The sequence below is a fragment of the Pleurodeles waltl genome, chromosome 4_2 (assembly GCF_031143425.1).
Source record: "Pleurodeles waltl isolate 20211129_DDA chromosome 4_2, aPleWal1.hap1.20221129, whole genome shotgun sequence".
Taxonomy (NCBI): domain Eukaryota; kingdom Metazoa; phylum Chordata; class Amphibia; order Caudata; family Salamandridae; genus Pleurodeles; species Pleurodeles waltl.
The window spans coordinates 721903224-722047402 of NC_090443.1; positions in this window are offsets into that span (position 1 = coordinate 721903224).

A 144179-nucleotide genomic window follows, 5' to 3' on the forward strand; every position below is an offset into this window, starting at 1 on the left:
CATTCAGGTGGTGTGGGAGCGGTGGACTCCACATTTCTCAATTGCAACGGCTGATCAAGGTAGCCAGGGGTTGCGAGGCACTCCAGTTCCTGGACCTCATCGTAGTCCACTTTGGAGGTAACGATTTAGTAAAGATGGGCCACAAAGGACTTTGGGAGGCGATCCTTAAAGAACTTGCTCAGCTAGCCAGGCTTTTCCCTGGCCCAACCATTGCTTGGTCCCATATGGTGCCACACCAGCATTGGGTTATGGGCATTTGGGCCAGGGCAATCAATATTTTTGTGAGGCATCTGAACTCTAAGGTGCCCAGGTTGTGGCCCGGCCCGAGTCGCCTGTGGAATATTCTGCATAAATTACTGAGGGGCGACGGCATGTTTTACACAGAGGGTGTCCACCTCTGAACTGATTTGTTCATCAATTTCATTTGGGCATTTACACAAGGACTGTTTTTATGGTGGTGAGGGGAAAGACTTTATTGCCCTGGTTATCCTTGCAGCAGGATCTTGAATACTAAACTCACCCTCAGTTTGCAGAAGGCTCCTCCAAAGCAGACTCCCCTGGACAGCATTGAGGGTAGAGTCCAGCAATCCTGAGCCAACCAGAAGCTGTACACACCGGCTTGGGTGCTAGGGCACACAGATCTTCGAGGTGGGCAGGGGGCTATCATTCATGGCCACCTTCCTCGCAGCCTATCAGGCAGCTTGGTGTTTTGGGGGCCGTGCCCAGAAATGAGAACAAAGGTACAGTGAGGCGGGACTGCCCCTCATGGATGCAGACGGTTACACCTCTGTGGTCCGATGCCATTTGGGATTGCGGAAGGGCCCTGGTGTTGTTCAATACCAGAGTTCATGTAATTCTCCGCTTAATCATGTGATGTTTTGATTTCTCTCGTGCCTTAATTCTTTGCACTGTTTCACTTGAATCTGACACAAGAATAATTTAACATGATTGTGTTTTCTGCATTTAAACTCGTTGATATACTTGTCTGTAAAAAACCTGCTTCACTAACTCCACAAAATCTCTGCAAGTTCTGTTGGTGCCTCGTTTGGGTCGTGTTGGGGTATGGGCTAGACTGGTGCTGTCCGGGTACTAAGGACTTTTCTCTGGGTCCTATGCACCATGAAGTCACTGACCTTGGTGTTCCAGGGTCTTGGGTAGGGATGTGCGAAATCTGTGTAATTTCTTCTTGCGTGATCTTTAGATTGAGCAATTATTCTGTTAGCATACCTTACTCTCCAAAAGAAGCTTAGCATAGTTATTTACGTTTATTCCAGGAGGACTACTAGGTTTTAAACGTAGATACGCTATGATTCAAGAATCACAAACAATAAAGTCAAAGTTAATTCATAACTGTATGGTATGAAAAAATAGCCCTTTGTTTGCAGTATGGAAATGTAGTGTGGTTAAAATGAACTCTAAAGAAAGCAGAAGGCACTGATCTCTAATGATATTCTTAGCCTGACACAACTAAGAGCTGTATTCTTGTTAACATGTGAGTCTATGGCCAAGGTTTTCCAATTGTAAGAGAGGGCGCAGCCCTCAGAAGACTTTAAATCCCCTTCTGTATTTTCAGGTTCCAACAGGTACTGTTTTCTATCCTCAGAGGCTCAGGACAATCACCTGGCTATGGTGGAATCAAACTTGAAACCACAATGACTTAGAAATCATGAGTTATAAATGGATTGCTCCAAAGCAGTGATTAATTTGTGCTTGTTGTTTCCGGTGATGAGCACCAGCACTCATTCCTGAGGGCCGGCGCTTATTCTTCTGCCTAAAGCTTTTGCTGCGAGCAAAAGACACATATAGGAAAGATGGAGGAAGAGAAAAACGAAAAAGCGTCACAAAGGGACAAAGTAGAAAGCTGCAAGAGTTAGCTGAAGGGTCAGGGAGTGGCTTTAAATGGATTGAAGAGCCCCGAGATGGCTTCAGGATTACGCCGCCTCAGTATTCCGTGTTCCCACATTTAATTGCAGCAGCCGCATGTTTAAGAGGAGGGCTTTGGGCACCGGCACGTTTTTTTTACAAATTAAGCACTGCTCCAAAGGGTCTGAGTTTAGCATGAACAAGCTAACACAATGAGGCCACCAGAAAACACTGTTGATCAGTAGACACCTTAGGGGTTACAAAAAGCTGCACAAAGTAAAAAAGACTTTAGCAACCTTCTCAAGGCTACGCAACCTATACACCACTGGAGATTCAGATGTTTAATACTAAATAATGGAGTAGGTGCACGCGGGTGGGGCAGGTCGTGAAGAAAGTGCAGCTTCACCAACAGGCTCAGTTTTGAGTGTCTCTAACTTGCTCTCTATTCTGATTTGACATTAATGATAACCTTGGCTCAGGTTTGACAAAAAAGATAGTTGGGCTGCAGATGCTCATAAAGTATTGGGCAGGCTCACTCTTTGTGTCAATCTTTCACATAGATTTCTTTTGGATTGGCCTCTTGTTTAGCCTCAAGTTTAGTTCAGCTTTTGTCTTCTCTTGGCAGTCCATCTACTTATCTTTCAAGCAGAGTCAGTAGCAAGACCTTCCCTCATAATTCTAGGCTTAATCAGACCACTAAATCTGGAATCTGGTCCTTATATCAAGCCTTTTTGCCAGCAGCAGTTCAATCCCAAAGCAAAAGCAAATACAAGCTATAGGATAGAGCACACCAGTATAAAAGGAACACTGCAGCCCCTTCAAGGATGCCAGGGCTCAGTCACAGCTATGCCACCTACAAAATCCAACTCCCCATTCAACCAAAACAAGGAGCAATTTAAAGGGCATTTTCCTGAACTTCCTATATTTAAATAAAGGTGGCAACTAGAGATTTTTTTTAATTTGTTTATTTATTTAATTGTTGTCAGCCTATCCGGCCATAACAATAACACACAATAAATACCAATCCATCACACTCGGTAAAAATCGCATTAAATAAAACGTCTCAATAAAAAGAAAAAACTGTACTTGAATTTTGATTTAACATGTGCCAAAATGTATCCAATTTGCCCTGCATTATCATAAAACTTGATCAATGACCATAATTTGCATAAAACTATTGACTTATTCTAGAAAAACATTTTAAATCTAAAATTTAAATATCTGATTCTGGCACTAATCATTTGGGATCTTACGGTGCCTGCCAACAGTTTAATGGTAACCCAGGACCTAGCCCCGTTTTACAACAACCTGCACCGATTTCCCAAGCTAATAATAGCTATGGGATAACACAAGCAATTATACTTGTGCCATCTGTGGGTGCATTGATAAACGTAACTTCCATGCTTCCAGTATGTAAGATGAGATCTTTGTCACAATGTGTTTCTCGTCTGATCGCATACAGAACACTTCCGCCTCTTTGCACTTCCTGACTCCGTATGATCTAAAAAGTGGACGTAAATACAATTTGCGGAGTTTGACCGTGAAGTGACATAATAAAAGGAAGTGGGATAGTGTTTCTTGGCCACCATGAAGACATGGACAACATTCTAATCTACCCGGAGGGACGGGTTGCCATCTTTTGGTCACCGCCATCACTGGTAGTGTGCCCATACGAAATTTAAAATAGAGAACCCTTTTTTCTTCGGATAAATACTGTCTATGAAAATTGCTGGTTTAAGCTCTTGGTTAAACAAAAAGTAACGCTTAAGTAAAGGGCTAAGTGTCTCACACATGCTCTGGGTCTTTTGCTCCCAGTCTGCCTTTTTTATGACAGATAAACTAGGCCTTCTGATTTTTCCTGGATGGAGCCAGAGGTCTTCCTGGCCGATAGCAGCCAGGGTGGTTGAGATGTGTTTGAACCAGGGCAATTTCCGATGACTTTGTAGCTTCATGATGTCCATAAGTACATCTCTTTATGGTTTGAGTTCCTCTTTTGCCCAAAAACGGATCCAGTATTTTATTGGAGCCAGTGCAATGTAGTCCTCAACCTTTCTCATTTGTAGATCAATTCTTATTGCATTCATTGGTGTGGCGTTGCCTAAACAAAGTTATCGGCGTAAAAATTTATTCTCGGTTACTAGTATTGATGGAGTCTTTCTAAATCCCCAGATCTCTGCGCTATAAAGTGCTGCGGCCCTTGCTTTTGTTTTATATGCAAGCAGTGCAGAACTCACTGAATGGTTGCCTGTAGCTTTTGCGAATCTGAGTACCACTCCAGCTTGTTGGACCAAGGAGATGTTACTTTTATAAATTTGTGGTTTCCATGTCAGTTTTTCGTCCAGTCTGCAACCCAGGTAGTCATAAGTAGCCACTCGGGCCAAAGGCTTGTTGTTTGCCCTAAAAGTCGATTGCATCGTCTGTTTTTGGTTAAGAATCATAAACTTTGTTTTCCCCTCATTGATTACCATGCTCCTTGAGGTGCAAAATGATTCAAAACCCCTAAGTAGTCGATGCATTGCTATCTCCGTTCTTGCCAGTAATACAGCGTCATCAGCAAAAAGCAGGATAGGTATACTTTCATTGGCTAGTTTTGGCACATCCAGATTTAATTTCCTCAGGTCTTGACTTACTTCATTTATATAACAATTGAATAAGGTTGGGGCCAAAACGCAGCCTTGTTTTACGCCTTGCTGGATTGGAATTTCTGCCGTATAATCATTTCTCGTAGTATATCTGACCCTGGCAGTATTTCCTGTATGCAGTAGAATTAATAGCCTTAAAATTTTTCCCTGTATACCCATTTCCGACAATAACTGCCATAATGTTTGGCGATTTACGCTGTCAAAGGCTGTTTGAAGATCCACAAAGACCAAATATAATGGACAATCTTTTAGGGTGGCATATTTAGCGCAGATCATGTTCAACTTAAAAAGTTGATCTGTTGTGCTTTGGCCTCTCCTAAAACCAGCTTGATGTGTCGATATTAAATCTCCATCCTCTAGCCATTGGTCTAGGCGCAACTGAATCAGTTTGGAAAAATGTTTTCCATCACTATCAAGCAATGAGATAGGCCTGCAATTGCACACCATGTCCCGAGGCCCTGTTTTGTGAATTGGAACAATTATTGATTTCTTCCAAGAAGTAGGGATTACCTCGTGGTGCCAAACACTGTTGAATAGACGGGCTAGAGCAGGTAGCCATAACGTTAGCTGGTTACGATAAACGTCTGAAGGGATACCGTCTGGGCCTGCAGCCTTGTACGGCTTTTGGAGGAGAATAACTTGTTTAATCTCTTTCTCACTAAATTCCGGTATTAACTCCATTGCACGTGGAATGGCATGGGTTACTTGCATGGAATTTGTGCTAGGGAATTTGTTAGGGACTAATTCATTCTGGGTTTCATTTATCGATCTAACAGGCCATTTTGATAGTACTACATAGGTCATTTGAAGTGGAAATTCCTTACTTGATCTTTGATTACTGCCTTCCAGCCCTTGAGTAAGACTGTTTAAGTTATTAGTACTCCCGGATGCCGTCTTGACCTCTTCCTGATACAAGGCGGTAAAGTGCTTTACCCAGAGTTGTGGGTTGATATTCAGTTCTAGGTTTTTCGAAGGGCCTTCGCATCCCCACCTGACTATCTCCCAAAACTTTTCGCAGTTTCCTGCCGATATTGCCTGCAGGAGAATTTTCCAGAGCTTATGTGGGAATATCTTCCTTTTGTATCTCAGTAATTTTTTGTGCTGTTGCCTGCATTCATAAAAATGTTGCTCATTAAAGTAGTTCAAATGCCGATTCTTTAGCGCTTGTGATAGGGTCTTTTTTAGTTTCAAACACTCTTCATTGAACCAGCCCTCCATCGTATTACGATTAGTTTGAAGATGCTTGGTCCTTTCCTTTGTTGTTTGTAATAGCAGATTATTAAAATTATGCAGGAGGGGTAAAGCTTCGTTAACTGGTAGGTTTAAAAACGTGCTGAGTGATAGCAACCAGGTTTGACTAGGTACACTCGTATAAGATTCATCCACATTTGACCTTAATATGTTTTTCCTATTTGGTCTCATGGTTATTGTTAAGCTATTTCCGTTAAATGGAGACTCAGCCTTCCCTGGGCTCATGTGCGGATGGACTATCTCCATTAGCAATGGGTCATGGTCACTCTCGATCCTATCCCTTATTTCCATATCGATTACATAATGCCAGGCTTCGATGTTTATTGCCATGTAATCGATTATACTTTGCCTTTTTCCAGTTCGAAAGGTAGATTTGAAAGTTCTATCTGAATTTGTTCTTCCGTTTAATGTGCGGATTCCTCCTTCTATTAATGCTTCAAAGATTAATTCTCCTTTCTTGGAGTCTTGACAACGTTGGATGAGGGGCGTTGGAATGTTCCAAACGTGATCTTCCTCTACTACTTGTTCATCCCGGAGGATAGAATGGGGTTTAGTGTTGAAATCAGCGCATATCAGTAAAAAGGTTTTACAAAGCTGGGGAGAGCGGTTGTTCGTGTGACCTAGTGCTGGGTTCCTCCAACCCTTAGTTCTTTTGTTTAAGATATGTTCCTTAAGGAGCCGCACACCTGGCATGACTTGGACCAGGCTAATAGGAGGGAAATACACATTTACTATTTCGAGTGACCACTCCTCATATTTTACTGCAAGCGTCTGGATTTCCTTGCTTAATACAGCATGAGTTACTACGGAGTTTCCCAGTAGTGAAGTTCTGATCCAAATGATCAGGCCTCCCGATGGTCTTCCTTTTTTTTGTTTGATAGCGGGTGAGTGGAAAGTGGAGAACCCATCTAGGTCAATGGCATTAGTAGACCAAGTTTCTTGGAAGCAGCTCATGTCTTGTTGTTTAATGAATTCAACCCAGTCCTTATCCTCCAGTTTACTTTTTAAGCCTGCAATGTTCCAGCTTAACATTTTTAATGTGGGACTAGTTCTATCTTTTGTGTTCAAGGCGTCCATTTTTTGCTGCAAGCTTCTAGATGGTTGATCTTCATAATTCTGCAACTGTGGGGGATTGCCCATGCTTTTTCTAGGGGAATTGACCAACAGACAGAACCTCATATTGCTCAGATTTATTCGTTCAGGGAGTTGTTGTTTGGAGCTAATTGCTCCCTGGAGTATCGAGCCAGAATTGCCTTTTACCTCATGCCTACCCGACACGTTTTGCGTTGGAGCTTTTTCAAGAAATATTGTTGGATATGGTTCCTTTTGTGGAATAGCAGTAGATATTCCCCAGGTCTTCATCATGTTAGAACATTTTAGGATCTGTTCTGCTATCCAAGGTGAAGCCCAGACTGTTTCTGTTGATTCCCCGTTCTCTAATTCTTTTCTTTGTATGAATCTTACTGAGAGGAGGTCTTTAGTTGTTACGTTCTGCAAAGCTGGCAGAGAGTTGACCAAATATAGGATATTAGTCCTATTTAGGATGTCATGTCTCCCTCTTGAGGAGTACTCGGGGATAAACGTGATCGTGGCTTCAAGCTCTTTAGTTATTTCAGTGCGGATCTTGGTATGCCCGCCACCTCCCTGCAACCGTCTTCCTTGAAGTTGATTATCTTCCTTTTCTTTGTTATAAGTGGTAGCTGCCCAACTAGTCAATGTTCGTTCTACCTGGCCTTTTTCCCTCCCAAGTTGCAACTCTTTATTCCTATGTTCTTCATAAGGTTGCCTTTTTGGAGGCCAATTATCCCTTTTTCCTTTAGTTTCCAGGTCAAGCACTGGGCGCGGTAGGGCAAGCGGATCAGTGACCCACCCAGGCTGGCTACTGAGGTTGTAGTTTCCAGGGCTAACCTGAGAGCAGTATTTTACTTTTGTCCGAGGTGCGGGAACCGGGGCTATTGTATTGTCCACGCACATGGTTGTTCTTATACTTTGTTCACTTCCTATGCACTCGGGGCTCTCTGCCCTTCTGCTTTCACTTTTGCTGTTTTCTTGTTGTACCCCCTCAGTAATGGAGTTCGGAGGCTGCTGGCGTTTTCCATAGTGGTCTCCTACTGTATTTAAGTAATGTACCTGAACTGAGTGTTCTATTTTTATAGCTGGGAGGTACTTGTCGATGCCGGTACTTAATTTTGATGTCTCTGGGCTCCATTTGGGTTGTCCATTGACTAGGGAGTCGTTTGCCTCATTTGTCCCATGATTTGCACCTGGATCTTTTTCTGACCTCCTTCCTTTATCTAAGTCATGCCCAGATGCTTGGTAAACCCTGGAGCCAATGGGTATACGGTTTATATGGGAATGGTGAGTGCAGCTTTTGTCGCACAGTAATCCAGGATTTTTATTTATAAAGTTAATGTCTTTGTCAGTAGGTTTCTCGAGACTCTCGTGCTTAATGTTTTGATCTCTGTGCTGCTGTTGGGCAGACTCGTTACCTGTGTTCCTGGTTTGCCCTGTTGGGCTTGCCTGTTGTGGCATATTTGGAGCCTTTTTTGCTGGTACTTTTTTATTTCCTCAAGCTTTTTTCCATGTGTTTTTCCATCTACCTATTGGTTGAGGCCTTTTGCTCGGGGTCCTTTTTTCTACTGTATTTGAGGCTTTGATTCCAGGTACAGGACTTCCGTTGATTCTCTCCGTCTTGTCTATATGGGTTTTTGCGTCTGGGCAATCCTCTCGTCCTGGGCCAGAGGGCCCTTCTCTATCTTCTCTGTCTATTGGCCTTTCAGTTAATCTGGATTCTGTTTCTGCTCACTCGTGATTGCACACCTGTGTGCTTTTGAGGCTATATTTGCAATCTTCGATTATGTCTTTGACTACTTTCGGGACTTCCAGTAATTTTTCCAGCAGTGGGCCACAGGCTTGCCTATCCATCTTGTCCATTTTGTCAGCCACTGCCTGGTGCAACAGGTTTTCCCTTATTACGCCCTCTACTAAGGCCATCCTGTAATCTATAGTCTGTATTGAGGTTGTAAATTGTTTAGTCAGCTCAAGTTGATCGTCAAATTTTTGAGACTGGACCATGATCGTTGTTGCAATTGAGTCCAATGTTGTACATATAACTTTCATGATGCTAAGAATTGGTTGGTCTAATGAGAGATCATCTCTGTTTCCCCAAGTTTGCCCACTTTGCTTGTTAATTATCTGGCCTTCTGAGTTCTTATCGTCCTCTCCTCTGTGGCCTTGTATTATACTACCTTCCAGGAAGTTTAGATCTTCCGATGTTATACTGTTTAATTGGGGCTCTATATTGCCAATTACAGAGTTGTCAGGTGAGGAAAGCTCCAGACTAAAGGAACTACTATCGTGTCTGCACAGCGTTAAATTAGTTTTTACAGTTTGGCTTCCGCGATGAAGCTGTGGCGCTGAAAGCTTATGGGTCTGTTTTGGTGGTAATTGTTCTGTTTCAGGACCCTTTATGTTTTGGAGTACTATAAGTTCTGCTTGGGCACATCGTGGAGGGAATGTTAGTGGGGAGCTCCCGGAATTTAATGGTCCCATTTGGGCTTCGGGATAAGGTGATTCATCGCTTTTTCTTTGCTCTCCCGGAAAATTGCCCCACTCTGGGAAATTATTTGACTCCACTTCGCCATCCCAGAGGGAGTTATTCATTGGACAGGGTGGTTGCGATGATCGAGCAGATCGCTGCTGGGATAGGCAAATATCCTGATGCCCGGTCTCTGAAAGCTCCAGTTCACCCTCCCCCCCCCCCACGTTATTGCCACCTTTTTCCCCCGATGACTGTAATGGGGGGTCACTGGCTTTGGAGCTTTGCATCTGCAGCCGATCAGTGTTTAGGTTCACTTGATTATAGTAGTTAGTGATGATGTTTATCTTTGGTTTAGTTTTCCTTACTCCTGGTCCCACCTGGGCCCGGGTGCGTCGGTGTATACTGTTGTCTCCTACTCAGAGGACGTGCAAGGCCCCCCACAGTTTCTCCTGCATTCAGTATTACACACCCCATATCATCGCTGTCAGTATAGGCTAGCAGCAGAGGCCCTGGTGCCACTTCAGGTGTCCCACCCAACTCTTCTCCTGATTCGCTTTCGTCGCCGGGAATCCCGATTTGGACACCCTCTGCTGTGACCTCTCCTTGATTTATAAATCCCCCTTGGGATAACTGAGTGGTTCCAGGGTCCTGGTCCTGGTCTAACCCCAGATCTTGCGAACTGTTGGGTTCCTGCTCTGATCTTTGGGATTTCGCTAGGTGAACGAGTACCTCGTTGGCCTCCCTGGCCTTCTTTGTTTTTCCTCTTGTTCCAACCATCTTAGGGGGCTTCACCGTCCTCCGTGCCCCCCTCGGTTCCTTACTGAATCTTTAGGAATGACTTTTATTATTGTTGCTAATGTCTTGTTATATCTCTTTTTTTTTTAACTCTTGCTGTGTGGATAGACCAGCAACTTCAGCAACTTCAGCGGCTTCAGCGTTTTTTAGTCTCTGTAGATTGTTCTCTAGGATGTAGAATGCTTTTGCGGAGGCACACAATATACACACAATATGCTGCACACAAAAGCGCAGTACACGAATGGTGTCTATCCCTCCGGCACCATTAACATCAGCTCCTCTGGTCCTCCTCTGATCCTCTCCGCCCCCCCCCCCTCAGCTACTGGTCTCAAATGTCTTTAGTTAGATTAATAGAGAAATAGCAGGTAAATAACAGGTGAATGACAGGTTGGTAGGGCAGCTTACTTGCGTTGGTTTATGCAGTCCACTCGCGATCACCGGATCCACCGGGGTCTAGAGCCACCTTGAGTCACCTCTTTTCCAGTTCTTCATTTATTTTCCTGTCTCCAATCTCCTGAACACCAACTCCTCCCCAGGGCTCGGAGGCCACGTAGACCAGGCAACCACCAACCACCAACCGGACCAACCGGACCACAAGCAGCGCCAGGTCCGAGGCTAGAGCTGAGGCAGGGGTGGGGCTGGGCGAGGCAAGGACGACGAAACACCATCACCAGGGCTGGAGCCGGAGCTGGAGCAGAGGACAGAAGCGGGGGATGACCAAGTGCCCAAAAGGTGACCCGCACGGCAGGATCCGGCCAGGGTACGGCGGGAACAGCAGGAGCAGGAGGAGCAACGGGACCCCCCGGCTTACCCGGTCTGCGGGGCAGGGCAGCATAACTCCTTCTGGCGCTCCTTCTGGCACCCAGTCCGCCCAGTCCGCACCAAACAGCTAAACCGGCGCTGGAAGGGAGCAGGGGGGGCTGCCTCAGCCAGAACACACACCGGCGAGAAAGGCAGTCCTCCCCGGCTAGCGGCACCCCCAAACCCAAACCGCCGCAGCAGCGCGTCTCCGCGGTCCGCACTCCCGCAGCTGAGCAAATCCAAGACGCGAGCCACCCGGCACCAGCGTACAGCGGGCAACGTTCGCGTTCGCGTCAATTCACAATCCTCAGCTTTCGTCTCTCAATCTCTCAGTCATTTGAATTCTATTTGAGCAAATGAGCTGTTTAGATGTTTGACAAGAGATGTAATTGGATGTCACATGCCTTTCAGCCCAAGTGGGCGCAAGCATTTTCTAAACATATTAGGGGCCTTGTCTGTATAGACAACAGTATTGTTGGGGTCAGGCACTATTGCAGGTTAGTTCTTTGGCTCAACAATTGTGGTAGCCCAGAAAGCAAAAATGAGGGTTGTTCCAGGAACAGGGAAACTGTGATGATGTTAATGTTACTGCAGGCACCACCTTCTTGGGTCATACATTTTGTATTCTCAAGAAAGGAATTATTTACCCCACACTAGATATCCTTGAATAACACAGGCAAAGTAGACTCTTTCTCAGTAGCCTAAATTGGTAGAAACAATCTTAAATGATTTGCACAATGTGAGGGTCCATGAACACATCAGAGTGCAATGTTTCTCTTCAATTTTCAGCAAACATCATCAAGAGGCAGAAGGGCTTCTCCTCAAAAGGTTACAGGTTGAGACTTCATCGGTTATCTCTGTTGCCAATGAGTGAGGGAGATGACATATGGAAATGCTTTATAGACTCATGGCTTAAAGTTACACTCCTTAACAGCAGCCTAGCTGGTTGCTGGCCATGGCACAGTTGTAACTTTCAGCAATTCTAGTTTTTTCAAACAATAGTTGTTAGACCTGTCAGCATTTGGCATGATTACCCCTTTCTTTTGGATTTTGACCTCCTGTTTTTGATCTTCTCCTGACTTTCGTCTTGTTGGCTTTAGGACACTGGGCACTTTATCACTGACCAGTGCTAAAGTTCAAGTACTCTCTGTGTAAACTGTATTGGTGAATGGTTTATCCATTATTGGCATCTTTGATTTACTAGTAAGTCCCTAGTATAGTGCACCACTTGTGCCCAGGGCCTGAAAATCAAATGCTACTAGTGGGCCAGCAGCACTGATTGTGACGCCCCCATGTATAGCCCTGTAAACATGTCTCAGACCAGCCACTGCAGTGTCTGTGTGGGCAGTTTAAACTGCCATTTCGACCCGGCAAGTGCACCCACTTGCAGGTCCAAACGTTCCCTTTTACTATATGTAAGTCACCCCTAAGGTAGGCCCACGGAAGCCCCATGGGCAGGGTGCAGTGTATTTAAAAGGTAGGACATGTACTGCTGTGTTTTATGTATCCTGATAATGAAATACTGCTAAATTCGGTTTTTACTATTGCAAGGCCTGTCTGTCCCATAGGGTAACATCCGGGTTGCCCTCAAGTATCTTTTAAGTGTAATTTCCCATTGGGAGTGGATAGAGATATGGAGGTTGGGGTCTCTGAATTCACAATTAAAAATACATCTTTTGGTGAAGTGGGTTTTTAATTGAAAGATTGAAAATGTCACTTTTAGAAAGTGGACATTTTCTTACTTAACCATTCTGTGCCTCTGCCTGTCTGCTGAATACACATCTGGGTCAGGATGACAATTGGGCTGTTTGTGCATTCACTCTAGACACTCACACAAAGGGAACTGAGATGTGCCCTTCATATCCTGGTGGTCTATTACCAGGCAAATGGTACTTCCTGAGCTGGTGTTTTGGGAAGGGCAGACACTTGCACCTTAATAGGGCTGTGCCTGTCCTCACGCAAATTAGTCTCCAACCCCCTGGAGTGTGTCTGGGGCCAGGACAGGGAAGGGCGTGGTCTTGTGCACTACATAGGCTTCTCTTTTTTGTTTGCCTACTTCAAAGACAGAAATAGGTATAAGCATTGGACATCTGACACCACATAGTTAGAATCTTTCTGGACTGAGGACATTCTGCCAGAAAGAAGAGCTGACTGCTGTAAGTGGGACTGTCACGCTGCCTGTTGCTTTGCTATGCTGGTCTGCTGCTTGCTGCTCCTGTCCTAGAAGTGAAAGGACTGGAATTTACTTACTACAACCTGCTTCCAAAGGGCTTGGACTGAGCTAGCATCCTGGTAAGAAGTCTTGGGCATCAAAGACTTCATCTGCCAGCCCCTGGGCTCTCTTGCAGAGAGCCCTGACTTGTCAAGTAGTGATAAAATCCAGTCTCTGGGCCCTTGGAAGTGAGCTCTGATGCAACCAAGAAGAAACCAAACACATTGACTTCAGAGCGACTTAGGAACTAGTGCCGCTGTCCGACTTTGTGCTGCTGCCTGCATTGGCACTGTAGTCCTTGCTGAGCGCAAAGACCACAACCAATGCTGCAGGCCCAATGTGGCTGCAGCACCTCTGATGTCCCACCACAGCATGAGTCCAGAGCGCCGTGTCACCGGCATCTGTGGCATCTGGCTCCAACTCTGCCATAGCACCTGCGGCCTCATGGTGTGATTGCGATACCGTGAAGTCAACACCTCATGTCTTGACCTGCTCCTTTCATTGACCCCGCCTTGTTGTAAGGAACTGATGCCGTGCCACTGGTGCCACATCACCCCCCTGCAATTGTAAGGAACAAACGCCTAGCAGTAAGGAACCAATGCCACACCGGCTCCAGCAACGCCTCATCTCCCCGACTCCGTGCAACATCTTTGTTTCCTCGTCGTTTTCCAGGGTACTGTACCTGGGGTCCATGCGACCCTGTGACCAGCCACACTCCCTTACTAATGGTGTCAGTCTGTTGGCAATTACTCTGTCAAGACGCCGTGATAGCCGCAGTTGGAGCTATTGTGTTTCTAAGCACTTTATGAAGATTTAATGTTTGAAAATTTGTGTCTTAACTTGTGTATGTTGGATTTTATTGTTTTTGTCTTGATTTACTCAGATGAATATTGGCTATTTTTCTAAACTGGTGTTGAGTACTTTTGTGGTGTTTACACTGTGTTGCTATGTGTGTGTGTGTTTGTACAAATACTTTACACATTACCTCTGGGATAAGCCTGACTGCTTGAGCCAAGCTACCAAGGTCGTGACCAGGGGTTATCTTAGGTGTGTGACTCCCTTACCCTGACTAGAGTGAGGGTCCCTACTTGGACAGGGTATAAACAAACTGTCAACTACAGACCCATTTCTAACAACAATTCTTAAAAGGAATGATGATATACCATTGGTGGATTATCCTTAACTATGCATGCCATCTTTAACACTGCCATCAAGCTGAGCACAACCAGACAAATCTAGTGACCCCTTTTCTAGCAATAGCGATAACTATGCTAAGACTTTTAGCTCCAGAAATATAATGGGAAACCAAACTACAAATTCCAATACACTTAATACTTGTGACAAAAAACAGAATTGGCTGTCACAGGCCTCTAGCCAGGGCTGCTCAAAGCTGGGAACTATGATATTTCATAACTTTGTGTATTTTTTAAAACACAGTCAGATTCATGGCATGCAAAGCTGGTGAAGTTTGAAAACAACTGCAAAAAATTAGCCCTGCATTGCAATGGGAACACACCAGCACGCCATGCTTCAGTCAGTTGCTTACTATGCTCCAAGGAGCCATGTACTTATCTGTATACTGTAAGTTAAGTCAGAAAACTTCACTTTTCATTGTGAAGGATGAAGTTAAAATGGTGTAGACCCATGCTCATGACACAGTGTCAATTGTTATATGTGAAACAGCAGTATAGAAATGGTTGTTATGACACACCAATAAAATAATCTTAGAAGGATATTTATACATTACAACTCTTTAAGAAGCTAATTTATGTTGCACAGAAGAGTCCGGACCCTGGGCATGGATATGATTAAACTAATTTGAATTCTTAAATTAAATTGCTTTCATTAATTTGAAACCCTTGTGCAAGAAGTAGGTTCCACCCATGTAATCCTTGTGGATTTTTCACTTTTTGGTCTACTTGGATTATAGTCTTCTGCAATGAGTGAGTCTAACTAACTGTCTCTTACGCATTGCAAACTCTGTTATAATTGATTGGGATACTGAATGCCAGTGTTTGCCTTTTACGATAAGGATTGCTGCTGCACAGCTAGGATGAGAGGCTCTAGCCTGGTTGCATGTGAACATGTGTGCTCTTGTGTGCAGGTTAAGTATTTAAGTCTACCACCATGCTCAGCCGAGTAAATGCTGGCAGGCAACCTGTCATAGAGGGCATGCTTCATGGATTGGTGCTGACTTGGGCAGGTCTTATAATATGAGTGGTCGTTAATAGTAGGAATATGATAATCTGTTGTGATTACTGTGTGTGTTTCTATGCATTGTACACTAAGGGTCAAAGCTACACCAAACTACTGTTTTGCCATACTTACGCCTAGAAACCTGGTTGATGCACCAATAGTATGGTAAATCAGGATGCAAAAGGCAGATCAGACATTTACTTCCACATTTCTGCACTTCTTACTGCACCTCAAGATTGATCCTTTTTCTCTGACTTAGCTCCTAATGTGATTCCTTCATGTCATTGAATCGCCCTGCTGGGCTAATGGAAAAGCGCCCCCCCAACATGGGGGGAGCATGGCCCCTTAGGGGTCGGGGACGCCGGTGGCCTGGCCCTCGCTCTAGTTGTGCGCAGGCTGGCCTGCGGCTTCCGCTCGCACGCCTCACGAGGCGTGTGAGCGGAAGTAGTGCTGCATAAAGGACGTTTTGGTCGGCGACAGTGCCGGACCGGTTTGGGCCACCGCGAGCCAGCGGGGGGCATAAAAGCGCCCCCCCAGAAGGCTCAGCCTTCTTCTTCCTGGCACGGCGGCCTGAACTGACAGGCCTGTTGTTGACTTCGCTGACTTCGTGGGAACTTCGACTTTATCCAGGCTTCGTCAGGTCTTTGGGCGCAGGGGAGCGGTGATACAGACGCGTGTTTTGGGCATTCTGCTTTTAAGCGAGGTGAGTGTGCGCACGGAGGCTGGACTCCGTTTTTAGGAGTGTTTGTTGGTCTGTGCGTGCTCTCACCTGCTAGGGGTTTCCCCTTTCCGGCTGTAATTTAAAATTAAGGTGAGTGGGCGCACGGTGTCGGGGCTCCATTTTTGGGAGTGTTACTGTCTGTGCGCGCTCTCTCCTGCCAAGGGTTTCCCCTTTTCCTTCGGTAATTTAAATTAGGTGAGTGGGCGCACGGTGTCTGGGCTCCGTTTTTAGGAGTGATTGTGGCTGTGCGCGCTCTCACCTCCCAGGGGTAACCCCCTTCTCCTTTGGTTAATTAACTCGCTGGCCCAGCAGTATAGCTACGGTGCCAAGTTTCATGCAATTTATGCACTGGTGTATTTAAACAGCATCCTAGGGTTATTAACCCCTGCCCCCCTTTTTTCCTCTACTGCATAGCGCGATTGTACGGGCACCAATTGGTTGTTTAATGTCATTTTGTAGTTGCATTTTAAGGTTGGTGGCACTGTTATTAACAAGCTAATCCACAGGCAGATGTTTTTGGAAATTGTTCTACCAGTCAGTTTGTTAATTTCCTGTTAGTATTAATTAAAAGCAATTTTACGTGACTAACCGGTGTTACAAGCTGTGAATTTATTACTCTGGCTAAAGTGGGGTTAGACCCTAAAAAATAAAACGCTGAGCTCTGCAGGAATCTGTCCTGCTGTTGGAACAGTGGAACAGTGGAACAGTTCTGTTAACCGCTGTGATTTCAAGCTTACTGTTGGTGTTGTTTTAACAAAAAAAAATTATTTCAGGGTAATTACTTTTAGCAGTTTCTTTGCCACAGCTGGCCCAACTATTGAAATTGGTCTTAGCGAAATTAGGGGACGGTGATTCAGATGGGGAGGTTGCCCCTTCAGATGGTGAGGACTGTGGGGAAGGCCCTTCCCGCCCGTGCCGCACGCATGTAGCCCCGCGTGCAGCATTTCCTCCAGTTAAACGGAGGAATAAAAAGCAGGCCGCAGCAGTCCAACAACCTAGGCCACAAATAGTCTCTGCCCCCCCTCCTCCTATTGTTGATTCAGTCACCATTGTGGCCCCTATTCCTGCATCTGCTGCACCCTCTGGGGGCATGCCTGGGCCTCTACCAGGGGGGGGGTGACGTCTATCCCGGGTCCGGTGGGAGGGGTGGAAGCTATGCTAGCTGAAATACGGCGATATTTAGCGGCATTGGCAGCACCCACCAAGGAGTTACCCGCACAAGCATTACCCACCATTCAGGGAGTGGCACCAGGGGCGGGCACAACCACAGAGCAGGGGCAGGCGGCAATGGCCCTCCCAGGGGCATCTCAAGACCCAACAACTCAAGCCTTGTTGACGGTGTCTCAGATGTTAGCCAATATTACTGCCAACCTCAACTCCACCCCCCACCATCCCAAGGGCTAGTGTTGCATTGCAGAATACGGTACAAGAACTTAAGCGCCAGGTTGAGGCATTGGGGACAGCGCCTAATGTTCCTTCATTACAGGTGACGACCTCAAGCCCCTGTGTCAGCCAGGCACCGGGCTCGCTGTCTCAGAATCCTCCAGTGGAAAAAGAGCACGGTAAGGTTATGGAACAGGGTGTTAGCGCCATAAAAACACCGGCTTCAGCTGAAGGGACGGGTTTGGACACATTGCTATCTAGGCCAGGGAAGTTAGCTGCACACGTGGCTTCTGAAATTAAAGATAAAATATGGAAAGGGGATTTTGTGGATATTTTCAGCCTAGTGAGGGCTAAGAGAAGGGAGGTAGAACCAAAAGATAAAGTTTCAAAAGCCTCATCATTTACGGATAAAAAGCCAAAGATTGAAGAGAATATTACGAATTGGTTATTCGGTTTTAATGTGTTTATGTCGGTCATGCTAGAAAAGAAGCCTGAAATTGGTATGGCAATGATATGTTATGCGAACAAAATTCTAAAAGCCCACCATATGTATGGAGGGAACGCTTGGCTAGAATATGACAGGGATTTCAGGTGGGCAAAGGTAGAGGACCCAGCGATTGGGTGGGACCAGACTGAAGTAAATGTTTGGTTGGAGTGCGTGAACAACAAATTACCTAGTAAGCAGCCCTTTCGAGCACAGTATTTAAATGACAAAAAAGGATCTTGTTGGGCGTTCAACAGGAAGGTATGTTCCCGCCCCCAGGGACGTGCAAATTCAGGCACTCCTGTGCATTTTGTGGGCATCCCTCCCACCCCGAATTTAAATGTCTTAAGAAATCAAGGGACAAAGTTAAAGAGGGGAGTAAGCCCAGTGTCTAGTTCCTCCTTGCCTTCCCCCATTCATTTAGATGCTCTTATCCCTTGGCTGAAGGTTTACCCAGTTAAAGCTTCAGCCGAACTGCTGATTAAAGGTTTTTCTCAGGGCTTTAGAATTCCTGCCTCCCCTGTTCCCCCTTTAGGTCATTGCAGAAATCTTCTGTCTGCCGTGAGGAACCCCGGTGTAGTGGCTAGAAAAATTGGTAAAGAATGCACACTAGGGAGACTGGCAGGCCCTTTCCCTTCTCCCCCTACAAATGATTTTGTTTGTTCCCCCTTAGGGGTAGTACCCAAAAAAGATCCTGGTCAGTTCAGGTTGATCCATAACCTGTCAGCTCCTCGGGGTGCTTCAGTGAATGAGGCTATAGACCCGGCCCTCTGTTCAGTGCGTTATGCTACCGTAGACCAGGCCCTGGAGAAGCTGAGGGGTCTGGGGCGCGGTGCGCTGCTAGCAAAAACAGATACTGAGGCAGCTTTCCGGCTTCTGCCAGTCCACCCTGAAGATTACCATCTCTTGGGATTTTTAATTTAACGGGGACTATTTTTATTACAAGTGTGTGCCCATGGGGTGCAGTGTGTCCTGCAGTTATTTCGAACAGTTCAGTTCTGCCTTACAGTGGATTTTCACCAGGCGTACCGGTCATGTAAATGTGATCCATTATTTAGATGATTTCCTAGTTTTGGGACCCCCTCAGTCTAAAAAATGCCTATGGGCCCTGCAGTCTCTAACAACCATGTTCAGTGAATTCGGGGTCCCAATAGCTCAAGATAAAACAAGGCCCTCCACGTGCATCACTTTTCTGGGCATCGAAATTGACACTGACGCAGGGGAGTGTCGCCTTCCTCTAGATAAGCTTCAGGTTTTTAAGGGGTCCATCAGAACTGTCCTATCCCTTAATAAGGTCATCCTTCACCAATTGCAGGTCCTGGTGGGACAATTGAATTTCGCCCTGAGGATCATTCCCATGGCCCGACCTTTTTCCAGATCAATAGCTAGGTCTATGGCGGGGTTGACCGAGAAACACCACCACACCAGGCTGTCTGCTGAAGTAAAGGAAGATTTGAGGGTCTGGGATGCATTCCTACAAGACTTCAATGGGGCGGTAATCTGGCCTCATCTCCCAGTAGATTGCACTTCCTTTGGCCTATTCACGGACGCTGCATTTTTAGAACTATTTCCCATCATTGTCGCGATATCTGTCTGGGACGACATATTGAGAGACAAGTCGGTAGTATTTTGGTCGGACAACATGGCAGTTGTGGAGTCTATTAATAGACAAAAAGCTAGTTGCAGATGGGTACTTAGATTACTTAAGCATTTGGTGTTACAGTGTTTGAAACTCAACATCACATTCCGGGCAAAACATGTTCCAGGGGTAAATAACAATGCAGCTGATGCCTTGTCTCGATCATTAATGCAGGAATTTCAGAGGTTCCACCCACAGGCGTCGGAGAGGTTGACAGAGTTTCCAACATCACTGTGGAGGATTGGTGTCCCGCACTATCAGCCCTAGTAGTGTCATCTTTGGCGACACGCACAAGGGGGGCATACGAAAGGGCCTTCTTGCATTATATACTGTTTTTGAAATCCGTGAACACTTTAGATTGGTTTTCATCCGAAGCAATCTGTGCCTTTTTGCAACATTTAAAGAGCAATGGTAAACCAGTGTCTTGCGCCAAAGCCAACTTGTCAGCCATCCATTTTTTCGCCAAGCTAAGGGGGCAAGACTCTAAACTCAATGCCTTTGTTATTAAGCAGGCGCTGGTGGGGTGGGGTGGTCGAGAACGGACAGTCCCACGGCAGACTCCAGGCGGCCCATAACCCCTAAATTATTAGAAAGATTGCTGGGCTCAGTCACCTTAGTTACATCTTCACCTTTTGAGGCTACCTTATTCACAGCGGCCTTTTCGGTGGCTTTTTATGGGGCCTTCCGCACTGGGGAAATGATAGGTAATCGATAAAAACTTTACCACCATACAGCTGTGTAAGTCTAAAACTGATCAGTTAGGCAAGGGGACGAGGATTGGACTCCGGGCAGCGCACGGGTCAATTATCTGTCCTGTAGCCAATCTAGCTGCATACTTAAAGGTGCGCCCTTTAGAGAAATCCACTCCGCTATTCATACATGCAAATGGGGACTGTCTGTCGCGCTACCAATTTACAGAGGTACTGAAGATTACACTAATGGCAGCGGGCGTAGAACCTCTGGGTTACTCCCCTCACTCATTCAGGATTGGGGCGGGTACGTTGGCAGCAGGGGCAGGCTTGCCCATCTCAGAGGTGAAAGCCATTGGAAGATGGTCATCCAACTGTTACAAGCGTTATGTTAGGCCAGATCTGGTCTAATCAGTGGTTATCTGTGAAATCTTAAAAATCATTATCATTTCTCACGCATTTTTCCCTTTATTACAGTAGATGGCTCCTCATGTGGTTTGGGTACTGGGACATTAATTCGTTCGTCGGGCGGCATACCGGTTGCAGCAGCTCTGTAAACCGAATTCGGCGGCAAGCTTAGACATGGCCTTCAGGTGGTGCGGGGTTGACAGCAAAGGAATTAAACAGCAGCAGCAGCTGGTAGATCTGGCTCGTGGATGTGCAGGGCTCCAGTCCCCGGATATCATCATCATTCACCTTGGAGGCAACGACCTGGGACACTTAGGACGGAAGGCCCTCAGGGAGGCCATATTTTTTTAAATTACGAAGCTAGCTCAGCAATTCCCTAACGCATCCATCGCCTGGTCTCACATGGTGCTGCGGAAAATATGGGGCCCAGGAATAAAGCCAAGGACAATCAATGTGTCAGTTAGGCGACTTAACGCAGAGATGGCAAAACCATGCCCTGGTCCAGGCCGTTTGTGGAACATCCCTCATAGACAATTAAAAGGACCGGAAATGTTTCATAGGGACTTGGTTCAATTGTCTGACGCCGGTACTGACCAATTCATGGCTGATATGTGGTTCTTCGCCAAGTGTTTGTTTTCTGGTGGGGAGGGCGAAGGACCTTGGGGCCCTGGTCGCCCTCGTGGCAGAAGAAGAGAGAAAAAAGTAACCGGAAGCAACAGAGGGGACCCCAAGGGTGGGGCCCCGGTATAACAACAGAGATAGGATCCTGAAGTCCTGGACCAACCTGCGGATGGACACACCTGATTGGGGGTAGGGAGCCCAGATCACTGCGGTGGTCACGGGACTCATGCCCTGGGCCGCCCCGGTACACCCCTTGGCTGATTGGTGTTTGGAGAGGGGACGGAACCCTGAGCATGGGGGCATGGAACAGAGGAAGCAGGGGTACCGCCCCCCCAGGGATACAGGTAACGACCAGTCCCTGTGTGGTCCAAAGGAGGTTCAGGAAGGGATCCTGTCAAAAATAATTTATGGTTACAAATGAAAAAGTATCTATAACAGTATATATTAATTTTGCAGTGAAATGTTTTTAATAGAGTAATGTGCATATGATGATTTGCATAAATAGTTTCTTTGATTTTAATGAAAGTATATATAAAAATAAATACTTCTTCCATCAAACTAAATTGTCTTGTCGGTTGGTGTATGACCGGTGTTGGGGGTAAGGGCCTACTGGCGGCTTCTGAGTCCTATGGAAAAGCGCCCCCCCAACATGGGGGGAGCGTGGCCCCTTAGGGGTCGGGGACGCCGGGGGCCTGGCCCTCGCACTAGTTGTGCGCGGGCTGGCCGGCAGCTTCCGCTCGCACACCTCGCCAGGCGTGCGAGCGGAAGTAGTGCTGCATAAAGGACGTTTTGGTCGGCGACGGTGCCGGACCGGTTTGGGCCACCGCGAGCCAGTGGGGGGCATGAAAGCGCCCCCCCAGAAGGCTCGGCCTTCTTCTTCCTGGCGCGGCAGCCTGAACAGACAGGCCTGTTGTTGACCCACCCACCCTCTCCTTAGTATTAGGCGGAAGAAGAGAGAATAAAGTAACCAGAAGCAACAGAGGGGACCCCAAGGGTGGGGCCCCGGTATAACAACAGAGATAGGATCCTGAAGTTCTGGACCAACCTGCGGATGGACACACCTGATTGGGGGTAGGGTGCCCAGATCACTGGGGTGGTCACGGGGCTCATGCCCTGGGCCGCCCCGGTACACCCCTTGGCTGATTGGTGTTTGGAGAGGGGGCGGAACCCTGAGCATGGGGGCAAGGAACAGAGGAAGCAGGGGTACCGCCCCCCCTAGGGCCCTAGGGATACAGGTGATGACCAGTCCCTGTGTGGTCCAAAGGAGGTTCAGGACAGGAAGGGATCCTGTCAAAAATAATTTATGTTACAAATGAAAAAGTATCTATAACAGTATATATTAATTTTGCAGTGAAATGTTTTTAATAGAGTAATGTGCATATGATGATTTGCATAAATGCTTTCTTCGATTTTAATGAAAGTATATATAAAAATAAATACCTCTTCCATCAAATTAAATTGTCTTGTCGGTTGGTGTATGACCGGTAGTGGGGGTAAGGGCCTACTGGCGGCTTCCGAGTCCTATTACTCTGCTGGCCAGCTGGAGGATCAAAGATCTCCAGTCTGTAATTTGGCCACCTCCAGGGAAAGGAGAGGGTGGGGGCAGAATCTGCATGTGCTAATCACTTTTTATGACACTGCACCTAGCCTGGGAAGGCTCAACCCACAGAAACAAAGGACAGTAGTTAGCCCTCTTAAGCTAGTCACAAGAGGAACTGCACTTTGAAGCTGGTTGACTTCCCTCTTAGCAAATAATCACCAGTTGCTCTACATCCCTCAATTCAAATTAATGACTCAAGCAGTTACTTGTAGGGTTCCCCAGGGCTGATCCCCATCACCTACGTTGCTTAATATCTATGTTCATCCTCTGTCTGTCCTGGTTAGATATTTTGGGTTTTGGCCTTTTTCGTACATTGACAACACCCAGCTAATCATTATACTGGACATGAGTGCAGCCTCGCCAATGGTCAGACTCAAATATTTCCTCACTGCAGTTCAGTTTTCTTAAGATTGATGCTAATAATACCAAACTCCTGGTGGTGGAAAGTAGTAGATATCACGGGGATGCCACCCTTTGGCCCAGTAACAGAGGGCCCACTCCTATCCTTTAGTAAATGCTTAAATCTTTTTGGAGTGATTATTGAACATAAGATCTTCCTGACAGAACAGATGAATGCAGTGGTCTTCAGTTGCTTCACCACGCCATAGCTGCTAAGGACGGTTTTGCTGTTTTGCCCAAGGGAAAAGCATACAATGGTCCAATAGTCTAAATCTTGGTAATTTAGCTTACTCACTGGAAGTAGTCAAAAGAATTCAAAACATTGGGGTAAGAGTGGCCAGAAACCTTCCAAAGTACAATCATGCATCAGAAGCACATAGATGCTCACCCTGCTAAGTGAACAGTGCATTCACTTTAAATGCCTTTGCAGAGGTGGCCTTTGGACAGGTAGAGCCCTGGGTGAAAGCAAATTGGCATCCCCTCCCACCTGTCTTTGGTTTGTTGGAAAAAATGGGGGTAGAGGGAGATAAAGGGAGTAAGAGAAAGGATGGCCATTAGAAGAAAAACAGACAAAATATGTACAAGGGTGCCAATGTTAAGCACACTTTTCTTTGCAGCCAGGTCAGAGCGAGCCTGCTACAGGTAGCTCCTGTGCCCCCCTGCAGGTCGGAGCTCTGGGTGTGGACCTGTAGGCCCAGCTCACTCATGCTAAATGCTGGCTCTGTGCCTATATATAGCCCACACAGTCTTCTCCTGAATGATAAAAAACTGAGCTGTTTGACAAAGTATGCTCCTCTATGCAACTTGCACTCCGCTCCCTGCCCCAGTTTTGAGGTTTGCCAATTAACCAAAGAATGTATTGGAAGGCACTCTTCCAGCAGCCTGGCTCCAAACTCTGAAACTGGCAGCCTGAAAACACCCAAAAGTCAAAAGTTATCTTCTAGTTGTAAAGCCCTTAAGACGTTTATTTTTTGTTAATTTCACGAGTCACATACTAATATCTGGTTGCAAAATACTGGTCGCAAACTGTGACCAGTATTTTTGTGACACGTACAGATTTTTAAGAACCGACCTATGTATTAATAGGTCAGTTCTTAAAAATCTGAATTGTTATGGATCAGAACCCAACCTGCCTCATGCGTATCAATGAGGTAAGTTGCAACATACCATAATTGGAAGCCATCACACAGATCGTGGCATGTTTTGGGTCAGCAGACCAGCATGCCTGTAATTGCCTTTTAATACAGCAAACTTTTTTTTTTTATTTGGTCCATTTTCCTTAAAGGAAATGGAACTGTGTTTAAAAAGAAAAGTGTACCTTTTTGTTCCTTTAAAAGCAGGCAGTGGTCCCATGGACCATAGCCTCCTCATTTTTTTTTTTACATCCACAAATGGGAAGGGGCACTTGAGAATCCTTCCCTTTTGATAAAGATTTACCTCCTCCTTTGAGATGCAAGTAAAATATCAATGATTTGCAACTGGATTTAGGTCGCAGAACATGGATACATCAGATATTCATTCAGAGTTTAGAAAGGACACCAACAACACGCCCCTTCCAGATGCTGAATCATTATCCATTCAGAATCCAATTTTAGGTGTCAGAAAAATAAAAAGCATTTTCACAAACACAATTGTAGCGTTTGCGACCATAACAATGCTTAGTTATTCTGGCTCTATGTTCTCTGGTCTCTTATTTTAGTCTTCAGTTGTTTAGTGCCAGGAAACCATTCTATGTTGGCAACGTGTTTTAGTAAATAAATAAATACATGCGTAAATAAATTATTGAATCAGTGTGAACTATGTGCAATCAACCCCTGTGCGTTCCTTTCCCTCATACTTAGCTTGTTTGTTACCACCTATATGAAAATCAGTCTTGGCTCCCTCCAGACTAAATTTCAGAATCACACTCCAACTGACAGGCAACACAAACACAACGAGGTGTATTTTCACTGAACAGTCGTAATCGTGTGTGGCACCTTCAGTTATTCTTGGCACGCAGGCCAATTAAACTTTCCATGTCAAGACATTTATGTCCACATTTATAAAAAAAAGAAAGAGAAAAACAACACCACAGGTCCAAGAATGCCAACCACGGATGCCTAAAAAGGCAGAAGTGGTGGAAGAGGACCTACATGCTCATGTGTTCACACAGTGTGCTTCAAATCTATAATTGTGGGCGTCCAAGGCGCTATGGCACGCGCACCTCAGTTTTCTAGTTAGTCAGCACTTTGCATGCTGTCAATTTCAGCCCCCTGCGTATGCTGGTGCATCCAAAATAAAAGTCCCAGGTGCTGAGGGCACCGCACGAATGGCTAGTGGCTATTTGGTAACTTAAGGCCATATGTACGAACACTTTTTCCCATAGACACAGAATAGGTAAAAACCTTTGCTATATCTGGCCCTAAGATCCAATCCTGTAAATACTGTTCCAGCACCACTTGTTCCCAGGTTCCACAACCTATGAACAGCAGTACCGTGGCTCTCTCTTTTTCAAATCAGTTGAGGCCTCATCCATTACACACTGAATGATACATAGTATTTTATTCACACATGTCTGTAGCTTATTTGCATCCACGTTCTCCTTTCTGAGGGGCATCGCACCAAGAAGATAGAAAGCGAGAAGCCGCTTCTAGAGATAAGCACTCCCCTAGTGAACACAAACACGCATTTTCATGTTGATTCACAAAGGTGATCCGCCTCCTGTCCACGTGTTCACGAGCTGAGGTGCAGTTTGGCTGTTTGTTGTCAGAAAGAATTTGAGGCGGGAGACACTTAGGCGTGTATACAACCCATGGAGGCTTCATTTGACCTCATTACTGGGCAATAAAGTAGGAACCCAGTGTGTTAAATATCACCGACTCGCCTGTTTCACGTGAGCCATACTTCAAACGGCGGAGCCTGAAAGTGCTCGCGAGGACAGCGAAAGGGTTAACGTTTCTAGCCAGAAGGGTTCTGCCAAAGAAGGGAAAACAGAGCTGCGCACAGCCTCCTTTAAGAGCGGAGCCAGTGAAGAAAAAAGAGATTTATGCTTTTAATTAATGGCAATTAAACCGTGCCTGTTGGCCTGGCCTATGGCAATTGTTCCCTGCAAAAAGGAGGCCGAGCTGGTGACAAGCATTTGAATCCGCTAAGTTCTGTCAAGGGAGCTGACTCTGCAGGCATCAAAACCAAAGTAAATCAATAAAGGAATTAAACTTTTATAAATTGCATTTTGACAAGTATCAGATACCGTTAAGCTTTGATATTATGAATTCCTCCGAGGTGAGGCAAACAAGAAGGGCCGCAGTTAGAGATCCAAACAATCAAAGAGGCTTGTTAACATGCGCTGTCAAATGCATCAGTGCTATTAATTACTACAAATTAATGTGACTCGCTCTTCCTCTGGTGATTGGAATAATAATCAGCCGGGTGCGTTCCACGAGCGCGGGAACATATGCAGCGCTGCCAATAACAATAAGGCGGCGCAGACAGTGCAATGGAGGGGCTCGGGCACCGGGCGGCTGGTGCTGACGCTGCTGTTAAGGTTGTGACTTCCGTTGCCCTCCTCCACACAGCCTCGCGAGCCTGGTCCGCCCCGCTGTCCCCGTGAACTGGGTGTTTACGGATGCCTACGGGGCACGTGTACAGAAATACTGAGATGAATGGAAGTCAATTAACACCCGAGCGCAGCACGGGAGTCCCACTGCCCTACATACTATTAAAATTCCAGTGTTAGTTTTAATTAGAGTTTATTACCTTCCAATGCGCCGTGTAATCACCGACGTGGATTAAATGTGGAATATTTTCTGATAATCACGACCTGCTTCCGCGCTGACGTCTACGCCTCCATCTGTTCCTTGGTGCGCCTCAGTCACAATTTCCCTTCCTCTGTCCTTGCTTCCGACTTCCTCCTTGTGTTTTACTTTCACCTTCCTCTTCTCTCTTTCCCTTGTCCCTCGCGCTTCCCTTTTGCCTCCCGCCGCTCTGCCTGCCGCTCTTTCTCCCTTCTCTTTCTCTATTTTAATTTTCCACCCTCTCTCATTTCTTTCAATAACCCTCTTTCCCCCACTGCTTCCCTCTTTTCTTTATCCATGTTCATTTCTTCGGCCTCCTGCACTCTATCGGTGGTTTCACTTTGCTCTTACACCCCTCCCACTACCTTATACCTTTCTCTCTGGACCCACCCCCCTTTCCTTCCTCTCCCTTTATATTCTAACCTTCCTCCATCCTTCTCTTTTTCTCCACTTTAGCTTTGTTTCTACCACCCCTTTTCTTTCTTTTCTCCCTCTATTTTTTTTGCATTTCTCTTGTCTTTTTACACCCTCTAGCCTCAACCCTCTTTCGGTCTTTCTTATTTGTTTTTACCTATTCTCTTTCTTCCTCCCGCTCGCCTTGCCTGGCCCCTATTTGTCGGGCTTTTGTCCATGTACCAGAGGCTGAAGGGACCCACTTTAAAATGTGAGGCTTTGCGTATTCCATGCTGACCTGGCTGTTAGGTACTTACCGTCATACGGGCGGGTTCACCCCTAAATCCTCCTTGACTCTTTGGGACAGATTGGTCGATCAGTCCAGACCTAGCTCGGGTAAAATGATGCGATGGCTGAGACAGTGCAACTTAGCACAATCAATCATGTCACCAAATAAAGAAGAACGTTCCTTCAGAAAAACGTGTGTAAAAGGGAATAACTCTGTAATACGCCACCTCTTATATGAGTGCAGTACAAAAATTTGAGAAACAGGTGGAATTTGCAGGTTGCCACATGAGCTCACGTTAAAGGTTCCAGAGATATTCAAGGAATAAACTTAGAGTGAGATGCATGTTTGTCACCTGGTCTGTGGTTCCTTCTGTGGTTTGTTCCACTATGCAATAGTTAACAAATGAACCAATGTTGACATATTTAGTTTCAGGACCACGGATAGTTCCCAGGATGTTTGTGCTGAAATGTGGGAACAGGGGAGCGAGTTTACATGCAGCTGGAGAGGACAGGCTATGGGCGTGGCAGGAAGGACAGTTCTGGAGCTGCTATTCATTATATGGGGCATAATTTTGAGCATCTTCATATTATAGTTTAAAAATAACCTAAATCCCACGCACATTGTTCAAGTCTGTTTTCCACAAGTGTTGTCTGTGTTTGCAGCTGCCACTTTTGCAGCACCTCTCCCACGGTCCCTTGACCGCTCTCCTGGTCCCTAAACCTAGCCTAGTTCAGTTAGGCGTCGCTACTTCATAAAACCAAAATAGGACCGTATCAGCAGACACCGGATTGTCTGATTTGAGATTCTTTTCTACAACTAGGATGCAAGGTCCCACACTATCCCATGTTAGGAGCAGGGTCCTTTTGCAAATTTTAAGACCTAACATCTGTGGGCTCCGCAGCAATGCGTATTAGGTCGCTTGATAAATCTGGATAAGCGTTCCCTTAATACTAATAGTAAAGTAACTTTGGGCCAGATAATCACAATCAAGAAATTCTTTCACCTCACCTCCGCAAAGTAGTTTCTTCTCCTATTCCATGGCTTGCTTCACGGACTGTCAGGTCGTAATTATGGACTTTGATCACCAGCAGTGAGATTTTTACTGTTACCATTAGGATGCTGCAGTGTTGGCTTAGGACTGGGTGTTCACGAGAGCAGGTTTATAGCCTAGGGTTCTCAAAGGAGCCATCTCTGACTAAGCGGATCGGAGTTCATGTCTAAGAAACACCCACATCTCATCATGGATTAAGAGGTGGTCGGGCTCTATACCTGGAAAGGGTAGGCTACTGGTTGTTGGACATCCCATAACTCAGCAGTGTCAGCTGAGAGACCCTAGTGTATGGCCTGAGGCCCTCACCCCGACCCCAGGTTACCAGATGTGATGGAAGTTCGAGGCAAGTTTGGAAAGAGCGTACTTCTTTACAAAATCAGACTTCTCTGTAGTGCATGGGAGAGAGTTGGCCAGGCGATCTTGCCACTCTAGGAGACCCTCACTTTCAGATATTCTCTTTGTTGGGGGGTGGGCATCACCTGTGAGTTTTCTTTCACCGATGACCATCCCATCAGGAGAGGTCCGATTGTGATTCAGATTTAAGGGAAGCTGAACAGGGGCCATTCTCCCATCAGGCCAGGTGCAAACATTTAGTTGCCATTCAACCATGAGGTGGCCAGTTTACAGGCTTTCATCAAGGGCCTGCAAGATGATCTAATTAGGCTAGAACAGATTGAAGGATATAACTTCAAAGGCAGGTATCTGGTAATCAATTCTTTAATAGATATTTAAAGGGCTTTCTGTGGACAAGGGAGTCGTGAGCAAAGTTGTGTATGAAGGTCTATCTATGGGGGTAAGGCAACACCACAAAAAGCCACTTTCTGTACAGCGGTCACATTCACATCCTAGTCCTACCCAGGTGGAAGGAATAACCCTGCGCTGGGGTCTCTGTGGACGTATTTCTTCCACCCTACCTCTTGACCTCAAACTTCATTAGCTCCATCTTTTATTCCACCCTGTCCTGTGATTCCCGTCGACGTACTCCTTTCTTTCTCCTCCTTCATAGCACATATCTTTCCTTCATTTCTTTCTATGCTTGTTTTCTTTTAGTTCTCCCCCTTTGCTTTCTCTCCACTTTCCAGTTCTCTCTCTTCAATCCAGCTCTTTCTTCTATAGCTTGTTTGCTTCTTCTCTTTCCCTTTCCTTCAGCCTTTCTCTTTCCTCGTCTTTCTCTTTTTTTCCTTTCTTTCTTCTCTCTCTCTCCCCCTGCACCTTCGCTTCTCTCTTTATACTCTATCCACTCTGTACTCTTTCTTCCCTTCTCCCCCCTCATGTTTGCAAGTTTGGTATTTGGCACTCTCTCCTGCCGCCCCCTCCCAGCTCACCAGATCTCACAGTCCCGCGTTTTTTATCACCGTTTTTCATCCTCCCCTCCTACCTTTTGATTGTTTGCTTCTTTCTCCCCTTTCTAGTACTCTTTCTACGTTATCCACGTCCTTCTTTTATTCCCATTTCCCATTCTCGTGTTTGCTTCTGCTGTTCCTTCTGCATATCCTTCCCATCTCCCCTCTTTTCTGATTCGTACCCACTGCTCTCTCTTATCTCTCACTCCTTTAGTCGCACCGTATCACCCCCTCCTTGCCCCCGCACCCCCGACCTTCCTTTCGTCCTCCATTTTTCTCCTTTTCCTCGGTTTTGTTCCCAACTTTCTCATTTTTTTTTAACCAGAGCCATACCCTTTGTTCTCCCATATTAACCCAACCCATACCCACCTCCTTTGCTCCCTCCCAGATCCCAACTCCTTTCTTCCTCCCTCCTCCTTTCCGTCTTCCACTTCTTTGCCCCTTGCATTTGCCTTATTCTTTTCCTGCCACTCCCCTTTCGCCTCCCTGTCTCCCTCCATCTCCTCTCTCATGCCGTCTCCTCTTCATCCCTGAGCCTCTTCTTATTTCTGCGACGAATTCGCCTCCCAGAGGCTCAGACGGAAACAGGACTCTCCTCGCGCCGCTCACTCGAAGCGCTCTCTGAATCTTCCTCGGTTTTCGTGTCCGAGAGAAACTCTATTTCCGGGTGAAGATTTTTCCCTCTGTATTTCTTTACGCTCTTTAATCGGCCATAGGCTGAACGGCAATTTTTACAGTCCACTTTCGGCTGGAAGGCGCTGTGTAGAGCACTATTTCCGCGGTCTGCTCATCTGGTTTCCAGAGTCAAGCGCTTTGTACTGGGAAGTAAAAAACACGGCGAGTGCCGAAAACAGCGGAACTGAGCCTTTCCCCACTCTTAAGGCCCTGTAGACGCGCGGGCAGAACGAAATCACGAGAACGTTTGTTAGACGACTTAAACTGCGAAGATGATCACACATAAAACGACTGACATTTTTTGTAGTACCAACTGCATGTTGAAGAATTTTTCACAAAGATGCTAACTTCATGCTATTGTCTGTTTTATACGTGTCTATTATTCACCTTTTTATCATCTTTTATGAACGATTTCAACATAAAATTATATATATATATATATATATATAGAGAGAGAGAGAGAGGTATGTGATGTGCCTTTCTGAGTACACAAAAATGAGCACATGCACGCTTTGCAATAAAACCAGGCAGGGTACGCCGATACACACAGGTAAGAAATTAGAGTTTTTGTGTTTCTTAAATCAATAATTGGAACGTTTCAACAAACACTATCATATCACACAGAGTTAGGAGAAAGGCAAAACCCAAATGGCCATAGATGTGTCTCTTAAATGTTGCATCTAGATGAGTTTTAACATGCTAACATTTCAGCAAAAGCTGTGATATGCCGATCGCAAGTGATATGTTTCAAGCCCAAATCTTGGCCTTTGAACGAGAAAGTGCGCCACCAAGTGGTCGGAGCTAAAAAGCCGCCTTCTGATAAATCAGCGAGAACTGCCTGATTTTTACACGCAAGTCTTGGGATTCAATATTGCATTGATAACGTGAACCGTGTATTTTACTGACAATATTACGCATTTCGTAGTAAATGCTTTCGTGCAAACACATTGTAATATATTTAACCGGAGTTACCGCAATTGAAGTTTTAGGACAGCACTGTTGTATCCACGTTAAATCACACGCGTTGATCGGCTCATCAAAGTATACGAAGAATTCCACGTACTCATGAGCAATAAAGGATATAGTTAAAAGTAGAAAAATGTGTTTTCATTAATGGAATGCTACGTATTTTTAACACTGTAGTACCAGTTTTGGTGACCACATCGGCTGGTTGTTTTTTATTGCTGGCACCGCTTTAAAACACAGTCTGCTGTTAATCAATCTCAGTAGATGTGAATGCAACACCAGCAAAAAGTAAAAGTACTGACGACCACTGCACCAAGGATGTAAAAACGGCACACAGCTCACAAACACACCAACAAAGATTTGTTGTCTTTAATTTTCAAGACTCCATACACGATCAGGACACAGGACAGTAAACATAGTAATGTGATATAACTCCCTCGCTGGGTAGCTTGGAACATACGACGAGTAAACGCGCTTTCTGGCCATTAAATCACACATTTTAATCACACGCTGTGGTTCCCAATGTTTACATACGTCAATAGGTTGTACTGTATTAACAGCTTTACCATGTGTGTGTGTGTGGTAGTAAATACTCAACTTTCATTGCATGCTGCATGCTATTAAGTTACACTTTCACATGCTTGCGTTTTGCATTAGAAACCATCATTACACACATTTGGCGGTACAAAGATGGGGATTGAGAATAAATATGAAAGACACCAGCAGTGACAAAGGCAGTAGGACTGACGTTAATGTTGTCATTCATGGAAAGACAGGGATACACAAATACTGTTTGCACATGTTAACACACGAATGCCAGACCTAGATGAGGAATGACCACGTGTTACTGCTGTATATTGCATAAAATAAATCAACGGAACATTCCTAACTAAACAACATTATTTTAAATAGTGGCTAGGCAAAAGTCTATTAAAATAGTGTCATCCTTGCACACAGTCTCAGTTTGAAGAACCAAGAGCTCTTTTATAACCAATATTCACTATACCTCTGACTTCCTTCTCTACCTCTGACTACCTCTAAAATTGTTTCACAACTGATCACCGCTGCAAAGCTAAGTGCAAGCAAATCCCAGAGTCAATTCTGGTACAAAACTGGAACCATTTGCATGTCATTGCCGATCTTATATGTTACCTAATAGTATTGTTCGAAACGCTTCATTATTACTGACAATATGCCAGAAGAGTGTGTGAACTTGTTTCATACATTGTCTGCTACTGTTGTAGAAACAAATATATTATTAAGACAATTAAACTGGAGTAGAGGTCATTGCACAAAGAAATGTGGGTGTGCAACTGTTTAGTCCAGTCTTGCTTGTGCTTTACCCTTTCTCTCTGCTCTGCTCAGTAGAGGATTGCAGTTCCACTTGTTTGCTGCAATTGACTAGATCAGCCTTTTTTAGTTTATTCCCTGAAATAGTATCAAAGTAAGCGGACGAGTGAGCTGGCACCAGAAAGGTCACCGTTGTATTCGCTGTTCAGCTGCACTAAGGGTAACTCCAAGAGAGTGGCAGTGATAGTACAATGGAGGAAGTAGGACCTGGAACCGTTCTGTGCAGTTCTGGGACACCCACCAGTTTGGCAATTTGTTCTCGTGAGAATAGATATTTTTCATGTTCCAGAAATATTCAAAGCTTTTCTTTTCTTTTTTTTTTACTGAGTATTATCGATGTTAGTAAGTCAAGGAATGGCCCTTTTGATCTTAGATAATATCTGATTTCAGTCACATTAAAATAGGTCGTGTTGTGATTCCAGCAGGCAACAAGATGCAACCCGGGAGCAGGAATTCTGGCCTCTGTACTGGGGGTTAGCTGTTGCATCCGCGCCTAATGTGTTCTGAGGTGAAATGCAAGAGAGTGAGATGTTGAGCATGAAAAAGCCTGTAACCGCACAAATAACAAAAATGCTTGTTGTAGTGAAAAAACTTAAAGAATCGATTCGTGTTTAGACAGTGTGTGTGGCAGAAATATGAAAAATTGTGATGTTTTAAATTACTTTTCAGAAGTAAAATAGTCCATCTTCCTTTGAAATGGAAACAATCGTTAGGAGCTGGAATGATACACCAAGCAGCCAATAGCTGAGGGGACAGATATTTACTCACCTGAAGCACACTGTATATGGATATATATTGGTGATAATACCTCTGTTAGACAGCTGCACTTTAAAGACAGACAGACAAGCCAGACCTAAATAGGTTCACAGAAGCAGGAATAAAGTATTGTAAACACAATTCATCCAGTTCTTGATTCTGGCTTCGTCTATAGAATTGAATCCGGTTTTATTTATCATTTATATTGGATTTTTTGATGAACATCCATTGTACTAGCAGCGTTATCGGTCATAAAACATCGGACAGAAAGCATTATAGGGAAATGGTGAATTTACAGAACATAGCAGCTTTTTGAGAACAGCGTACAATTGCCAACATAGAAACAAAATGCCCTATTTTTATTGGTACTTTGCTACTCTTCCCCACCACGGTCATTATTTCATGAAGTGAAGGCCACTTCCAAAACTTTCTATCCTTTCTCTTTCTTATACTACTCCTACATTTATTTTCATTTATTTCTTCCTAACATATTTTTCCTATGGAGAAATCCATCCCCTACTCCACAGTGAAGCTTGGGGGCAATCACTTCCCTTTTCCTTCCTGCAGGAGCAAACACCTGCAGTGCTTGCTCCTGCAAAGACTCCAGGTGTTTGCTGGAGCAAATCTCAGACCATATCTAGAGTAGGAAAGGGTCAGAGAAGAGTTTATGAATGTCCACAAACTCAATTTAAGGGTGTTTACACACCATCCAGGCAAATTATGCATTGGCTTGCCCACTCCCCACTCCTTGCATGAATTTCACTACTGTATGATGGTACCTGCCAACCACTCAAATAGTGCAATATTGTAAAAGTATTATAATAGTATTTATATAGTGCTTACTACACCTGACGAGGCGTCGAAGCGCTTTTCGGTGAGAAGCACGCTACTCTGGAACCCAACAAGAATTAGTGATGGATTAGTATCGGGAAATCTAAGTACAGTTTTAGTTTTATTATGAGTTAATTTGAGCCGCGGATATGAGAGTTTGTTAGTTAGATTGACTGGAGTAATGGAGGGGTGGAGGAGGAAATAAATCCAGAAGTGTTAATTGGGAGTATATCCTTCATTTACTCAACCCAAAGGCTTGGGATGAGTAAAGGGGGATGGAGGAGGGAAGAGTCTGTGGAAGGGTTAGGGAGAGCATAGTAGCAGGGTGAGGTAAATGAGGGAGAATTTAGTAGGGTTGTGTGGGAGGTCATGGTAGTAGAGTGAGGTTTGGTGAGTTAGATGTGGAAGCGGAGGGAAGAGCTTAGGCAGAGTTATTTAGGAGATGAAAGTAGTAGAAAGGATTTGGGATGAGTCAGAGTGGGAATGGAGGATAGTTTGATAGAGACATGACATATGATGATGGGTAGATAAGTGTGATAAGATGAGAGCAGGAATTCATAGATATCTAGTATAACAACCCACCCAGGAGCCATGCAATGACCCACGAACATTCCAAGCACAGAAACAACATATACACATACATATATATATATATACTCACTACTACTACTACTACTACTAGTGTTATTTATATATATATATATATATATATATATATATAAATACACACATACACACACACATACAAACACACATGAATACACACACATATGCACATACAATACATAATTAGATCCATGGGTAAATATACTTAGTCAAACAGGTTTAAAGAGTGTGTGTGTATTTTATTGTTATGACATAGTCGAGATACATATTTTCTAAAGACCTATACATAACTAGAAATATACACATAATCAGAAAAAATATTTATCAACATAGGCATATGCAGTCCATAGTTGTTTGAATATGGTGGTTATGAAGGAAAGAGCCAACTCTTGAGTAGTTTTCTGAAGACAAGAAAGTTATCTGTGGCTCTTATAGTTGGGGGTAATGAATTCCATAGTTTGGCTGCTTGAACGGAGAAGGATGTACCACCTATAGTCTTTTTCTTGTATGGTGGTGTTCTAAGGCGGGGTGCCAATCTTGAGCGGAGGTTTCTTTGTTGGATGTATTTGGTTATATTGTTTCTGATAAAAAGCGGTCCTGTTCCATGTATAGCTTTGTGGGTGATAAAAAGCAGCTTGAAAATGCATCTTCTGGCAACGGGTAACCAGTGCAGTGCTCTCAAGGCAGGGGAGATGTGGGCTTGCGGCTTTACATGTAATAGTAGCCTGGCTGCAGAATTCTGGATACGTTGTAGTTTTTTCATAATAGATAGAGATGATCCTTGGCAGAGGCCATTGGCATAATCCAGTTTGAATAGTACAAGCGAGATAGTAGCTTGCACCTTGTGTGGAAATCTGAGGTGGGGAAGGATGCGCCGTAAAGTCTTCAAGGTGATGAAGCTTGTTCGTGCTAATTTGTCCACTTGGGCATTCATAGTTAACTTGGAATCCATAGTGATTCCTAGGTTTTTAACTTCCTTGGATAATTGAGGAGGTGGTCCGAGATCGTCAAGCCAGACGCACAGAGGGTCATAATTTTTCCAGTCACCACATATGAGTATTTTTGTTTTGGTGGTATTTAGTTTGAGATGGCTCCAGGTCATCCACTGTTCAACGGCTCTGAGGCAACTGAAGATTTGTGAGTTTTCAATGTTTTGGGGGCATTCTAATGTAAGTAGTATTTGTGTGTCATCTGCATAGTTGTAGCATGTGAGATGGAAATCATTGATCAGTTCTGGTAAAGATATCATGTAGATGTTGAAAAGCAAAGGTGAGATGATTGATCCTTGGGGGACCCCTGCTTTTGTGAGGTAGGGTTTGGACGAGAAGAGGGGCGAGCGGATGATATTAGATCTTTTTTGAAGATAGGAAGTAATCCAGTCAAGAGCAATCCCTTGTATGCCGGCTTCAAGGAGTCTTTGAATTAGGGTGTCATGGTCAACCGTATCAAAGGCAGCTGAGAGGTCCAAGAGAAGTAGTGCAGCAACTCCATTGCGGTCAACTGTGTTTTTAAGATCATCCCAGATTGCTATGAGTGCTGATTCAGTGCTTCTTCCTGGGCGGAATCCAGTTTGGAAGTCTGAAAGTATAGAATTGTCTTCAATGAATTGTGACATCTGGGAGAATTCTGCTCTTTCTATCCATTTGCCCAGGAAAGGTCCATTTGTGATTGGTCTGTAGTTGTTGGGGTCTTGCGGGTATAGGTTTGTTTTCTTTAATAACGGTCGTATGTATGCCTTTTTCAGGTCTACAGGAAAAGTTCCTGAAGTTAAAGAGTTGTTGATGGTTCTTCTTACAGGTGTGGCAGCAGAAGTAGATAGAAGAATGTTCTTGAAGATTTGAGGTGGGCAAGGGTCATAAGGGCATCCGGAAGGTCTGCTTGCTTTGACCAAATCCATAAATTCACCTTGGGATATTTGTTTGAAGGACTGTAGAGGTTGGGTTGGTTTATTCTTTGAGGGTATTTTAGGAAAGGGTTTGGTGCTGATGGTTTTCTTCTGTTTTAAATAGGAGTCCGATGTGTCTGCCTTGGTTCTGTAGTGAATTGCCAATTTGTTCGTGAAATCTTGAGTAGTGGGATGACTTCCTTCCATACATGTAGGTTTTTGAAATTCATTGAGAATTTGATAAAATTCCTTGGTTGTAGATTGAGCATTTTGAATTCTGTCTGAGTAGTACCTTTTTTTAGCTTTTTTGATTGATGATTTGTATATTCTGTTCAGTTTGTGTAGTTGCAGTTTTGTCTTGACTGTTGTTTGTTTTGAGCCAGGTCCGCTGCAACTTTCTGATTTGTTGCTTTCTCTTTTTAAGTTCTGTGTTTCTCCAAGGTGTTGGTTTTCTTTTGTTGTGTTTAGTTTTTCTGAGTGGTATTAGGATATCAAAAGCTTCCTGTAGCCACTCATAAAGTTTTGGCAAATAATTAATTGTATCTAGATCTGTGTTGGCTGTTAGTTGGGTTTCTAAGTCATCCAAGTTGAGTTTGCTCCATGGTCGATAGATGCATGCATGTAAGTAGTTGTGGGGTGTGTTGATTTGTGGAGTTGTATGTCAGAAAGTTATCAAATGGTGGTCTGACCAAGTGATTGGCGTAATGCTATGAATAGTAACTAGTTCAGGCTTGGCAAAAATTACATCTAGGATGTGTCCAGAGATGTGTGTGGGATTGTGTACAATCTGATGTAGGTTCAATGCGACGAGGCCAGTGGTAATAGCTTTTGGGTGGGGCATATTGGGTTTGTCAAACCAAATGTTTAGATCCCCAAGAATGCATAGGTTGGAATATAGTGTAATAAGGTTTGAGACTGTGTCTAGAAAAGCATCTGGGAATGTGGATTTGTTAGGTGGAGGTCTGTAAAGGAGGAGAAATTTACAGGAGGAAGTTGGAGTAGGGTGGCATCTGGTAAGGAGGGCTTCACAACCTTGTATGGAGATGTTGTCTGTTTTACTGAGGCTCAAGGCCTGTTTGAATATAATAGCTAATCCACTTCCTCTCTTGCCTATACGGTTTTGTGTGATGGTTTGATAGCCCGGAGGAACAGCTTCGTGCAACACTGGGGCCATGTCATCTCCCAACCAGGATTCAGTTATGAATAGTAAGTCAGGTTGTGTGTCTGTGAGCAGGTCGTAGATGTGGTGCTTGTTTTTTGAGAGTGATCGAGCATTATGAGCTGGCAGTTTAGAAAAGCTGTGTTAGTGGTAGTGTTGTTTTGTTTAGGAGAAGGGTAAGTAGTATAATATGAGCTTGAAGCAGGAGTGTTGCTAGTTGTGATAACTGTTTGAGGCTTGCTTTTCAATATAGTGTTCCTCTTCCAGCAGGTTAAGGAGGCATTTTGTTGGGTCTGTGTGTGTGGGTGGTAGACTTGGTGGCTGAGAAAGACATGTAGAGTGTACTGTTTTTTGTAGGGTAGCCTTATTATGTAATAGACAAGGGGATGCTAGGTTGCAAAGAGTGGCATGTTTTTTATTTTGTTTGTGTTTGTTTAGTGTGGATGGAGTATGGGTTCGGGGTGGTGGAGGAGCATGTGGATCATGATGTAAGGCTCCAAATTGTGCAATGGAGGAGAGGCGAGTGAATGAAAGTTGCTGGGTTGGGGTGCTTGTGGTAGGTGTTTGTGAAGAGTGAGAAAGTAGGGGTGAAGATAGGATGGAATTTGTATTCTTTGTGTAGTCCTGAGGGTGGGAGTGGGTATGACGATAAGTGTAATGTAAGTTTGTGTTGATTTGATGTGCTGATGTGTGTGGTCTGTATTGTTTTTGTGGAATAGTGAGAGGGGATATTGGTGTATTTGTTTTTGGTGAGGTATTTGTATGTGAGTTAGTGCTGGTGAGTGGAATTTGAGTGTTAGATGGGGTGTTGATGTGTTTTGGAGATGAATGTACGAGGTGTGTAAGAGGTGATGGATGTGTGTCAGAGGAGTTAGTGTTAGTTGTGATGACTGGAAGAGGTAATATGTGTGGTGGAGTGAAATGTGGGGATTGTATGGTTGTGTGTAATTGGTGAAGAGAGGGGAAGAGTGTTTGTAGATGGTGTGGTTGAAGGCAGGGTTTGGGCATTGTTATGATGACAGGTGGTCTGTGTGGAGCAAACATTGGATAGTGTTGTTGGTTAGTATGAGCAGAGAGTGTGTATCTGGAAGGATGAGACTGAGAGAAATGTATACTGTAGTTTTGTGTTGTGTGGGTGATGGCAGGTTGTGTTAGTGGGAGTGGACTGAGTAGTGTTTGCTGTGAGAATGAAGGTGTTTGACTGTTGTAGTTGTGGAGGATATGTGTATATGTGTTGTATAAAGGGTATTGTATAATATAATATAAGCTCCTCTGGAGAGGGAAGAGATGGAGAGTGAGAGTGGGGATGAGGGATATAGCCGACCATATAAGATTGCAACCTTTACTGCTCTAGCTAAGATTATGGCTAAACCCTGAAGCTCACCCGTGTAGGTCCGTGATTATGGATTGTCTGTCATTGACTCATTTTATGGACATTCCTTGGATTAGATATGTCAATCTTATGTTCTCCCGCCTTGGGGTAGAGGAATATTTTCAGGACCCCAATTCCTTACCGGAGGGGTGGGGTTGGGGGGTTAAACAGAGAATTAAGGACTTGTATTAACATTCTAACCATGACTCGAATCTAGCTGGTAACACACCTCGGCCTTTGGAGTGTCCGTCGCCAAAGTCATTACTTCCTAAGCTATACCTTAATATGATCATTTCTGAGCGGTACAGGTTTTTACTTACCAGATTTCACCTGAAGTCCATACACTATTTGTTAGCATTTCCTACTCAAGGCACTTCATTCAAGAAACTCCTACTATGTGGATGTGATGGTAGATGACGCCAAAGCACTTTTCACTTTATTCTTTTGTGCAATTTATATAGAGTCCCCAGAAAAAAGTTTCCACGCCCTGTCCTTCTCTCCACGGATATTAGGCATAGTCATCTTGCCTTTTCTTATTTACAGGACCTGGGTAGAGAGGGGACAATAGAGGCAGTGGTAAATTTTATAAATGCTGCTATCCAAATTCGTAATTGTTATTAACTGTTTTAATCTGTTTTTATATTTGATATTGTTACTTAGTTTTTATTTATTATTTTTTTCTCTTTAATCATGATGTGTGTAATTGACTGTGTCTTTCATGGCTCTTTCAAGACGTATAAAGTAGTTTGAAGATGATGAGTGAGAGTGCACAACACAACTTTTTACCTTTGGAGGAAATTGTGAATTTTTTGAGTATCAAGGAATCATGGCATAGCCAAAGTTCTATAGTGAATAACCCTTGATTCACCAAGCCTTCTTGCATAAATGATAGCCTCTAAAAGCACTACTATTATGGTCAAGAATTTAATATATGTTGAGTATAAACCTCAAAGTAATGGTCAGCAAAGCTCAATGAGTCAAAATGCAATGGATGATCCCTGAAGATCACTAATGACATGAAAGTGGAGAGTCCCCTACGGCCAACAATGATGTCATAATAAATGTGTGTGAAGAGGGCTTGCAATCTGCTTGAATTACTGCCAATGGAACGTAATAGAAGAATTTGTCTGCCAAAGAAGAATCCATACTGCACATATTTCAAAGCATCACAAATTGTGCAGGAAACTTGAAGTAGCCCCTCTGACAAACACCATTGTTAAAAAACTGTCCAGACTCTGTCATATCCTGTTATATTTATCCCCAGATACTTGATGCTGGAGGGAAGCAGTATCAAATGTTAGACTGCATTTGTTCTCCACTGACCTGGTTGTGTCCTTGTGGTATAGGCCTGGGATCTGTAAAGGAAAGGTGGGCTTCCAAAACCTTCTTGACTTTCGCGGGAGGCTTTCGCAAGCACACAATGCATAGATCATGGGTGGAGTTTTGAAGACGGAGCATATATACAATTATGTTGTGCGTACCCATTAAACTTGATAATAACAACTAGTATTTAAAGTACTTACAAATGACAGAAGTGCAATATAAGGCACAATATAAAAATAAGTTACTACTATTAGACATAGGACTATTAGTTGTGAAGGGTGTGAGTCCCTTGAAGGTAATGAGTCAGCAATTGTCTTTCTTACTGGGACCCAAGTACTTCACTGCAGAACTTGACTCTCTCAGGGTAGCAAAGCCGAGCAGTCCAAGACCTACTTAAGGGAGGATGTGTGGGCTACTAACCTCAGCTAGCTAGTATGCAACAATTACACTCAATACATGATTGTCCAGTCAGTGGCATTTCTTTTAAAAAGGAAATAACTTTTACTTACTTACTGCCCATTATGATGACTAGCATGTAGAGCAGCAATAAATTACCTCTTCTGTCTTGGGAAAGTTTCTGTACAGTGCCCCAGCTGTGGTTCAGGGTCTTCTTTTCTGTTTCCACAGTTTGCCCTCAGGTGTACTTTGGCAGGCCTCCCATCCACTTGCCTTCCAAAGTCCTGTGGAGTTGTTCTTGTGGTGGAGTCTTGTTCTCTTTGAAGGGTGTGTCCTATCCATCTCTATTGTTTCATTATAATGATGGTGTCCATGCTTTCTTGCTTGCATCTGGTGAGCAGTTCCTGGTTGGAGATGGTTCGCTGCCAATATGTGCAAGATTCTTCTCAGGTTACTGGAGTGGAAGGTTGACAGTAGGCCTGGGTGGAGCTCGCAGCATTCCATTGTGCGGAACTGCACAAAGTGACCCAAAAACTCTGGCGCTATGCAGAGTTCTACAAGCAGCGGAGTGCATTAGGTCACGCCATTCACACTGATTTTTAGCGCTGAATGCTTGTCCCACAAAGAAAAATCAAGGAGAATGGCACCATGTGCAGTGCAAGAAGATGCTGCTTCTTTTCAGCCTCTTGAGTAGATTTTCTACTCGAGCGGCAGTTTCCTCAACCTGAACGGAAGGTTTCTCAAAGTGAGTGGTAATGACTATCCATGACGTCTGCATTGAGAAATCTCACTGGGAGGTGGTCTGGAGTAAGATTTTTCTTGCTCGCGCTCGGCAAAGTGACGCTGGCAAGCGCGAACAAGAAAAAAACTCCGCTACGCCAGAGGTTTTTGGAACTCCGTGCTGTAAGTGGAGCGCAGAGTGGGAAATACTCTGCAGACTCCATGAGCCGAGTTTACCACCCACCTCTAGTTGACAGTTTGGCTATGCCACTTTTCATCATCCACAGGCATTTTGATCCACTTTAAAGTGTATACAGAATGCAGCTCTGGTAAAGCCTCAGCTTGGTGTTGGTGCTGTATTGAGAAGACCTGCATACATAGGTATCATCCAGAAGGCATTCCTGGCCATTTTCTGTCTGCCCTTGATGTCACTGTCTGCCCCCTCATCATGTTTTATAGTACTGCCTAGGTAGGTGAATTCTTCAGTGATGACTAGGTCTTCTCCATCTACCTTGATTGGTGAAGGGTTTTGGATATTGAGTGGGATAACTTCTGATTTCTTCTTGTTGATCTTCAGGCCCAGTTACTGTGCAAAGATGCTGAGGCAAGACGTCTTTTACTGCATATGCTGATGTGTGTGAGAGAGCAAGGCTCAGACATCTGCACATTCAAGGTCCTCCAGTGTAGAGAACAAGGTCCATCAGATGCCTCTAGCTTGGTCTTCAGTTGTGCAATGCCTCACTCAGTCAGTGACTAGGACGAAGAGGCTCTCAGTATACGCCAGAGGATGTCACAGTGGAAACTGTCAAAGGCTTTCTCAAAAATTTAGTTGTCTCTATCACTCCCTGCACTGCTTTATGATGTCTTATAGAGCATGGAGCTGATCAGCACACCATCTTTGCTTGCAGAACCCAGCCTGTTCTTTTCTGAACTACTTTTCCACAGCATCAGAAATGCGCTGCATAATGATTTTCAACAGGGTTTTACTTGGCATTGGTAGAAGGTTATTTCTACGCCAGTAGTTATAGCTGGTTTAATGTCCCCTTCTTTGAAATCTTGATAATGATGCCTTGGTTCTAGTAATCTAAATACTTAATACTAAACACTATGGTGGTCATTACAACCCTGGCGGACGGTGTTAAAGCGGCGGTAAGAACGCAAACAGTCTGGCGGTAAAAATTTTGGAATTATGACCGTGGCAGAAACTGCCAACAAAGACAGCCACTTTAACACTCCGACCACACCGGCGGTACAGACAAGCAGCGCGGCGGTCACCGCCAACAGACAGGCGGAAGACAATGTACCGCCCATAGTATCACAACCCGCCAATCCGCCACGTTTTCCGGGGCGGATTCTCCGTGGATAAAAACACGGCGGAAACAGTTTCTGCAATGGGAAAACGCTCACCTGAACACATCCCACGAGGAAGGAGGACTCCATGGAGCCTGAACTCCAAATCCTACCGGCCCTTCTCTTCCTACTCATCTACGAAGACCAACGCCTGCGCCGGTGACGACAACGGTGAGTACTGCACCTATGACATAGAGGAGGGGGGAGGCAAAAGGTAGGGGGACACACACCCCCACCCCACACTCGCATATTACAACACACATACCAAAGTATTTACAAAAATAACATCAACAACCCACAACCCCCCGGAAGAAAGCAAAGACAAAACGAAATCAGTCCAAACCTTGTAATGTATCAATATACATGTCTCAAAAAGATACAGAAATATTAGCTAACCATACAAAAGTATATACATTTCGAGAAGTAGTGCAGATATGCACATATAAATGTCCGTGCACCACTAGTCCAAAAATGCATGGGCGAGGCCCACAAAAGATACCTGTCCACACACGGAGAGAACACTGCCGGGGCATCAGATAGAAATACTACAGGCACCTCAGGGGGACGGGAAGGGGGGGCACCTCAGCCGGAGGAGTGCATAGCCAGATCCACGACGGGGCTCCATGCCCACTGTTCCATCCTGGGGAGTGCAAAGCCACAGTCTCTCAAGTCTCACAAGTGGGTGGCTTGCCCACTGTTCCATCCTGGGGAGTGCAAAGCCACAGTCTCTCAAGTCTCTACAGTGGGTGGCTTGCCCACTGTTCCATCCTGGGGAGTGCAAAGCCACAGTCTCTCAAGTCTCTACAGTGGGTGGCTCGCCCACTGTTCCATCCTGGGGAGTGCAAAGCCACAGTTTCCAAAGTAGATAACAGCCTCCACTGGTTCAGGAGGGGGACTGGTGCCCAGACTGGATTAGCCTCCCCGTGGAAGTTCCTGTACCGTCCCTGGCCCACCCGCACATGGGATAACGATGCTTGATGTGGCAGACATTTCATACTTCCCTGGTGCATGCCCTGTTCAACGGTGCTTTGCCATGGCGGTGTCTGGACTCTTCAGCTGTGCTTTGCCATGGCGGTGTCTGGACTGTTCAGCGGTGCTTTGCCATGGCGGTGTCTGGACTCTTCAGCGGTGCTTTGCCATGGCAGTGTCTGGACTCTTCAGCGGTGCTTTGCCATGGCGGTGTCTGGACTGTTCAGCGGTGCTTTGCCATGCCGGTTCTGGACTGGACATTGGTGTGTGGCATGACGTTCTCTGGACTGGGCATTGGTGTGTGGCATGACGTTCCCTCATTGCCCAGCGGGGCTGTGGCAGCCGGGCCCCTCCTGGGCACTGACTTCGGCGGCGGTGGTCTCCTGACCAGTGACGGTACTTGGGCCCTCCTGGGCACTGACTCTGGCGGTGGTCTCCTGACCAGTGACGATACTTGGGCCCTCCTGGGCACTGACTTTGGCGGTGGTCTCCTGACCAGTGACGGTACTTGGGCCCTCCTGGGCACTGACTCTGGCGGTGGTCTCCTGACCAGTGACGGTACTTGGGCCCTCCTGGACAATGACTCTGGCGGTGGTCTCCTGACCAGTGACGGTACTTGGGCCCTCCTGGGCACTGACTCTGGCGGTGGTCTCCTGACCAGTGACGATACTTGGGCCCTCCTGGGCACTGACTCTGGCGGTGGTCTCCTGACCAGTGACGATACTTGGGCCCTCCTGGGCAATGACTCTGGCGGTGGCGGTGGTCTCCTGACCAGTGACGATACTTGGGCCCTCCTGGGCACTGACTCTGGCGGTGGCGGTGGTCTCCTGACCAGTGACGACGGTGCTGCGGTGGCGTCCCGACCGCCGGGAAGGATGCCGCCCTTCTCCGCCGTGCTGCTCACACTAGGCTGTGCAGACTTCCTCTGGCCCTTCCCCACCTTTGGAGGAGTCACAGCTGACTCTGCCATCCACCTGGAACCCCTGTGAGTTGTTTTGCCACCAGGAGTCTTCACAGGGTCCCGTCGGCCACTTTCCAATTTCAGAGCCTTTACAGGGGGCGGGCTGCCAGTGCCTTGGCTACGGGTCACACTGCCAGTCCTGGTGGCCGGTGCACTCCACACACCTTGAACAGGCACCACTGGTATTGGAGGCTTTTTGGCTGTGGTGCTACGACTGGAATGATGAAGTGGAGGGGGGGGGCAAAAAGGTAAACTTTACACAGGGACAGTTTCTGACGAACAATGGGATGGGTAGTTGGAGGGGGTTTGGGAGTGGAGGAAGAGGAGGTGGTTGTAGGAGGTGTCACTTTAGGTGTTTTGGGTGCAGGTGCAGGTACTGGAGGCTGTCGTGAGGTGGATGGATGTTGGGTGTGTGGGTGCCCGCGTTTGTGTACTTTGGGAGGGGGCATCACAGACACACTGGGAGAGGACACAGGGGATGTGTAAATGGTAGTGGAGGTGGTGAGTGCAGGTGAGCGGGGTGTGGTGCTGGGTGTTCTGGTGCGAGTCCTGGTGCCTGTAGATGTAGTGCATGCAGGTGTGAGTGTAGACGAGACTAGGAGGGAGAAGGGAGACGACGAGGAGGGGTACACAGTGGAGGCAGTGGATGTTGCTGTGTCTGCACGTGGGTGATGCTTGCGTGTGTGCCTGTGGGTTGTGTGGTGCTTATGTTTGCCTGAGCTACGTATGGGTGTATAGGTGTGTGCATGCTGGTCTGATGGTGTGCTTGGGATAGGCTGGGGTACAGGGGATTGGGTCTGGGTGGAGGAGGTTGGAGGGGGCAGGCTATACACATGGACAATGGCTGCCATCAGTGCTGAGGCCAGAGATTGCAGGGTTCGCTGAAGGGCAGCCTGACCAGAATGAATGCCCTCCAGGAATGCATTACTGTGTTGCAACTCCCTTTCTACACCCTGGATGCCATTCACAATGGTAGACTGCCCAACAGTGAGTGACCTGAGGAGGTTAATGGCCTCCTCACTGAGGGCAGCAGGGGTGATTGGGGCAGGGACTGAGGTGCCTGGGGCGAAGGTGATGCCCACCCTCCTGGGTGAGCGGGCACGGGAAGAACGCTGAGGGGCTGCTGGTAGGGGAGGTGGCGGCTGTACCTGTAGAAGTGGGGCGCACAGATGGTGCCTCCACCACAAGGGAGCTCCCATCGTCGGACGAGTCCGTGTCGCTGGTTGGTGATCTGGTGCCCGACGTGAAGCTCCCCTCGCCCTCCGTCCCACTGGTGCATTCAGAGTCCGTGGTGTGGCCCTCCAAGGCCATGTGGGATGCAGCTCCCTCATGCTCCGGTGCCACTGTACCTCCGCCTGATGATGCTGATGCACATAAGAACATGGAGAGCACAAAAAGGGGGGGGTAAGACAGAAGGAAGACAGGTTGAGTTCATGGCATACCGCGACCGTTGGTGGACAATACAGACACAGCAGCCCCCTGCACTACGCCGTGCTCCTGGCCTCTACAGATGGGATCTGGCCTACATGGCTATGGTGGACCTCTGCACACATGGATGCCACAGGGGCATCTATACCTGTACTTGGCACTCTACTGTGGTGGGGTAGGGAGCCACATGGCCTGCATTACGGAGGGGCCTAGTCTACCTATGTCTGCCTGGCCTAGGTACACCCACAGGACTCCTCCCCCAACCAGACCCCTCCACTGCGTGCCAAGTCCGCAGAATGATGTTGTACTCACCCCCTTGTGTCTGCTGTGATGCCCTCAAGCACCCATCCAACTCAGGGTAGGCCACCGCCAGGATCCAGAACATCAGGGGGGTCATGGGGCGACGGGCACCCCTCCCACGTTGGGAGGCCATCCACAGCTGAGCCTCCGCCGTCTTCTTGCTCCAGCGGCGAATGTCCTCCCATCGTTTACGGCAGTGGGTGCCCCGTCTCTGGTGGACCCCCAGGGTCCGGACGTCCTTGGCGATGGCACGCCAGATGTCCTTCTTCTGGTGGGCGCTGATCTACATGACATGCACAAGGGAAGAAGAGAAGTCATTAACAACCGCACCGTCAATGTGTGTGGCCCCCCTCCCTTCCCTAGCCATTTGGCACATTCATTCACATGCATTAATGTTCCCTGAATTCTGCCCTCTTCCCTCTTCCAACCAGCCCTCTCCACCCAGGCCTAGCCCATACAACGTGCTCTCAGTGTACTTACCTGTTGGTCTGGAGGACCGTAGAGTAGCGAGTACTGGGGGAGGACCCCGCCTACCAGTTTCTCCAACTCCTGAGCAGTGAAGGCAGGGGCCCTTTCCCCAGACGCAGCAGCCATCGTCGCTTTCACACCGAGGTCACAGCAGCACTTGCATTGTAGGTCCTCTCCTGTCGAAGATCAGGTATCTAGTGATAGAACAGATAGAAAATGGCAGTGACGTCCGCGGCGGTGACGTCCGCGGCGGTGCGTATCATCACCGCCGGCGCACTTCCTCATTGGCTCCTGGGACCCATAGGGTCCAATGTAAACCAATGCAGCATTGCGCCGCAGTCTACGACCGCCTACCGCGACGGTGTGCAACGCCAACGCAGTTACCCCACAATCCCATTGTCCCAGTTTAGAGGTCAGGCAGCCGCCATTTCAGGGGCCCACATGGCTCCATTTACTTCTGCGTCACACATAGCTAGGCCTACACTCAACACACATACAGCAAGGGTTTTGTGTTTGGTGTCGTGTTCTGTGTAACTGTAGGTACATACCTGGAAAAAAGTTGACTAGATCCTCGCTGTTGTCCTTCCTCGGCGCCGTCAGCTGGGACAATTGAGAAGATGGCGGAATCCTCGGGTGTACTGACCGCTGGTGGACCTGTTCACAATGGAGGAGCGACATTTAATCGTGACCTACAGGTTTGACCGTGCCACTATCCAGGAACTATGTACCCAGTTGGAGCCAGACCTGATGTCACTAATCCGCCATCCCACTGGTATCCCCCCTGACGTGCAGGTGCTGTCAGTGCTCCATTTCCTTGCAAGTGGGTCTTTTCAAACAACTGTGGCCATGGCATCAGGGATGTCCCAGCCTATGTTTTCCAACGTGCTGTCCAGAGTGTTGTCTGCCCTGCTGAAACACGTAAGGAGATACATCATATTCCCTGAGGTGGAAGACTTGCCTACAGTGAAAGGTGACTTCTATGCCCTTGGACATATCCCCAACGTCATAGGTGCTATTGATGGGACCCATGTGGCTTTGGTCCCCCCCCACAGGTGTGAACAGGTGTACAGGAACCGGAAGAGTTATCATTCCATGAATGTACAGATGGTCTGTTTGGCAGATCAGTACATCTCGCAGGTAAAGGCAATGTTCTCTGGCTCAGTGCATGACGCCTACATCCTGCGGAATAGCAGCATCCCTGATGTGATGGGTCAACTCTAGAGGCACCGTGTGAGGCTATTAGGGGACTCTGGTTACCCCAACCTTTCCTGGCTATTGACCCCAGTGAGGAATCCCAGGATAAGGGCAGAGGAACGCTACAATGAGGCCCATGGGCGGGCTAGGAGGGTGATCGAACACACCTTTGGCCTCCTGAAGGCCAGGTTCAGGTGCCTCCATATGACAGGTGGTTCCCTATTCTACTCACCGAAGAAGGTGTGCCAGATCATCATCGCCTGCTCGATGCTTCACAATCTTGCTTTGCGACGCCAGGTGCCTTTTCTGCAGGAGGATGGTCCAGATGACGGTGTTGTGCCAGCTGTGGTGCCTGTGGACAGTGATGAGGAGGAAGCTGAGGAAGAAGACAACGACAACAGGGAGTCAGTCATACAGCAATATTTCCAGTGACACACAGGTGAGAACATATTCTTTTTTAACATGACATTCACTGTCACACGTCTTACTCTATCCAGTGTGTAATTGAATGGGATTATTTGGTAACTGAGTTGTTCCTTTCCATTACGGTTTCACAGGTGTGGTTACCAACGTGTGTCATCTGCATGCATCCTTCAAGGACTTGTGATGTGAGACATTGGTATGTTGCCTTAACAATAGAAAAAGCATTTTGACACTGTCATTGATCATACATTTTACTAAATCATAGACTGACTCCAGAATGTTTTGTGGTTCAAGGGTGTTTATTTAAGTGCTCAAAAATTGAGGGGGGTTGTAAAATGGTGATGGGTGATGGTGGAGGAATGTCCATGGCAGAGTCCAGTCTATTAGTCTCACAGGTGCACTGCCCATCTGGGCATAGGAAGTGGAGCTGGGGCAGTTAAAGTATGGACAGGGTAACAAAGTGGGACGTTGGGGGGACAATCAGGGTGGTGTCATTTCCTGGTGGGGGTCTTGCCATCTTGCTCTGTCCTGTTCCTGGATCTCAGGGACCGCTTGCGTGGTGGTTGTCCGTCTGCAGGGGGTGGGGTGCTGGTGTGGTGGTCCTGTGGCGGTGCCTCCTGTCCACTAGCGCCGGCAGAGGTGGTGGGCAGTTCATCGTCCATGCTAGTGTCAGGGGCCCCTTGGAGGGCCACTGTGTCCCTCAAGGTCTGCTGTATGTCCTTCAGCACCCCTACGATGGTGCCCAAGGCGGAGCTGATGGTCCTGAGCTCCTCCCTGAAGCCCAAATACTGTTCCTCCTGCAGGCGCTGGGTCTCCTGAAACTTGACCAGGACCGTCGCCATCGTCTCCTGGGAGTGGTGGTATGCTCCCATGATGGAGGATAGGGCCTTGTGGAGAGTGGGTTCCCTTGGCCTGTCCGCCCCCTGTCGCACAGCAGCCCTCCCAGTTCCCCTGTGTTCCTGTGCCTCCGTCCCCTGGACCGTGTGCCCACTACCACTGCCCCCAGGTCCCTGTTGTTGTTGGGGTGGTGGGTTATCCTGGGTTCCCTGTAGTGGTGGACACACAGCTGATTGACCTGTCCTGGGTAGGGAAGTTTGGGCCCGCTGGGTGGGTGCAGTGCTGGTGTTACCAGAGGGTGGAAGGTCAGTGTTGGGCTGTGCCTGTGCAAGGGGAACAGACTGTCCCAAGGCCCACGATGGTCAGGGCTGGTCATCAGGCTCCAGTAGGGCAGAGCTGCTATCGTCACTGTGGGCCTCTTCTGTGGGTGGAGTGGAGATGTCTGGACCCTCCTGTGTGGTGACGGTCCTTCGTGATCCTGCAGGGGCATAAGAGCATGATTATTGCATTAATGGGTGGGTGAGCGTGTACCCCAGTGCTAGCATTCGTGTGTGGGGGCTTGTGTGATGATGGTAAGGGGGTTGTTCTGGGTATGTGCAGTGAGCATGCTTTGGTGAGGGGTGACCATGCTTAGTTGTGTCATGCAGGGCTTGTTGTTGGGATGTGTGGTTTGTGTTCTTAGTACATTAGTGTGGAGTTGGAGTGATAGGGGAGGGTGTGAGGGTGGGGGTGTGTGATAGCATGCAGGTAGGGTGGGGGATCTGATAGTTAAGATTTGACTTACCAGTGTCCATTCCTCCACCGACTCCTCCGAGGCCCTCTGGATGCATGATGGTCAAGACTTGCTCCTCCCATGTTGTTAGTTGTGGGGGAGGAGGTGGGGGTCCGCCGCCAGTCCGCTTTCCCGCGATGTTGTGCCTGGAGACCGCTGAACGCACCTTCCCCCGTAGGTCGTTCCACCTCTTCCTGATGTCCTCCCGATTTCTTGGATGTTGTCCCACTGCATTGACCCTGTCGACTATTCTTCACCATAGCTTCATCTTCCTGGCTATGGAGGTGTGCTGCACCTCTGATCCAAATAGCTGTGGCTCTACCCATAGGATTTCCTCCACCATGACCCTGAGCTCCTCCTCGGAAAATCGGGGGCGTCTTTGGCGTGCCATGGGGTGGTGTGTGTGATGTGTGAGGTGGTGTCTGTGGTGATGGGTGTAGTGATGTGTAGTGATGTGTGGTGTTTTGTGCGTGGATGTTGTGTGGGTGATGGTGTTGTGTGCCTCTGTGTGGTGGTATTGTCTATTCTGTGCTCTCTCTCTGGCCTTCTTCCTGTATTTTTGGTCGTAGGGGTTTGTGGGTGATGTGGGTGTGTGTTTTATATTGTGTTGGGTGTGTGGGAGTGGTGTGTGTATGTGTATCAGGTGTGTGTATTTCGAAATGTCCAATGTGGCGGTGTTTTGGAGATGTGTGTGTATTTTGAACGCAGCGGTGTGTACCGCCAATGGAATACCGCGGTTGAAAGACCGCCGCGTGGATTAGTGTGTCGTAATAGCATGGGCGTGTTTCTGTTGGCGTGGAGGTGGAGGTTTTGTTTTCGCCAGTTTAACACTGACCTTTGGTGTGGCAGACTTGAGTGGGTGTCTGAGTTTCGGCGGATTCCGAGATGTGGGTCATAATTGCTGTGGCGGAATTCCGCGGCCGCAGCGGTCTATTGGCGGTCTTCTGCACGGCGGTAAGCGGCTTTTACCACCAATGTTGTAATGACCCCCTATGTATTAATTATAAATATGCAAATTGGCTAGATGGAAGACACTTTGGTGGCACCCTTCTACCATGTTTCACCTCCAGCGGGTCCTGAACCCTAAAATCACAATGCCCCCACCTAAACTAGATGCAACATCACAATATGAGGTTGTGTCTGTATTAATAAGGCAGGCCTCCTGGCTTTGTAGGGGGTCACCACAGCATTAAACCCAGTCACATGTTATAGTTTACATATGTACCATCATGGCTATCAATGGGAACAGTGTAAATATGCCGTACATGTTATAATCCAAAATTAAAGTCAATGGGCAGCAGTAACATAAGACTTTGTTTTGTCCGTCACTTAGATTTTGAATAAAGCATTAAAAATAAAAAGCAGGTGTCCTCAAGCCTTTCTTTTACATTTATCACAATGCTCCTGCAATCCTAGGACTAACCAAAAATATTTCCACACTCTAGAGCCCAAAAATCAAAGCTTCAGCTATGGGACAGCTTTTAAATAGGACTTTTGGAGACATAATTACATTGCCCCGGGAAACTTTGTGTCACTTTCTGTTATGCTCCCTGCAGCCTCCATGTGCAAGCTGCGATATGTTATTTGTGTTCCTGCTTTTCTTGGGGCCCCATAAAGCACAACATGTGTATCTTTGGCCCTGCCTCAGGTATTAGACCAGATACAGTGAGTATGTTGTTTGTTTAAAAAAAAAAAAAAAACTTTGAGTTTCATCATTAATAAACAATTAGCAGACATGTTATATACACTAGTCTCTCCTTCATATTTCTATGCATGACACAACAGCTGCAATAATAAAAACTCTGGAATCCCACCCTGTAAAACCCACCCACCTCCCTTGGACGTGCCCTTGAGCCATACTATCCATGATGAAGTGCTAGGTGAAAGTCCCTATTTGTGGACAGTCCTACTACATCACTAAATCATTAATCTGATTGTGTGATCTGTTGGGAGTCCCATCATTCCATCTGCCTCACCAACGCTTGCATGTGGGAAGCCAGCCACGTAGTGAGCGAGTTGCCCTAAGGGAGTGTCTGATGTCATGTCTGTTGGTGGGGGACTGGATTCTTCACACACTCTACCAGTGCCTCCCAGACCCTAGCTATTTCTAGTGACCTTCGACCACATCTAGCCTCCCGGAGCAGCACTGCACTTTCATAGTCCACCTTCCAGTTCCTGGTGATTTCCCTTTCTGCAAGAATAAAAGCTGTGTCCTGAAATTTACTTGTGACTTTAATTTTAGCCAGGTGTGGGAACCAGCTCAGAAGGCAGTGGCCCGGTATGTATGGGACTTCCCTGTCAACAACATCAGCAACAATTCTAGTGACTTCCTCCAAGTAGGCCGTGAGCATTGTGCAATTCCAGACCATGTGTATAAATTCTACTTCCTCTTCCTCACATCTTGGGCACTTTGCACCCTCTGTATGAAAGCATCTATTAATTCTTCCCTGAGTGAGGTACGCACTATGTAAAACATAAAAATTTATGAGTTTAAAACAGAAGTTCCTCAATATTTTGGGTATTCTTTCTAATATGGCTGCCCAGTCGCCCTCCAGTATGGGGTTCCCCAGGGCTTCTTTCCATCAGGTGTGGAGGGTGGTCAGGGTAGCATCATGTCCTTCTGGATCATCTTATATCGGTAGGTAACAGGTTTCAAGATCCCCACAGACATTGCTATGTTAGTACAACTCTTGTGATGTGGGGATTCTGATAGACCCACACCTCAGTGTTTACGCGTTGCAGCCGCCATGGCCCCATGGAGCAAAAAGTGGCTTGGATGGAGATCCTGCTCCACCAGGAACTCCTCAAATGGGAGGAGTACTTTGGCTCCAGATATGTCCCTGAATGTTTTCGCTCCTGCCAAAACCAACTCTCTAACCCCTTCCAATCTCCACCATGTGGTTGCACCTCCAACATCCTCATGGGTATGTCAGATGAGTATGGGACACTTACATGCATTTTTTGCAGACATCTGCCCCAACAGTGAGCCAGCACTCATAATTCTGTGCTGTTGCCTCCAGTAACGCATCTGAGCTGTAGCAACACTCTAATCAATTGGAGGAATTCAGGCACAAAAGGACCCATCACTCCCTTAGGCATCTGCCTTTCCACCAACCATGGCGTCAGCCACTGGAGCTGCGCTGCAAGATAGTAAGGTTCAAAGTCAGGGACTGCGAGGCCTCCTAACCCTACTGGTCTCTGCTTTGTGGTCCTAGCCACCAGTCTGCGGCCCGACCCCCAGGTAAAAGCAGTAATAAGTGAATTAATCTCACAAAACCTTGCCTGAGGGGTCTCCAGTGGCGATACCTCTCAGAAATACAACAGTCAGGAGAGATCAACCGACAACCGACAGGGGGAGCTTCTTCCAAAAGTCAATGCTCAGACGAAGAGCCTGAATCACTTTACAGACATCCCCTTGCAGCAAATCAGGTGGGTCACAGTAGATCCCTACTCCCAAATATTGCAAGCTCTGGGGCTCCCATTGCAATAATGCCCGATCTCCCAGGGGGACACTATTTGCCAATGTAGGGAACAGTTGCGACTACTGTCAATTGACTCTCAGTCTAGAAAGTGATCCATACTTCTCAAGTAGTCCCCTGAGCACCTACCAGAGCCTCTGTCTCATTTGGTAGGAACATCAGGAGATTGTTGGCATGTAGAGCAATGTGATGGGTTTGTCCACCCATTACAATGCCTGATAATTGTTCCCACTCCTAGCTCAGCAGGCCAGAGGTTCCATTGTCAGGACAAATAACAGGGGTGACAAAGGGCACCTGTGTTTGGCAGGGGTGGGCAAAGCTCACAGAGTCCTACTCCATGAAATCTGCGGATTGGGCTTCAAACTCTGTGGAATCCCATGGAGTTTTGCATGTGGCGGAGTGCCACCTGCCCTACTGGCACCCTGATCAGAATGCGCCCGATCTTGGTATCGCTAAGCAGGGTCCTGACCCGGCTTAGTGCTTCTTAGATCTGTTACATTCAGACCAGGGCCATAGGCAGCAAAAGCTGCTATTTCAGGCCTCTTGTGCACTGGCCTGCCTTGGCTGTATTGACACAGCAGAGACAGCGAAGCAAGGGCCTTACCTGAGCCCTCCCAGGGTCCTCGTTGCCAGCGGCCTGGCTCTCTGCCTTCCTCTTCTCCCTGCTCCGTCCCAGGCTGCTGAGGACAAGAGGCCAGAGGGAGACCTGGATCTGGAGCTGGCACTGATGCAGCCACTTGCAGTGGCTCCACACCACTGCCGATGTGACCTCTTTAGGCAGCATGCGCACTGCAGCCCAGTTATGGGCCACACAATGCAAGTGCAGACTGTCTGCGCTTGTGCTGTGTGGCCCATATCTGGGCTGCAGTGCGCATGCAGTGAGCTCCACTCTGCTGCTGGGTCTAGCAGAGTTTTTGGCTGAATTCTGCACTTCAAGCGGAGCACGGAGTGCCAAAAACTCTGTTAACACTGCCAGCGGAGCAGTGCTCACCGGAGTGAGTCAGACAGGGGGTCTGCATACAACAACCTGGTCCAGGGTACAAACACCTGCCCTCATTGGACGTGCTCCATGACACCCTATAGAAAGGCCCATTCTAGGCTGTCGAAAGCCTACTTTATATCCATCACGAGGATCACTGCCTTTGCTTGATTATAGGTGTCGTTTTCCAACAGTGTAAGACGTCTCTGAATATTGATTGCCATGTTACAGCAAGGGATGAATCCCACCTGATAAGCTTGGGCATGTGAGGGAGGAGTCTAGTTGCAAGAATCCATCTGAGGATTTTGTAATTGACATTCAATATCAATAACAGCCAGTATGCCCTCTTGTCATGTGATGGCCTCCCGGGTTTCAGTAGTTGTAGTATCAGGGCTTCACAGGTGGTTGCTGGTAGGACTCTCATATCTCTAGCTGCCTCATAGAGGTCCACTAGTTTGGGAGCCAGTTGCTCCGTATCTGCAGCATAAAGCTCTATTGGAAGCCCATCTGTCCCCAGCATTTTGCCCTGTGACATACAGACCCATGAACATCTGGGGCACAGAGAAACACATCTAAGCGCATGTGGAGGTCATGTAGGGGTGAGAAGAAGAAGTAATCCTGCTCTTGCGGGTGCTGCGGTGGTCTTGAGTCAATAAGTCCCATTCCATCTGCCAGTCGAAAAACATAAGGGCTACTCTAATAATTGGGGAGTTGTGCAGGGGTGGGATCAATCAAGCATAGGGTTTGCACCCATAATGATCGAGCCCACTAGGTATGAGGCCAATGTCCTCAACAGTTTTGCAAAGAGCCCCACTTGATCCACATACAGAGAATAGATACTGACTATTGATATATCTCTACCATCCAGGTGACTAGTTACTAATGCAAATCTGCCCACCCGGTCAATCAGATCGCCAGTATGTTGGAAGGGAACCTCTGATCGTATCCATACCATAGTCCCTCTTCCATAGTCCGAGTTGGTGGGATCATAGGCCTGGCCTCTCCGTCTGCACTGCAATGCTGCCACTTACTTAGCTATCAGGTGTGTTTCCTGTAGAAATTCTATCTGGATACCTCACCTATTAAGATATGAAAAAACTATGTATCTCTTGTCCATGGTGTACATTCCCCTAATATTCCGGGATAGTATTTTGTATATCATGGAGGTAGGCCACTCATAGACATGCAATTGCCTTCACTGAACCCTGATCCTGCAAGCACATTCTGTCACCCACCAACATGGCATTAAATAAATCACCATTGGGCACAACTCTTATAACCCCCCCAACAGTCAAACACCTAACAATCCAACTCTCATGGCACAGGAGAAACAGATGCTCACCCCCACCCCATCCAAACTTGCAAGCAAAGTGCTAATACTCAGGTGTGAGCCAAAGTGAACCACAAAAAGAGGCGTTAAGACCAGTCAGCAGCACCCCAACAGAGTCTCCCCCACCCAGCCATCAGTAACAAAAAATAAGCTTCAAAACCAGGAGGTCAGAGTTGCATCTTCTTATTTACCCCTCACAAACCATAGTGGACTTCCTACTCTTTCGTATGAGATCGTCAGCAGTTCTGAACATCACTTCAGTCAATCCAATGTCCAAACCTTTAGATGAGCTAGTTCCATGTTTGTGTCCAAATCAAACACGTCATCCTCTCTTCTCACGAGACATCTGGGCTCACTCTGCCACCATTCATTGCCACAATCATCTCTACTGCTCTTTGTTGCTCCTGCTGGGCCTTCTCCGTGAAGAGGCCACCTGGTGGGCACTCCTAGGTCTGTGTTTTGATCTCTTCCATCTTTGTTTCAGTCTTGGGGATCCCCGGCTAGGCCCAGACTGTGGATGGAGATCAATCCAGTCCCACACTTCTGGAAAAACTGCACTCCATCTGGAGTTGTAACTCACAAACCGGTTGTGAATAGCAAACATAAGAGAAGCCCATTTGAAGAAGGCATTGTTTAGCATCCAGGAACGTTGAGCATTACTTCTGTATTTTCTTAGTGAAGTCTGGGAAAGTCATGATTTTACTGTTGTCCACTCTGATATCCCATTTCTTTCTTGATCATATCTTGATCCAGTATGCAATTGTGGTCATTATACAATAGTAGTTTGGCCGACACCAGCCACAGCAGTGCCCCCGGCAGCAGGGGCCACACTGGAACTCTATGAGCCCTTTCCAGAGCACAGAATGGTGAGAGACCCTTCTGGGCCACCTCCTCATGGAGCCACCTCTCTAGGTAGTCCAGTATGTTGCTCCCCTCCACTCTCTCTGTAGCCCTATCATGCAGATGTTGTCCCTCTGTGACCTATTTTCAGTGTCCTCCATTCTCAGCTCCAAGGTCTGAACTCTCCCCTCCATAATCGTCAGTCTTTCTCGCATTGCTACCAAATCCAAGGGGATGTCTGTTAGTGTTCTCTCCACTGTGGTGACTCATTCCACCAGGCATCAGAGGTCACCTTTTAGGATATCTAAATCCGCCCCCAGCATTTCAATATTTGTCTCTAGTGCTTCTCTGGAAATGGTATTTACTTGCAGAATATCCTCTAAAGTAGGCCCCCAGGGAGGTACCATCAATGGTACGGCCTCTCCATCTATCGATGCATTCTCACCTGTGCTACTCAGGGCCAGGAAACATGTGCAATAGGATAAGGCACTCGGATTGCCACTACTTCAGCACAGGGGTGTTTCAGTATTGGGAGGGCGATGGGGAATATGACAAGTGCCTATTCCCCAGTTGTCAAGATGCAGAGCAATAGAGCTTGAGGTGTCACCCAAGGTCCTCTCTGTTGCAGATTCAGGGTAGAGCAGTTGACCATGAGAGTGTGCTTGTGTCTGGGACCAGTTTGGCATAAGGCCATGCTGTATAACTAAGGTACAACAGGTCACCTTACAGGGCTCGGCAATACCTCAGTGACCGCAGGAAGGGTGCAGCAATCCATAAGCCCCAGGGTCCCAAACTGCCCCCGAGTCGTCAGTATAATAGATCCCCTGAGGTCTCTATAGAGGGTACCCAGCGCTGGCGTCCAAGTTTGCTTTATCTCAGCCCCACAGTCACAGGGGGATCCAGGAGTGGCAGTTCTCTCCAGCACCCTAGGCCGGGCAGAGATACACCAGCACAGTCAGGTTGCAAGACCAGGGACCGGGGTCTGTAAGCAGTTCACGTTCCATTGGGGGGCAATTATTAATGCATGCTAGTGCTTTCTCTGTGGCTCTGAACGTCCAGCAACCAGACGGCTTTCCCCTACAACCTCACAGCACTCCTCTAGCAACACTGTCGCTGTAGGCAGCTACCATTCAGCTTCTGCAGGGTAAGGGCAATAGTAGGTGTCCTCCCACCTCCTCCAGAAACTTGCCTCGAGGGTAAATAGTGAGGCCCCAGCGCTCCTCATTAGTAAGAGTCAAGCCCTCAGGTCGGGTCTCCTCCACTGTGCCCGAGGATTTAATTTCATACCCCCCAGTATTAATGAATATACAGACTGTGGCCGGATGGGGGATCACCAGGCATGAGCTCCAAATCATGGGACCTATGCCCTTGGTGTTCACCACAACCCTTGTGAATATGTTATTAGTGGCCTCCGCGTCACGTTTCCTTTTTTTGTGACATCCTCCCACTGTGTTGTTCTTCATTTTTTTGTTTTCTTTTCTTTTTACCTGGCTCCTGAAGACTGCCAGGACCATGGAGTGAGGGGAGGAGCCCTAAGGCCCCTTGAATTGGGAAGGTGTTAGAGGACGGTTCTGACCATCAGGTCTGCCCTGATTTTTTTATTTTTGACCACCTGGTTTTTGACTGTTTACTGTGAGGAAGCCTCCTATGAGGTGACTCACGCACAGTAAACACATGCTAAAATGGACTGCGCGTGTTTACTGCCGGTGCCGCCGTGCTAAGGAAAGGCTGCTGTGGTGCAGCAAGGGCAGGCGGCCCCGGGCAGGTTACATGTCATCATGGGTGCGTCTGGGTGTGCACCCATGTGAGGGCTGTGGGAGCAGGATTCCTGGTGTGCGCAGCCCAAGAACTGCGCTTAGGTACTCCTGGTGCAGGAGGAACTATGCAGAGTGGGTGGTGACCTGGAGTAGGTCTCATGAGAGGGGTGTACACATGTGAGGGAGAGTCAGTGTGCTTACTGTCTTTTCACTGTAGGGACACTCAGTTCAATGCCAATGTCAGTGTGCTTATGGTATTTGCATTGTGGGGATACTCCATTAAATGTCAATGGGAAAGGAGGGCCTAGGGTGCAACTCCAGTTCTCTGGGGTCCACCGAGACCAGAGTCACACCAAAGTACACTGTAACCTGGAAGAAAAGAATGATGCAGTAGGTTACAAGAGCATAGTTGTACAACTTATGGGTCATCCATGGATGTCATCTTTCTCTGACTCAGCTCAGGATTAGTGTCAATTACTGCTCTGTCCAGTTGCTTGAGCAGGGCCTTGCATCAATCAGCCAGCTGTCATTCCGTGCCAGTAGCAAGCTGGAGAGGCCCTGCGATGAATGTCAATGAGGAGGGGCTGAGACTTTCAGAGCACATGAGGCAACTAACTCCTTGAGGATGCCATTTTGAGCTATCCCAGAAGACTGTGCAAGAAGGAGGGATGGGGCAAGGAAGTGATGTGGCACATCTGGATAGGCCAGAGGTGCAGACCTGCTGGACACTTCCGCCCCCACTTAAAAGGTCCTGCACAGGGGAGAGCTCTCTCTCTCTTGGCTGTGCTTCACTGCTGGACACTGGGACTGCAAACGGGTGTCATGGATAACTGGAAGGAAGAACCTCCTGACTGCCCTTGGGGCAGGGATTCTGCCCCTGAAGGATTCCAGGCCAGGAAGGCGAATGCCAGGGCCAGGCAAGCTGGCCCCCTTACCCCCCCCAGGGGACTAGTTGGGGGAAGGACTGGGCTAGAGCAAGGAGAGCCCGCTGCCCAGAAGGAAAAGAGGGAACCCAGAGGAAAGGTTGGCGCAGGGAGTCAGTGGGACTGGCTCCCTATGATCTGGGACCCTTCGAGGCCAGCAGGCCTAAGGAGAGTGCTCCTGGTGGCAAGGGCTTGTCACCAGGAGCGAAACGACACAAGAATGATAAAAATCAGCCCTTGGGGGCCCGAGATATCACAGGAAAAAGGTTGGTGACCTTTGGGAAAGCAGCTGCGAAGCACTGGAGCTCCGCAGCTGCTCGAGACTGTGCCCCCAGGGTGGGCCAGGGCCTGGGGCTGCCCTAGGAGGAATTGGAGCAAGGGGAGTGCCATCACACTCCCCCTCTCAGAAGAGGAAGGGGCCCGGACCCCATCCTAAGGCCCGTGAAGCCTGGCCCATTTTTATCTGATGGGGGGGTGCCGTCGTGCACCCCCCTGCCGCGGTGTGAAGGGACCCTGGACTCCATCCCGGGCCCCCCTGTGGCGAAGCCAAGCCGGGGAGCGCTGTCGCGCTGCCTGCGAAGATGCGAGGAGGGGCCCCGGACCCAATCCCGGGGCCCCGTGAAGATCGAGGAGTGGGGGGGCGCCGTCGCGCACCCTCAGCAGAAGCGAAAGCCGGGGAGCGCCGTCGCGCTCCCCGTGAAGGAATGCCAGGGGGGGCCCAGACCCCATCCTGGGGCCCCCAGCAGAAGTGAAGTCGGGGGCGCCGTCGTGCCCCCCGCGAAGAATGCTCGGAGGGGCCCCGGACCCCATCCCAGGGCCCCGAAGATGCTGGGAGGAAGGGGGGTGTGCCGCTGCCCTCCCCCGAGCGGCCCGTCTGTCCTTAAGCCTTTCCACGTCTGCCCACTGGAGCGGGCAGACCTCGCGAAGCAGGCCGGCTCCCGCGGCAGCACCCGGAGGTGCTGGCCATGCGGGGAGCCGGCGGGGCGGCCAGGGGTGGGCTCCCTGGGCCGCCCTCCAACGAGGAAGAGCATGTGTGGTGCGAGGGTATCCGGGTGGGACCGGCACCCCCGGGAGGAAGGTCAGCGTGGCGGCACAGCGGCTCTCCCCAGTGCAGCGGGAGAGCCGCTCATCATCTATGCGGCTCCCCAGCATGCTTTGCGGGGCAGGGGCTGTAGTTTGAACCCCCAAAACAGCGTGTGGTGGTCCCAGGGAGATGGGGCCACCACCAAGTGAATGCCCAGTGACAGGGGGAGCTGCAGGAGCAGTGCAGCCTCCCCCCAACATCGGTTGGTGTCCCCACCCAAGGTAGGGTGGGACACATGAAAGATAACCCCCCAAGGGTTCAACTGTTCTTTGAAGCACAAGCTTATATGAACTTTTGTTCCTGTTTGTGGAATGATGCCTACTAGAGGTGTAGGCTGATATTACCCAATGTATTGAACTGTTATCTTATGGTCAATTAGGAGTAATCCAAAAGTAATCTAAAAATAATCCTAATAGTTCTATTGCTTGAATATGGTCCCATATGTTCCCTGATTATGCTAATTTGAATAATGACACTGATAGCCACTTCTTGGAAGTATTTAATTGCAAATATAGATGTATTTATTTCACCGTACTGTCAAATGTTCAAGGGGACACTGGGGATTGTTTTGCCATGTGGATTGTTGGATTATATTCTCCCTTGAGGAGACCTGAGAGATTACATAATGTTTGCCCAGAGTGATTCCACGACTTTGTATATATTTGTAGATTGTTGCATAGTATTGAGTAGTGTGTGTGAATAATAAATGTACTTTTACTTTATCAAAAGAAAAAGCACAGACTGGACAATCATTTATTGAGAGTCATACTTGTGTGCTCGTGAATGAGGATTACTAGCCCACACCACCTCCCTTGAGTAAGCCTTGGACTGCTCTGCAACGCTACCCTATGAGAGTCAAGCGCTACAATGGGGTGTTTGGTTCCCAGTGGCAGTCATGTGCGGAATCGTTACTTGTGCAGGCCACACAACTAATGACCCACCTTCCAACAGAAGGGTATGCCCAGACTTGGGTCCCGTGCTCACTGTGTCACTGGAACCAAGCTAGCGTGGCTGATGAGAGGTGGTACCCTGAAACCGGCCCCAGGATGCTTGTTTCCAATCGAGGGAGGATTTGGTCTAACAACATGGGCTGGGCTGTTCCCATGAGTCAAGACTGATTGGCATATGGCAGGGTTCAAACTGGTGTGGCATCATGAGCAAAAAAACAATGGATTTAACCTTGATCTGTGAATGGGGGTGAATGTTTGACAATGTTCAGCATTCTCACCATCATCTTTTTGTGTTGCCCTTGCAATCCCTGCTGCCTTCCCATGCCATGACAGAGATGGCATCCTATTTATGTTTCTGCTTTAGCTGTCGCCAGGGGAAGGGAGAGGAAATCAGTGTTCCTCCCACCACGCAGACTGTGGGTGAGAGGTTAAGAGCTGAGTGTACCTGCCAACCCTAGACGTGGGCATGGGTGATAGGAGGCAGACCTTGCTCCCCTACTTGGTCTTTTACTGCCCATGGGATGGTCTCTCTGGGACATATTTATTAGCATCGCGCCCAGGGATGTGGTCCTAGAAATCAGAAGTTCCTCTCTTTGATTGTTGTTTGACTTGTGAAATCCTTTTTCATTTATCCTTTCAGAATATTCTCGCTCTTGACTTACTTTTTTTATTGCCAAACCGTGTATGTTTATTTCAGTGTCAGTGGAGCAGTTCTTTCTGAGTCTTAAATTCTCGATAGAGAAAACTCAATTTTAGGTTCTATTGGTGTTGGCTAGGGGCATTGGACTCAGAGTGTCCTTGCGGTGCAATATTGCTGATCTATGGTATATATTTCAAGGAATAGGAAATAAAGTCACCTTCGTATTACTAATCTCGTGAAATTCTGTAATTGTATGGTTTACTGTTTGCCTTTTCAAAATGTTCATGAAACTCCTCCTTTGTGCCACCCTCTTCCGTTCACCCTAGATTATGAAACGATCTTCTATATAGCAGAGCCACATGACGGCTTTGTCCAGATGTTTCTCCTTCTCTTCACTCCACGCTCTTTCCTTTCTCATCAGCCATTGTTAATATCTGGAATTTGGGCCTTGGGATATTTCCTAGAGAAAAGAAGCACGATGCATTGCAAACACACCACGCTGCTGTTGGAAGCGATCGAAGTATTTCTACAATATAACATCTTCACATTTAATCCTAAAGTCTATTAACAGATGTTGAACCCCTGTGCCCATGGGGGTTTCCTTTTCTCCCAGTTTTGTGAACTTGGCAATGGGTAATTAGATAGCAATGCATACTCTTGTTTTATTTTATTTATTTATTTGAGAAAGCGGTTCAAAAATAGAATTAATAGCAAAATTCAATAGGTAGAATATTAAACATTTCATCTTACATCATAGACCCATTGTCGAGAGCAGCATACAACATTTTCAAAACATTTGATCTCTGAAATCAAATGAATCGGAATAATACTTATTAATATTTATGATTCAACTTCAAGGGGTAAAGTATTGAAGATTCAGACCTATTGTTGTGATTAATAGCCATTAGGCCTGCGATCTGATGAATGAGTGGGGCACATATCTGCAGCAATTATTTCCTAGCAGGATTGTTATTTATTATGGAAAGTTCGAAACTTATGTCTGTGAATTGTGACCATCATCACGAAATATCAAAAATCTTACCTAAATTCTGCAGACCAGATTTAGTTCTGGGACAGTAAGAAAGTCCTGTGAAAACGAGGGTAAGCATGGATTGCCCCATTGGCTAATGTCTTAAATCGTGTACATTTGAAATAGGCGAGGTCAAAAAAGCCAGATCTTAACAGGGTACCAGAGTATTAAGGCTGAACATACAAAACAGAAGCGCTTCGATCTTAACAGTTGGAATAGCTAGATTTAGGTCATACGAAAATATTGGAATGTCATCCACAAACGCTGCGACGTTAATCGTCGCTGAACTTAATTTAAGTGACTGGGGTGATCGTGTTTTTGAGGTATCATAGAAAAGACTCCAAATATAATGAGAACAGCTGTGGAGAAAATGGTCCCTCTGGCTATCTGTATTGCATTTGTGATCCATCCAATACACACTTGGCTCAGTCTGTATATAGTAGCTATGTCTGAGCAAGACATTGTGATCCATATCCCATTGATTTTTTTTGCTTGAATCTTTTTATTTCATTTCAGTTATAAAAACAATTACAGTTTCTGTACATTTACTTTAACTCCCGTTACAACCTGTTTGGTTTGATGGTGCTAACTTGCAGAGAGCCATACGTCAATTGACAATAAGGATTCATAATCAGAGCCGATATAGTGCCGTGCCTCCAGTGCTAGTGTTGTGAGGCATAGGATACACCGGAACACTGTCTCAATGGGCGGCTCTCTCTGTTTTGCACAGTAAGGACGTTAAGATCCAGCATTGTCATTGTGTCCAACAATACAACAACAAAACAGTAACCATAACTGGAATCCTTTCCCAAAGCTTCCAGACTTTCGCCTCACATCTTTGCATCCCTGCCAGCTCTGCCCAACCAGATCCCACAAAGCATAGGGCTCCCCCAAACCTGCCTTGCCAAGACTCCTGGGAGCGATGAAGGTTGATAGGACGAACAAGGCTGTGGTCTTCATCCTTATTTTTGCAAAAATTGCAATATACGTTTCCCATCCGGATTGAGAAGCTATGTGATCCTATAAAATCATCTGAAATAATAGAGCCAGATGGGGGGAAGGAAGAACAACAAAAGTTTTATAAAATTCGCTGGGATGGTGCCTTGGATTTCGGCTTTCCAGGAGGAAAAAGCCCGAACTGCACTTATTATTTCTTGGTGTGCCGTTATCTTTTTACCAGTTACTGGGTGCAAGTATTGTTTTATATCATTGTGCATGGCTTGGGTAACCTCTTTATAAAAGTACTTAGAATGACTTTGAAAAACACGAATTTAATTGCACAGAGTGACCACCTGACCTTGTGAGTGAGCTATGGTTCACTTTTGTTTTCTCTCCTTAACCTGCAGTGGGAAAATACACATATAATCTCAATATTTTCAAAATACCTAAGCCGTTTATTTCATAATAATAAAACTACTTTTTTATTTATTTAATTATTTACTTTTACATAAAGTTTTGGTTCTGGAATGAACTATAACCATTAAGATCATACATTAGCATAAGAACTACCATATACAATGAAAGAGTGTTATACAGACTAACAGTCCACGGGGGTTCAACCCTGATTTTTCTTAGGGCATGTGTCATGTGTCCTGATGTTCAAACTGCTGGGTCTGCAGGCCGGCGTGGCCATGTGTGGCACTGGATCTCATCGCACAACTAGGATAACTAATTATTAAGCTTGGTAGTTGGGACATATGCCAATAATAGGTGGAGACTAACAGGGGTGAAGGGTAATCCCAAAATGATGCCTGCTTTTAACCCTATCATCTCCAGCTTGCTAGTACTGAGAGGCCTGTGCTTTGGGGCAGAGTCTTCAAGGCTGGTCCTTAACATAGTGAAGACTAGATGGTGGGTATCACAGCTCTATGAAAGGAAACATAGAAGGGGGTGCTAACTCTAGTGGGCAGGTAGTACCTGGGACAATCAAGACAAAAAGGGCACCCATGTTCCGGTAAACACTTCCATCTGATTACTTACTTTGTATATCACCTTCTTGTGGAATGTTGTCAAAGTCAACGTTGATTGATGCTCATTCTTCCACAGATGCTGGCGTGGCAGATTTCCAGTGTCCTAGGATACAGATTCTATCCTCTGTCAAAGAGGTGTCGAGCCAGCATTTTTGATGCAAGGCGATTCCTTCCATGATGTTTGTCGCATGCAGGAGCCCTAGATCTAGGGAAGACTGGATCAGTAGGTTTGTGGCATTCTAGAAAGTATCTCACACTAGTGACCGATGGGATTGGAACACCAAGAAACCCCCTGATATGTGTATTGTGTCCCTTCAGACGTATCTGCAGCTCGGGTAGCAAGAAGGAGCAGCTAGCTTCACCCTTTGGAACTTCAAGGGTGACCAATGCAAATCATGAAGGATCTTAAAGTGGCTAAATTTCAGGCTTGCTTCCTTAGGTTCTAGTTATAAGTTAAAGGAGCTTCTACCAATCTGTTTCAGTCAGGGGTGCTGGCAGTTGAAGGATATTATAATGGCTAGCATCCCATGGATTATCTACGTCAAATAAGTTTTTGGTAGACTGGGTGTCCCTGAGTTTTTCTCCAACCCCGAGTTACACGAGGGAACTCCCAAGCCAGACTTAGGTCTCTGTTTTGAACAACCCCATAGAACATACCATGCCAAAGTCCACCGATTGCAATCGGTTGTGAATTATTCTGCAATATAGGCTGGAACATTATTTAACTTTCACACGGAACCCGCAATATATGTAACTCGTCTGCGCTTTGGCACATAACATTTTCTTTTAGCATCCCCACAACAGGGTGGCTGTTTTTCAATTCTCCCAGATTGTCCAGGCGATAATTGCTCCCCCCAAAGCACAACTCATTTTATTCTGTTTTGCACTTTGTACACAACAGGGCGTCTGCGTTTTTAGCCCCTATCTTTCGATCTGCCAATATTAGAACTTATAAAATGGGTATGCTCTCTCTACAGCAGCTAGGCTCTCCAGACGTATGCAGTGCAGTGGTAAGTTTTATAAGATGCTCCTTAAACGTGAGGAAAAGATACAGAATGTCAATTTAAGCAAGGCAGTCTTGCTACATTTTATATATAGTCTTTATCCAAAATCCTTGCTCCACTGTACAGCTCTCGGAATCACGTTTTATGTTTTTACTTTGTAATGTGTTCAAGGGTATTAAGTGTTTTATGAAATTCTATATTGATATACCTATGCTGGGTAGTACAACAATATTATAGTGGATTAATGGATTGGGTTTATTTATTCATGAGTATGCGTTTTATTCTAGTTCACGAAAAAGAACAAATGATGGACGGAATGCTGAACAGTGGAATTGGAAGCAGGGTCAAGACTAATTTGCATATGGCTTGGTCCAAATTGGGGTGGCGTAGTGAGCAGAAAAACAAAATATAAACCCCAGATCTGTGACTGGTGGTGATTGTATAATTTGTTCAGCATCAATGTTTCATTTGTTCAGCATTCCATCCATCACCTGTTTTTTGCTTGTATCATCCTAAGTGGGAAAGGTATGTCCAGACATGGGTCGCCTGGTCAATGTGCCACTGGATTCAAGCTAGCATAGCTGATGAAGGGGATAACCTGAAACCAGTCCCAGAATGCTAGTTTCTGGTCCAAGGAGGACCTAGCCTGGCAGTTCAGGCTGGACTGTTCCCATGGGGAGTAGTGTCAAGACTAATTTGCATATGGCTGGGTTCAAACTGGGGTGGCCTAGTGAGCAAAAAAACAATGGATTAAGCACAGATCTGTGACTGGGGGGTGAATGTTTGATTTGTTCAGCGTTCCATCCATCATCTGTTTGTTTTGCTCACTTAGTAGTATGGCATCGATCGAGACCTCATGATTGGTTCAGAACAGGATCAATGGAAAGTTTCCAGTTACCGCAGGCAATAAGCAAATGCATTCCACCATTTGTCAGGATTCTGTTAAATTTAGAGAAGAAATTATTTTTGTCTCCTTTCAGTGCATAGATAGAGCCCACAACATATGTTTAGAATTGGAATGTGAGTCATGCAAATACGTATCTACTGTGGGGGCCAATCCACGTTTTCTGCACTTTTCCTCAAATAATTAATGGAGCAGGATAGCCACCCCTCCTTATTGCATGGTAATGATGCAGATGTGGATTGCAGCAGTGGGCGTCCAGTGGCCAAGGCAACAATTACCTTCCCAACCTAGTCACTTTCCTCTTGGGACATGTGTGTCTCCTCAATCAGCCCAACGTCTGGCTTCTTAGATCCGAAAAAGGTCAGGATCTTCTTGCGTTACACGTACCTTTTGTGCTGTGTACACTGAGGGACCACACATAGAGGAGTTTAATCTTGGGATTGGCCAACGTTTCCAACTTGAATCTACTTGTTGAGCATCAAAACAATCCAGAGAGGAAGATAGTCTAGGAGGGTAATGTAGGTATGCAGACTTGCCTTAGACAGGTAGGTTCTGGAGCCATTGGTAAGGAACATAGTAGTGGAGGGTGTCTGGGTCCCAAGTCAAGTGGTTGTAATTAGAAGAGCTGCTGTTGTGAACTTTATAAGAGTGAGCAATCCCTGTTGTCAGGGCTATGCCCCTTTCTGAACTTGCTTGGAACTGAAGGAGGTGGGAAGGATGGGCAGCCTGGTAGCTGGAAAAGTCATGAGCCAATGAAGGACTGGAAACAATTGTCTGGGTCAGTCCTTGCCATTTCAACTGACAGGGCTCAAGGGGAAATCATGATTAATCCTGTGCCTTGACATTGTGTCTGTGAGTGGGTGTAACGCATCCTTTGGGGAGTTGTGCGTGTTCGACGAACATTGTATCCCACCATTTGGTTGGCAGTGGGGCAAATCCCATGTTTGGGGGGTGTCGCTCTGCAGGATGCCATGGGGGGCAGTATTGTATCCATAGAGGCACTGTCCAATGAGTCTAAAAGGTCCTTCAAATGTTAGGGGTCTGTAAATTGACCGGTTGGTAGTCAACATCATCTTGGCTTGGTCCAGTAATCCTTAGTGGATTGCCCTCTGTTTCAGAAGAGGGTGAAGAAAGAGAAACTTTCAATGTAGCACACTACTGTCATAGGAAAGGTCTGCAGAGAGAGCTGTGAAACATTCCTTGTAGGGTAAAGGGCCTTGTTGCAATGCATTCTGAGGATCTGTGAGGATTGCGTATGGAGCAGAAGACGCATTTTAATCGGCTGAGGGCAATTCAGTGCATCCAGCTCACGTTCTTTTGGTCTGTGTGCCTGCTCATATTCCAAGGGGATTTGGAATTCCGTACTGCCTGAAGCCACCATTCTTGATAACAGTAAACTGGGAAATGAGCTCTTTGTGCCCAGGGACCAAGAATGGCTGAGGCGAGGAGGCGGTGAGAGAAAAAAGTCCTCTGTCCACCTTGTCACAGAGGAGAGCCTAGGAGATTGAGCTGGGTGCTCTGCCCCCACCAAATCACTTCTTTATCACAAATTAATTTCTAGAAATGTATTTTAATTACAAAAAATGTAAATCACATTGCATTTGCAGCTTTCTAACGCCCCAGTTTTTAGCTTGGGGGCATGCTGTATTTCAGCCTCCTAGACCAGGTCCTGGGGATAATCCATGCTAGCATGAATTTCATTATCTCTTTTTATTGTAAAGCTGAGGGTAGCACCCAAACCAGAGCATTTATAGCAGCCAAATTCATAGGAGGAGTAGCCAACCCAACATTTTCTTGAAAAGTAGTGGAAATATATAGTTTATACTTTTTTATCTGCCAGCAGTGATTTGATACAATTTCATTGTCTTATTTCTAGCTTGGGCCAAATACTAGTTAGGAGAAGACACAGCAGCACCAGATTATTGTAAAAAATAAGCAGGGTCCAGCTCAGCTGAAGCTGATGAAATTAAGTTAAAATATACATATACTAAGTCCAACTGAGTATAGGATTTGTGCAGTGAAGAATAATGTGCATCCAGGCAATTTTAGATGAATGCTTTGCCAGCTATCAATATGACCAAACATTTTCAGGAACTCTAATATTGTTGTTCTATTTCTAGTATGGTGCATATATAATTGTTAAGTGACTGACTGGCTAAGTCTATGAGGGGATCAGGAGAGTAAAACTGAACTAATAAAAGGAACCTCACAGAAGGCTAATTCCCAAAACGTTTTTTTTTTTTAACTTTCTTTATTGATTTCCAATCACGTCACATACAAACAGTTGATATTCCCATTTTAGAGCCATTAACATATAAAGACTGACATAAGGAGGAATATAACGGTATAGTAATATAACAAACAGCAGCTGAAAGAAACGATGGCACGAGCCATCCGAAGAGTACAAATCCTGACTCCGCCCACAGTCCCAGTCATGCTGATAGAGGACCGTAATTAAAATTAATGGGGGTGCTTCCGGAGCCTTCGAGAGGCTCAGAGGTCTCCATACTCAGTGGCATATTTAAAATTAAGGAGAGGGGAATGGCACCCCCCTGATGGAGACCTTATTCCCTTGGGCCATATTAAAAGTTAAGGGGAGTTGTTAGAAATGGGGTCTCTAGTTGGCAGTCAGTTTACACCCTGTCAAAATAGGTACTCTCACTCCAGCCAGGGAAAGGGATTCACACACCTAAGATAACCCCTGCTCACCCTCTTGGTAGCTTGGCTCAAGCAGTCAGGCTTATCTCAGAAGCAATGTGTAAAGTATTTGTAACCACACACACAGTAACAGTGAAAACACCACAAAAGGACTCAACACCAGTTTAGAAAAATAGCCAATATTTATTTGAGTAAAACAAGACCAAAATGACAAAAATCCAACATACACAATAAAATATATCAATTTTTAAAGTAAAAATAGTCTTACTCAATAGGAATCAATAGATGCATTGTTTTAGCAAAAAGTACCTGGTATACATAAAAAATAAAGCCACAGAAGAGGTGATGCATCAGAAAAGCCCCGACGGGCAGGCGTTGTGTCAATTCTTTCCCCGCAGGAAAACGATGTGTTGATTTCCAAACACACAGTCTTGGTTTCTTGTGCTGATGTTGAAGATTCGATGCCCAGAGATGATGCGCGGGAAATCCCTATGCATGGCAACAATGGATCCACGCAGGAGATGCATCAAGTTCACCGGCGCTGCGTCAGTTTTTCAGCCACAGTGCAGGTGCTTCTGTTAGAGTGTGAAAATTACTAATAAAATTGCGTGATTAACTGAAAGACAAACGTGCGTTTAAAAATGCAAGGCTGAAATTAAACTGAGGCCTACACTGATAATCGACACAGATATTTCGAAAACAAAAATAAATCACTGTCTAATTAAATGTATTTTATGTTTTACTAACTGAGAGTAATGTAAAATAATAATTGCATGTTCAGAAAATAAATATTTTTAGTTTTATGAAATGTTGTACCCTGCACATTTTACTGCGTTTTTAAACAGGCCTATGTTAAGCTAATTTCACAATGAAATAATGTGATGCTTAGAAAACGCTGATGGCGGTGGAAAGTTTTCTGTTCTTTCTGAAATATCCTGTGTGATGAACTAATGTCTGCGAGAAATGTTCTCGCGTTGTTACTTTTATAACATTTTGCTTAGTTCCTGTTAAAGAGTGTTCCACAGAAAATAATTGCTTTCAGTTATGAGATGTAGTTTGAAACATTTTATTTCTGCAAATGGAAACTGGTGATGGCAATGAAAGAAGCTGAACCAATGAGGGAGAGAAAGAAAACAAGAATGCATCATGAAGAAACATGCTTTAGTTTTAATTTGTTCCGTCCTAACAGCCCCATAGTCTGACCAATGGTAGAGTAGCTAGTTATTTTCTGGGACTTTAATATAGCAATTTTTAGGTGATGTCAGTTCCGACTTATTCCTTTCTTGCTAAAGGTCAGACTTATTCTTTCTTGCTCAAGCTCAGTCTGATTCAAGATTTTCTCTTGCTGCAGTTACTGTCTGTGCTGTGTTCAGATGTGCTATTATTCCTGTTAGTGAAATAATGTACTATGCACCACTGACAGATCAGATGCATTAAGGCCAAACATTACTGAACTATTTCCCTAAATGTCACTGTTTACTGAAGATGGCCAGAAGATGCTCCACTGAAGAACTTTGCTGCCTGCTGAACCCATTAAGAAGAGGCATAACCTATTGTGCCCATTTGTTTTTCTTGCAGGTTTTCATGTTTTTGTCTTCTAGAAACCCAACTGCTATTTTTGCTAGCGCCATAGGTAGATGTTTTTCCAAACTAGTTTTTGTCTTTTTTCTCTTTTTGCATGAAGTCCAACATGCTTAATCTAATTAGAGTAATAGTTAGAATGTCACATTCTGAATTTGGCTACACAAAATAACTGATTGTGAATAATACATCTGTGTTAACTCAGTGTATTCAATCTCAACTGTGCATCTGATATTGCTGGTATTTTGTATGGTGATTCTTGAGTGCTTAATGGTTCATATCCTATCAATTCTTTAGAAGGTTTGGTCAACCTGTGTTATTCATATATCTTTATAATTTGGTTTTGCGCTTGGTTTACATGATTTTAGCATTGTTAATCTAAAGGGCAATACATGTTTGAACTTCACTAAACTGGTGTGGTGGTTCATGGCCAAATAGGTCATGGTGCGTACAATTTACTGACTTTAATGTTGATTAATTATGATATTGTTTGGTTTTGTTTATTGTTGACTTCATTTTGTTCAGAACCAAACAGTCACACCTATCCGAGTCCAACGGTTAATTCAACCTCATGAGGGTAGATGGTTGTTTACCCACCTGTGACAGACACAGGACCTGTTAACCTTCAGGAGACACCTCAAGATATGACTGTTCGAGGAGTAGCAGCAACCCCTCCCCAGCGCCTTGAGACCCTCACGGGTGAGTAGTGCGCTTTAGAAATGGTATGATTGATTGATTGACCCTTACGTGTTCCCTTAAAAATAAATTATAAAAACAAATGTAAGGTAGGATGCGCCCACAGAATTTGGTTATGTCTCAATAAGGAAAGGTTTGGCTATGTCACAGTAGGAGGAGATTGATTATTTGTCATTTGGAAAAATTTGGGGATTTGGTTTTACCAATGCTTGTGTGGATGAAATCTGAATTTGCCAATGCTTGTTTGAAGATGTTCTCAGCATTCCTAGTGTGATTTTTGATTAAGTTAGGGTTTTGCTCTTGCACTGCTCCAGCAAATCGCAGTTGAATTGTGATGTTTGTGAGAATTAGGGAGTTGGCGTACTCCAATTTAGTTTGTTAGGGAGTGTGCATACTCCAAAGGGTGCATGTAGGGAAGTTATTGAACTTCAATTGTATGTGGCGCTTTGTGCTGAAAAATTGCCCACATGGTTGTTCATGTACGGACCCTTCTGTCACGTAGGTTCTCATTATCCTAATGAGACTACTAGATTCGGGTGGCAGAATCACTTGTATTGCGGCGGACTGAGTCTAATCCCACACCAGGTGACACCTGTTTGCCTAATCCAGGTTTTTTTTCCAGCTAACTAGCAGTGCCTCATCTCCACCCAAGAGCAGGGATGATTGGGGAACCAAGCACATAACACAAATGACTCCTCAGGGGAATCGTGGTCCCTCAGATCTCATCCGTTTCTCTCAGTTACATTAGTTTCACGTCTGCAAGGACAATCAGAGGCAGAGTAAGGTTCAATAAGGTTTTATTGAAGTAACTGCATCTTAGATAATAAAGCATGTATTGCAACAACTAGGATGATGAAGCACAATAGGATTAAAATTGTGACAAGGAGAGTAAAACACAAAAACAGCGCTACCATCTTATCACTACGGTTTTTAAGAATAGTTCCTATCTAAGCTATGTTAGAGCACAGCATATTAAGATCTAATTCTGCCCTTTAGGTTCCCCTGGGAAGGCATCATCCCTCATACCTGAGCAAGAGACCTGCAGTCTTCATAAGCAGTTGCAGTGAAGCACTCAGCACTCAGCATACAGTTGTGGTCATCTGGCTGGAATCTCCCTCTAACGTACATGGGTCAAAATAGTGGTTTTATAATAAAACAGCTGATGTTCCAAGAAAGAATACCCATGTAAGAGTGTGTATGTTTCTGTGAACATTGGAGACAAAGCGTAACACTTTTGCCAGCAACCTATCTCACTGCAGCCTTGAGAAGGCACAGAGTAAAAGAACTGTCTTGTTTAAGAACGAGGGCTGGCCTAGGTGAAGAACAGCTAGACAAAGAAAATAAAACAAGACCGCAAATGTAGCTATTGTTATAATAATTTAACGAAGCTAGAATAAAACATACCTAGGTTAAAGTGCACAGCGGCAAGCCTAGTTTTGCTAAAATAACTCGTAGGAAACTATAGTTAAAATGGCTACCCAACACCCTCCCCTTGCTGGTTCAAAGGTGGTTGAAATCCTAAATATACATATAAAAGCCACTAAAATTCATCCCAAGGCATACATATGGGAATGTCAATAATGACAAGTTAAAAAGACACTTGAGCATATATAAAAAAGGACAATTTAAAATGTTAATTGTGGTGTCTGGAAAGTCCGAATTTCAAAAGTCAGAGTAATTTTGGAAGTTACCAATTGAATCTGGGATAATTGGAGACAGGGAATCTTCCATTTTGGCAGGTGGTAAAGTAGGAAGGTCATCGCCAAGGAAACCCAAGGAGCATTCATGTTCCAAAGCCTGAACTCCAACCAAGGCAGCAGCATTCCGTGGTGTGCCCAACAGTGAGTTTAGAGCTGCACGACCCACAAAGGGCAACTCATAAACAGCTTCCTGTAGCAAACGCACCCTCAACGCATATGTCTGGTAATGAGCCCTTAGCGAGAACATTGACAGATCAGCGTCCAATAAAAGCAAGTGCTGTGCAGAAAGACAAACCTGCAGTGCATATTCAAACAAGCACCAGAGACATGGGCTGCAAACAATGCAAAGCCAGTCTGAATGACAGAGACCAGTCACACTTCAATTGCTCCAGCAGTGATGCTCCAAAGTACTGCATCATGCGTTCACGACACAGCTGCACTGGCAGAAGCACTTTCAGTCCTCCTTGTTGCAGCGGACAGCCATTGGGCAGAAAAAGTAGCAATAGCAAGATGCCACCTATTATAGCCAAAGCTATCGGAAATCCCCAAAAAATATTGGAGAAATTGAGTGGATGGCTGAAGGTATTAAGCCAAATATAAAGGAGAAGGTGGGAACAAAACCAGAACTAACAGTCTTAGAGAAATTTGTGATTCCAGTAGTACTGGACACGTTAAATATCTGTCCCATGTGTGGAACAAAGTGTCTCGGAAAGTCAGTACTTAAAAGGGACCGTATCTCTGCGGATGACCTTGCCACCTAAAGCGCATAGGTCTTGCGTGCAGATGTGAGTGCCATATTGTTTTGAAACAATAAAGCCTTGATTCCTCTCAACTTGTCAAAATTTACATTTGAAGTAGTGACATGGGGCCAAATCTCAGCTACTTCCCTCTGTTGTGTAGGAGGAAAAGGTACATTCCCGCAGCATGTAACATTCTTAGAGACCGAAATGACAAACTATTCCTGCTCGCATCCCACAACAGCTCTCACTATTGAGGAAGACATAGCTGCCATTTGAGAGCACCTGGAACGCAGGTCTAATCAAGGGGACTGGGACTTCCTTCAATAACAAGCCAAATTCGCTGCCGAAGCGTTACACGCCCCGTGCAAGGACAGCTGTTTACAAACCATCGAATGACTGACAGAAGTCTCGCACTCGCTACCGCTAAGAAAGACCTCTTTCATGCCACTGAGACATTTGTACGAGAAGGGTAACTCCTACACCTCATGGATGTAACTATCTCCCAGCCTTTCATATCTGCCCACTGGAATGTGTTTTAAACAGGACGTGAATTGAAGTGTGGAAATAGGCAGATTAATGACCCCGTGTATTAACCACTCAGCAGATGGAATTTCAGCCACAGTAAAAGACAACTTTTCTAATTTCTCAATATTTATCATGACTTAAGTCGCTTCTTTCTTAGCCGTTAGTTGTTTTTGTCACGTTAAATTAAATGTGGAAAATGTGTCCCTTGCGCTAACGTATTGCGAGGGAACGCGACAGGCCTTTAGTGTTTGTAGTGTCCAACCTAACTGCATAAAGGATCTTAGCTGATTCTGTCCATGGTGTAAAGAGGACATGTCACTTTTTATTATGTCTATTGCAGAAGAAACAATGTTGTTTAAGGTGTATATTCGGTCATACAGGGTATTAATCCCATTATCTACAACAGCTAATGCCTTCTGTAAATTTCCCTGATCTATTTGCCTTAACCAGGCAGCAGCTTCTTGCTGGGAAAGCTTCCAAATTTCATTATAGACTGCATATAAGAAGCGTTTCCTGCATTGTTTTCTGGGGCCTAACAGGAAATCCTGTAAGTCAGTGTTATTAGACAGGACACTGAGGTGTTCTTTAACAGCAGCTAGTGAGGAACTCTTCAACCATTGCTGGCATAGCTTTCCCACACTGAATGTTGTTACTATACCCACAGGTTCTGATGACACATAGCGAGGGTCAGGCATACTTGTTCTAAAACTCCCTGTGGAGTTTACAAAACGTTCATGACACCCATTGGTATCTACTGGCCACAATAACCACCCACCAGGTCTTGAAAGTGAAGTATTAAACGTGCCATTTTGGACCCATTCATCGAGCTGATCTTCTGTTGCATTTATATACTTTTTCCATTTGTAAAATTTTGCAGGAGCAGGAATACTGGACACCTTCAAAACCTTAATTTTTGCTAAGCCTAAACAACTTATCTGTTGTACTGTTTCATTTAAAAATGTCATTTGAACAGGTATCAGGCATGCTCTAAACAAAGCTTCCTTTCCCCCTATTTGCCAATTTTTTGTTCCCCACACACTTTTTAAGTCAATCGACTTCAACCAATATTCATAGCCTTCTATAGCCAATCAGGAAACAAAGGAATCCGAATAAATGAATTTTGTATCTGTCAACAAGAAATGTACATTTTCCATAGATGGCAATTTGAAATAATATGACTCAGCATTTTTAACATTGTGTAAATTTTTCTAAATATGTTTTAGAATTCCCTTATGGGGGAGTCAGACAATGTTCCCATTGTGTGTAATTAAAAACAGTTTTCAGGGGGCTTGATCTGTGAATGAAATTGTGTCCATAATGATTATAGCAAAACATGTCACCATAATTTTCTTTGGATTGATAAACATCATCACTTCCAAATACAGTAAAATACTTCAACTCAGCCATCATAGAGTCAACTATTTTCACATCCCAGTCATCTGAAACAACTCCGGATATTATTACATCATTCATAGAAAGTTTAAACACATATGGTATTCGAACAACGTCCATCGGGCCAAACATATCAAATGTGAGTCCATCCCAAACAATCCCACGAGGAATTGGCACAGCGGAAATGTTCAGAAAGACAATTCTCTGCGGACCTTGTGAGAAGAAAAATGGGGTTTTAGGACCTCATCCACCAGTTCAACTGTTGGTCGTTCAGGAAGGTAATGACCATGTATTACTAGAAAGAAAGTAATAACAAAGCCAATCCAAAGGAGGAAAGCTAATACGGGCAAGGAAAGCCACAGATAGTTCCATGGAAGAATAAAGTAATTTGTTTTAAGCCAGTTGATCAACTTACATGTTTTTGCTAGTTCGGTGTAGAATAGGCAAATGAGTCCAAAGAGGTGTCATTGATGTCGGCAAAGTATCCAGAAGCAGTTCATGCAAAAACTGGAGCCGTATTTGAAGGAGGAAAACTAGTAGGGGTCTCCCGCGGTGGTTCACTGTAAATGACGCCATCTGTTTGTGTAGAGGTTGAATCAAATCGATCAGCATTTTTTGTGTTGCTTGTTGTAATAGATGTTAGTGAAACTAATGCAAGATAATTTTCCACCCTCCCCAGGCTCAGAGAGGTGTCAGTGTTGCTGCTCAAAACTTGCAGAGGGACATCTTGACCAGTACTGAAAGGGAGTCGGGTACTACTGGTTGTTCCTCTTAGTCTTCTGTGCAGGACCAGCCACATGGTGTAACTTGATATTGTCAATGGAGACAAAATGGTTTTCTTTAGAACCAAGCAGCGGTGGTAGAATAACTGTTCTGGTACCGTGAATTCCCAGGACTGGGACCGGTGCATGATAGGAAGGACCAAACTCCTTTTTCACAGCAACTTTTTCATGTACTAGACCCCCAGCCTTTGGAATCCAGCCAGTAGGTGTCATTGGTACGCCCTTAATTCCTACACAGGAAGCAGTGACAGAAGCGTTGTCATCACAGAACTGTTGTAATTCCTGCAAGACAGTGACATTCATTTATGCCAAACAGTGTTTCTGCCACCTCCACACCAGGACCATCAAGATCTGGAACATACATTCGAGTTCGAAACAGGCACATAAAGTACAACCCCCTAGGGACCTTCTAGGCAGATTAAGTGCTCTCTGGACTCCATTCAGGTCATTAAGCCAACTACGACCTGTACCTAATATTCTCGCTAAGGATTGCTTGAAATCTCGGTTTTGTTTCTCCACGACACTATTTCCCTCAGGATGAAATGGATACGAGTAATGGAGTTGGACCCCTTACGAAGACATGGTGTCCCCGAATGTCCTTGAGGCGAAAGCAGGGCCCTGGTCCAAGTGGATAGCCGCAATTGCATATGTGCCAATAAAAACTTGCAAATCATTAATAACATTCCGCGCATCAGCTGAGCGTTGTGGCCACACCCATAGAAATCTGAAGCAGGAGTCAACAGCGACTAAGATGTATTTGTATGCACAGTCCGGTGTTAGGGGACCACAATGGTCCAAGTACACACATTGTAATGGTTTGTTTGAAATTAGGAGGGGTGTCTGCGGTGGACGTTAACAGTGGACCCCTTAATATGTTGGCAGATATCACAACAAAGAACATATTGCTTGGTCTGTTTGTATAGACCTGGCCACCAATAACTTGCTTGCAGTAATGATATTGTAGCCACCACACCAGCATGGGCAGAGGCAACCCCCTCATGCGCTGCTCTAATAAACTCTGGTCTTAGGTCTTTATTGGGAATTTCTCGATCTTCCACGCCTGGTATTTTTACTTCTGCATCTGAGAAGCCTCCCATTCGGTAGGAGTATTTAGCAGGAAATGCTTTTAGTAAGGACGTGCCTTCAAGAATGAGTTACTGCAGCAACAGAAGCCGTAGCTACTGCTGATTTGGCTGCTTTTTCAGCCAGTGTATTCCCGTCAACGTGTATTCCAATGCGCTGATGTCCAAGTGTATGTACAACATGGACATTTGGTAGCGTTTCCTTGGGATCCGCTACTTTCCCCCACAGAAGTCTGTTGTTACCTTTGGAATCTCTGAACCCATTCTGGCTCCAGTAATGCAGATATTCATTGAAGGACTGGACACAATAGTACGAATCACAAGCAATCAGTGTTAGCTGTGCAGGATCCATATGTTTCAGTGCCATCACCAGAGCCCTCAGCTCTGCTAGTTGTTCAGTGCAATCCCCTAGGGTTAGCATGAAAGTATGTTGTGAATAGAACTTACTATCCTCCATATAGCAGCTTACGAATGCGCAACGAGCGGAGTATTGATTCTTTGTGCTAATTGCAGGTTGTGCTGAGCCATCGGTGTAAATGACTCTTTGATATTGATCAATAGGCAATATGTTTGCAGGAACAGGGTATTCTAGTTCATATTTCAAGAATTCTTGAGTTTGTAATTTTGGGTCAAAAATATAGTCTACATCAGTGGCTGCCAGAGATGTTGCCCATTGGATCCAACAGATGTGGTCATCTGGCTGGAATCTCCCTCTAACGTACATGGGTCAAAATAGTGTTTTTATAATAAAACAGCTAATGTTCCAAGAAAGGATCCCTGCATAAGAGTGTGTATGTTTCTGTGAACATTGGGGACAAAGTGTACCACTTTTGCAGGCAATCTATCTCACTGCAGCCTTGAGAAAGCACAGAGTGAAAGAACTGTCTTGTTTAGGAATGCAGAGCTGGCCTAGGCGAAGAACAGCTAGATAGAGGAAATAAAACAAGACAGCAAATGTAGCTTTTGTTAAAAATATATATCGAAGCTAGAATAAAACATATCTAGGTTAAAGTGCACAGTGGCAGGCATAGTTTGATAAAATAAGAGGTATAAAACTATAGCTAAAATGGCTACACAACACTTCGTGGTCTAAGACTGTGGAGTATTGATACAAGTATATGAGATGCTTAGGTTTTTGTTGTAACTTGTCTATTTTAGAAGGTCGATCGGGCGTGATTGACAAAATTCCTAGAGTGAGTGTTAAAGGGGAGTGTTAGTTTGACCAATATTGATGATTCCTGCATGCACAAGGAGGATCTAGTGTTGGTCAAGGGTAGAATTTGCTGGTCGAATTGTACTTGCAAGTCAGAGAAAGCTGAAGTTGAATGAGTAGTTGTCAGAGCTAAATGCCACAACTGAAAACTCTGTGAGGCTTCTATAGTGTTTTTGTCCTTTACCTGTAGTGTCAGGAGTCCCCAAGGTACCTCCTGTGTTATCTGTCAGCATCCCCAGGGATTAGGGTTAAATCATATATATTCTGTTCTTGGTTAAACCTTCATGTTTCTAAGTAAACATAATGTGCTGTGTTACAAAATTGTTTTTATCAATGCTTGTTTGCTAATGTGAGCAGGTGTAGCCATGTGCTTCTACATGTGCTTCTAATTGGGTGTGGTGACTCATCCACATGTGGACACTCAACTGCTTTCCTGATTGGCTATAAATAACAGAGTGAAGCATGCCTCCCTGCTTGGCTTTGGTTTGCTTCATGATCTCAGCATCTGATTTGGCAGTCCAGTCCCTGCTGTCATCCTCGTATTCAGGACTTTTGAGGCAATTCTTTTCTTCGTTCCTGTACCAGCTGACACCAGGTATTCATCCAGCACTCCAGAAAAGACTGCAGCTAAGTGACTAGTATACTCCAGGGAGTTTGTTCTTTGAGTGCCGTGCTTTCCTAGAACAGCTGGTGTATTTCAGACCTTGTATTTTGGCCAAGTGCTTATCTTGAAGAGACAAATGTATTTCGGAACATTCTACATTATTATTTTAGTTACTTTCCTAAATGTGCTTCAGGAAATCTGTTTGAGCTCAAGTACTATAAAAAGTGACAGTACAATTTTAAAAGAGCATTTACGTGACTTTTCTTTCTCTAATAGCATAACTCTTGGATTTAAATTGTGTCATTCATGTCTGTGTTTCAGGTTTGAGGAATTTGGTTTCACTCTATGTGTGAAAAACCCTTCAAAAAGTAAACCAAACTGTGCCACCCTAACTGTTTGAACCCAGAGTGGACATTTGTATTTCTTGGATTGTTTTTGTTCCTTTTAGTTTAACCCTATGCATATAGGAAAATTATATGTGATATAATTAATGCCCTTGTTTGTCTTTCTTGTGCATGATAAGTGCAACCACAGTTCTAATTGTAGTGTGCAACAGTGAATCTCTGTGAAGCTAGCCCTAGTGTTGCAGTACTTATTGTTATGGTACTCAGTTTGGGTTTTTGGTAATGCAGTGTTAGTAATTGTGCCAACAGTTATTATTATCCAAGAAAAGTGCTGGAGCATGCTTGTGTTCTTCAACCGCTTCCGTGCCCATGTCATTATACTATTACACTGTCAACAACGACCTGCCCACCAGAAGATGCAGGGTGCCTGGCTGGACAGGCAAGGCACGGCAGTGTTTTGTCTCTTTCTCTTCCACTTCCCCTTTCCTTTTGGGACACCTGCCAGGGTTTCTGTGTCCACCAGGAAGTGCTGAGAGGTGTTCCAGGAAGTCGGGGCCATACCATCGCCCCTGCAGACATCCTGCTTTTCAGGTGAGTGGCCCCGTATCGACATGTGGCAAGCAGAAAAGTTTGGTGATGATTTTGTATTGGTGCTCACAATGTTTTGCATTAGTTTTGTGAGATTTGAGTTTCGGGAGTAGAAGCCGCAAGACTGTCAGCTCATGTGCGTAAGAGTGACATTATGTAGGTCTGTGCTGGGATAGGTTGATCGGCTAAAGGGAACTTGTGAATGGATTGATGGACAACAGTGAAGGGCAATTGGTCGAGAGAGGCAAGTGAAAAGGATTTTGGGATTGAATTAATTCCTGTTTTGAATTTAGATTGTTTTGGGTCAAAATTGAGTAAAAATTTATTTTTTCAAAGTGTTAAACAGTGCGCTAAGGGGATATTAATATACTCCAGCATATATCGGAATTGAGGAAAAAAGGTACAGGAACTTGTCTTTGGTTAAAACAGTGGTGCAAAATTACAGAGAAGGAAGGGAGTTTAGCGTTTCCTGTCCATGGAACTTTTAATATGGGAATTTTACAAAATCTTTGGAAAAGTGTTGTGTGATTTAAAACCTCCTCTGAGACCAGCAATTTGAAGCTTTAGCTACCTGGCCAGACAACAAGAGACAACAAGAAAAATTAAAATTTGAGAGAAGAATGAGAAAAGCGGAGAAGACATTAGCAGAAGCTAGATGGGACAATGAGATAATATTTTGGAGAACTGAAACTTTACAGGGAATTAAAATGTTTCCTGAGTAAAAAGAAAAATAAAGATTCTTCTGAAGAAGATGAGTTCATGTCAGTTTAGGCTTGAAAATCATTGAACTACGATGATGAATCAGATGATGAGGAATTTATAATGCAGTTAATGAGAAGTCATCCTCCACCATATGCAGCACAATAGATAAGTCCAACTACTAGTACTGATCCAAGTGCTTCAGTTCCAGTAGTAGTAACACAGAGTCAAGTACAGGTAACAATTAATGTTCCTGCTATTACTGTTACTCAGACACATATGATACAGACTGTCCCACCTGTAGTCTACCCTACTATTCCTGTTGTGAGTTCCGCACCGAGTATAACAGGGCCTATTGTACGGTCATCACAGATATCACAGGGTTAGCAGAAACCAGTGATGGTCCAGATGGAGTCTACACCTAGTTTAGTGTCTCCAGTACAGGTTCATATTATTCAGGGGTACACACCTGTTGTAAGTTCATAGACGAGTTCCTCAATTTTAACAGGTCAGAATTCAGGAGTAATATACTCAATAAATTAGAATGTTTAAACAAGTCGAGAAGCATTGACAGTACCTGTTACTGTTGGGCCTGTTGTACCATTTTTTACCCAGGGAAATAATGAGAATAATGTACAGAATGTTTTCAATTCAAATGCAGAAATGGAGATATTAAGTTCCTCATTATGGCCCTGGCTGACAGCGTTATTTTGGAGAAAGGTACTGCCAACAGGCTGGCGGTACCTTTCCCCAAAATATGACATAGGCGGTTTGGCTCAAGCCAAGCCACCAATGAACCACTCCGTCCGCCAGGGCAGTAACAGCTGCCGGGCTGGAGACTTAGATCTCCAGCCAGGCAGATGTCACAGTCCCACAATTGGGATTATGACCCAGCCTACCGCCATGGTTTTCGTGGCAATCTTACCGCCATGGACACCATGGCGGTAGGCACTATCAGTGCCAGGGAATTCCTTCCCTGGCACTGATAGGGGACTCCCCCACCCTCCTCCACCTCCCCAGAGTCCTCTCTCACCCTGCCACCTCCCAGACCCCCAACATACACACACCTGCACGCATAGACATACACATGCATACTCACATTCACCCACGCATGCATATATTCATACACACACACATCAACACACACTGACATACATCCTAGCACACATGCATTCACACAACACAATATACACGCACACTCACACCCATTCATGCACACACGCATTCCACACGTCTCACACCGGCATGCACGCTCACAACAGTCACACACATACCCACACACACAACACCCCCCACCCCACTCCCCTGTTGCCAGCAGCAGCGTCAGCCAGCAGAACACCACCAGGATGTATCATGTGTCATGATACGGTCAGCAGCGTTCTACTGGCGAGGCGCTGCTGCTGGCAGCAGCGCCACCTTACCGATGTCTGCCGCCATGACCGTAGCTGGAATTCCGCCAGCCTTCTGGGGGAATTCCTGCTATGGTCATAATATGGCAGATGGTAGGTATCCACGGCGACGGTCTTTTGGAGGGCGTCGCCGTGGTGGTATGTGGCATTTACCACCTAGATTATAATGAGAGCCTAAATGTTCATATGGGAGTCATATCTCCAATGAACCAGACTTTTGACAAGACAGGTCCACTAATTGATTTGAGTTATTCCAGAACTTCACAGATTCCCGAAACTTCATGTATTACTCCACAGGGCATACCAAATGTGAATAATAGTAATAATTCCTTACAAGGTGTGACAGCTCAACAGTTAACAAACTGGCTAGAAAAGATGAGTGGAACGAAGACGAAGGCAAATCCTGAGAGGGAAAATTCATTGAACCTGGCAATGCTTAAATTAGAAATTAATGAAATAATTGAGGGAACAATTGATGTAAATAGAATAGATTCATATAATGAAGATGAGTTATGCTTCACATGCAATATTATTACACAGATCAGGGCTGGTACACCAGAAATTAACAGACCTTGCAGAGAATTATGACATAGATCTTGAGAAAACAAATCAATGGAGAAGAGGTTACAGATTAGATTTTGATTCAAAATATTTTGAGGACATGAGAATACCAGGAATGAAGATTCATATTAAAGAATTAATTCAGAATATCCAATTATGGGGAGTATTAGATAAATGGGAAGGCGGATGGGTGAAAAAGATCAGAAGAAAAAGGAGTCTGCAAATCTGAATACTAATGTACAGCAGACTGATAATACAGGGAACATATTTCCAATGAGTGAAATTCCGGGAGGGAATTTTGTACATGTCCCTTAGAGCAGAAGTGATATTTTGTCATTTACAAATGACTACCCAAGATTGAGAGAGAAACCAGTGGAATGGTACCAGCAAACAGATAGGTCTGTGAATCTTGCAAAATGCCTGTGGGAAGACTTGAATACCCTGTTAGAAATAGTGGTTCCAGCTGATTTATGGGTTGAATGCAAGAGGCATGTAGACTGGCCAACAAGAGAGCCTCTACGAGATCCAGTTGCAGGTGCCCCATCACCTGATGTAATGAAGTACTATTACAGAGTGATAGAATTTTTGAAAACGAGAATTTCACCCAGAGTATTGATTGTCAGAGAATTGATAGGACAGCGCAGGAAGTGAAAGAGTCAATACATGCATACTATGAGAGATTGCTGCAAGCGTTCAAACATTACAGTGGTACAGAAACAATTCATCCGAAAGACATGATTCATTTTGTGTTTAGATTTGTTGAAGGTTTGAGACTTGAAATTGGACAGATGCTCAAAAGTCATTTGACTTGTTGGCAAGCAAAACCAGTTGATGACGTGCTACAGTTTGTGAAATACTGTAGTGATGAGATTGAAATGATGCAGAAGAAACTGAAGGAAAAGATGATGGTGATGCAGATTAGCACAACCAGGGATGCAGGGAAATTATCCACAGCAGCAGGGAATCTATCTTCACCAACAGGGAAACATGTTGTTTCAGAATCAAGCAAGAGGTAGAGATTGTGGTGAAAATGGCTGTAGTAATCACATTGATTCGAATTTGATGATCAATTCAGGTGATATGCAGGCAATGAAAAGGATGTTACCTTGTCACAGTTTCAGTTTTATGGGGCATTGAGTGTCCAATGTTGGTACAAGAAGCCATGGTTATGCAGATGAATGAAAGCAATCAGTTTCCAAATTTGAGAGGTCCAAGAATGAGGGGTCCTAATTTAAATGTCCAAAATAATCAGATGCAGATTCCTCAGCAAATGCAAAGTTCTCAACCAATGCAGCAAATACAAATGCCATGTTTTCAGGTGCCATAGTCACAGTTAATTCAGCCACGGGTACAAATGGTACCAAAGCAACAAATGCAAATACCTCAAGCTCCAATGGTGCAGCAGCAGTTGATGCATCCTCAGCAGAAAACAGGTCAAAAGTTAAATCACAATAATCACACAGTTCAACAGTTCACACTTCACAGTGAGGATGAATCGAATGATGAAGTGATGAGTAATGGTATGATGGGTGAGAGTGAAAGTTCAGATGAAGAAGAATGCGTGTTAGCGGCTTTGTTAGAAGTGGATCAATAGGTTCCTTATATAAATGAAAGGTAATGGGTCACAATGTCTCATTCCTAGTTGATACAGGAGCTAGACACTCTACAGTGAGAACAGCAGAATTTCCTAATGTACCACTTTCTGGGAAAACAATCCAGATTGTAGGAGTTGCAAATCGTTTTCTGACAAACCACATTACTGAGCCAGTTCCTGTTAAAATTGGAAACTTTGAAGGACTACACAAATTTGTAGTTTACGACTCGAGTCCAGTTTCGTTGTTAGGAAAAGATCTATTGAGCAAAACAAAATTTTATTACATGTTCAAATGATGGAATTGCTATTCAGACGAATAGTGATGATGATGATTCATCTATGCAAATTGAATGTGATTCAGTGAATGAAGAGTTTCCACTGATTAGTTTAAATCCTGCTTTCACAGTAAAACTGCTGACTGATTTACAGAATACAGTTAATTTGAAAGTTTGGGATTTTTCCCAAAAAGATATTCGTCTGATCAAAGGAGTTGAACTAGTTAAAGTCACAGTCAAACCTAATGTAGTTTTTCCACAGATATCAGAATATCACATGGAACCAGATGAAATTGAAGGAGTAATTCCTGTAAGTGAAGGCTTTGTGAAACAGAAAGTTCTAAAAGAAGTGCTGAGCACCCCATTTAATTTGCCTATTATGGGTTTGCGAAAACCAAGTGGCAAATTTAGAATTGTCCAAGATTTGAGGATAATTAATGCTATAGTGGAAAATGTTGCCCGGTGGTACCGAATCCTGCAGTGATTTTGTTTCAGATTCCATGGTATACAGAATGGTTCACGGTGGTGGTTCTTTCACAAGCATGTTATTCTGTGCCTCTTCATGAGGATAGTGAGTTTATTTTTTGTTTTAAATTCTGTATTAAGGTCTACAGTTGGTGCAGAATTCCACAAGGTTTTTCAGATTCACTGACAGTATTTAATCAGGTGTTGACAAAGAATTTAGAACCATTGGAAATGCCTTTCCAATCAGCATTAGTTCAGTACATTGATGATCTTTTGCTGGGATCCCGAACTGGACTTGATTCAAGGACAAAAGAAGCATGCAGGCAGGATATGATTGCTTTGTTGAATCGTTTGGGAGAGAATGGACATAAAGGGCCTGATTTTAAACGCGGCGGGCGGCAGTCGCCGCCCGCCATGCGGTTACCGCCAAATGACCGCACCGCGGTCACAAGACCGCGGCGGCCATTCTCGCTTTCCCGCTGTGCTGGCGGCCCGCCAGCACAGCGGGAAAGACCCAGCAACGATGAAGCCGGCTCCGAATGGAGCCGGCGGAGTTGCTGGAGTGCGACGGGTGCAGTAGCACCCGTCGCGAATTTCAGTGTCTGCTAGGCAGACACTGAAATTCTTTTTGGGGCCCTCTTACGGGGGCCCCTGCAGTGCCCATGCCATTGGCATGGGCAATGCAGGGGCCCCCAGGGGCCCCGCGGCACCCCCTACCGCCATCCTGTTCCTGGCGGGAGACCCGCCAGGAACAGGATGGCAGTAGGGGGTGTCAGAATCCCCATGGCGGCGGAGCGCGCTCCGCCGCCATGGGGGATTCTGCAGGGCAGCGGGAAACCAGCGGGAGACCGCCGGTTTCCCGCATCTGACCGCGGCCGAACCGCCGCGGTCAGAATGCCCTGCGGGGCACCGCCGGTCTGTCGGCGGTGCTCCCGCCGACCCTGGCCCCGGCGGTCAGAGACCGCCGGGGTCAGAATGACCCCCAAAGTGTCCCCAGCAAAATTACAGCACTGTCAGAAAGAATCCTCCAGTCACACAAAGAGATGTCAGGATGTTTTTGGGAATGGTGAGTTATTGTCACCAATGGATTCCCCATTTTTCTGTTATTTAAAAGCCATTACAGACCCTGACCCACAAGGACATAAAAGACCCAGTATCCTTTGATGAAGATTGCATGAAAGCTTTTACCGAGTTAAGAAAGAGTTTATGCAGAGCACCAGGTTTGTGAATGCCTGACTACATGAAACCATTTATATTGTTTTGTCATGAGAAAGATGTATGTGCTGTTTCTGTTCTTACACAGGTACATGGTGGCGTAAAACACCCTGTAGCATATTTTTATGCTACATTGGATGCAGTCACAGCAGCTTTACCTGGCTGTTTGTGAGCTGTGGCAGCAGTTGGTACTTCTATATTATAATGTGAAGTTATTGTGATGGGACGTCCTTAACCCCTTCTGTGCCGGGAACGTAATGGTTATGTCCACCGACACAGTGCTCTAGGAGCCAGGGATAATGTTTTTTTTTTTTTTTGGGGGGTTGTTTTTTTAGAGATGGGGAGCGACCCCTTAGGCAAGGGTCGCTCCCCTGGGTGGCACATTTTATTTAAATAATTTCTGCCCCCCCCGGGGGCAAATTGGACTATTGGTATTAGGCTGATCTGCCCCCAGGGGTGTCAGAAACCTCTAGGCACCAGGGATAAAAAAAACATTTCTTTTTTGTTTTGTTTTGTTTTTTAGAGGTGGGAAGCAACCCCTTAGGCAAGGGTCGCTCCCCTGGGGACAAATTGTATTTAGACCATTTCTGCCCCCTTTGGCAGATCGGCCGATTTTTGTTAGGCCAATCTGCCCCCAAGGGGGCAGAAACCACTTAGGCACTGGAGATTGGTTTGTGTGTATGCATGTGTTTTCTTTAGAGGGGCAGCCCCTTGGGTAAGGGTCGCTCCCCATGGGGGCGCATTACTGTTGGCCATATCTGCCCCACTTGGGGACAGATGGGCCTATTTTTGGAAGGCCCATCTGCCCCCAAGGGGGGGGGGGGGTAGAAAGCCCACCAGTGACCAGTGAAGTTTTTATTCCAAAATAATAGGGTGGGGGTATGGTCATACCCCCGCCCGAAATAGATGGGGCCAAAGTTGTTATGCTCACCAGTGGGCAGATGGCGCAATTACCCCTGATCAACACCCCAGGGGGGGCAAAAAGTCTACTAGATGCCAGGGAATTAAAAAAAAAAATAATATTGGGGTGGTGGCTACCAACCAGTATGGGCCTGGTGATGCCCCACCCCAACTGAAGGGGGTAACAGTCTTTCAGTTCTCCCCCGCACTCTAAAACATCTTATCCCACAGCAAGCAAGAAGACATTTGATTATTTTGGGTTTTGGTTTTACACTTGAGCCATGAGAGCTTGGCTAACTCTCAAAATCGTCCCACTTGGAATGATGAGGGCTGCACTTTATGGACTTTGGGACGCTGCCATGTAGAAAAATCCACACGACCTAGACACATCTGAAAACTAAACATCTGGGTGATTCCAGGGTGGTGTTTCACATGCACCCACACCATTTTTGTACCCACAATGCCCTGCAAACCTCCAACTTTGATGGAAATCACACATTTTTCCCACGTTCTTGTGATGGAACCTTCCGGAATCCTCAGGAATCCACAAAATTCCTACCACCCAGCATTGTCTCATCTATACCGATAAAAATTCCGCTGCACTTGTCAGCCTAAAAATGTTTTTTTGCAAACTGCCCTTTTGGACCCCCTTTGGTTCCCCTTCAATATCAACATGTTTTTGGCTCTTCCCTTTCACAAGCACTTGGCCCACCTACACAAATGAGGTATCATTTTTACCGGGAGAACATTGAGTGCAGTGATCCCCACACAGAAATGTGGGAAAAATGTGATTTGTTAGCTAAATTTGAGGTTTGCTGAGGATTCTGGGTAAGAAAACATTGGGGGATCCACGCAAGTCACACTTCACTGGACTCCCTCGGGTGTCTAGTTTTCAGAAATGTCTTGGTTTGGTAGGTGTCCCTAGAAGGCTGCTGAGCCCGCAAAAACAGGTAGTTTTGTATTTGATAATTTTGGTGTGTCCAGATAGTGTTTTGGGGCATTTCCTTTCGCGGAGAGTAGGCCCTCCCACAAAAGTAAGGTACCATTTTTATCGGGAGACTTGGGGGAACACTGGGTGAAAGGAAATTTGTGTCTCCTCTCTGATTCCAGAACTTTCTGTCACAGAAAAGTTGTTTTTTTGGCCACATTTTGAGGTTTGCACAGGATTCTGGGTAACAGAACCTGGTCAGAGCCCCACAAGCCACCCCATCTTGGATTCCCCTAGGTGTCTAGTTTTCAAAACGGGACAGGTTTCCTAGGTTTCCCTAGGTGCCAGCTGAGCTACAGGCCAAAATCCACAGCTAGCCGCTTTGCAAAAAACAGCTCAGTTTTCTTTGTGAAAATGTGATGTGTCCACCTTGTGTTTTGGGGCAGTTCCTGTTGCGGGTGCTAGGCCTACCCACGCAAGTGAGGTACCATTTTTATCCGGAGACATGAGGAAACACAGAATAGCAAAACAAGTGTTATTACCCCTTGTCTTTCTCTACATTTTTTCCTTCCAAATGTAAGACAGTGGGTAAAAAAGACGTTTTTTTTAGAAATGCCCTGTAATTCACATGCTAGTATGGGCACCCCGGAATTTAGAGATGTGCAAATAACCACTGCTTGTCAACACCTTATCTTGTGGCCATTTTGGAAATACAAAGGTTTTCTTGATACCTATTTTTCACTTTTTATATTTCAGCAAATAAATTGCTGTACATCCGGTATAGAATGAAAACCCATTGCAAGGTGCAGCTCATTTATTGGCTCTGGGTACCTAGGGTTCTTGATGAACCCTAAAGCCGTATATATCCCAGCAACCAGAAGAGTGCAGCTGACATAACGGTATATTGCTTTGAAAAATTCTGACATTGCAGGGAAAAGTTACAGAGTAAAACGTGGAGAAAAATGGCTGTTATTTCACCTCATTTTCAATATTCTTTTAATTCAGCTGTTATTTTCTGTAGGAAACACTTGTAGGATCTACACAAATGACCCCTTGCTAAATTCAGAATTTTGTCTACTTCTCAGAAATGTTTAGCTTTCCGGGATCCAGCATTGGTTTCTTACCTATTTCGGTCACTAACTGGAAGGAGGCTGAAAGCAGAAAAAATAGTAAAAATGGGGTATGTCCCAGTAAAATGTCAAAATTGTGTTGAAAAATGGGGTAATTCAAGTCTGCCTCTTCTGGAAAGCTGGGAAGATGGTGATTTTACCACTGCGAACCCTTTGTTGATTTCATTTTCAGGGAAAAAATCACAAGCCTTCTTCTGCAGCACTTTTTCCCATTTTTTCTTTTTTACAAAAAATGAAATTTTTGCTGTATTTTGGCTAATTCCTTGGTCTTCTTCAGAGGAACCCACAAAGTTTGGGTTCCTCTAGAATGCCTAGGATGTTGGTAAAAAAGGATGCAAATTTGGCGTGGGTAGCTTATGTGATCAAAAGGTTATGAGGGCCTAAGTGCAAACTGCCCCAAATAGCCAAAAAAAGGCTTGGCACAGGAAGGGAAAAGGCCTGGCAGCGAAGGGGTTAAACTCTTTTGGTCCCTCAGTCTGTTGAAGTCCTTCTTACCAGGACTAAAACCCAATTTATGACAAATGCAAGGCTTACTAAGTATCAGCTGATAACTTTGGGTTCTCCAAATGTTACCTTGAAAAATGTACAGTGCTTAACTCAGCAACCTTACTCCCAGTTGACAATATTGAAACTGAGAATCCGAAAGAAGTTGAACATGATTGTCTGTAGGTTACTGAATTGTGTATGAAACCCAGACCTGATATTAAAGATACTCAACTAGAAGAGAATGATGAAATTAGTTTTGTTTATGGTTTCTGTTTAAGAGATAATGTGGGAACATTGAAAGCTGGCTATGCTGTGTGCACAATTTCTGGTATACTTATAGCTTCATGGCTTTGAAGAATATTTTCTGCTCAAGTTGCTGAATTAGTTGCCCTTACAAGAGCCTATTATATTACTGCACAGCTTAAAGTTACAAGTTTTATGGATAGCCAGAATGGATTTGGAATTATCCATGACTTTGGCCAGTTGTGGTCGCAGAGAGGTTTGTGCACATAAGAAATACAATCATTTTGTTTCAAAAGGAAATGCTTATGCAGATCAGGTTGCTAGATACTATGCCTTGAATTGCATTGCAATTAATGAAGAATGTCAGAAATTTGAAAAAGATTAAACAAATGCAAATTACTTATTAACCACAATTGATACGTGGGATGAAATTATTATCTCCCAGAAACTGTGTCTGATGAAGAGAAGAGAGAATGGATCAAATTAAAATGTGTTCAAAGAGATACCGATAATCCTTGGGTCTCAATTGAAGGACATGTGGTTTTGCCATATAGTCTACTGAAGCAAATAGCAAGACATTATCAAGGTCAAACACATATTGGCAGAAATGCAGGACCTGACAGACTCAAATTCAGACTTAAAAGATCTGAAAGAGCCAGCGTTATGGGAAAATGTTGGCAAAAGTTTGACAAATGTGAGCAATTGGCTGGGTAATCTTGGTAAAGGATTGTGGGGAAAATTCTAAGACCATTATTGATCGTAATTACTTTTGTCATTTATACTATAGGATTTTACAAACTGTATAAACTGATTAAGAGAGAACAAAGGAAAAATGTTCAGGAGGGAATAATTGAGATTTGAGAAATTGAGAAGCAAACAATTTTGTGATTTAAGACAAACTGAAAATGGGAGAAATACAAGAAAGAATAGCAGTATTAGAGAGACTAAGTTTTAGGCTAAAATAAATGAATTAATAAATTAATTAATATAATTTTATGATGACATATATAGACATCAGAGGAGGGCTTCTTAGAGTATAAAATTACTAATACAATTGTGTGATTAACTGAAAGAAAAACATGCATTTAAAAGTGCAAGACTGAAATGAAAATGAGGCCTACACTGAAATTTGACACAGATATTTTGAAAATGAAAACAAATCACTATCTAATTAAATGTATTTTATGTTTTACTAACTGAGATTAATGAAAAATAATAATTACATGTTCAGAAAATAAATAATTTGAGTTTTATGAAATGTTGTATCCTGCACATTTTACTGTGTTTTTAAACAGGCCTCTGTTAAACTAATTCAGAATGAAATAATGTGATGCTTAGAAAATGCTGATGGCAGTGGAAAGATTTCTCTTCTTTCTGAAACATCCTGTGTGATGATCTAATGTCTGAGAGAAATGTTCTTGTGTTGTTACTTTCATGACATTTTGCTTAGTTCCTGCTAGATAGAGTTCCACAGACAACAATTGCTTTGCAGTAGTTTTATGTAGTTTGAAACATTTTATTTCTGCTAATAGAAACTGTTGATGGCAATGAAAGAAGCTGAATCAATGAGGGAGAAAAAGAAAACAAGAATGCAGCATGAAGAAAAGTGCTTTAGTTTAAATTAGTTCTGTCCCAACCAACCCATAGTCTGACCAGTGGTAGAGTAGCTAGTTATTTTCTGGGACTTTAATATAGCAATGTTTAAGTGATGTCAATTCAGAATTATTTCTTCCTTCCTGAAGGGTAGACTTATTCTTTCTTGCTCAAGCTCAGTCTGGCACAAGATTCTCTCTTGCTGCAGTTACTGTCTGTGCTGTGTTCAGATGTGCTATTATTTCTGCTAGTGAAATAATGTGCTTTCTCCCACTGACAGTTCAGATGAATTAAGGCCATACATTACTGAACTGTTTCCCTAAATGTCACTGTCCACTGAAGATGACCAGAAGATGCTCCACTGAAGAAGACTTTGCTGCCTGCTGAACCCATTAAGAAGAGGCATAACCTATTGTGCCCATTTGTTTTTCTTGCAGATTTTCATGTTTTTGTCTTCTAGAAACCCAACCGCTATTTGTGCTAGGGCCATAGATAGATGTTTTTCCAAATTAGTTTTTGTCTTATTTTTCCATGAAGTCCAACATGCTTAATCTTATTAGGGTAATAATTAGAATGTCACATTCTGAATTTGTCTGTGCAAAATACCTGTTTGTAAATAATACATCTGTGTTAACTCAATGTATTCAGTCTCAACTGTGCATCTGATATTGCTGTCATTCTGTATGGTGATTCTTGAGTGCTTGATAGTTCATATTCTGTCAAAGCTGAGATTCTTTAGAAGGTTTGGTCAACCTGTGTTATTCATGTATCTTTATAATTTAGTTGTATGCTTGGTTTACATGATCTTACCATTGTTAATCTAAAGGGCAATAAATGTTTGAACTACATTAAACTGGTGTGGTGATTCGTGGCCAAAGAGTTCATGGTGCATATAAATTACTAACTCTAATGTTGACTAATGATGGTATTGTTTTGTTTTGTTTATTGTTGACTTTGTTTTGTTCAGGGCCAAACACTCATACCTCTCTGAGTCCAAAGGTTCATTCGACCTCATGAGGTTAGATGGTTGTTTACCCTTACGTGTCCGCTTATAAATAATCAAAACAAATACAAGGTAGGACGTGCTCACACTGTGCCAAAATTTCTGCTGCAATGGCTGCAGTGTGTGGATTTTTATTTAAGTCACCAGCTTCCACTTCCAAGGGCCGAGGGACTCAGCAAAAGAGGCCAGGCACTGGCAGATGAAGTCTTTGATGTCCCTGAGACTTCACAACAGGAGGCAAGCTCAGTTCAAGCCCTTGGAGAACCTTGGAACACAGGATGTAGAAAGCAAAGCCCAATCATTTCACTCCCAGGCACTCCCAGTGAAGTAGCTGCAGCAGGCCAGCACAGCAAACCAATAGGCAGAGTGGTCGGTCCTACTCCAGCATCCAGCTCTTCACCCTGGCAGAATGTCCTCAGCCCACAAGTGTCCTGAAGTTGTGGGGTTAGCAGAACAATACTTCTACTCATTTCTACCTTCAAAGAAGGCAAACTTCAAAGGAAAGTCTTTGTAGCGAAAAAAAGACCCTGTGTCTCCCTGTCCTGTCCCAAGGTACACTCTAAGGGGTAGGAGACTACATTGTGTAAGGACAGGCACAGCCCTATTCAAGTGCAGGTGTCAGCTCCTTCCACCACTCTAGCCCAGAAAGACCCATCAGGATATGCAGGACACACCTCAGCTCTCTTTGTGTGACTGTCTAGAGTGAATTCACAAACAGCCCAACTGTCAGTTTGACCCAGACGTGTATTCAGCAGCCAGGCAGAAATAGAGAATGATTAAACAAGAAAAAGCCCACTTTCTAAAAGTAAACAAACAAAGAACAAAAGACCAGTGCTGTCATGAATGAAATAATGTATTACTAACACCCAGGGGGGTCCAAATGAATTGACACTCCCACAGTTTACCTATCCATATGTTAACAAATTTTCATCACATACATACAATAAACTGTCATACACAGAAGGACAGAAAGGATATACAATGACTTCATATGTTGGGTCAGCACCAAATACACCATTTAAAATGAACAGAATATATACATGAAACAACCCACATTGACAAAAATTAACAATCCAGATTCCGCACCATGTCACTAAGGGGAAAAGAGCTAAATTATAATCAAATTGTTCACAGCTTAATCTTAAAGAGCTCAAAAGGAGGCACAACGTATCAGTTATTTTTTTGAACAAAACAGGGATGTGTTGACCAGTTTTTTTATTCTCCCTGAAGGCCTTTATATCTCCAGCAGTGCTCCCCAGGTGTTCTAAAATGACAGCGTGTTTCGAACCCACAGAGCTTAACGGTTCTCCTCAGAACATAGAACGTATGGATGTCACTGGCAGACAAGGAGTTCCTGAAACTTGAAAGAGCTGCCTAGTGAGATGGATTCGTCAGCACTGATTACGCCAATGTTTTCTCAGAATACCGAGACGAAACACTCTTACTCGCCAACCCACAAGGGTAAATAAACACAACCAATAGTACAATTTGTGAAGTGTGAGGATGAATCACATTGTTTCACCAAACAGCAATGACATATAGACTATTCAAACAATACTCCATACACAACTAAATCAAAGGCCCTCGATGCCAATTCACATTTCTCTGCAGATGTTTTCTTCTTTACTAATTTATATTGGCCTAGCCTCACTGAGTTATGGGCCAAACACATTTTCAACCTTATATTCTAAAAAACAACTTTACCAAAAGATGTATTTTTAAATTATGAGTTCAGAGACCAAAAGTTTCATATCTCTATCTGTTCCCAATGGGAAATTACACGTAAAGGATATTTAAGGCAATCCTCATGTTATCATGTGGGAGAGATAGGCCTTGCAATAGTGAAAAGCAAATTTAGCAGTATTTCACTATCAGGACACGTAAAACAAATCAGTTCATCTCCTACTTTTTAAATACACTGCACCCTGCCCATGGGGCTGCCATGGGCCTACCTTAGGGGTGACTTACATGTAGTTCAAGATAAGGCTTGGATGGGCCTGGCAAGTGGGTACACCTGCCAGGCCAAACTGACAGTGCAAAATTGCACACACAGACACTGCAGTTGCAGTTCTGAGATGTGTTTACAGGGCTACTCATGTGGGTGGCACAATCAGTGCTGCAGGCCCACTAGTATCATTTAATTTACAGGCCCTAGGCACACACAGTGCACTTTACAAGGGACTTACTTGTAAATCAAATCCGTCAATCATGGAGAAACCAATTACCAATCGAATTTAGACAGAGAGCACTTGAACTTTAGCACTGGTCAGCAGTGGTAAAGTACCCAGAGTCCTAAAGCCAGCAAAAACGAAACTCAGCGCAGGATCAAAACCAGGAGGTCAGAAGCAAAAAGGTACAGGGCAAACCAAACCAAGAGCCAACAGGTTTAATAGGAGTGAAACCCCATCCGTCCAGTGCTACTCTTGTTTTTGGGGAGGATTACCTCATTTCTGAGGGACTTCATCCCATAGTGCACTGCTGCTTTCTTACTTTGCTCCCACCTGGTGGGAGAAGTGAAAATTGCTGCTCCTGCTGGGGCAAGAGCAAAGTGAGTGAACTGGCTCCCACCGCCACCCACCATGGGTACCAGCTGGGGAGCCAGAATAGGCCACTGGAGCCTTGGGGCTCTCCATGGCCCCCAATAACTTTGCAGATATGAGTGCCATAACTACAAAAAATGTTCTGTAGAAGCATTCGGGATACCTAAAATTTGTTTGATTTTTTAAACATATATTTTAGAGGAATTTGACCTAAATGTGAATTCTAATGATTGTTTTGTGATTATTTCTCAGAATGCTGATTGTTGTAGTTCATTGGGTAATTATAAAGCATGCCAATTCATACGGATTGTGACTAAGCCACCTTTCAATAACAAATATTTCTCCTAACAAGAACACTTGACAGCATATAACACATTCAGTGTCTTTACAGGAGCGCAGTATACTTACTCCTGAACTACGATAAAGAGGCAGCCACCTCGAGGAGACCTCCATGCAAGCTAACTCAGCAAGGTAGCTGACCTGACATAACAGGTTTTGCTCCTCTTGTTACCCTAACTAATGGCTGCTTTAAATAGGGGCGTGGATGCTTGTTGCAAAAGATAGGGCCATTACCATGCGAGTTTCCTGATTGCTCACATTTGATTCTCATATTTTATCTGGTTATGTCCCACCAGGGATGCAAGAATCCAGCAAACATTTGACTCTGGTCTGTAACAAAATCTCTTATCTTTCTGAAGGTCAGAGAACATTATCTGAAGAATACTGAAGCCTCATGTCCTGCGACATTGAGATTGTTAAAGCTGATCTGCAGCTGCTGGCTCAGTGATGTAATCTCTATGGGATAGATCTTTTGACATCACACCTTGGGTATTATGATATAAAAGTCCCTTTATTTTGATATAAAACGTATTAGGGCAGATCTGTGGGCATTTACTACTTTTGGTTAATTATTGATTTCTTTCAGTTAATTCTTTTTCCACATAAAGTTCACCCACAAGAGATCGATTGAGAAGAAAATGTTTTGTAGGAGCTACAAAAATGGGTATGTAATGCGACCCCATGCTCTCCACTAGTAATGTTCACAACATGACATTGAGCAGGTACATTGTGATCCATTGAGCAGATAGCTTGTATAATTTTTGTATACAAGGACATACCTCCCATACAATGATCATGCAGATGACTGTCCATGCATATGTCATATAATATATACAACTCACCAACATTACATTAGTATGAAACCAAATCCATCTCAGAGTGCTCTGTGCAGCAGCATTTGCATAGTATATAAAGGCATTGTTCTCTGAAGAGAATGGAGGGTTTAAAAATGATTATGATGCAATGAACATCTGCATTCATCTGTCCCTAATGATAATTGAATATGATGTTCTCATAATGTTGTTTTTTGTGATTGCATCATAAACGTAAGTGTAAAACTAACATGTGTACTTACAATAGGACTACGATTTACAGCTACAATAGGGTTGTAAGAGGTTGACGCCCTAATCAAATTATCTAACCATGGTTAGATAATAGCATTAGAGGTGCAAACTAATGACGCATTCAGCCCCTCTACAAAATCAAACCTTCTACAAACCGTCTTGAAAGGAACCCCTTTATTTTTTTATATGTAAACAAGATGGCTCAGTGAGCCAAGCACCTGCATGTGACAAGCTTTAATTCTTGCATAGCTTGGTCAATCTTCAATTCTTCCTTAGTCAGCCAGTGGAGTACAAATACACAAGATAATAACAGCATCTTAGTTAGAAATGGGTCTCTGGTTGACAGTTAGTTTGCACTTTGTCCAAGCAGGGACCCTCACTCTAGTCAGGGGAGGGGAGGTATACACCTATGATAAGTCCTGCTCACCCCCTTGGTAGCTTGACAAAAGCAGTCAGACTTATCTCAGAGGCAATGTGTAAAGTATTTGTACAATCGTACAAAGTAACAGTGAAAACACCACAAACGGACTCAACGTCAGTTTAGAAAAATAGCCAATATTTATCTGGTTAAGACAAGACCAAAATGACAATAAAAAAAACATATACAAGCAAAGTTATGAATTTTCAAAGAATAAACTTGAATATAGCACTTAGAAACACAAATGCTTCAATTTGGTGTTATCACAGTGTCGTGAAAGCAACGTTGCCAACAATCTGATGCTAATGACTCTGGTTACAGAGTCGCATGGACCCCCAGGTACAGTGCTTTTTGAAAGAGAGGAACCAAGCAGTTGCATGGAGTCGGGGAAGCAAGGCATCGCTGGATCCGGTGTAGTGTTGGTTCAGGTGCTGCAAACCAGTCGAGTGGAGGCTTCGGTGAAAAGCATCGGGTCCTTGCTGAGTAGCAGTGGAGATGAGGTGGTGTCGGTGCAAAACATTGGTTCCTTGAGCTCCAGGCGGGGTCGATGTCTAGTGTGTTAAGATGTAGTGGGGTGACCTCACGAGGTCATGGTCATGCCATGGGGCTGAAGGCACTACGGCGGAGTCGGGTGTCATGGACGTCGGTGACAGAGCACTCGGGACTCACAAAGTCATGGGACGTCAGTGGGGCTGCGGCGGGGTCAGGTTTACAATGTCAGTTGGGATCATCCTGCTCCAGTGGGGACTATGGCTTTGGTTGCAGGTGGCATTGCAGGGTCAGACAGCGGCATCCATCTAGCGCCGTCCGGCATTGGTGCACTTGATTTTTCTTGGTTTTCAACCAGCTTTCACTCCCAAGAGCCCAGAAACTGGAATAGGCACAATTCACAGCAAGAGAACCCAGAGGCTAATAGGTGAAGTCTTTGATGTCTATGAGACTTCCCAGCAAAAGGCAAGCTCAGTCCAAGCCCTTGGAGAAACTTCACAATCCGATAAACAGCAGAGTCCAGTCTTTGTCCTCTTTAGGGCAGAAGGAGCAACTGCAGGCCAACCCAGCAAAGCCCCCACAGCAAAGGGGCAGTACTTTTCCTACAGCTCTTCAGCTCTTCTCCTTGGCAGAAGTTCCTCTTGATCCAGAAGTGTTCTAAAAGTCTGTGGTTTTGGGTCCATTACTTATACCCATTTCTGCCTTTGAAGTAGGCAAACTTCAAAGGACAGTCTCTATTGTTTACAAGATCCTGCCTTGTCTAGGCTTGGCCCCAGACACACACCAGGGGGTCGGAGACTGTATTGTGTGAGGACAGACACAGCCCTTTCAGGTGCAGATGTTAGCTCCTCTCTCCCCACTCTATCCCTGAAGACTCATCAGGATATGCTGGACACTCCCCAGCTCCCTTTATGTCACAGTCTAGAGGGAATTCACAAACTGCCCAACTGTCAGTCTGATACTCTAACTACGTGTGGGTGTATTGTACTGGGAGAAAACTAGGCGGTCTGGGTAGCGAGGTGAATATCAACGAAGAGTGTCGAATCTCGAAATGGTGCACTCTTGAAAGACCACACCCAAAAGGTCTTGATAGATGCTAAAAGCACTATTGATATAACTGATATCAGCAGATAAGTGACTTAACGGAATTATTCTGGGATTCGCTTGTAAGGAATACTTATGATATAGGACGCATCTACATATATGTTTAGCCCTTATGAAGTCATTGCGAAACTCCCGGACGAAACACGTGTTGGCTATCAATTTGAATGCGGCTGCTAAAATTTAAATAATAAGCTATATCATCCTTTGAAGAATATGATTGAACCTTGATTTGAGAAAATCTGGACTGGCTATCAATTTGGATGTGGCTGCTAAAGTTTAAATAATATGCTATATCATCTTTTGAAGAATATGATTGAACTTTGATTAGAGAAATCTGGACTTGGACTTTGGTTCATAGCAATCTTGGAACAACTGATCAATTAATTCTACTATTTGGATTTGGACAGTGATACTGTAATTGGGGATTATGTTGGAAATAATCCTATTAATTTTCAGAAATATATGACAAAACATTACCTATGTATACTGATTTATGAGTACTATTATTTTTCATGTTATAATGAGTGCCTCTTGTACTTTATATTTGCAACTGTTAGTCTGACCCAGACCTGGGTTCCACAAGCAGGCAGAGGCACAGAATGGTTAAGCAAGAAAATGCACACTTTCTAAAAGTGGCATTTTCAAACTGACAATCTAAAAAACAACTTTGCCAAAAGAGGCAGTTTTAAATTGTGAGTTCAGTTACCCCAAACTCCATTTCTTTCTATCTGCTTCCAATGGGAAACTGCACTTAAAATATATTTAAAGTCTGTCCCCATGTTAACCTACGGGAGAGATAGTACTTGCAATAGTGAAAAACGAATTTGGCAGTATTACACTATCAGGACATGTAAAGCACATCAGTGCATGCCGTACCTTTTAAATACACTGAATACTGCCCAGGAGGCAACCTAGGGCCTACCTTATGGTTGCCTTACGTGTACAAATAGAGAAGGCTTCAGCCGCGCAAGTGGGTACACTTGCCAGGTTGAACTGGCAGTTTAAAACTGCACACACAGACACTGCAATGGCAGGCCTGGGACATGTTTACAGGGCTACTCGTGTGGTTGTCAAAATCAGTACTGCAGGCCCACTAGTTGCTTTTGGTTTACAGGCCCTGGGCACCTCTAGTGCACTTTACTAGGGACTTACTATTAAACCAAATATCCCAATCATTGAAATGCCAATCACCAATCCAACTTACACATAGAGCACTTGCACTTTAGCACTGTTTAGCAGTGGTAAAGTGCCCAGAGTACCAAAACCAGCAAAAACGAATTCCAGCACACAGTCAAGAATACAGGAAGAAGAGGCAAAAAGATAGGGGAAACCACACCAAGGACGCCAGGTCTAACAATCTTGTATTTGCAATGCTTAGAAATGAGGTATGAAGTGTTATATAAAAACAAGCTATTAATAATAGTGAAAAAGTTAAGAAGGTTGTTTAACTACATGTTGAACTGCGAACTAACCACTTGCACTTCTCCTGTGGGTATGAAAGTTCTCTGACCACAGATGGTTAACTTCGTGTAAACCTTTACAAAGGTCGTGGCCCGCCCCAATTATTAGTTACCTAATAGGTTACTAATGGTTGTACAGCTTGGTGGAACATATTCTGCTCCCCTTAAAAACAGAAGTGAAAGGAGTGGTCGGGCATTCCTGCCGCATATTAAGTGCAGTAAAAGTAGTGTCGAACTTCTCAAGTCTAGGTACAGAACGGGCATTGTCTCCTGGCAGAATAACGTGGGTCTCCCACCGCTGCAGCATGGGTCACCCCTAGGCTCACGATTAATGGCCAATGGCCTGTTTGACCTGAATATCAGTTGCTAAGCTTTCTCACTATGACAGTGCAAATGAATGTTTACTTTTGAAAATATACAATCTGCGGCCCTGTTAACGCCTGCGGTTTAAGCTCAAACTCTAGGCTGGGAAATTAAGGAACAGATGGGTAGTGCTGTGTGCGCTGGTGGGAAACTCGCGGTAAGCCTCAGGGGCACCTTGGCTCTGACAGAAAGCCTGAGGGTAGACTTCTGGAGAGAGCTCTCTGGAGCTCAACCGAGCAGTCACAGTGATTATGTTGCAATGTTGAGTAAATGTCTATTTTGTAACTCAAAAGGAAACAATTAAGGAAACTTTATCCAGCATCATGGCATTTAAACTAAAGCAATTCAGTAATTGCAACACGTTATCAAACCATCATTTTCTTTAGGTTTTAATAGAGTTGTATATTTTAAAGGTGGTTAATCGTCTGCCTTTATTTTAATTTCACTTGTGATCTCTTTGAACACTTGGAAGTCTTTTTTATGGCATCTTTTAAACACTCCCTGTCGATACAGCCAATTGTGTCTTACGTGTTGTTCAGGTTACTGTCTGGTCCTAAGTTTTTGTACAAAGGGTCTGATTTGTTCCCTTCTCACAGATATTTTGATATAAAAATACATTTAATAAAAACGAAGACTGGATTGACAGGTCACGATTAAGTCCGTATCACAGAGGATATAAAAACGGTCTACATTCTGCACAAAGAGGCCGATCAAAAGAAACATGAGGACTTAACCTGAGTACATTGCAGGACAGTAAGAGTGAGTTAAGGAGTGATAAAAAACACACCTGACTGCATGAATCTTGAACAAGAGGAAAGACTGTGTTCGAGGTGTGAAAATACCCTTTCACAGACTAAAACAGGGCAGAGGAGGCTCTTCATCAGAAAGAAAGCGAATTTATGCACCTGCAACCCAACAAAGGTGTAGGGAACAATTGCATAAACATATTCAAGAGGAAATGTTAAAGTGGGGATGCCTGTAAATATCAAAAAGCATGTATCTGACAGGTTAAGGACTTCATTTATACCTAGGCCTGAGTAGAATTTAAATTATGCCGCATAATCGGAGTAAATTTGTTAATTCCACTTTACTGTTTGATCAAGAATTACTGATAGTGAAGCATTTCACCTGGTTGCAGAATTAAGAGTAATTTCGGGTGAAATATCCTACTTGGGCTCGCTCTCTGTGTTCTGCTGCATTTAGCGCTGTTTCTTAGTGCAAAATACACCCTTATGTCTCGTTTAGGTAAAAGCGTTTATTTTACAGAAAATAGCACTACTTGCCGGTAGTAATTTGGGGACAAATACTACACCAAGAGCACATTTAGCAAGAGTGAGCGGCTGCTGGCTATTCACTTTCTGTTGCATTTAGCTCTATTTCTTAGCACCAAATGCATAGTCACAGAGCATCTTTGTGCTAAGATATAGCGCTAAATGCAGAATTACTATTCTTGCATAATTCAAGCCTAAACTCCTTCATAATTCTTAGATAATTCCACATTACCTCCCATCCCTCCCTTGCCTTCCTTCTGAACCAATGAGGCCCCTTGCCTCCAATAGACCCCTCCCTCTTCTAAATAAGAACTCCCTCCGCCCACCTCCTCGTTTTGCTCTTTTTTTTCTACATGTGGACTTACCTTCTTTCTCCCTTCACAGCATGGTTTTGTTGTTTGCATCCCTGCCGTGAGCAGAGCTCTGGGTGGGGATTTTCTGGCTGGTCAGAATTTACTGTTCTTAGCGTGTATGTGGACGGAGCGATGCTGCAGTCGCGGTGGTGGAATCTGGCGGTCTGGTTGTGGCTGTGGGCTGCACTTCCGGTTCGGCACCTTGGCAGGTCTCAGCGTGTATTGGAGACGTGGTGTCTGGGTGGTGGGAATGGGGTTGTGCCCATTTTTCTTTCTTTATTATGGTATGTGCTGGCATCCTGGTCGACTTCTTGGGCTGTCCCTCAGTCGGCTTCTAGTTCCACTCCTTGTCTTGCTGAGGTCACCTGTGGCCTCTTGCTTAGCTGCTGCAGTTTCTGATTGCTATGTGTGACAGTTTTGTCTTTTCAGTGTCGTTATCAGTGTCATTTCGATATCTGTGTGTTGCTTTCTCGCCAGCAGAATCAAGCGATTGAGACGAGGGACCCATAGTATTATTGTAATATTTTGTGTATCCTATGCCTCCCATTTTACACCAGTGCCACCTTGTGGCCTTTGATACTAACATTAATCAGGGCTTACTTGGCTCAGTGAGACACTGGAACATGGTTTTACTGCACTTCATGCCACGGGTTCTTTTGCGTGTCTATCTCAGGCATTGCGGTAATGCAGGAACTTGGCCAGACATGTGTCTTTCTAACATGAGATGTGTGACTTTTGGTGGAGCTGCTCATGATTGTTCAGGTCTCCGTGCCATACACTACCAGTTGTGGGTTCTGGTCCAGGGATGTCTGATGTCATTTTCCTGCTGTGACGTCTTTTGGGAATGTGGCTGTTTCTTTCTTTCTCTCATGGGGGACTGAGTTTGGGTTTCTTTCTAGGGTTTCTGTGCAGTCCTGTCACGCAGCTTCGGCCTTGTGCCTCCTGGGTCATCTGCCTCCTGGCTGGGAGTATGGTGGTTGGGGGATGCCTTCCCCATGGCCTGGTTGGTTTTGTGGCCTTTGGCTGGGGATCTGGGGACAACTGTGGCCTGATGGTTCAGGTTCCTGACCCTCGTGCAGCAGCCTGTGTGTTCCGGTCTGCTTTCACACTGTATGGTGTGGGTTCTCTTTGAGGTGTCTTTGTGGTCCTTTCCCTTCTTTGCAGTGTGTCAGTTGTTTGTCCCTGCTTTTCAGTGGTACATTCTGTCACCTGTTTCTGGCTCTTCGAATATTCCTCTTTCCCACGTACACAGCTTGTGCCTCTCTGTGGTTTGGAGTGATGCGTCTCTTCTGTGGGAGTGGTGTTGCTGATCCTGATTGTGGCTACTGGTGCCCTTTGGCTCAGCCTGCTGGGCCTGTTGCAAAGTCCCTCTCTAGGATGGTGTGCCTGTACACGCTTCTTCGGCTGCAGTTTTGGAGCACCTTCTTGTTCTTTTGTGCAGAAGATTGTTTCCCATGTGGATTGGTGGCCTTTTCTGGCACCTGTGCGGGTCCTCTTCTGGGGGTTCTGTTCTTTCTGGCTGCACTGCTTGGTGGTGCTCAGTTTCCCAGCTAGTTTCCGCTTTCTCATTTTCCATGACTTTCTGGTTTCTGTTGGATTCTGGTTCTGTTGCTGGGGCAAGTTGTTGTTCTGCTTCCTCTCCCTCGCTTTATGCGGTTATTGTGCTCTTCTTTCGGGGGGGGTTGTTCCTCTAGACTCTGTTTTTGTCACCCCTGCTTAGCTGCCTTTGCTCCAGTATGCTGTGCTCTCTTTTTGGCACTTTGTGCTGTTGGCCTCTAGTTTTTGGGGATGGTATTGCTGAAATGTTGGTTTTATCTGCTGGTCTTTCTCGGCAGCTTTGACACTACTTAGTGCTGGTCTTCGTTATCCTGGTTATTGCTTTTTGGGTGGCTGCGGTGTGCTCTGCTCTGTTGGCTGCTATGCTGCAGTGAACAGGATTGTTTGCAGCCATTTAGTTGGATGGCTTCATTCTTCACTGGTGCTCTAGCTGTGGCAGGGGAGTGCTTTTTTTTTTGGCTTGTTGGTCGACCGCCCTGTGGGCTGCTGCATTGCTCTCTCTTCTGTTTGTGCGCCGGGCGCTCTTGGTGGATGATTCCCTGCCCTGGTCTCCGGGGTCTTACCTGTGTGTTTGCATGCCTTGCCCTTTGGGAGTGTGTCTGGTCATTGGGTCCTGGTCATTGTGGCTATGCTGTGGGCTTCATCCTGTTCTGCCTTCTGCTGGAATCCTACTGCCTCTGGTTTCTGTGGTCCTGGGGGTCTGGTTGGCCCTTCGGTTGGCATGCAGGGGGTGGTTGGCTTTTGAAACCTTCTGCGTGCTGCCTGTTCCTGGTCTTGTGGTCGGGGTTTCTTCACTTGTTTCTGTAGGTGTCAGGATGTTTTTGCCAGCCAGGATTGTCACTTGAGTCTGTTCCTCAGGGTTCTGTTGCCGTTTCGGGGCCTTGTCAGGGGTAGTATGTGCTATACGCCTGCCACGTACTTTTGTGTCTGGATGTGTTTTGCGTCCGTGAGTCTCTGGCCTCTCTGCCCGTGCCAGTCAGGGTTCTTTTTCTGCAGGATCTCCAGTTGGTGATGGAGAGGCATGCCTTTCTGGTTTTGGGTTCTTCCCTTTGGCCTCGACTTGTCACCCCTATATTGTGTTGACTTTTCTTTCCATGAAGGTGTTGTTCAATTTTCCCCTTTGTCTGCGGTCTGTTGGGGCCTTCCCCTTTTGTGCCCCTGTTGGGGGTGCCTGTGCTAGGGTCCTGCGGGGTCTCAGATTTTTGTTGTATTGGGGCTCTGTCTTCTTGGTTCCTGTCCCTGGCATTGCTGTTCTTTGGATCACGTTTTTGTCCTCCTTGATGTGGTTATTGGTACTGGGTCTCATGGCTTTGGTTGTTTTTCTGGTGCCTTTCTGCTACACTTTCTGCTTCCTGGGATTTCTTCCTGAGGTGGCCCAGAGGGCTGAAGGGGATGGGTCTCCCATTCTACTGGTCCTTTCCAGCTAGTGACTCCGTTCCGAGGGTTTCTGTTGGGTCACTGTTGGGGGCTGGTGTTGTGGATGCTCTTTCTTTTTCTCCTCCACATCGGGTGGTGGTGTCGTTGGACGCCACTTTCTCTGCATTGATGGCTTGTCTGGGGTCGATGCCAGTCCTGGAGTTCAGGGTTCCTTGGACCACTAGGAGTCTTCGGCCCGGTGGGAGTTTGGGTCTGTTTCACTGGCTCTGGTTCATTCATGGGCATGCCTGTGAGGTTTTGTGGTGCTAGTTTGAATGGACGGTCTGGTGCTGTGTTCTTTTATCCTTTAGTATGGTGTGGGCCAGTTCTGCCTCCCTGGGTGTGCTTGTTGTGGGCTTTTTGCGCCTGTCCTCTGGGTTAGGTTCGGTCTCTGATTGCTGTTGGCCTTTGGAGGGTGGGGCCTGTCCAGCCAGGTTTTTTTTGGGGCCCTTTTCCGCTGTCTTGTGTATTTCCTCAGCATGTTCATTTTGTTTGGTCGGTGGTGGGGTGTTCTGGTGTTGGGCCTTCTTGTTTCTACTGTGTTATCCACAAGGCTTCTGTTTGTTCCAGGGACTGTTTTCCTCCACCTTGGGTGCAGGCTGGTTGTTTTGTCAATGGCTTATGGGTCTGTTTTGTCCCTTCCACCTTCCTTGTTGTTTGGGCTTTTCTGGTGTGGGCAGTTTCTGGGGGTTGGTGCTTTTGTTTTGACCACCTGTGGCCCCAGGTGGCTTTCTTTCTAAATCTGGCATGTTGGGTGGTAGTCTGGTATGGGCTCTTTCATTCTGCTGTCTCCTCTCTTCTTTCCGGCTCTTCCTCTGGATAATTCAGGTGCTTATTTTTGTTTCCTACTTTGGTGCACCCTTTCTCTGGTTGGGCTTTGCGATTGGTGTTGGTGGCCTTGCCTCGTCCTCTGTTTTGAAGGCTTTTCTTCAGGTTGCTCAGTTGCTTTTGTCTTTTCATCCTTGATTTCAATTGGCCCCTATGGTGGCTGCCTTAAAGGGGGCCTCTGTGGTTGGGATTTGTTGGTCTGCGTCTTGGGCTTCCCTTTCAATATTTTTGTTTGTCCTTTTTTTAGATTACTAAGTGGGGCTGTCTGGATTTTTTTTTGGGTCGTGCTGTTTGGGTCCTCTCTCTTTCCTTTGCTTTCATTCTGACTCAGTTTTCCATTTATTTTTTGCTTGCTATGTCACATTGGTTAAGAAGGAAGGCGATGAAGGGATGGGAGTTAATGCATCCATTGCTTACCAATAGTGGCATTACTTCTAGTCCTACTCCCTCGCCTTCCTTCTCGTTCCCTCCCACCCTTCCGCTATGGGCCAACTAAGTGTACAGGTTGGCTTGTTTATCTACTGGATGAGGCGGGGGGCTGAGAGAGTTTTTATCTAGAGGAGGAAGGGGTCTATTGGAGGCAAGAGGCCTCATTGGTTCCGAAGAAAGGCGAGGGAGTAAGACTAAGAGTAATGCAATTATCGTTAAGTAATGGATGCATGATAATGCTACACACAATTACACCAGTTACACCCACCACTGTTTATAGACTTGTGCAAATCCCGAATCAGGCACAAGAAAGCCCTTGATCCCAATTTATCATTAGAAATTTTGCGGGTTTTACTGCAACCAATTCTGCTTGCCTGCACAATACCACAAGGTAAAAGCTAGTAAAAGGTTTGCAGGTAAAAATACACATTTATAGTTCATGCACCTCCATAAAGGGTGAAACATGCTATTAGCATATTATACCTCACATTGAAGTGGCAAAGTTAGAACGCTGCAGTAATGGTGTGCAAGCAATATGTCATGCTGTACAATATCACAATACAGTATGATATTACATGATAGTAATGTTCTTTTTATTTGCTCTCATCTCAGAATTAGCCCCAAAATATTGATAAGCCACTCTCTTCCTCTCTCTCAGTACGTTTCCCAGCTTTCTTTAAGTTTGCTATATATACAAAAAGTATCATTGTTTACTAATATGACAAAAAATATTCATGCAGAAAAAGTTGGTAATGTTTAACAATATTAGGGCTTATTTGCTGAAGTGAAAACCATCTAGTAGTATGACCCCTGAAATCATTCACTTTCCGTTCAGTATTTTGCTCATTGAGTATTTTTCAGTATCCATTTACACAACACTCCCTCAAACCCAACACAATTTACTAAAAAGTGCCACTACATTTTCATTAATTTATATCAAATATGCGGGGCCTCACTTTCAACCCTTTGAATCTCCACAAAACATGTAAAGACAAAATCAACGCCCTTCAAAATGGAGGACCGTCACTTCTATCACTATGCACCTTCATTTACATACGAAGAATTGCCTGGCCTTGCGCTCTCTCATAAGCAATGCCTGGCCTTGTGCTATTTCCGAAGCACTGTCTGGTCTTGCGCTATTTCATCGACTCAATTACAGTAACATGATGCTAATTATGAGGGCAATGAACATGGAGACCTCAGATGTGACGGTTAAGTAGCATTTATTTTTCAAGATCTTTTCTCGGCATAGGGTTAAAAAATGACGTGACCCTACTGCAGTATGCAATTAGTTTGATATTAAAAGCTTAAGAATATTCATCCTTTTCTTGCAGGGAACTGGGCTCAGACTAACTTAGAACAACTTACAAGCTATCGAGCACATTTTCAGTAAATGTTGATTTTTTTTTTTAAGCGGGCTTGTAGTTCATCACCACAATACTGTACGGTGTCTGGTTTAAGCAACCGTTATTCAAATATAAACGTTACCATTATTTCAATGTAGCTGCATATGCAAATGAGAAATCAGCACAAGTTACTCTAATCATATAGTTTTAAAAAGCGCTAAGCAATGATCAACCAATACTGCTCTTGTAGTAATATGATAAATACACGTATCCACAATAGTTTCTTACAGACATACATTTTGAATGGGACCAATCAACTGGATCAATGTGAGCTCCCTTTGTGAACATTACATTCCTACAAAGCTTCCTCATCCCGAAAAACCTCGGCACTGCCTTATTTGCTAAAGTAGTGTTTCTTTGATTTTCCTCTCTATGTAAATGCTAAATAACTCTCTGGAGGTGGAAAGAAGACAGTCCTTGCTTCCTCAAAGAAGGCATTGATATCTCCATTGGTAACCCGTGTTTTATCCTTAACACAATCACATAATTTGTAGCCCATATGAAATCACACAGGCTGCAAAAGCCATTGAAAAAATCTTGATGCACACTTCTGCTACATGGGCTCAGAAACAATCCCCTTTCAATGAAGCCGTATATATGGCTAGACTATTATGAGGCATTCCCCTAATTGGTGCTGGGTCTGTCATTTATTTTGATGCTTGTAATTGCCATGAGCACCCTTGGGAAGTGGGGCCCATGCCAAGGGTAGATGGTCAAGTAAAATTATTTCCAGCCCATGTGAAACAAAATGCAAAATCTGTTTTTTTATGTGGTTGGGGTCCTGTAAAAGTGAGCATTCCAAAACTGTTATTTCTGCCTTTTCAGATCCACAATCAGATTAGAATTTCTTCTGTAAATATGAACTCTTGTCTCAAATGTGTGCAGCGACAAGTCAATTGTTTACAGTCTTGCAATAGGTGTATAGCATTCTACCATGAAATAATCAACCACGGGTGCAGCAGAATACCCTAAAGCACATAAAAGAATTACCACCAACATCGGTATGAAGGACAGTCCTTCCTACACAATGAAAAGATAACCCTCATCAAGCCAATACCTACTTAAGATTTTGTCAACTTACAAGTTCAATTGCCAAGTGTAAAGGTCAGGATGGGGATAAAAAAAAAAAAAAGCCGTAGTCATCGGAATCACCGAGGAAGAGTTCCTTTAAAAACGACTGGGCATCTAGAACAACAGAAATACATTTGGTCAAGTGTTCCCTTCACCACAGAGTCAATTATAGCTAGAAGATCTCAGTGGTGTTAACTACAACTCATGATCAAAAGTCCTTACTAAGAGCATATAACCCCAAAGTGAGGGTTGTATGACAAAATATCGGAGACAACATTATCTCTGTATACTAATATTGTGTAAAAAATATCAAAAACAAAGATATTGAATTTACATATTTTGGATGTTATCTACAAAAATATTGAAAAACTAAATTTTGGACCAGAATATCTGAAAAGAAAATGTGAGTATACTGATATATATATCTGCATGCATAGCATTATATATAATTTATTTAGAATATGAAAGTTTAAGCAAATACATATACATATATATGTATGTCCAAACAGAAAATGCCAAGGAACCAATCCACGTTACAACCCATGCATATATTTACACATCAGGGCAGCAAGTTTGTAATTCCTAACACATTTGGGCATAACATGCCTTGTTCCCAAGTAAGTAAGAGGAGGTGTGATTTGTGCGAGTGCTTTTAAATTATCGATCACATGACTTAATAGTTCAGAATACAATTTCCATAATGCACTATTAAACTCCTTTTATTTGGAGTGCTTAGTTTCCAGATATCTAATATAGCGTCAAAGCACTTTAGTTCCAATTAATGTGTATTCAGTGTATATTGCTTAATTGTCCACTTGCTTCTTCAACTGCTGCCCAGCATAAAAACAGCAAAAAGTACATGAAAAGTTAGAAGAGAGGTAAAATACCTCCCTCCCATCCCTTGCTCACCTCCATCGCATCATATTGCAGGATAAATGCCATTCCTTGCATGAAGGTGAGCGAGTCAGGCTCCCTCAAACTTGAAATCCTTAACCTCCTGCTCTGTACGGTTGCCACAGACCCAACAGGATGGCCTAGTGTTGTGTTGGGAGGTACTGTATCATGGGTTGGAATTGTGGGCTGGAATGCACGAGAGGGTGGAATGTACGGGAGTCATCAAGACACCACGTCATGGGATTGTGGACGAGGGTGGAACGGGAGGAGAGGAGACAGTTGAGGAGGGCAGAAAAGGAATGACCTGTTCTTGCTTACGGCTTACAAATAAAGAAGAATACCACTTACGAAGTTTGCTGTTTCTTTCCTGGATCGAAGGACCTTCACAACAAAAAGTGGCGACGAGGATGGGAGCGAAATCCAGCGTAATCCAGCGTTTCCATTTTGTGGGAACGGATGCTGACGAACGCCGAGGATCTTCGAGGAAACTGGCTAATCCTTGCAGTGAGTCGGGCTTGTGAGGGTGGAGTAGCAGTGCTACAGTGCAAAGTTTGCTTCAGGACATAAAAAGCAGCACGCGCGACGTCCGTTGGGTGCTCGAGACAAGTTTCACATACGCACGCCCTTACTGGCGCGTGCGTTGCTACGAGCTCAACGTCAATGCGGCATGACGCACTGTATGGTGACGGGCGTCGTCTAGGCAACTGCATAAACAGTCCAGGAAGTTGCCAAGCAATTTTTTTTTTTTTTCTCTTTATGTGACGTCGCAATGAATTGAGCGAAGTTCCCTTACTAGTGTGCTGAGTTGAACAAGTTAAAGTTTAAACAACCACTAGGACCTACGGAGGATTTTGGGCTTCAGGTACTGAACCCTCAATCAAATGGACAGAGTGGAAGGATTACTTTACTAATTACATTGAGGCTATTGACGAAGAAAAAAAAATGTCTCCAGAACAGAAAAAAAAAGAATCCTGTTACATTCGCTTGGTCCAGTAGGATGGAAACCGTATAGTAGAATGCAGAAAAATTTACCTATTGGAGATGGAAACATTTTTGATGCAGCATTAATGGATGTTGACAAGTATTTCGCACCAAAAGTATGCATTGGCATCACACGTTTCAAATTTTTTCAACGCAAACAGCATAAAGAAGAAGAGGTAGATGATTACGTAGCGGAAAAAGTTAGCCATTGATTGTAAATTTGGCATTTTACATGATGATCTCATTAGAGATCAATTAGTCATGCATGCTCGTAATCAGTCCATACAGGAACGCCTATGGATAAATGGTGATGCACCACTGGAAGATGTTCTAGCGATTATTCGTAAAGCTGAGATTTCGGGAAGGTGTGCGACGGAATTGAAACCTTCGGATAAAGAGGATTGTAGTGTTTTCAAAAGAAATAATCGCAAATCAACATCTAACTTCAAAGAGAGAGCATCAGAAAAAACTCCAACGTTCAACTACAAGGAGAAGGTAGAACACAGAGATAAAAGATGTTATCATTGTGGCAGTAAAGAACACTTGGCATTTTCAAAATCGTGTCCCGCTGCGAAACAAAGGTGCAACAACTGTGGCGTAGTTGGCCATTTTGGCAAAGTATGTCAAAAGAAAAGAAATAGCGTTAAATGCGTGTATGAGAATAAAGTCAACAGCGATACAGAAGATGAATGTGAAAAATTTAACATGATCAAGAATGTACAGAACAAATTCGTATTGAACATTAATGGAAGTTATTTGTCAAAAAAAACAATGTGCAAAATGAAGATTGGAGGGATAGATATCAATATTCATGCTGATTCGGGATCGCCATTTACCATAATTAACGAGAACGTGTGGGAAGATACATTTTTGCCAAAAGTAGGGAAACATTTATTACCTCCTGACATTGAACCGGAGAGTTATACGGGCGAAAAAATCAATGTACTTGGGTACAGATGGCTAGTTTTTCAATTCAAAGGAAGGAGTGCCAGAGGCAAATTATATGTAGCAAAAAAAGGACCTTCAGTCCTGGGTTGGCAAGACCAAGGTAGATTACATATGATTTTAGATCCCAACAGTGAGGATAAAGTACTTCTGGCAGACTTAGGAAATTCAATGGAAGAGGAACTGGAAAAGAAGTTTCCTAAAGTCTTTAACAAACAACTTGGGAAACTATGCGGGTTTGAGCATGAGATTGTATTGAAACATGATGCACAGCCTAAAGTACATAAATTACGACCTGTACCTATAATGGTAAGAGAAGATGTGTCGAACGAATTGGAGAGATTGGTACAAATGAACGTAATTGAGCCCATTGAGAGCTCGGAATGGGTTTCACCGGTGGTCGTAGCACGACGCAGTAACGGGAAGATCCGTCTTTGCGTGGATTTGCGTCACCTCAACAATAACATTGTCATAGACCAATTTCCGTTGCCAAAAATTACTGAAATGGTATCCAGTCTTAATGGCGCTACTTGGTTTTCTAGTATTGACTTATCAGCGGCGTACCATCAGATTCCTCTGTCACTACAATCGAGGAAATTAACAGCCTTTATCACTCATATAGGGTGTTTTCAATTTAAAAGAATGCCTTTCGGTTTGGCATCTGCCGCTGCTGTTTTCCAGCGTTTGATGCACAAACTATTTGGAAAGGAAAAAGGAGTAATGTTCTTTCAGGACGACATCCTTGTGTTTGGAAACAAAAGAGAATGTCACGATGGTAGAGTGCAACGTGTGTTACGTATTTTGGAAGACAATGGATTGACTGTTGAAATGAGTAAGTGCAAGTTTGCAGAGAGAAGTGTGACATATTTGGGGCACGTTATTAGCAGCGAGGGAGTTAAACCTAAGCCATCTTTAGTAAGCACTATTAAGGAAATGTCACCACCATCATGTAAGGATGATGTTAGGTCATTCTTGGGCATGGCAGAATTTTGTGCAAAGTTTATTCCAAATTTTGCAGAGAAAGTATTCAACATAAGACAACTTCTTTAAAAAAATGCAAAATTTGATTGGAACTCAGAGTGTGACGTAGAATTCAAAAATATCAAAGAATGTTTGTGCAAGGTCCCTAATTTGAGTGGTTTCGATCCGCAACTCCAGTGCTACTTGACCACAGATGCGAGTGATAAAGGTCTGGGTGCAGTGTTGTCACAAAAGGATGATTGTGGTACGGAGAACATTATCCTGTTTGCATCTAGATCTTTGACATCGGCTGAGGAAAAATATCCCATTATTGAAAGAGAGGCGCTTGCTTGTGCGTGGGGTTTGGAGCATTTTCGTTCATTTGTGTGGGGTAGGAGTGTCATCATCCAATGTGATCATAAACCACTAATGAAACTTTTGTCTTCAGAGGGTAGCGTTATAGCATCGCCAAGAATTGCGAGGATTTCTATGAGGATGAGAGAGTACATTTACAAGATGGTGTACGTACCAGGGAAGAAGAATGTGTTGGCTGACTGTTTCTCTAGAATGCCATGTCCTTTAGAAGAATGTGTGGAGGACCCTTGGGATCAGTTTAAAATAGCGTTTATTTTTGATTCAGGCTTACCTGCTTTAAGTAAGGACAGGTGGGAAGTGGAACAAAAAAAGGATGAGGAATTGCAAAGTGTGCAAAAAATTTTGCAGGTAGGGTGGCCCAAAAAAAATTTATTGTCTGAAGGGAGTAGACATTTTTGGGAAGTCGGAGCAGAGCTATCTATAGAGAATGATTTAATTTTGAGGGGCAATAGGTTTGTTCCTCCTAAGAACTTACGTGCAAGCATCATAGAATTATACCATGAGGGTCATTTTGGGATAGTACGTACTAAAACAATTGTTAAAGAATATTTTTGGTGGCCAGGAATTGATAGCGCAGTGGAGAGATTTGTGCGTAATTGCCATGTGTGTGCATCTGCTGACAAAACTTTACACACTTTGAGACCACCTATGGATCAGAAGTTAGTTCCAGTAGTACATTGGGAATGTGTGGCCATAGACTTAATGGGGCCAATTGGAGAACAGCAGGAGTATTTGGTGGTCATCATGGACCTTTTTTCAAAATGGCCTGTGGTTAAAGTAGTTAAAAAGGCTGATACTGCATCTGTGTTGGAATGTTTGGACCAAACATTTTGTTCGGAAGGTATTCCGGCTTTACTCTTAAGTGACAATGGGGTACAATTTGTCTCAAACATTGCTAAGGTTTATTTCGATAGAGTTTCACACAAAACCACTTCATTGTACAACCCTAGTGGTAACGGTTGTGTTGAGAGGTTTAACAGAGTGTTAAAAGGAGTCATTCAAGCAGCTATGAGAAAACGGTACGATTGGCATATGGCTGTTTGGAAAGCGGTTTGGGCATATAGGGTAACAGAAAACGAAGTTACTGGCATTAGTCCATTTGTTGCCATGAGGGGTAGAAAGCCTAGATGCAAGTTTAATCCAGCATGGTTATACTAATGTGGTATGGATTTTTGGTCTGTGAATGATGTACGTAAGAGGATGGAAAAAACACAGGATAGAAGCAAATCATATTTTGATAAGGCTCATGGTGCGAAAGAAACCCAGGTCAAGGTTGGAGATTGGGTAAGAATTAAAAAACCTTTCAAGGTAGTCAAAGGTGAGAGCCAATATTTTGAACCGGAACAAGTAGTGGAGGTATTACACAATGCTGTGAAGTTGCAAAATGGAAAAGTGTGGAATTTGAAATGGATTGCATTATGTCCAGAAGTACATGAAAGTGAGAATGTGGAGAATCTAGATAATAAGATGAATGACCCTTTTGGAGTGGATGATGGTGAGACCTATAAACCAGGCACACCAGTTTTGAGAGACAGTAATTGTAGTACGCTTGAAAGTTCCTATAACGAATCAACCAGCGAAACGAATGGTGGCGATGATATGGAAGGAATTGGTGAAGCAAGGGATCAAATTCAGAGAAAACAAGAGTCACAATTGGTTTCACAAGAGTTGGAATACAACCAGGTTTTGGACACTGACAAGAGAAGAAGAAATGTACCTCTGTGGCTAAAAGACTTTGTTTTAGATTAAGGATTTCACTATTCTGTAGTTCTTCTTTTGTATTTCCTTTTTGACGTTTTTTTTTTTTTCCTCTTTTTCATTGTATTAAGGAAGGGGGGTGTGTTGGAATGTAAGTCTTAGTCAAGTCTTATTGAACCAAGTCTGATTAAGGAGGGGGATGTGTTGTGTTGGGATGTACTGTATCGTGGGTTGGAATTGTGGGCTGGAATGCACGAGAGGGTGGAATGTACGGGAGTCATGGAGACACCACGTCATGGGATTGTGGATGAGGGTGGAACGGGAGGAGAGGAGACAGTTGAGGAGGGCAGAGAAGGAATGACCTGTTCTTGCTTACGGCTTACAAATAAAGAAGAATACCACTTACGAAGTTTGCTGTTTCTTTCCTGGATCGAAGGACCTTCACAACACCTAGGCTCCTAAGGCGAAGCATTCCGTAGAAATACTGATCCAAACACAAAATGCTAAGACACCAATCCATGTTGAAATCCATGCATAGATTTACACATCAGGGCAGCAAGTTTGTCATTCCTAACGTGTTTCAACATAACATGCCTTGTTCACAGGTAAGTAAGATCAGGTGCGATTTGTGCCATTGCTTTTAAATCATCAATCACATTTCTTAATAGTCCAGAATGCAATTCCCATAATGCACTATTAATCTCCTTTTATTTGGAGTGCTTAGGGCCGGATTACAACTTTGGAGGAGGGTGTTAATCCATCCCAAAAGGATATAATGGATTCGTAATACGGCGGGTGGTATATCCGTCACATTTGGGATGGATTAACACCCTCCTCCAAAGTTGTCATCAGGCCCTTAGTTTCCATACATCTAAAATAGTGTCAAAGGCACGTCAGTTTCAATAATTGTTTATTCCTGCAATCGGTATATATTGATTAATTGTCCACTTTCTTTTCCAACTGCTGACCAGCATAATAACAGCAATTGCAAGGAGTATGTGAAAAGTTAGAAGAGAGGTAAACTACCTCCCTCCCATCCCTTGCTCACCTTCATAGCATCATATTGCAGGATAAATGCCTTTTCTCCCATAAGAGTGAGCAGGTTGGGCCCCCTTAAACTTGCAGTCCTTATCCTCCTGCGTACGGGGGCCACAGAACAAACAGGGCAGCCTAGTCTGCTGAGGCGAAGTGTCACACATGAACACTGGTCCAAACACAGATTGCCAAGGCACCAATCCACATGGGAATCCATACATACATTCACACATCAAGGAAGCAAGTTTGTAATTCCTAATGCATTTCGGCATAACATGCCTTGTTCACAGGTAAGTAAGAGCAGGTGTGATTTGTGCCAGTGCTTTTAAATCATCAATCACATGACTTAATAGTCCAGAATACAATTCCCACAATGCACTATTAATCTCCTTTTATCTGGAGCACTTAGTTTCTATACATCTAAATTAGCATCAAAAGTACCTTAGTTCCAATAATTGTTTATTCATGCATTTGGTATATATTGTTTAATTGTCCACTTGCTTTTGCAACTGCTGCACAGCATCATAACAGCAACTGTAAGGAGTAAGTGAAAAGTTAGAAGTGAGGTAAAATTCCTCCCTCCCATCCCTTGCTCACCTCCATCACATCATATTGCAGGATAAAGGCCTTTTCTCACATGAAGGTGAGCGGGTTGAGCCTCCTCAAGCATGCAATCCTTATCCTCCTGCTCCATTTATAAAGGAAAACCTATTTTAATTAATTGCACTTCCCTCACCACTCCCACCCCAAAAACAAAACACCACCAACGTTCGAAATGAACTTAAAAACTTATAAAAATGAAATATTATCATTTAATAAATAGAACAATCAATGTTAAAGTATTTAATACATATAAATTTAATTTACAGAACGTTATAACTAAATACGGTGATCATTCAATTAATTAAAAAAACAATTACGATATTAATCAATTAAATGTATATAATTAATAACCAAGAATGTAATATAAAATGTCAGAGTTTTAAACTATAATTTATATTGAAATAACTTCACATCTAAGTCCCTTACAAAGTCAACAACCAATGAATAATTAAATGTAAACACATTTACACTTTCCATTTGAAATTAGCCCGAAAAATAAAGTACAATTCTTATTATAATACTAATATCCTATAATACAACAACTAATATATACTAAATTAATTTAAAACACAATATTTTATATACCCATAATAAAGAAAACTATACTTTATATGATATTAAAAAACAATATTATATTCCTAAAACAATGATATTCTTACTTTCTACCTTTTGTCCCTCTATATTTTTTAGTTCACAATACTTTTGATACGAACTCTGGTATGACGATATTTTTTCCACTATATTCTGAAGAAACACCAAACTGAAACAGGCACTTGCACCAGAAAGAGCTAATATTCCCACTTTAGTGAAAAAATAAGCCCTGAGGCAGAATCAAAAATAACTAGAAACTGTGAATGGCTGATAAGGACTGGCGTTAGGGTGGTGCGACAACACTGGGCACTGACCTAGGGGGCGGGGGTACTGAGCTGCACGGAATCACAGTATTTAGCAACTCACGATTTAAAAGCACCTGCTGCAGAGTTCCATGTGCGTCCAGCTTTCAGTAGACAATGTTGAGAGAACATTTTTTAATAATGCTCCTGCTAGAGAGAGATCGGAACTTAGTCTAGTGGTAGTTTTGACTCACCATAAAGTAGAACAGAGCGTTAATATGCCTTCGGCATAGAACAGTTCTTTATTTCATGTAGATAGCTCAGTGGATTAGTAAAGCCAGCCTTAACCAGTAAAACAAACTAAATGTATGTGAGAGAGGGGCTATGGAGAGATGAGGGGGGTACTTTTGCCAGGTGGTAGTGAGGCAACCCGAAGAAGAGGTAATGGGGGAGGGGGGCAAGAAAAGGACTGTCGCACCAGGCGCCATCACTGCTAAAGCTGGCCCTGGGCCAGATGGGGAGAAAGGAGATCTACATCATAAAAACATTTTTTGCTATTGGTCCTCAAACCAAAACAAAAATCTCGATTGGCACAGACGAGCAGTAAATGCATTAAGAACTATAAAGAACTGCTCTGCTCTCTCGGGAGGCCAATGTATGGTTGTTAAGAAGACCATATCTATCTCTCTACAAAATGTAATAAAGATCTAATTGGAAAGAATCATTAACATTTGGAAATTAAGTTAATGGTGAGAATTGGCAGCTATAAAAGTATCTGCACTGTTGTAGTTAAATCGATTAAGCTGCAATGAGTAGAAGAAAATAAAATGAATGAAAAAACTAAGAGAAGCATGTCTCGGCAAAACATGTAAACAGAGAAAGGAGTAAGGCTTCCAATGAATCACTTAATATCCAATTTCGCTCTCAAAAGACTTGGAGATAACCAGCTAGCACCAACAAAAGGAGACGTCCCTGATCCGGTGCAGTTATACCTTCCATGGTACCCCTTGCCCTTCACTAGTTGCCTTATATCCAATTTCCAAAGCATGTCATTTAATTTGCACAAATCCCATATCTTTAGGAAATATGTTTTATCTCTTCCACACAAAGACAGGAATGTCAAATGTAAAAAAAAAACATAATTGTCAGTTTGAAAGCCTCTAATTATTCTCACGTACTTTGGCCTCCTTCTTCAGGTTCTACGCAGGGCCCCTCCACTCTCGCTCAAACATAAGAAATACTGGACTATAAACTGCATATGACACTATAATTTATTAACATTTTTAAACCCCGCCTGCCACTGTTGTCCTTAGTAGGTAATCTACATTGATTATTGCAAGCTAGTGCAGAATACAGCTGTGGTGATATCTGCCTTATTTCAGGAATAGTACTACAGCTGTGCCAAAATTATATACTAAGATAGCAGGAAATTTCTGAGGTTTCTGGTACTTTTTCAATTTGATGTAAAATTATGGACAGGTTCTGAATAGGCCTGGGTGAAACTTTAACTATGCCAGAATAATCTAAGTAAGTTCTATAATTTTGCATTATTTTTGTGACACAAAATTACCAAACAATTAAGCAATTATGACTGCTCATGTATTTTAGGGTAATTTGGGAGAAAATCCCTACCGCAAGAGCACAGAAAGAGAGGGCAAGAGGCTACTGGCTGATGTGGTTTGTGTTCCCAACAGCAAATTATGCTTTTTACATCCACTACTACTTCTGAGCCCCTCCCTTGTGCCAACTGTTAAAAAAGCCTCATGCCACTGATCCTCAACACCCTCATTGTCTTCCCATCTCATCCCACCCCTGAAGCTGTACTCTCTGCTCTCCATCTGAACACAGAGCCAATGCTGCATCGACTGGCTATCAAGGAGCTCCATCAGAGCATCCTGGAATTTCTTTGGGGTGTGTCAACTGTGTGAAACAAATTTTGTTTCTCACTGTTGCTGTGCCATAGATTTACATCAGCCTAACTTCATTTCTCCTTCTGTGGCCTAAACGTTACATAGTGCTATCATATCCTAATCTTGCTTTAAATATTTTATATTAAATGGTAGTAATACTACTCCTAATACTAAAATGAAATTATCTAACTTACTTAAGATAAATTAACTTATTATAACACCACACCAAATCCTAAATGACAATTATTACATTTAAATCATTCAAATTATTAATGTTATGCTAATCTATTTCTTGTGCTAAGCCTTCAATTAAAGTAAAGTAATACTAATAAAATTGAATTAAGTTACATTGAATTAAATGATTTACCTTAGTATTAATCCATAAGAACAAATATAAAAGTAAGTACATGATTACAGTACTTACTAAAGATAAGGTGTCTTATTCTAACAATAACCCTAGTCCTGAATCAAAATGACTACATTTAAATTATTGAAAGTATGGTAATCCTATTGCTTGCCCTAACCTATTAAATACATTCAAATAATGTTAATCAACTTAAATTAATTGTTCCCATGACTCTAAATTAAAATACACTACGTATAACCCTCATTCTAACCTGAATGGTAATTATATTGCTTTATTTCATCACATGTATTTAATCATCAGTTTTAACTGAAATATTTAATGATTTATTTAAACTAAATTTTAGTTATTTTATATTTAATGGAATAAGTAGTATTAATTTTACAGCAAGCATAGTAATTCAAACATTTGAATTACAAGTTGTTCCTGATAATTACAATACTCTAACTCCAATTTGTACATGCCTGTTAAAGAAATGCAGTAAATTAATAATTACATAATAGAAAATGTGTGAACACCCTTTTCTGATTTTGTACCACAACATTTGAATTATGCTTATTGTAGTAGTTTTCTTGTGGCTTTTGAGTGAATTAGTGGTATGTAGAAGTAAAGATAAAGCCATGGCCTAGAAGTAAATGCCAGCCAAAGTAAAGAGGGAAAAGTATAGGAGATGGTTAGGTTTTGCTCCCAATGTGGGTTTAAAGGTGTTTCGGAATCAGAGACAATGAAAGCCCAAAAGCCTTCAACAAGGCTCTACTGTCTGAAGACTTATTCCTGGGGATGGCTAATAGTAGTTTTATGGCTACACTGCATGGAGAAGCCATCTTTAGCAAGTAGTGAGCCTTTGCTACAACACACCATGTGACCAATGCAACTACTTTTAAATGTGGTCCTCAGCTTGACAAAGAGCAAATGGAGTGCACTCAGTGCTACTTTCATATGATTGTAAAGGTTACAAAATGAGGCAGCCAAACAATGCCTAAAACATCAGGAACACAATCTGTCACTGAGCATATCTGTGAGCCCTGAACATACCATATTTACAACAGCTCAATAAACCCTTCACTACAGTCTGTGCCTGCTACAGCTGCAGTTTAGCTTGTGAGGAATTAATACTTTTCCTGAGTAATGGCAACTGGAGATTGATACTCCTGCAAACTGTATTAACCCCTTTGCTGCTGGGCCATTCCCCCCCCCCCCCCCCGGTGCGGAGCCCTTTTTTGGCTATTTGGGGTAGTTCGCGCTTAGGCCTTCATAACTTTTTGTCCACATAAGCTATCCACTCCACATTTGCATCCTTTTTTTCTAACATCCTAGGGATTCTAATTGGACCCAGAGTTTGTGGTTTCCCCTGGAGGAGACCAAGAAATTAGCCAAAATACAGTGAAAATTTTGTTTTTTCCAAAAAAATTTGAAAAAAGGGCTGCCGAAGAAGGCTTGTGGTTTTTTCCCTGAAAATAGCATCAACAAAGGGTTTCTGGTGCTGAAATCACCATCTTCCCACCTTTCAGGAACGGGCAGACTTGAATCAGAAAACCACATTTTTCAACACAAATGTGGCATTTTACCGGGACATACCCCATTTTTACTATTTTTGGTGCTTTCAGCCTCCTTCCAGTTAGTGACAGCAATGGGTGTGAAACCAATGCTGGATCCTGGAGAGCTAAACATTTCTGAAAACTAGACAAAATTCTGAATTCAGCAAGGGGTCATTTGTGTAGATCCTACAAGGTTTTCCTACAGAAAATAACAGCTGAAATAAAAAAAATATTGAAATTGAGCTGAAAACAACAGCCATTTTTCTTCATGTTTTACTCTGTAACTTTTTCCTGCGATGTCAGATTTTTTAAAGCAATATACCGTTATGTCTGCTGGACTCTTCTGGTTGCGGGGATATAAAGGGCTTGTAGGTTCATTAAGAACCCTAGGTACCCAGAGCCAATAAATGAGCTGCACCCTGCAGTTGGTTTTCATTCTATACTTGGTATACAGCAATTCATTTGCTGAAATATGAAGAGTGAAAAATAGGTATCAAGAAAAACTTTGCATTTCCAAAATGGGTCAAGATAAGGTTTTGAGGAGCAGTGGTTATTTGCACATCTCTGAATTCCGGGGTGCCTATACTAGCATGTGAATTGCAGGGCATTTCTCAAATAGACATCTTTTTTACACACTCTCTTATATTTGGAAGGATAAAATGTAGAGAAAGATAAGGGGCAATAACACTTGTTTTGCTATTCTACTGTATGTTCCCCCAAGTCTCCTGATAAAAATGATACCTTACTTGCGTGGGTAGGCCTAGCCCCCGCGACAGGAAATGCCCCAAAACACAACGTGGACACATCCCATTTTTTGACAGAAAACAGAGCTGTTTTTTGCAAAGTGTCTACCTGTAGATTTTGGCCTCTAGGGAAACCTACCAACCCTGTGCATTTTTGAAAACTAGAGACCTAGGGGAATCCAAGATGGGGTGACTTCTGGGGCTCTGACCAGGTTTTGTTACCCAGAATCCTTTGCAAACCTCAAGATGTGGCTAAAAAAAACACGTTTTCCTTACATTTCGGTGACAGAAAGTTCTGGAATCTGAGAGGAGCCACACATTTCCTTCCACCCAGCGTTCCCCCAAGTCTCCCGATAAAAATGATACCTCACTTGTGTGGGTAGGCCTAGCGCCCGTGACAGGAAATGCCCCAAAACACAACGTGGACACATCACATTTTTTGATAGAAAATAGTGCCTACCTGTGGATTTTGGCCTCTAGCTCAGCCGGCACCTGGGGAAACCTAGCAAACGAGCACATTTTTGAAAACTAGAAACCCAGGGGAATCCAAGATGGGGTAACTTGTGGGGCTCTGACCAGGTTCTGTTACCCAGAATCCTTTGCAAACATCAAAATTTGGCCAAAAAAAATCACTTTTTCCTCTCATTTCGATGACAGAAAGTTCTGGAATCTGAGAGGAGCCACAAATTTCTTTCCACCCAGCATTCCCCCAAGTCTCCCGATAAAAATGGTACCTCACTTGTGTGGGTAGGCCTGGTGCCCGCGACAGGAATAGATCACACAACGGTCAATGTTGGTCCTTACATTAGGCAGCTGTTGAACCTGGGGTGATCCATTCTTGAAGTAGGCACCAGGTGTAGGCACTCAAGTGGGGTAGTGTTTTTATCAGGACAGGTGAGGAATCACTGGGTGGTAGGAATATTGTGGATCCCAGCATATTCCTGTATTTTGTGTGACAGAAATGCGAGAAAAATAGAGATTTTATTCAACATTTCAGCTTTGCAGGGTATACTGGGTAAGAAAACTTTGGGGAATCCACACAAGTCACACCTCTGTGGACTCCCCCGAATGTCTAGTTTCCAGAAATGTTTGGGTTTAGTGTTTTTCTCTATATGGCCGCCGAACCCAGGACCAAAAACCCAGGTGCCTGCCTTACAAAACCAGTTTGTTTTGCGATAGATAATTTTGATGTCTCCACAATACGATTTGGGCGGTGGAATTTGGGGCTGAACTAAATTGGGGAGCTCCCAAGAGAGCACTCTCTCTCTGCTTGCCGCCGCATTCACCTGCTCTCTGGGTTGGGCTAACCCACTATTACCCAGTTGCACAGACTGCTTGCGAAGGGACAGCAGGACTGTCCTCATCACCTCCCTCATAATGTACTGGAAGAGGAGTTATCGAATGGGACTCCTCCGACTGAAAAATCACTCCCAGAGTCTGCGCCATTGTCCTATCCCTCAGATGCTGTCTCAGTATCTGATGTCTCAGTCTCTGATCCTATGTCAGAGCTGTCCTCTATAACCCGAGTGACGGCAGCAGTCATCCATCAAGATGCCATCTCTGCTATTGGCTAAACTGTTGCTCTAAAACACTAGCCTACGTAGACAGTCACAAAATCGATGGTGTGTGTGAGATATGTGCAACAGTAGAGGCCACCTTACCTGCGCTTCTTCCCTCAATCAGCACGTTGTTTCAAGACACTAAAAAAACACCTTGTCACATACCATTCGTCACAGTCTTTTAGCACCTCCTGCGCCCAGTCCAACAATCATTATTGGTGCTCCCACTCGCTCCTTCTCGGATTCCCTCATTACCACCCAGCAAAAGTGCCCTTCATCTCTCCATAGCCGCCCTCCACCCCGCACATACATTTCATTTGTATTATAGCACAGGTAATGGCTGACTTTACTAATGTACTCAGCTATTTACATAAAATACAGATTTGCTCTTTGCAGTAGGCATATAAACCTTCTGCGCTTCTTTATGGCACTAAAACTGCCACTAGACAAGTCTGACCCTTTTGTAGCAGAAACATAATCACAATACTTACTTGACTTTTTTAATTGCTGTCTAAAAGCTACAGTTGAAATGCGTCAGTTGAAGTATGTGCATTGCTTTGAAGACGCAAGCTGCAACTGCAAGACAACTGGTGGCAAATATATATATCACTTTTATATGTGGGTCTGGTTTTCCTGGGGTCCGATCGCAGCCCCCAGGGAAACCACACACGTATTGACAAAAGTGATATATATATATATAGATCTATCTCTACAGTATATATATATCTATCTACATAGATATATCTATAGATAGATCTATATATATATATATATACATATATACATATCTATAGATCTATCTATAGATATATCCATGTAGATAGATATATCTACATAGATATATCTATATAGATCTATATAGAGATATATATATATATAAATATATATATATATATTTTTTTTGTTGTTGTATGGAAAAAATATTGCCCCCACAGGGGGTCGCCCTGCCCACGGGCTACCCCGTTAATATATTTTCTTTTTGTTTTAAACAATCGGGGGCCAGTAAACACTTTCAGGAAGGCCTCGTAAGAAAGGGGAGACTCTCCCCTTTCTTATGAGGCCTTCCCGAATGTGGGGAAGGCCGTTTTCCCCATCGGAGCAGGAAGCAGCCACAAGGCTGCTTCCTGCTCCGATGGGGAAATCAACATTGTAACGTCAGCGCGCCTCGCGGTGCGCTGACTTCACAAAGGGGCAGGTGGGGGGCAGGGGGAGACACATTAGAGCTTCCGTGTCTCCCAGGGACAAAAAAAAATACAAATCCTCAGGTGCGATGCACCCGAGGATTTATTAACCCCCTCCCTGGTGTCGGCCACTGGTCGTGACCCGCACCAGGGAGGACTGGCACGACGCCCGCACTAAAGCGGTTAAGATGTGAGGGTTAAGGGCAATCTTTACATCAAAAATGAGACACAGTTTTGATATTTCCTGTCAAGTTGGTAGGAAAGTGAGGTACAGGTGTGTAGGCCACTCAACTGAAAGCATGTTATTTTAGAGGAATTTATTTGTTCACTCCTTACAGTGATGTATGTTGTCTGAGAATTCTGAATTATGTAGCTGGGCCCATTTGTATTACTGAGTCAGATGTGACAATGCTTTTGCAGGTGGACCTGCTGATGTTCAAGTTTATATGCAAACAGAAATGTATAGTTTTTGAAAAACAGGGCAGGGAGAGAGAGAGAGAAGGTTTCTGGACCCCCACTTTTTAACCTTTGAAACAAGGGTTAGCCTCATCCTATATGTACTTGCTTTGTTAGGTTGGATAGGAAGAAGCAGGGTCATGCCAGACAGGCCTATCAATTAATTGAATCCTGTTAATAGACTCTAATAATTGAACGTATAAAAGACTGCAGAGATGTTGGGGTATTAACATGGCTTGCTTATCTTCATCTAGAGAGAAGAGGGGCTCTCACATCATTTGTGACAAGTGGTACATCTCAGGTGAGACCTCTTCCCTTACGCTTGAAGGCTAGTCAAGCAAAAGGAATTGTAGGAATGCTACCTCCTGAGATTTTTTGCTGCCTTCCTGTTGATTTGATCACCCGGATTTCCATCGTACGTCTGTTGGAACCATTGGCAAACATGATCATCTTGATGTTTTCTGATCTGTGGGATGTCAGGCTGAGCCATGGCTGTGCTCAGACTATGCCACTGCTGCCTACTTAAGTTGCCAGCTCAAACATGGATTTTGATGTCTGAGCCAACATTTGGGTGGAAGAATATATCACTGTTAGGGGTGGAACTGCTATTCTCTGTTTCATCCTTTCACATGACCCATTCTCAATGAACAGTGAAGAAGTATATATCATGACAGCTTCTTTTCCCATCAAAGGGGATGGGGCCTATGTTTTTCACTCACCACAGACTACACACACAAAGACCCACATTACAAGTGGCCTCCTAATTTCAGAGGAGCCAGTAACAGAAACATTTTTTTACCAGCCTCGTCAGTATTAAGAGGTCTGCAGGAGTACAACAGGTCTCTTTAATTTCACATGGAGATTTCAGCTGCTGAAAGCTACTTGTCAAAGTCTGAAGAAAAATGAGGGATTACTGGGGGGTCAAACGTAGAATGATTGATTCCTCTTGTAATTCCTCATTTCTCAGTGTACCCTCAAGGTCCTACTTGATATGGGCTGGATTTTCTCCAACCCCCCCAGTTACCAGCACCTCAAGTATCTGCAACTCCGGAAGTATGGACATACAGCCAATTGTTTTTGGGTTGCTCATAATGAGACATTAGGGTGGTTATTCTGACTTTGGCAGTCTTTACAGAAGACCATCATGTAAGCTGCCGCCGAAAGACCGCCAGTGATGGCGGTCTGAGGACTGCCGCATTACTAGTCATCAACACAACTCTGCCACAAAGTATACCCAAAAAACAACACAGTCGGCTGAAACAAAGGCGTAAAGGAGGGGGCTGCACCACCAGCACCGCCACGCCGAGAACATCCCGCCTGCCACATAATCTGCACCATGGTCTCAAGATGGCACTATTCCAATGGCGGTCCGAACAGCTGCAGGAAAAAAGGTACCTCTACCAGAACACTGCACCACAGTGGACAATACCACCTACCCCACACCTGAGACACATACACACACAACACTACAAAACACACCCCCACACATAACCAGAACCCTTTACAACCAGAAACTATGTTGTAAGGCATGTGATCCACAGTCATACATCCACAGCATTTAAACGCAAACACAGGATGACTACCCCAGCAGGTATGATACAACATATGCAAGGGCCTGCATTGTCACTCACACACATTTGTAGGACAGGAAAGATGTCACATAGGTAACATCCTCTATTATTCACCTCCCATAGTAGGTAGTTGCCACACAGCTGCTGACAATGCAGCATGACATGCTTACACAGCAGGACAAGACTAATAAGTCCCCTGTACATTTAATCAAACAGGCAGACTGAGGACTCAAAACCTTTGGTACAACCATAAGGTTGTACCGTGATGGCACCAGCATTCCACACGCCCTTAGCAGCAATGCATTTTCACTTCCCCCTCATGGTAAGTCAGCTACCTTTCAGGGTCAGAAGCCAAGATGGAAGGATGTAGTCCCCACACACACCTTGATGCAGGCAGAATATGCGTATAGACTGGCTTTAGCAATACATATTCCAAGTGCAGATGACATACAAATCACACATACCTGTTCATCATTGAAAGTAGTGACGAATCAGGTCAGTCCTGTTTTCATGTGCCTCATCCTCATCTGCCTCCTCCTCAGAATCAGAGCCACCGGCCCCAAACGCTGCTCCAGCATCAATGAACCCCTCCTCCAACAGTGGGGTGTGCCTTCTGAGGGCCAGATTATGGGGCATGCAGCATGCAATAAAGATCTTGCAGACTTTCCCTGGCCAGTATTGCAGGGCACCACCGGACACATGGAGGCAACAAAATCTAGCTTTCAAGAGACCAAAAGTCCTCTCAATCACTCACCTTGTCCGGCCATGTGCCTCATTGTACCTGTTCTCCCCTACTGTAGTTGGACGTCTAACAGGTGTGAGGAGCCAGGGCAGGTTGGGGTTTCCGGAGTCACCTATGTGGAAAAGGGAACATGACTATTGGTAACAATGCTAGACAGAGTGCAGACTGTATAGGGCGGGATACAACTGTCTGACATGGAGAGCAATACACATACCTATGAGCCAGGCCCTTTCTCCCTGTAGCTGTGACATCAATGCAGGGACATCGCTGTTCCTCAGGACGTAGGGATCATGTACTGATCCAGGGAATTTTGCGTTTACATGTGTTATGTACTCGTCTGCAAGACACACCACTTGTACTTTGAGCGAATATGTACTCTTCTGGTTTCTGTAGACCTGTTCATTGGCCCTCAGAGGTACCAAGGCGATGTGAGTCCCATCAATGGCCCCTATTACATGTGGGACATTTGATGTATTGTAGAAGGCCAATTCTGGACGTTGTAGGAACCTAATGTACCTGTTCACATGCTTAAGTAGGGCATCCAGCACATCCTGCAACACCTTACTGAACTGGGGCTGTGGCATCTCTGCAGCCAGTTCCACAGTAACCTGAAAAATGCCACTCACCAGAAAATGCAAGACTGACCACACCTGGACTGTTGAAGGGATGGCATGGGGATTTCTCAAAGCCGGCAGGAGGTCTGGCTTCAACTGGGCAACCAATTCCCTGATGCACAAACAGTTAAGTTGATAGGTCAGGATGATGTGGTTTCAAGATCTACAAGTGGCCAGTAAACTAGTGCATTCTTCATTACTCCATTTTGGCGATATCTAGGCAGGGAGACAAAAAACAATCTAGGAACCTCTCACAAAGTTGCGCACCAAGTATGACATACGACAATCACAGAGTATTGTTCATGTAATTTGGCTGTCATGTTGTGGGAAGACACATTACTCAACACTGCATTCCTAACTAGACAATGCCACGTAATCCCTGTGACAAAGGATGTGTACAGGATATGTAAACATGCACCTTCCATGTGTTCCACCATACAGATTGTACATACTGACAAATGTAGTGACAAGTGTGGTAATGTCACCAGACACTCACTACGTATGTGATTATTCACAAGGTAGAACCTAAATGGATAAATTTGTATCAATATGCAGGTAATGACGCAGTGTGAACCCAGGATAGTCATGTTACATACTAAAATGGCATCCGCCTGTCCTGCATGCATTGGAGAGATGGAAGTGACCTCATTCCACCGGTGGCAGTTGTCATGGCGGAAGGCGGTTGGAACCACAGTGCAACTCCTCATTGGATAACATTGATGTCTATGGGAGACTGGGACCAATAACGATCACCACCGGAGGTGACGGTCATGACCGATGTGGTTGTAACTGCCATTTTGTATATGCCAGTTCACTTGACTCCTGGCATACGGGCAAGGAAGACCTCCACTTCATGTGCTGCTGTGTCCTGAATCTTGGAGTAACAATGGCACGCACTGCAGGGGATAGGGCCCAAGCCTTTACAAGTCAGGAGCTGGAGAAACTGGTGGAAGGGGTCCTACCACTGTCTGGGCAGTTCTACGGCGCTCCGAGGCAACAGGTCAGTACAAAGTCCTTTGTCCCACATGTCAGCTGGTGTTTGACGATGAATGTGTGTGCACATTGACATGTTATGACTGACTTGGTGTTTTGCATGCACATGATTTGTGTAGTATATTGGCATTGTGCACGGTCCGTGTATGTTGTGTGTCATCAAAGGTTGCAGCTGTATTGGTATTACCTTCTTCATGTTCCCCTTTTTCAGAATGTTTCCCATGCAGGTCAGCGCGCACCAGAAAAAAGGGTTATGGAGAGCCATCGCCAACGAAGTGCAGATCCCGGGGGTCCAAAGCCAGCACTGCACCCACTGCAGGAAGCAGTGGGAGGACCTGACATGCTGGGCCCAGAAGACTGCAGAGGCCCAGTTGGGCACAGCATCCCAATGTCGAACGGGTGTCCGTCGGACCCTGACCCCCTAAAGGCCCACATACTGGCAGTTGCCTACCCAGAGTTGGATGGGCGGTTGAGGGCAGCACAGCAGCCAGAAAGGGGTAAGTGTAGGCTGTTAGGTGACTTCTGCATGGTTGTGTACTGTGACCCTCACTGGACTTGGAATATACATGGTCAGATGAGTTTAGGGAGTGTACAGTCCTGGTTGTTACACCAATCATGTAGGAATGTGACACATTAGCTATGTAGAGCCATGCAGGAACAGAAGTGGTTGTACTGTGACACACATTCAACTGTACGTATGGGTCACTCAAATGTTCTTTCATGTCACTGGCTGCATCCTCCTTCTCTGCGTGTACTGCAGTAGCGCAAGGTGATCATATTGGCGCTGTATTTGGGTAATGACAGGTTTCATTAACATTGCAATTGCTTCAATTGCAACATCAATGGACCTCTGTACCACATGCACTCCACACATTTCTGTCAGTTAGTTTGTGTGCACAGTTCCTCTGAGCTCAGATTTGTTTAATCCTGTAATGGATGACATGTGGTTGGGTATGTTCTTGGGTTGAATTGTTGGATCAGTCATTTAGCCAGTTGACAGACTTGTAGAAGTGTTCAATCAGGTGTATAGCCTACAGGGTTGAGGTGATTGCTGTTAAATTTGGGTCTCGCTTGCATGGCTTAATTGTTATTGATTGCAAAATCTCTTGTTTACCTGGCAGGTGCTAAATTATGTATTGTTAGTATGTGAAGTGGATGTGTGAGTTATCACCATTTCCTCCCTTTCTATTTCTCCCACCCTCCTTCTCTCTCCACCTCTGTCTTTGTGTGCATTAGCATCATCTGGCGAAGGAGGAAGGGCACCGGCGAGTAGGGATGCAGCCGCCCACGGGACCCAGGAGGCTGGCACCATCGAAGCTGAGTGGACCAGTGGGACGGAGGGGAGGGAAGCACCACGCGGGAGACTGGAGCAACCACCACATCAGATTCAGATTCCTCCTCCAATGGCGGCTCCCTGTCGTGGTGGACCCTTCTGGGATGACCCCAACACCATCCTTATCCACCACTCCCCTTACCAGCACTGTCCTCCCTGTAGCTCCCTACCCAGTTTCCCGTGCCCGCTCACCCAGGGTGGGCATCTCCTTTGCTGCAGGCACTTCTGCCCCTGCACCAGTCAGCCCTACTACCCTCAATGCGGAGGCTATTGACCTCCTCAGGTCCATCTCTGTGAGGCAGACAACCATCGTTAAGGCCATCCAGTGACTGGCATCCCAGATGCAGCAGTCCAATGTGTTCCTTGAAGGCATTCACGGTGCCTTGTCTGACCTACAAAGATCATTTCAGGCTCTGGCCTCGTCGTTGACGGCTGCAAGTGTCTCTTCATCTTCCATCATCCCTTCAGCTACCAGTTCCCAATCTACAACCCCACTCCCTACACCCGTCCAGGGTACACATACAGACCAGCATACACTCACTACAACAGACAAGGTGCGCAAAGACAGACATAAGCATCACAAACCAACCCACAGGCATGCACACACACATCTGCATACACAACAGACACTTCACCCCCATCTCCTCCCTTACAGTCACATCTCCTCTCACACCTGCGAGCACTGCATCATCACACACTGGTCCTGCTAGCATTCCTGTCATATCCTCAATCACCACAACAGCAGACTCACAGGCACCCATCCCACACACCACATCAACACTCACCACAACTACCTTCTCTGCCACCTGCAGCACATCCACCTCACGTGTACCCCAACAGCTCCCATTCCCTCTCCCTGCATCTCTACCTCCTCCTCTCAGTGAATGCACATGCACCCACTCACCCACCCAACATTCACCCGCCACACACATGCACACATTGCACACACCACCATCTACATACAGCACACCAACAAGTCAGATGAGCACTCCCTCTCCCTCCACTCCCCACCCTCAATCATGTGACCGCCCTGTGTACCTAAAAAAGTATTCCTTGCCACCCTTGACCTCTTCCCTACTTCCCGCCCACCCCATGTTACTCCTAAATGTCATGGCCCCCTGCCCCTCCCAGGCCCTTTCACCTCCCATTCCTTGGGTACACCCTCAGTTTTTTCCCCTGCTCCTCCATCCAGCAAGAAATCCACCCCTCCCAGAGCCAAAGTCCCCCCTCCCAAACCCAAACCAAGACATGCCTCTTCCAAATCAAAGCCACCCCCAAACACCTGAGGTGCCTGCCTGTCCCATTGATGCCCCTATGCTGTAGAGGCCTATTTGCTGTCAGGAGTCAGGTTGCATATTTTGCACAGGTCTGCTTGGCTTTGTGTGTGTATTCAGTACCTGGCTTTGACGTATTTTGTGTGTGCCTGTGTGTGGTTTTCGCTGTCTGTGTGGGGAATGAGTGTATCACTGCCATTTCCTCCACTCTGTGCTAGGCGTACTTACGGTTGTCCTCTTCATCGTTGTCGGTGGCCCTGAAGGTGTATGGCAAGATACAACGCTAGGAAAACTAGCAGTTGGTTTGCCATGGCGGCCGCAGACAAGTTTCTGTGCCTGGAGGTGGGTGTCTCCTTTTGTACTTTCTCTTTTTGCCAGCTTTTTCATCGCGGCCAGCACGCCCAAGATATCCTGGCAGTGTGGTGACTCGAATGTAGTGGGCGGGACATTGGTTTCCGCCAGCCTGAAGTTGCCTACCGCTTCTGGATGCTGCTCATCGGCAGTGGCGGTACTGAAGGTAAGTTGTCTGTGTTGCGTTGGGTTCACCACCTTGCTCGTTATGTGGCGGTCTGCACTGCCACCCTGGTGGCAGTCACAACACCGCCACCGGCGTGGCAGTCAGGTTACCGCCAAACTCAGAATGACCACCTAGGTATTTGAAGGAGACAATTATAACCTACTTTGACCTGGGCTAGGTGATTATTGACCCAGCTTACTAAATGAAGAGTAATGCATGTCATCTCAATTTGTCCACGTTCCTCTTGGTCGGTGGGAGTAACCTTTAAATAGCAAGTCACCCTGTGTTACCACACTAAGGTGGCCTGCATATTGCAATTTTTGGGAGCCAGTCTGTGATTCTTTGGTGGAATAATCATATAGGACTGAACCTGTACCGGTAAGATATTGTCAAATCAGAAAAATGTTGTTAGTGGTGATGCAGTCAATGGGTTTGTTGAAGACTCATGAAAAAATGAAACAAGGGGTTTGCAGAGTTGCAAAGGGGTGGAGGTTGGTAGAATTGGTATTAGTGAGACTTCTTTATAGCGGTTCTATTGGTTAAGAGTCTGTGATGATGATAAGGAGATTTGATCACATTGAACGTGCTGCATATTGAGCTAGTGTAAAGAACAGCATACATTTTTAGTAGGGGTGGGTGGGAAACTCTGCTTCGCCGCCAGAACTGATTGAATTGTGCCACTATGCGCTCCACTTGGAGCCCAGGGTTTGGCAAAAACTTTGCCAGCTGCTGCATGGCAGAGTTTACCACCCATCCCTTGTTCCAAGATGGGTGGGACCCATCAACTGTAGCAGTTAGCACTTTGGAATTCTGGGTGACGCACTAGTACGCTCTGATACCAGTTCATTTTAGCAGTGCCTCAACCCACAGAATATGTTAAGTTTTGTGACTGGTTGGTAAGAGACCCCGAAGTGCTAAAAATTACAGGCAAATTACACTGGTTTAAGGATCAGCTGCGTGGATAGTAGATTTGAGACTGAATTCACGGTTTGTCACCATGTCTGTCTGCACCACCTGGATGTAGAAGGCAAGTGCTGTGGGTGTGTGGCCCGCAACCAGCTTCTCCTTTTTACTTCCTGAAGCAGGAGGCGGCTGCAGAGCTTTCTGTTCCTGCTGATCAGGTCCACTCAAGGGTTTGGCCAAGAGTGACTTGCTGACCTCCGTCAGGGAGAGCAGCATGCCTCAAGGAGATGAGCATGCATGCCTATGTGCTAGTCCCAGTAAAAGGGTCCTTCAATGTTTGCTGTGACATCACTACAGTTCTCAAGGCCAATGATCACATAATTAGATTCCTGGAGATCTGTCTGATGTCAGTAGGTGTTGACTGATTAGAATGTATTGAAAAGCCCCATAAAAGGCAGCCATGGCTAAAATTAACAGATGCTTCTACTGCAGTCCTCACTTTCTAGGTGGGAAGAACTCTGCGGAAATTCCACTGAGTTTTTATGTAATTCCCTAGAGTGCAACTTTGCGAGTTCTACCCACCCCTAATTTTTAGCAGCTTTCCCCATAGACGCGAATCACTGAAGTAATTCTGAAAGGCCATTCCACTGAAGAGAAATGCATCTGCAATTATTCGCCACCCACCACTGAGGAATGCCAAATTAGTTTTTCCCAGGTGCCCTACTGAGAAGAGCATCATGGATATTCTCATTTCTCACTTCTGAGTAAAGATGCACATAGAGGGGCCTAGTCACAAAGCTAAACTTACCCAAGGAGTATTCACAAACTGCATTTTGTTGTACATTTAGTAGTACTAGAAACATATTACAAAGTGCTATTCACATACCTAAATACAGAGGTCTCAGCCTCACCTACCTTTTATGTGAAGAGGACCCTAAGCACTTGCAAATATACTCCAGATCAGAGCAGGAATAAGTCTAGTACCACAAATGGCCACTCACGGATACTGCAACACCCTCCCATAGAAAATAATAGAGGCAGGGACTTAAAATAAAAGCCACTAGGAACTAATGTTAAAATAAATTACTAACACTGCTTGAAAATATCATTATGTCTTATTGAATGTTATAATTTCTGGAAATAAAATATAATTACTAATTTATTTAAAATGTGTTATTTTTCAAACAGAAACATTATTATAACATTGTTTGTTAAAAACTGTTAAATTACTGTTAATTAATTCTATATGTCATGTTTAATAATTGTACGTACAGAAGAAAAATATACTTGTTTACTTTAGGTGGGATTTTTTTCAATTAAACTTGAGAAAAATTATCTTATGTTTTATGTACTCAAAATGTGATATTTTCATCTAAAATTAAGTTAATGCTGTATATTGTTTAGTTTATTCTACATTCAAACTAAATATAAAATCAAGTAACTTTAATTTTTTAACACATAAATATTTTTTCAAACTTCAATAAACTTTTGAACTTTTCTCTGCATTTGACCCATATAGAGCACTCTGCCTCGGTGGTGGTGATCTCCACCTATGTGTGAAACATTACAATTTACACTTAGAAATCATGCTGTGTCCTTGAATTCAGGGGCTGGGGACATAAAAGTCTACACTTTTGAGTAACGTTACACTCGTAAATGGTGAATAGCCTAAAGTAGTAAGATTACTCAAAAGTGTAAGACGGAACTTACATGTGCAGATTTACTTATACATGTGTAAGTTTACTCTTACACTTTTAATAATTTTACTCCTATAGGGCATTTACAACCCATTTTGGGCCCTTTTAGGATGGAGTGACTATAGGAGAGCAATTTGTGAATAGGAAGAGGTTTACTCTTTTGTGAGTGGATGCACACAGCTCCCTAAACACATTCCTAACCTTCCCTTAAGCTCTCCCTACCCCTCTGTTAACTCCTTCCATTTAGTAGTAAGTAGTCCTTTTTTCCAGCCACTTCCTTTTGTTCCTCCCACCTTTATGTGAAAAATGTATACTTAAATGTGCAGAGATTAATGCAGTCGGTTGAGATCTCTGCACCTAAAAGATAGGAAAGGCGGAGATTTCAGCATATAGTTAAGTGACTATCATTTTGTTGTGCTTTAGTGGTACTATTTTATTACTAATAAAGTACAACAAAATGCAGTTTGGATTTCCTCCAAGAGTTCTTTCATGGCTCCCCTATTGAAACCATCCACGTTTACAATGTGTCATGGCTCCCAAACAGATTTGTTCCACATACAATTTTCAATGCATCTCTAGAGACAAAAGACACAATGGAAGATGAATATACTCAGTCCTTAAGTCTGAGCTAAGAACTCTTATCCTCTGAGCCATGCTCTAAAATATTTTAACCAAATCACAACAAGGTGCAGAAAACTAGCTCACAACAAAGTATAAAACTGCATCCCCCACAAAATTGATCAAATGCGCATGGTTAACACTGGGGACTTCCCCTTTTGGAAATATTTTAACTGCTGATTCTGTCATAAGGCAGGATCAACCTCATATTGTAAAAACTGTCTCATACAAGGTTTTGATATGTAAATATGTAACAATGGAAGTGAATGAGCCTTGCCATATTGTAGAGTCGAAATCCATTTGTAACAGTTTTTGTAAGGATCTTGAAAAGAAGAACAATTTTACAATTGATGTGACAGGGTGTATCATGCAGGAGAAGGATCCTGTGCACTAGAATGTAAATATTTATCACTGCATAAGTAGTCAAGAAAAACATTTGAGAGAACTTTCGAACTACGTGAATAAGTGAATTATTTTTTTAGAAAAATGTTTAGTTTGTTCTAAGTTGATTTCTTTAATGTTTTCATTTTCATTTTTGGGCTTTCTATAAGCAATGAGTGTTCTGATATGATTTTCAACCAAAAAGCAAACCTTGAGCAATAGCATCCTATTAACACCACACTTCTTTCTCTAACCCAGTACCTAAAGCCCACTCACAACTAATTTCAAATTAAAAAGCAAAATGGCAAAATGTGACCCCTTTTATCTGATTCAGGATGATATATTTTAACAAACATTGCACAATGGTTATCTACTGTATCTTTTTAGAATTGTTTTGTATCTTTATAACTTCAAGAACTGAAACACAGACAGAATATATTTTTTCAACAAAAAACCTGCCTACAATTGTGAACTTCTTCCATCCTTTAGCACTTGCTCACAATGTTTACAATGAGGTACTTCTCAATAGTGCCCCTTTATGTGCTCCACACTGACTAGCACTGGCTTATTACCAATATACCCAGTGTAAATGCACCATATCTGCTTGTCAAGTAATGAGGGCAAGATTTCTGCTGTTATTGGCGAGGCAAAGATCTTGTAACCAACAGAAGCAGGGGAATCCAGCCAATTCCTGTATCCAGTATCGATTAATAAGCAGAAACCATGATCTGGACTGGGCCCAATGAAATATACTGAATTTGTCATAGTGTAATTTGCCATCACTGGGGCACATTCAGGAGTCCCCACACATTGTCCCCTTCAAGTTTCGAGCATCAACCAGTGAAGGAGTTTCTCATTTCGAATTAGAGCTGGGGCACAAAACAGAGGCCGATTTTAAGAGGCTCTGGTCCAGATGTACGAAATGATTTAGCATTTCTTAATGGACTGAATCGCTATTTCAGGCCACAAAAAAATGCAAAACCAGCATTCGGTATTTACGAATGACAAAAACACAGTCGCAAAATGCATTTTGGAAATCGCAAAAAGTAGGAAATCACAAATAGCGTTTTCCTATTTGAGAATCGCAACCACATGTATGAAGGATTTCCTAATTGTGACTAGTCTCAAAATGGCATTTTAAGAAATGCAATTACCACTGACTTAGAACAGGTGGTAACTATGAGCAAACTATTAAATGACCCCCAAGAGCATCTGGCTCTTTCACAAAGGCAGCATTATACATTCGGGTGAGGAGGATGAGGATTCGGGCTTTGAGGGGGAGGAGGGGACAGGAGAGGACATTTAGGGTGAGGGTCCCCCTGTTTAACCAGACAGAGGAGGAGATCATACTTGATTTGATAGCTGAATTGCGACCCCAGCTACAGGACCCAACACTTAGGAGCAATGCTATACCTCCCTATGTGCAGGTATAGTGTTGCCTACACTTCCTAGCATCGGGAATTATAGCAGTAGCAGGGGGGAGGCAGAAAATGCCTTTTCCAGGTTCTTCCACAAGTTCCTGGACGTAATAGTTGGAAATCTAATCCAATACATATATTTCCCCAATACTCCCCAAATTGGTGCAGCAGACAAGATTGAATTTCTACAGGGTAGCACAGTTCCCCAATATCTTTGGCTTTGTCGATGGTGCACATACTGCCATATGCCCCCCTTCATCTACAGAATACATCTACAGGAACAGGATGATCACACACTCACTGAATGTGCAGGTGGTGTGTGATGCTTTCTGTGTCGTCACCAACCTTGTGGCCAGATACCCAGGCAGCACCCACAACTCTTTCATGTTCCGCCACAGTGGAATACACAACCAACTGGCACAGGGGGAATTTAGAGATGAGTTCCTGCTAGGTAAGAAAATCTCAGACTCAATGAATACACTGGTCAGGAGTGTATGTGTGATGTGACCTAATGGTTTCCCCTCTCCTGCTCTTAAGGTGACAGTGCATATGACTTATGGCCCTGGCTCCTCACACCTTACCTGAACCCGAGGACACCAAGTGAGAGATAATACAACAGGGCTCACAAGACAACATGCTCACTCATTGAGCGGACATTTGGCATCTTAAATTCCCACTTCTGTGTCATCCACAAGTCTGGCGGGCACTTCTCTAAAGGCTGGATACATGCTGCAAAATCATAGCAACCTGTGCCATCCTGCACAACTTTGCAATGAGGAGGGGACTGCACGACATTGACACTGAACTGACATTGACAATGACTCAGACGATGACCTACAGCAACTACAGGGGCAGCAAGAGGGAACCAGTGCAGCTGAGGGACGTGCAAAACACACAGAAATAATATACAGTTATTTCTGAGATAACAGATAACATGACATAATGAAAATGGAACATTATACATGGGGTAATGCTTGGTGCACAACTGAGTGACCATCTTTTATTCAGGTGGCTACCATAACTAAAGAAACATAAATGTAACAGGTCAAAATATGTGCCAAATAAAGGCAACTCATAAAACTCAGCTGTGAATGAGTCATTTTTTTCATCCCCTTGAGTTGGGTTTTTTACCCCCACAATGGGTCATGGAACAGATGCTGTGTGAGACCCAGAGGAATGGGGTGTGTACACCTAGTTGTGCAAGGCTCCTGTACAGACACACCACTTATGCTGTATCTCTCCTCACTCTCAGGTGGTGGGTGGATGGTGGGGAGGCACAAGTTGTGCATTTGAATGTTTTCCAGGGCAATTGCGACCTGCACCAGTCCACAAGCAACATCTTCCAAGCAGTGGGGCATCAGTCTGACTGTATGCCTGGCCAGCATTGCTGTGGAAGTTGCCAGGTGGTTGATGGAGCTGGTAAAGGTGTCTATGCGGGAAATGTACTGCCTGTGGCTCATCCGCTGTATCCTGTGCTTGTGCTCTGTTGCTGATTGCCAGCACTCCTGTCCCTTCTCAACTGTCTTTGTCAACAGCTGGAGCTCCCTACTAACAACACCAATCATCTTACTCTGCAGGTACTGTGTCTTTAGGATGGACCTCTCCAGGCCACCATAGATGGATGGGGTATCATCCACTTCTGGCATGGTCGCAGTGCACCTTCTCACTGACTTGGACTCTGCTGTAGTGGGGTCCCTCTCATTTGACTGGTTGCCATCGCTGTCATCAAAAGTGAGCAGTGGGGAGGTGGTGGCTCTCCTGTCTGTTGGTGTTGATGTTTGGGGAAGAGGTGATGGTGGTGTGGAGGGTTCAGGGATGACGTCACTCTGTAGCCCTTTCAGCTGCCACAGGTGTAGGGATGCCCAGGCTGTGATCTGTGGAACATATATGTACATAGTAATTGTTATTAAAGGGTTAATGTTTTGGCACTATAATGTTGTGACTCTGCTGCATGTGTGTGTCACATGTTAGTGATGTGCACATATGTTTTGTGTGGTTGTCAGCACTCAGTACAACATGCTAATGAAGTGTATTACAACTCCCATGATGCATTGCCTGGGTAGGCCAAGCACCTCAATGGATTATTTCATGCTGTGATGTGGATTGCCTAACATCATAGTCTGTATGGTACATTAGGGGAGATAACTTACCATGGCTGGAGTGGCTGGAATGGAGTTGTCAATTTCCCCAACTCTGGTGACCCTCTCCGGTTCGAGGATCCCCTCAATCAGCATCACCATGGCAGTCATTGGGAGTTGTTTTGATGGTCCTCCTCAAGTCCCACTTCCCTCTCCCATCCTGCTCACCAGCTTTTCCTTGGTTCAGGAGCGCAGGTCATTCCACCACTTCCATATCTCGGGGACGGTCCTCTGTGTCACCCCTAGGGAGTTGACCGACCAAGTATCCCCTTTCAGACGGTGGTCTTCTGGGATGCAGGGACTGAGAAGGAGGCCTTCCCAAATAGCTAGTCCATGTTCTCCACACACTCCTCTTTTAGGAACAACAGCTCCCTCTCATAGAACTTAATTTTCCTTCTCATGTTGCTCCCTGCTTTCTTCCCATCCTCTGCAGCCATGGTGTAGTGTGCTGATGCTCTCCTGTGTCATCAGCACTGTTTCAGGGACACTCCCTGCTTCCAGAAGGTGTGTTATGTCTCTGGCTGGTAGCCACACCCTGTAATTATCCTGCACCTGGGGTCTGACATCATCAAACTGCTTCCAGCTGCACCTGGGCCTCCGTTTTCTGAATTGTGATTTCCTCATAGGAAATCTCAAGTTAGCAATTTCTTAAATAGCAATTTCCTAATAGCAAATGCGAATCCATAGAAATTGCTATTAGGAAATCACAGGTACGTACGTACATACCAATTTGTGACTCACGAAAAGCGGATCATACGGAATCGCTATTTAGGAGTAGCAAATTAAGAATTTCATACATCTGGCCCTAAGAACCCTCCTTTTGTTCCAGTATAATCCTGGCTGGAAGTTATCTGGAGCTCATCACTTTACTAACAATTATGTGGAGGGAAACAAAGGTACACAGCTTGTTATCACTTCACAAGTACATAAGAGAAATAATGGAGGCAGGTTTGATCAATCTGTGTCAGATATGGGACGTTGTCATTCGATTAGCAAGGGATGATCCAACAGTTACATCATGTTCACTGAATCCTATGTAGCACTGATATGAGGCTCATAAATACACTGCAATACATTTTTCAGACATGGTAATTACTGCTCACACTACAGTTGGTCCCCCTCTATGTTTCAAGTTATTGCTTTATATTTTTCAACAGTCATACTTAAATAAAACCACTGTTAACGGAATGAAACTTTGAAAAGGGAAAACAAATTTTGCCTAGGACCTAGACCACCATTGTGGAGGAGGTGGAGACATACATTTATGCAAACTTCTGTTCCCAACAATTGTTTATCGCAGTGCCAAACTAGGCAGAACTGTGGCAGGTAGAAGGCTCAATGGATGGATCAATGATGTTTTAGGACTGGTCAGCTGGCACATTGCTTAAGCAATATAATGGCTTTTTGTACAAAGCTCACAACTGCTCTATATTGGCAGTAGCTCTATGCATGGCAGTTTTCGTATTGAACCAAGTGAAGGAATGTAATGTAATCCATACTAATATGTCAAAGTCTCACTACCTCTAGTTGTCATGTCCTCTTTGAGACAGACATTTTCTTGCACTGCATTAATGTTACAATTTTTCTATCTTTATAATGTTAACATGCAACCTTATTTTCTTGTGTTCTAATCTAGCATTTAGACTAAAGTGGGAACGTATGCCACTCTGCAATGACTCCTGTCTTTGTTATGGTGCCTCCCTCACAATTATCTAACAGTCATTAATGAGACTCTCACTATGTTTCCTCATCCATCAAATTGAGGCCCAAGGAGTAGTTAGTGTGTAAATTCACAGTCAGAATGAGAGGTTAAGGCTAGAATCAGACTGCCTACCTGCCAGACCACTATCCCCTTCTGGTTGGCCATGATCAGTGTTATGAGAGCTTTTTTCTGCTCATTTATTGCATGTTTACTGTTCCTACTGTGCTGCGGGTGCATTTTTACATTTGAATTGACAGTCATACAGGGATGGTGTCACCATTTTAAGAGCACTGAAGTCCTTTGGAAATTAAGCCCCTCATTATGACATTGGCGGTAAATCCCACTTACCGCCATGCTGACTGCCACCAACATAACGATGCCGCGGCGGGTAACCGCCAACCATATTATGACACACACACATACCAATCCGTCACTATACAGCCACACACACAGGTCCGCCAGCCCAAAGGTCAGTGAAAAACTGGCAGTAGCAAACCCCACACCGTTACGCCAACAGAACAACACCCATCACATTATGACCCACGAATCACCGTGGCGGACATTCAATGGTGGTAAACCATTGACGGTACATACCGCCATGCTCAAAATACACACACACATTCAAAACACCACCACATTGGACAATTCAAACTACACATGCCTAATTCCCATACACACACCACACCCACACCACTATAAAACACACACCCACATTACCCACAACCCTTTACAGCTGCAAACAATTGCCAACAGAGCTAGATACAGCAAGAGCACCCACACAACGAAAGCCACATCACAACATCACCAATACACCACCCACGCACCTTACATCACACACCCCAACACGTCACCTCATACACCCTCACCCACACCACTCACACTACACCCATGGCACCACAACGACACCCAGGTTCTCAGAGGAGGAGCTAAGGGTCATGATGGAAGAAATCATCCGGTAGAGCCACAGCTATTTGGATCACAGGTGCAGCAGACATCCATTTCTAGGACGATGGAGCTATGGCGGAGAATTGTGGACAGGGTCAACACTGTGGGACAGCACCCCAGAACAAGGGATGACATCAGGAAGAGATTTAACGACCTACGGGGGAATGTGCGTTCCGTGGCAGCAAGACACCAACTCGCAGTGCAGAGGACTGGCGGTGGACCCCAACATCCTCCCCCACAACTAACAACATGGGAGGAGCAAGTCTTGGCAATCATGCATCCTGAGGGCCTGGCAGAAGTAGGAGGAGGACTGGACTCTGGTAAGTCAAATCTCTATTACTATCACATCCCCTACCTGCATGCCATCACAAGCCCCCACCCTTACCCTCACTCCCATGATTCCACCACTGACCATATACCCCACAATCACAACCCACTCATCCCAATACCAGTCCCTGCATGCAACACCAATGCATGGACACCTCTCAACCATATAGGGCAACACACCCATGAACAATGTGTCACACGCAGAAACAATAACACTGCAATTACATCCCCACAGGTATCCCAGCCAATGTCACCGGAGAAGAGGTGCCAGCAACATCCAGTCCCCCCACAGAAGAGGCCCACAGTGATGACAGCAGCTCTGGTCGCCTGGATCTGGATAACCAACCTGGCCCCTCAGGGATCTCCGGACAGTCGGTTACCCAGGCACAGTCTCACACCACCACAGAGCCTCCCCCTCAGGAAACACCACCACAGCACCCACCCAGCGGGCCCATGCCACTGTCCCCAGGACACGTCAATCAGCAGTGTGTCCATCACTACAGGGACCCCAGGCCACCCCACAAACACAGGACAATCAGGGACCTGGGGTCAGTGGCGGTGGGCACACAGTTCAGGGGACAGAGGTACAGGACAACAGGGAAGCTGGAAGGAGTGCTGGGCGACAGGGGGAGGACAGACCCAGGGAACCGACTCTCCAGGAGGCACTCATCACATTCCTGGGAGCATACCAA